The 103272-nt window shown below is 45.5% G+C and overlaps 6 protein-coding genes and 2 long non-coding RNA genes across 8 annotated transcripts; 3 read left to right on the top strand and 5 right to left on the bottom strand.

Moving 5' to 3' along the window:
• Window positions 1-29210: 29210 nt before the first annotated feature.
• LOC103636453 (transcription factor DIVARICATA) lies at window positions 29211-30699 on the top strand. The gene is made up of 2 exons (XM_008658804.4): window positions 29211-29863; window positions 29959-30699. The coding sequence occupies exons 1-2, from the start codon at window positions 29430-29432 to the stop codon at window positions 30140-30142; spliced, it is 618 nt and encodes a 205-aa protein (XP_008657026.1). The 5' UTR covers window positions 29211-29429; the 3' UTR covers window positions 30143-30699.
• Window positions 30700-34837: 4138 nt separating this feature from the next.
• On the bottom strand, window positions 34838-39517 carry LOC100272299 (uncharacterized). The gene is made up of 2 exons (NM_001146785.1): window positions 39281-39517; window positions 34838-35919 (listed from the first exon to the last, which is right to left on the bottom strand). The coding sequence occupies exons 1-2, from the start codon at window positions 39387-39389 to the stop codon at window positions 35030-35032; spliced, it is 999 nt and encodes a 332-aa protein (NP_001140257.1). The 5' UTR covers window positions 39390-39517; the 3' UTR covers window positions 34838-35029.
• Window positions 39518-52776: 13259 nt separating this feature from the next.
• LOC103636452 (uncharacterized) lies at window positions 52777-53576 on the top strand. Its single transcript, XR_002264227.3, has 4 exons — window positions 52777-52846; window positions 52944-53054; window positions 53151-53247; window positions 53552-53576. It is a non-coding gene; the product is annotated as an uncharacterized lncRNA (long non-coding RNA).
• Window positions 53577-57015: 3439 nt separating this feature from the next.
• Window positions 57016-58574, bottom strand: LOC103636451 (Transcription repressor OFP6). Its single transcript, XM_008658803.3, has one exon. The coding sequence runs from the start codon at window positions 58248-58250 to the stop codon at window positions 57507-57509; it is 744 nt and encodes a 247-aa protein (XP_008657025.1). The 5' UTR covers window positions 58251-58574; the 3' UTR covers window positions 57016-57506.
• Window positions 58575-64431: 5857 nt separating this feature from the next.
• On the bottom strand, window positions 64432-65539 carry LOC103636450 (NDR1/HIN1-like protein 10). Its single transcript, XM_008658802.3, has one exon. The coding sequence runs from the start codon at window positions 65379-65381 to the stop codon at window positions 64629-64631; it is 753 nt and encodes a 250-aa protein (XP_008657024.1). The 5' UTR covers window positions 65382-65539; the 3' UTR covers window positions 64432-64628.
• An 11023-nt stretch (window positions 65540-76562) lies between these two features.
• Window positions 76563-77755, bottom strand: LOC100273698 (Dof zinc finger protein DOF1.2). Its single transcript, NM_001148110.1, is given in 1 exon segment — window positions 76563-77755. A coding segment is annotated over 1 exon segment (1017 nt). The 5' UTR covers window positions 77623-77755; the 3' UTR covers window positions 76563-76605.
• Window positions 77756-95872: 18117 nt separating this feature from the next.
• On the top strand, window positions 95873-96870 carry LOC100281214 (RING-H2 finger protein ATL3C). The gene is given in 1 exon segment (NM_001154133.1): window positions 95873-96870. A coding segment is annotated over 1 exon segment (660 nt). The 5' UTR covers window positions 95873-95943; the 3' UTR covers window positions 96604-96870.
• Window positions 96871-99554: 2684 nt separating this feature from the next.
• On the bottom strand, window positions 99555-100236 carry LOC103636449 (uncharacterized). The gene is made up of 3 exons (XR_558015.4): window positions 100034-100236; window positions 99824-99940; window positions 99555-99748 (listed from the first exon to the last, which is right to left on the bottom strand). It is a non-coding gene; the product is annotated as an uncharacterized lncRNA (long non-coding RNA).
• Between the last annotated feature and the right edge of the window lie 3036 nt (window positions 100237-103272).

Here is a 103272-nt window from a genome sequence, read left to right as displayed (position 1 = left end):
AACTCCGTCCCATTGTCGCTTCTTATTTTCTTGATCCTTAAGCCGAACTCATTTTGAGCCCGTCTTAAGAATCCTTTTAAAGTCTCTTGGGTTTGAGATTTTTCCTGTAAAAAGAATACCCAAGTGAAGCGAGAATAATCATCCACAATAACTAGACAGTACTTACTCCCGCCGATGCTTATGTAAGCGATCGGGCCAAATAGATCCATGTGTAGGAGCTCCAGTGGCCTATCAGTCGTTATTATGTTCTTGTGTGGATGATGAGTGCCAACTTGCTTCCCTGCTTGGCATGCGCTACAAATCCTGTCTTTCTCAAAATGAACATTGGTTAGTCCTAAAATGTGCTCTCCCTTTAGAAGCTTATGAAGATTCTTCATCCCAACATGGGCTAGTCGGCGGTGCCAGAGCCAACCCATGTTAGTCTTAGCAATTAAACATGTGTCGAGCTCAGCTCTATCAAAATCTACTAAGTATAGCTGACCCTCTAACACACCCTTAAATGCTATTGAATCATCACTTCTTCTAAAGACAGTGACACCTATATCAGTAAAAAGACAGTTGTAGCCCATTTGACATAATTGGGACACGGAAAGCAAATTGTAATCTAAAGAATCTACAAGAAAAACATTGGAAATAGTATGGTCAGGTGATATAGCAATTTTACCCAAACCTTTGACCATACCTTGATTTCCATCCCCGAATGTGATAGCTCGTTGGGGATCTTGGTTTTTCTCATATGAGGAGAACATCCTTTTCTCCCCGGTCATGTGGTTTGTGCACCCGCTGTCGAGTATCCAACTTGAGCCCCCGGATGCATAAACCTACAAAACAAGTTTAGTTCTTTGTTTTAGGTACCCAAACGGTTTTGGGTCCTTTAGCATTAGATACAAGAACTTTGGGTACCCAAACACAAGTCTTGGAGCCCTTGTGTTTGCCCCCAACAAATTTGGCAACTACTTTGCCGGATTTGCTAGTAAGCACATAAGATGCATCAAAAGTTTTAAATGAAATGGCATGATCATTTGATGCATTAGGAGTTTTCTTTCTAGGCAATTTGGCACGGGTTGGTTGCCTAGAGCTAGATGTCTCACCCTTATACATAAAAGCATGGTTAGGGCCAGAGTGAGACTTCCTAGAGTGAATTCTCCTGATTTTGCTCTCGGGATAACCGGCAGGGTACAAAATGTAACCCTCGTTATCCTGAGGCATGGGAGCCTTGCCCTTAACAAAGTTAGACAAATTTTTAGGTGGGGCATTAAGTTTGACATTGTCTCCCCTTTGGAAACCAATGCCATCCTTGATGCCAGGGCGTCTCCCATTATAAAGCATGCTTCTAGCCAATTTAAATTTTTCATTTTCTAAGTCATGCTCTCTAATCTTAGCATTAAGTTGTGCTATGTGATCATTTTGTTTTCTAATTAAGGCTAGGTGATCATGGATAGCATCAACATTAACATCTCTACATCTAGTACAAATGGATACATGCTCAACATTAGATGTAGAAGGTTTGCAAGATTTTAATTCAATGACCTTAGCATGCAACAAATCATTTTTAGTTCTAAGGTCGGAAATAGTAGCATTGCAAACATCAAAATCCTTAGCCTTAGCAATTAATTTTTCATTCTCATTTCTAAGGCTAGCAAGAGAAATGTTTAATTTTTCAATCCTAGCAAGCAAATCATCATCATTATTTCTAGGAATTGAAACATTGCAAATATGAGAATCAACCTTAGCTAACAAATTTGCATTCTCATTCCTAAGGTTGTCTATATTCTCATGGCAAGTACTTAGCTCACTAGACAATTTTTCACATTTTTCCATTGCTAGAGCATAAGCATTTTTAACCTTAACATGCTTCTTATTTTCTTTAATAAGGAAGTCCTCTTGAGAGTCCAAGAGTTCATCCTTCTCATGTATAGCACTAACTAATTCATTCAACTTTTCTTTTTGTTGCATGTTGAGGTTTGCAAAAAGAATCCGTAAGTTATCCTCCTCATTTTTATCATCCTCATCACTAGATGTTTCATATTTAGTGGAGGACCTTGATTTTACCTTCTTTTTGCCGTCCTTGGCCATGAGACACTTGTGGCCGACGTTGGGGAAGAGAAGGCCCTTGGTGACGGCGATGTTGGCGGCGTCCTCGTCGTCGGAGGAGTCGCTTGAGCTTTCATCGGAATCCCACTCCCGACAAACATGGGCATCGCCGCCCTTCTTCTTGTAGTATTTCTTCTTTTCCTTTCTTCTTCCCTTCTTGTCGTCGCCCCTGTCACTGTCACTAGACATAGGACATTTTGCAATAAAGTGACCGGGCTTACCACACTTGTAGCAAACCTTCTTGGAACGGGGTTTGTAGTCCTTCCCCTTTCGTTGCTTGAGGATTTGCCTAAAGCTTTTGATGATTAGGGCCATTTCCTCATTGTCGAGCTTGGAGGCGTCAATTGGTTGTCTACTTGGTGTAGACTCCTCCTTCTTCTCCTCCGTTGCCTTAAAGGCCACCGGTTGCGCCTCGGATGTGGAAGGCTCGTCAAGCTCGTTGATCTTCTTGGAGCCCTTAATCATGCATTCAAAACTAACAAAATTCCCGATGACTTCCTCGGGGGTCATTAGTGGATATCTTGGATTACCACGAATTAATTGAACTTGTGTGGGGTTAAGGAAAATAAGAGCTCTTAGAATAACCTTAACCACTTCGTGGTCATCCCATTTTGTGCTCCCGAGGTTGCGCACTTGGTTCACCAAGGTCTTGAGCCGGTTGTACATGTCTTGTGGCTCCTCCCCTTGGCGAAGACGGAAGCGACCGAGCTCCCCCTCGATCGTTTCCCGCTTGGTGATCTTGGTGAGTTCATCACCCTCGTGCGCCGTCTTGAGTAGGTCCCAAATCTCCTTGGCGTTCTTCAATCCTTGTACTTTGTTGTATTCCTCCTTGCTTAGGGAGGCAAGGAGGATAGTTGCGGCTTGAGAGTTGAAGTGCTCGATTTGGGCCACTTCGTCCGTGTCATAGTCCTCATCCCCTATTGATGGTACCTGCACACCATACTCAACAACATCCCATATTCTTTTGTGGAGAGAGGTTAGATGAAATCGCATCAAATTACTCCACATAGCATAATCTTCACCATTAAAAGTTGGTGGTTTGCCTAATGGGACGGAAAGTAAAGGTGTATGTTTTGGAATACGAGGATAGCGTAGGGGAATCTTACTATACTTCTTACGCTCTTGGCGTTTAGAAGTGACGGACGCCGCGTCGGAGCCGGAGGTAGATGTCGATGAAGTGTCGGTCTCGTAGTAGACCACCTTCCTCATCCTCTTGTGCTTGTCCCCACTCCGATGCGGCTTGTGAGAAGAAGATTTTTCCTTCTTCTCCTTGTGGTGAGAAGAGGAAGATCTTTTCTCCTTCCGCTTGGAGGAGTTCTTCTTCTTCTCCCTTTTCTTTGTGCGGGACTCTTCCGATGAGGTGCTCCCTTGGCTTGTAGTGGGCTTTTCGCCGGTCTCCATCTCCTTCTTGGCGTGATCTCCCGACATCACTTCGAGCGGTTAGGCTCTAATGAAGCACCGTGCTCTGATACCAATTGATAGTCGCCTAGAGGGGGGGTGAATAGGGCGAAACTGAAATTTACAAAAATAATCACAACTACAAGCGGGGGTTAGCGTTAGTGATAATAAATGAGTCCGCAAGAGAGGGCGCAAAACAAATCGCAAGCAAATAAGGAGAGTGACACGTGGATTTGTTTTACCGAGGTTCGGTTCTTGCAAACCTACTCCCCGTTGAGGAGGCCACAAAGGCCGGGTCTCTTTCAACCCTTCCCTCTCTCAAACGGTCCCTCGGACCGAGTGAGCTTTCCTTCTTCTCAATCAACCGGGAACAAAACTTCCCCGCAAGGGCCACCACACAATCGGTGCCTCTTGCCTTGGTTACAATTGAGTGTTGATCACAAGAGCAAAAGAGAAAGAAAGAATGCGATCCAAGCGCAAGAGCTCAAAAGAACACGGCAAATCACTCTCTCTAGTCACTAGGGTTTTGTGTGGAATTGGAGAGGATTTGATCTCTTTGAATGTGTCTAGAATTGAATGCCTAGCTCTTGTAAGTGGTTGAGAAGTGGAAAACTTGGATGGCAATGAATGTGGGGTGGTTGGGGTATTTATAGCCCCAACCACCAAATGTGGCCGTTGGGGAGCCAGCCTGCTCGATGGCGCACCGGACAGTCCGGTGCACACCGGACATGTCCGGTGCCCCTGCCACGTCATCAGTGCCGTTGGAATATGACCGTTGGAGTTCTGACTTGTGGGCCACCCCTGATGTCCGGTGGCGCACCGGACAGCTCCTGTTCATTGTCCGGTGCGCCAGTATGGGCAAACCTGACGTCTGCGCGCGCTGCGGCGCATTTAATGCCTCTGCAGGTAGCCGTTGGCGCGGGATAGCCGTTGCGCTGGAGTCACACCGGACAGTCCGGTGCACACCGGACATGTCCGGTGAATTATAGCGGACGAGCCGTTGGCTTTTCCCGAAGCTGAAGAGTTCCTGAGGCCGCTTCTCCATGGCGCACCGGACACTGTCCGGTGTACACCGGACAGTCCGGTGAATTATAGCGCGAGAGCCCCTGGAAATTCCCGAAGGTGGCGAGTTCGAGCTGGAGTCCCCTGGTGCACCGGACACTGTCCGGTGGTGCACCGGACACTGTCCGGTGGCACACCGGACAGTCCGGTGCGCCCAGACCAGAGGGCCTACGGTTGGCTCTTTGCCCTTTTGTTGAACCCAACACTTGGTCATTTTATTGGCTATGTTGTGAACCTTTTACACCTGTATAACTTATACACTAGAACAAACTAGTTAGTCCAAAGATTTGTGTTGGGCAATTCAACCACCAAAATTATATAGGAACTAGGTGTAAGCCTAATTCCCTTTCAGGTGGGGATGGACCTCCTCCCGTTTTTGATGGTGACGATTTTCCTTATTGGAAAATTCGTATGGAAGCATACTTAGAGGCTATAGACATTGGTGTCTACAAAGCCGCCACACAAGGGTTCCCCGAACCTAGAGATCTCACAAATCTTGTAGGTGATGAGTTCAATTATGAGAAATGGAATGCTAAGGCCAAAAATACCCTTTTTAGAGGCCTTTGCAAAGATGTGTTCAATAGAGTAAGGAATCATAAAAATGCTCATGATTTGTGGATGGACATTTGTGCTCTACATGAAGGAACTAGAAGTGAACGTGAGGAAAGATATCACATAGCCATGCGAAAGTTAAATTCCATTGAAATGCTTACTAATGAAAATGCAAATGCTATGTACTCACGACTTAATATTCTTGTAGAGGAAGTCAATGGATTGGGGCTTACTCAAATCTCACAACCGGATGTTGTGAGGAAGATTCTCAGTGTCCTCCCAATAGACAAATATGGACACATTGTCACTGTGCTACATCAAATGGATCTTTCAGTTACCACACCTACACAAATTTTGGGAAAGATCAATGCCCATGAAATGTACATGCACATCAACGACAAAGAAGAATCATCTTCCAAAAGAAAGGATTTGGCTCTCAAAGCAAATCATGAAAGAAAAGGAAAAGCAAAAATACAAGTTGAGGAAGAATCCTCAAGTGATGATGACCTTGATGCAAACATTGCCTTGATGGTAAGGAAGACCACCAAGATGTTGAAGAAGCTAAATAGAGAAGGCATCAAATTTGATTCAAGAAAGAAGAAGTTCTTTTCCAACAAAAGAAAGCCCATTTCTGAGATGGACTGCTACAACTGTGGTGAGCTTGGTCATCTTGCTCATCAATGCAACAAGCCCAAGAAGAACAAGTTCAAGGGCAAGAAGGAAGATGACAGCGATGATGAAAAGAAGGAAAAGAAATTCTTCAAGAGGAAGGATGGGAAGCAAAATAGATTCCACAAGAAGAAGAATGGAAAGGCCTATATTGTTGGCGACTGGCTCACCGACATCGAATCATCAAGTGGGTCTTCTTCAAGTGAAGAAGAGAATGATGAAAAAGTTGCGGCCATCGCCGGGGACTTCTCTTCACCACCACCATCGCCATCATCCACTGCTCACCTATGCCTCATGGCTAGGGGTGAACGAAAGGTACAAAATGATATTAATATTGATGATGATAGTGATAGTGATAGTGATGAAGAATTTGCTTCACCTTCATATGATGAGTTAGCTGACTTACTTAAAGAATATACTCAAATCATTAGAAAGTCAAAAGCTAAATGTGATAGGTTGAAAAATGAAAATGAATCTTTAAATGCCAAGTATGACATAGTTATAAAGGCTAGTGATGAAATAAAAGAAGAAAATAAAACTATGTCATCAACTGTAAATGAGCTCACAAACTCCCTAAAAGATGCTAAGGAAAAATATGACAAATTAAATGAAGCTAATAGGGAGTTGCAAAATAGACTAGTAAAGATCAAGGAAGACTATACTCAAATTAAATTTGATCATGACAATCTTCTTGTTGAAAATGAACTTTTATCTTGCAAAACACATGAGGCTATTAACCCTGTTGTTAAGCTTGATGTAGCAACCTCATGTGATGATTTGATTCAAGAAGAGCAAACTAGTCTACATGCTGAATTGACTGAAAAAGTTGAAGTCCTGACTTTAGACAACCAAAAATTGAAGAATTACTTGACTGATGCAACTACTAGAGGAAAAGTTGCTATTGAGAACAATGATTTCAACAATGAGTTGGCAGTGGATAATCAAAGGCTTAAGAATGAGGTCAAGAAACTAAAAAGTGAAAATGAACATCTTGCAACAAGTGTGCAAAAGTTCAACAAGGGTCAATACCTCCAAAATGAGCTGCTTATGAACACTGTTATGAAAAATAACAAGAGTGGTATTGGATACAATGCTTTTGTGCAAAAGAAAGCTATCACTCAATACAAGCCAAAGCAGACTCACAAGCCTATCAAATGCTTTGAGTGTGGAAATGAAGGTCATTTTGCCCACAACTGCAAAGCTAAACCACCAACTCCCTTGCCTAAGCACTCAAGACCATTTGCTTTCAATGCTCACTATGTTCTAAGAAAGGTTGTAAATGGAAAGATTAAGGTTACATTCCTAGGTCCACCAAATAAGAGTAGACCTAGACAAATCTGGGTGGCAAAGTCCTTAATTGAGAGACTTACTGGTCCTATGCAATATAGGGCCCTCAAAACTCAAGCTTGAATTGTCTGTGAATGTAGGTGAACTACAAGACCGGTGGGAGCCATTGGGTTATTGACAGTGGATGCACACAACATATGACAGGCAACCCACGGATGTTCACCTCACTAGATGAGAATGTTGATGGTCAAGATAAAATCACATTTGGAGACAATTCAAAAGGAAAAGTGCAAGGACTTGGCAAGGTGGCAATCTCAAATGATTTATCAATATCAAATGTTCTTCTAGTTGCACCCTTGAGCTTCAATTTATTATCAGTGGGACAACTCTGTGATCTTGGACTTAAATGCTTATTCACTCCATCAGAGGTTATCGTAACAAAAATGGATGATGAATAAATGGTATTCAAGGGATTTAGATACAACAACCTCTACTTAGTGGATTTCACTTCAGAAGATGCAGACTTAAGAACTTGCCTCTTCACCAAAGCTTCTCTTGGATGGCTTTGGCATAGGAGGCTTGCACATGTTGGGATGAGCACACTCAAGAAGGTATTAAAGAAAGATATGGTTAGAGGTTTAAAGGATGTGGTGTTTGAAAAAGACAAGCCATGCAGTGCATGTCAAGCTGGAAAGCAAGTTGCTAATACACATCCTACTAAAGCTTTCATGTCAACATCAAGGCCACTGGAACTTCTTCACATGGATTTATTTGGACCTACAAATTATGTCAGTGCCGGTGGCAACCTCTACTGTCTAGTGATTGTTGATGACTTCTCAAGATACACTTGGGTGTTCTTTCTCCATGACAAATCTGAAGTTGCATCTATATTCAAGAAGTTTGCCAAGAAAGCACAAAATGAATTTGATTGCAAGATTAAGAAGATTAGAAGTGACAATGGCAAAGAATTTGACAACACCAACATTCATGAGTACTGTGATGAAATTGGGATCAAGCATGAAGTATCTGCCACATATACACCTCAACAAAATGGAGTTGTTGAAAGGAAAAATAGGACCTTGATCACCCTTGCAAGAACAATGATTGATGAGTATAACACACCGGAGAGGTTTTGGGCCGAAGCTGTCAACACTGCTTGCTATGCATCAAACAGGCTATTTCCTCACCGGCTACTTGCGAAGACTCCTTATGAACTGCTAAATGGGAAAAAGCCAGACGTCTCTTTCTTCCGGGTGTTTGGGTGCAAATGCTACATCTACAAAAAACGCCATCATCTAGGGAAGTTTCAAAGACGTTGTGATATTGGTTTTCTTTTGGGTTATTCATTAAAGTCCAAAGCATATCGAGTATTCAACCATGCCACTGGCGTGGTAGAAGAAACATATGATGTGGAATTTGATGAGACTAATGGCTCCCAAGGAGCACTTGAAAATCTTGATGATGTAGGTGATGAGCCACTTAGGGAAGCAATGAAGAACATGCCTATTGGAGCTATCAAACCAAAAGAAGATGAAGAAGAGGTGCAAATCATTGACAGGCCTTCTTCATCAAATGTACCACAAGATGATGAAAAAGATGAGAGGCATGCAAATGAAGATACATTTGTCTCTCATGAACAAGCAAGGGTACAAGCCGAAGATGTTGATGCTCCAGGATCTTCTTCCCAAGTGGTTGACAGGAGAAACTCATCACTACTTCAAGCTCATCCTCAAAACCAAATCATCGGGAGTCCTTCACAAGGGGTTATTACTCGATCACATAAACATGCTAATTTTATTGAACATCACTCTTTTGTTTCTTGTGTTGAGCCTACTTGTATAGATGACGCGCTACAGGATCCGGACTGGGTGAATGCCATGCATGAAGAACTTAACAACTTCACCCGTAACGAAGTTTGGACCCTGGAGAAGCCCCCACAAGATGCAAGAATCATTGGAACAAAGTGGGTGTTCAGAAACAAACAAGATGATCAAGGTGTGATTGTAAGAAACAAGGCAAGACTTGTCGCAAAGGGATTCTCTCAAGTTGAAGGCTTAGATTTTGGAGAGACCTTTGCACCGGTTGCTCGACTGGAAGCCATCCGTATCCTACTTGCATATGCATCATGCTATGATATAAAACTTTATCAAATGGATGTAAAAAGTGCATTTTTAAATGGCTTCATAAATGAACTTGTATATGTTGAGCAACCGCCTGGATTTGAAGACCCTAGATATCCTAACCATGCTTACAGGTTGTCCAAGGCGCTTTATGGGCTAAAGCAAGCTCCAAGGGCTTGGTATGAGCGTCTTCGCGACTTCCTCATCGAAAAGGGCTTCAAGATCGGGACCGTCGACACAACTCTCTTCACAAAGAAACATAACGGTGATATTTTCATTTGTCAAGTATATGTTGATGATATAATCTTTGGCTCGACAAATGACTATCATTGCAAGGAATTTGGTGAGTTGATGTCGAAGGAGTTTGAGATGTCAATGATTGGTGAGCTAACATACTTCCTCGGCTTTCAAGTCAAGCAAATGAAAGATGGTAACTTTCTCTCTCAAGAGAAGTATACCAAAGACTTGTTGAAAAGATTCAACATGGAGAAGTGCAAACCAATCAAGACCCCCATGCCTACAAATGGACATCTCGACTTAGATGAGGGAGGTAACCCGGTTAATCAAACTCTCTACCGTTCTATGATTGGTAGTTTATTGTACCTTACCGCATCTAGGCCCGATATTATGTTTAGTGTCTGCATGTGTGCTAGATTTCAATCTAATCCTAAGAAAGCTCACCTTCGCGCTGTTAAGAGAATTCTGAGGTATCTCAGGCACACCACAAGCGTTGGTCTGTGGTATCCCAAAGGAGCTACTTTTGATTTAATTGGCTATTCCGATTCGGATTATGCCGGTTGCAAAATTGATAGGAAAAGTACTTCTAGAGGATGCCATCTGCTTGGTACATCACTAGTTTCATGGACATCCAAAAAGCAAAATAGTGTTGCCTTGTCAACTGCCGAAGCGGAATACATTGCCGCAGGTGCTTGTTGCACACAGATTTTATATATGAAACAAACTCTTCTAGACTATGGCGTAGTTCTAGAAAAAGTACCTTTGTTGTGTGATAATGAGAGTGCTGTTAAAATTGCTAATAATCCTGTACAACACTCTCGCACCAAGCACATTGATATCCGTCATCACTTCCTTAGAGATCATGTTGCTAAAGGAGATATCATTTTAGAAGGAGTGAGGTCGGAAGATCAATTCGCGGATATTTTCACTAAGCCACTTGATAAGACCCGCTTTTGCATGTTGAGGAATGAACTAAATATTCTTGATCTCAGAAATTTTATGTGAAATGTCAAATAGTGTTGTCAAGCTTGCATTGCATATTTAAATTCCTTGTATTGCATCTAGGACTTGTCTAACCTAGTTGAGATAACCGCCAACAAAGCGAGTGAAAAAGCTTAACTCGGGTCAAACCTGACAAGTCTTAGTTTTAAGCTTTTAGCACTTAAATTCTTACTTTTCATGCAATTATTGGTTCTTGAAATATGCATAAGGTACTGCACTTAGGGGGAGTATTCAAAACTCAAATCACTCTTGAAAACCCCTAGTGCAAGCCAAAATGCAAATTTCACCATTTGCCTATTTTCTCTAAAAATTATCTAGCCTATGGCAAAATATTTTGAAAAGTATATGAGGGTGCCAATACCTGTCCCAACAAGTGTTATTTTGTGTGATTATAAGTTGGGATTTGGTTTGGTTAGGAGTTAGATAGAAAAATTCAAAATTTTCCAAACTCCCCTCTGTCTGGGCTCACCGGACAGTCCGGTGTGCACCGGACACTGCACTGTGCAATGTCCGGTGCACCGGCAGCCGCGCGCGAAAATCCAATTCTCTTGTGCGCTGTCCGGTGGTTCACCGGACAGCTACTGTGCGCTGTCCGGTGTGCACCGGACAGGCACTGTAGACTGTCCGGTGCGCCCATCTCGCGTTTTAAAAAAACGGCCTACAGCCCGACCGAGCCAGAGACCTCTGTTATATTCTCCCAGCCACCGGTGCTCTCTGTCCAGTGGCGATTTCCTCTTCCCCCGCCGGCGATCTCCAGCCACCGGCGGCCACCGTCCCCGCTGGGCTCCGGCGACCTCGCCCGTGCTCTTCCCCTCGGTGAGCAGAGCAGCTTCTCTCCTCTCCCCTTCTCTCCTGTTCTCTGACTGAAAGGCAGTGGAGCCCCTTCTCTCCCTTTGTGCAAAATTCAAATTCCTGTGAAATCTGGAGATTTCCTGTTGTGGAATGTGTTCCCTTGTATGCCTTAAACATCATTGCAGGTTCCTAGCTCCTTCGGGAGGGTTTTCATACCTCAAATGGCCATTTTCCTAAAACCCTAACTCCCCGCACACCATGTGCTCGGTGAAATGCCCAAACCAGCCAAACTTGCTCCAATTGAACCCAAATTTTTCAGACACCTTCACAACACTTCCAGCAACATCTTTGCCAAATTTCATGCCAATCCGAGATCCCAGGCTTAAATTTCACCAAATTTCCTGTTTTGAGCGATCGTTTCCGAGCCGAGTGCCCTAATTCCTTTTTCTTCGCCTAAATTCAAACCAAGCACACACTTCACTAATATTCACCTATATAAACCTATTCGTGAAGTCTCGGCTCAATCCCATATCGTTTCGTGCCTCATTTCGAAGTCCAATCATCCTATGTCACTATTTGTCTGTCAAACGTCGTTTTCACGTCGTTTGACTTCTTGATCGTCCCGTCTCGTGCCATATCTCTCTGTGTATGTATTTATTCACATTTCATATGCTTATGACTATGTGACTAATACGTGCTCACCTCTTCTATCATTTCAGTGACCTTGATTGACCGTGTGGCGTCTCCCGTCCTGCCTGGATCGTCACCCCTCGTGTGAGCTTTCCAGGTAGACATCTCATTCTTTGCTAAATCTATCGGTCACTTTTGCTCTGTGCTTAGTCACTCTCTCTAATATGCAGACATCAGATCAGGATGCCGCGCACGAAGAATGCGTCGGCGTCAGGGGGTGGCGACGATGAGGACCCTCGTCGCCCCTTCAGGCAGGTGAAGGGCAAGACTGTCTACTTGGAGCAGCAGGAAGGCCGCAAGAAGCGGCGTACGGACAGAGAGGCTCGTGCAGCGGCAGCAGCTGCAGCAGCCGCTGCGCAGGCCGCACTTGGAGATCAGCCGCATGTTCCATCCGATCAGATTGCATTCCGTGCTCGTCGTCTCACCTCCCGGTCTCGCTCCTCCTCTCACACCTCCGCTTCCACTCCGCCACCCACTCTGCCTGCTCCCGCTCCCGCTTCAGCTCCTCCTGTCCCTCCTCCTCGTTTCCGGGAGCGTGATGAGACTGAGGTCCGTCCTCTGGTTTCGGATCCTCGTCTGTTTGATCTTCAGCGTGCTACTGCAGCACGGGTACGTCGGTTCAGGTACGTACCCGTGGAGTCTTGGCTACCAGCTCAGAGGGACCCAGCAGCAGGTGTTCTTTTCAGCACACGGATTCAGGAGTCATTCTTCAGAGCTCAGATGTCTGCTCAGATAGCTCTGCGAGTGCACCGCCTTTTGGATCTCCTAGCTTTTCTGCTTGCAGCCGGTGCTGAGTCTGAGGCGCATCTCGCCTATCTGCCTGGCCTCCTGACCCTTCTGACTATCAGCGGCAGATATGTTGAGGAGTGGGTCCGCGTCTTCTACGCCTCTGTTTGGATTGACCCGGATCATCACTGGATGAGGTTCTGCTTTGAGCGCGAGGATGTCACGATCACTGCCAGTCAGATCCGACAGCTATTTGGATTCCCTGAGTCGACGACTCGCCTTCACAGCCTCTGTTACGGCTCTTCTGACCCTCCTCGTCGCCCTCATGGCGGTGTGGCTCCAGGGACAGCTCACGTCGCGGCTCTGTTCCGCCCACCTTTCACAGATGGGTCGCGACGTTCACCAGCAGACTTTACTACAGCAGCGAAGTACTTATATGAGCTCATCAGACGGACACTCCTGCCGAGGATGGGATACAGGGAGGCTACCACTCATATTCAGCTTTGGCTCCTTGGTGCCCTGGTATCCCACTCTGAGTTTGATGTTGTGGACTTCCTGATCTGTGAGATCGAGGACACCGTTCTGGATGGGATTCGTGCTCGTCGGCAGCTTCCTTATGCTCACTACTTGTGCCACATCTTTGCGCAGCTGATTCAGCCACCTCGATTTCAGAGCACTCTTGAGGCCTCACGCCTTGTATTTGGATCTTACCGTCCTGCTCTTGAGATTCCAGTGCCAGCTTCTGCTTCTGTGTTTGACTCTCAGGCCGAGGATGCAGCTCTTCGACAGTTTGACACTCAGGGTACAGCAGCTGATGATGATGATGATGATGATGATGATTTTGGGGTTCCTCCTCCGCCTCCGCCTCCTATGCCTCCTCGCTCACATGATCATGAGGCTGGGAGTTCTCGTACTGCCCCTGCTCCTCCTCCGGCTATGGACCCTGCTCTTGCGGCGATTCTGGCCAACCTGGCAGCTTAGCAGGCCCGGTTATCTGAGACGATGCTCTCGATGTTTCAGAGCATGCAGGACAGGCAGGATGCACTTCAGCAGCAGCTAATTCAGGATAGGGCAGAGAATAGGGCATTCATGGCTCTCATGCTTCAGCATTCTGGTATCTCAGCTCCTCCGGTTCAGTCTGCTCCGCCTCCTCCGCTTCACGCTCCAGTGGTGCCTTCGATTTTGTCTGGACCCCCTGTTGGTACCTCTCCGCTCCGGCCGGTCACTTTGGCGTTCTCCTCTCCGGTTCTCAGCTCTGTCTGTCCGCAGCCGCCAGTGCCACCAGCATCTGGTGTTACCACTACCGCTGTGGCAGTATCTGTGACCGCTTCTGCTCCGGTAGCTCCTACAGCGCGGCCTCAGTCCGAGTCAGTACCAGCTCCAGCTTCTACCGCAGATCCTGGATCCGAGACTGACTCTGACCCTCCGTCGGCGTTCGCTCTGCTACCTCGACCTCGACCGGATGCGCCCCCGCCGCCTCCTCCTGCTTCAGGCGTTTAGGTTCAGGTCCCTTTTGGTGTTTGACGCCAAAGGGGGAGAGATATGAGTTGTGAGAGCTAGGGGGAGTTAGAGAGTTAGTAGAGAGTCAGAGTCATTTTGATGTAATATATGTGCTTGCTACTCTGTACTAGCTTGATGTTTTTGGCTCACAAACTCGTCATATACTCTCGTCATTTACTCTCGTTGCGTTTGATTGACTGTGTGTATTATGTTTTCACCTTATATCATATCACCAGTCTTCTAGCTCTTGTTTCATTAATTTAACTTCACTTTTATATGAACAAGAATCTTATGATGTGTATGCGCTCACTCTTATTATTATGGTACACATTCTTTCTGTCAAAGATTACTGAGTATAACTAACCATTCTTTCAATTGACAGAATCTTCAAAACAAACTACTCTCACAAAACTTGTAGGGTTGTCATCAATCACCAAAAAGGGGGAGATTGAAAGCATCTAGGCCCCTGGTTGGTTTTAGTGATTAATGACAACGTAATATTATATGTGACTAACGTGTGTTTTGCAGAGACAAATGGTAAGTTAGGTCGCATGACAGGTAGAAGTACTACAACGGTGAAAACAATCCCGGAGATAAGAACTCGAAGCGATGGCTAAAACGACGGAACAAAAGGTGAAGGTCTACGGAGTCCGAGTGTCAAGGAGATGTGGACACTCGCGATTTAGTTAGGTCTTTTATTCTCTTTTAGCCGTACTATAAAGAGGGGTTGTCGATGAGTAGTTTGACCAAGAGAGTTCTAGTGTAGTGTTGGTGCACAATCACACTCATATACAGTGCTAGGTGTCACTCTAGAACTCACACACAAGTTAGAACAAAAACCGATTTGAAAATCAGCTGAAAATCAAGACTTAGTGTTTCTGGCTTAGGGGCACCGGACTGTCCGGTGTGCACCGGACTGTCCGGTGCACCCTCTGCCAGGTGGGGCCAGCCTGGTCCACGGCAGAGTCCTCCCCTTCGCAGAAACCCGAGAGCGCAGCCTTCGGAGATGAATTTTAGTGGCACACCGGACACCGCACCGGACTGTCCGGTGTGCACCGGACAGTAGACTGTTCACTGTCCGGTGCGCCATGAGTCCAACGGCTCTCTGTCAGAACTAGCCGTTGGAAGTGACCGTTGGCGCACCGGACTGTCCGGTGCGCCATCGCGCAGTGAATTGCCTGTAACGGCTAGTTGGTGGGTGAGGGCTATTTATACCCCCTCCACCCACCATATTCAAAGTCTTGCACTCCACATTTATTCCAGCACATTGCTAGAGCATTGCAAGCACCAAGAGCCTAAGTGAGGAGATTAGAGAATCATAATCCGCGCTTGTTCCTCATTAGCGCTAGTGAGAGCCACCTAGAGCACACACCACTTGCATTAGGCTTCTCTTGGTCAAGCGAAAGTCTACGGCTTGTTACTCTTGGTGATCGGCATCACCTAGACGGCTTGGTGGCGTTGGGAGCTCGGTGATCACCGTGAAGATCTTGTTGGTGACCCGACTCAAGTTTGTAAGCGGTCTCGAGGGATCCACCGCGCCGGAGTGGCAAAGGATCATCTCGTAGTGAGCACTTGGTTCTTGCGAGGACCAAGGGGGAGCGATACCCTTGCGCGGGTGCTCCAACGAGGACTAGTGGAGAGTGCCGACTCTTCGATACCTCGGGAAAAATTGGAGGAGTCTTCTAAACTTTGCTTTACATTCCGCACTTAATTCAAGCACTTTACATTGTGTATTTGTTTAGCAAGTATTTGAAGTATTATCTTAGCTTTGTTACATTTCTAGTATTATATTCTTAGTGCTAGTTGTTGGGGTGAAGTTGGGCTCTTGTTTAGCTCTTGCTTAGGTTTTAATTAGTGTTGATTTTTAGAAAAGCCCAATTCACCCCCCTCTTGGGCATCGTGATCCTTTCAGCCACAAAGATAAACAATATATAAGTTACCAACTACTTGTAAACAATATAAAATAGTTGAGAGAAAGACACCGAGATTTATCCTGTGGTATCGGTGATTTGCCGGTCACTCATAATCTACGTTGAGGTGGAATTCAAGCTCTCACTTGCTCCTCTACCAAGACACGGCTTGATCTTTGAGCCAAGTGGACAAGAATTCACTCAATATCTCGATTTCACTAGTCTCACCTTTGCTGCTCCGGCGAGGTAGGCGCAAACCTCTCACAATCAACTTCGCGGCTCCTCCACAATCTTCACGGAGAGCTCAATGGATACAACACCTGAACCGTCTAGTAGGTGTAAGACCCAAAATTAGTTGAGAAAAAAAATATATAAACAAAGAATCATAATGCTTTGGAAATTAGGAAAATAAGGAAAATGATGAGAAAAGGGATTTTTCTTTTAAAGGAAACCATTTATACATCCCATGAAATAGATAAAAAGGAGAATAAAAACTTAAACTGGTGATAATAAAATAGTATGGTTTATATTCACCCTTGGATTTCAATGGATACATTTGAAAAATCTGAAAACTAAAATAGAAGTATAAATTTGAATTTGGAATAGAAAATAGAGAAAAATAAAAGAGAAGGGAAGAACTAAGAAAAATACTACATAAAATAAAATAAAATCAGAATAAACATCCTTCACACTTATATTATTCAAACTGAGGACAAGTTATTCACAAAAGTTTGAATTTAAACTTGAACTCAAATTGGATTTTGAAAATGGAGAAAAGAAAACAGAAAATAAAAAGAAAAGGAATTCTAACCTAACTGGGCCTGCTACCTTGTATTCGGCCCACTTAAACCTCCCACGCGCGGCCCATTCCACAACCTGGCGCCGACAAACCGGGCCCGCGCGTCATCCTCTCACCCCTTGCCGCGCTCCTGTCACCGCTGACGAGTGGGGCCCCCTGCCCAGTCACTCTCACCCGCGCTCGCTCCTCTCTCCCCCTCTCTGGTCCGCGGGGTCCACATGTCGGGCTCGCCCTCAACGGCTCGCCGCAACGAACGCGCGCGGACTCCGAAGCTCGCCGGTAATCTCGGCGTCCGTGCAACGGCCGCGGGTTGCTCCTTGGGTATAAAGCCGAAGCTCCACGACCCCTTCCCTCATCCACCCGTGAGCTCAAGCAGAAGAGGGCCGACGCCGCCATTTGTGAGAGCGATCCGCCGCGGGCGAATCCGAGCGTACCGACGACCGTGCTCGGATTAAGGAACCCAGGGGCCCTTTCGGATGTGTTGAAGGTGGCCGTGGCTCCTGCGCTAAGGTTGGACCGCCGGTGTGCTGGCAATTTCTTGCCGGAGCACCGTCCCTGCCGTGGTGCCGCCGCATACCGTGGCCAGCTCGCCTTGACCATCGATTGGAGGTAAGCCGCTAACCATAGGATTCGCCTAGTTCTCCTCTTCGCGTAGGGGCGTCTGGTGTGTAGTTTGGGGGCTTGATTGGCCGTATGGCTCATCGCCGGCCATGGCGCCGCCGCCCCTGGTGACCGGTGCCGCCGTGTTCTACTGTGGATTGGGGAAGAAAACTGGAGCCGTTGGTCAACTGATGGACGGCTCGGATTTCCTTTGGGGTACCGCTTCGGGCCGATCAATCTCATTCGATGATCAGTAATCCAACGACTGGCGTGTGTTACGATCGTGACCTTGGATCTATGATCCGATGGCTGCTGTGTGACACCGGTTTGGGGAAATCGGGATCTAATCGGGGCGCTCCGTGGTCGATCTGACGACCCATATCACCGGATACCCCTTTCGCGTGGCAAATTTTATAAAGAGCCCCTCCACTTATTTGAAATAAACCCGCAGTCCAGGGTGACTGTGCTCTGTGTCGGGGGAAACTTACGCGGTGGCCCCTGAGTTTCTTTTTATTTGACGCGCAGTCCAGATAACAGAGAAATTAGATAATTGATATTAAAAATTGATTTTTAGTATAAAAATAAATCTTAAAACTTGTATAATTCATATTTAATTCATTTTAACTCCAAATTGAGTCATTCCAGTTGCAATAATTTTGTATTAATATTGTCTATCAACTAGTAACACTGTTTAACTATGAAACTTGAATTAAAATGGTTCACTTGGATTAATCTATTCTAAGCACTAAATAATTTCGGAAATTCATAACTAAATAACTATAACTCCAAATTTAGTGATTCTTGTTCCTACGACCTCGTAGCAACGCGTAGATTATTGTTACTCGGTTTGTACTTATGTTTGGTGTAATGTTAATTTTGCCTATACAATGTTTGTTTGTATTGCTACGACTAGAGTGAGATCACGTATCACCTGAAGATCATCCTGGTACCTGGATTCTCAAGGCCCAGGCAAGTTGTGCCCTTGATCACTTCTTTTTACCTACTCATGTTCTAATTAATCATAATGATCTGCATAGGTTAATTTTGATGGGACCCAATAGGTTACCCTAGTTTGTCTATCTTTATACCTTGTTTACCACTGAACTTTCTGGGTAGTACTTGCTAGTGCTATATGTGGTTTTGGGTATGAAGATTACACTATTCATGATTATACTTTTGTTATCAGTTGTTATTTATGGTTCATGTTAAGATCATTATGTTAATTGGAACATGGAGAACCACCCGGGAAAACAGTGCTACCACAAGGGTTTAATGGGACGCCCTTGGCTGATTAATTAGGAAAGCTAGTGGAAGACTACCTTACCCGAAAGGGGCAAGGGCAGTAGGGGAGAGGTCAGTGCGGGAAGTGCCCTCGGGAGGATTTTGCTGCGATGGCGGTCCTGCAAGGGATTCCTGTACTGGATCTTCCTATAAACTGTAGCGGGTTTTCGGAAGCTAGTGGAACTTTGTAAAGGCCTCGTAGTGGATCCCTAGCCATTCACCTCGGAAGTGTCTTAGGGCCTTGCAAACCCTGGCGACATGGGATACACGACTTGTGGGTAAAGATGCGCAACCTCTGCAGAGTGTAAAACTGGTATACTAGCCGTGCTCACGGTCATGAGCGGCTCGGACACTCACATGATTAATTTATGGAACTAAACTCAATTTGTCATATGCATTGCATTGCAGGTGATGTGGTTACTTTTGTTCTACTACTTAATTGGGTTTGGTATTTACTTATACTTAGTAACTGCTAATAAAATTTTGACCAACTTTAAAAGCAATGCTCAGCTCTAACCATCTTCTTTGGTAAGCCTTACACTTCACGTGAGCTCCCACCTTTGGCGAGTTCATGCACATTATTCCCCACAACTTGTTGAGCGATGAACGTATGTGAGCTCACTCTTGCTGTCTCACATACACCACAGGTCAAGACCAGGTACTGCAGGATGATGCTCATGGAGGATGCTGTGATGAGTTCGTGAGAGGTCTAGGCCGTCGTCTCCCAGTCAACTTTGGGGTTGCTGGACCGTTGTCTCTTGATAATGTAATTATTTATTTTGTATAGAGCTCCTGTTATATATAAAGTTGTGACATTCGATCCTGTGCCACTATACATCATATGTATGAGACTTGGTCCCAGCATACCTGGTGTTTATGTTAACCCCGGGTTTTGGACCCCTAAAATCCGGGTGTTACAGAAGTGGTATCAGAGGAATGTTGACTGTAGGACGAAACCTAGATAGAACTGGATAACCCTTACCTACTTACCTTTGCTACTCTGATTCTTTTCTAAACTTATCTTAATCTAATCTCATCTATTTCCGCTTTACTCTGATTATTCTTACCTTTTCTTTTCTAAAAGACAAATGTGGATTTCACACTTTGAAATCCTGTGACTGAAGTGACCTTTAGGAATAGGAGACCTAATCCTAGGAACAAAAATAAAACTATTTTATGAGTATCTATGCACTTGAATGTTTGTTCTTATGACACTTGTCTGATTTGGATCTTCGTTTGCGTGTGATGAGTTGTGGAATAATGTCCACAATTGCATCTGCATATACACATAGGTATAAAAATATATTTATAAAATAACTAGACAACCTAGATTGTCCCCATTGGAACATATCTATCTTAAGAGATTTATCTTATCCTAAAAAGTTCTCATTCTAACCAGTTCATCTTATCTTAAAAGATTCTCCCTTATCTTAATAGATCCATCTCATCTTAAAAGATACTCATCTTATCTTGAAAAGATTTTATCTCATCCTAATAAATCTAACTGACTTCAAAAGATTCTACCTTATCCTTATGGATTCACCTTGTCCTAATAAGCATATTTACCCCACCCTAGTAACAACCAAGATCTAATCCAAAGTAATTAGATATTATCTAGTCTAATCTAGTTCTATCCAACCTAATCCAGATTCTATCTAATCTAAATATGATCCAATTTAAAGTGAGTTATTAACAAGTTAGTTAAGTTGGTGATATAGGTTAGACACTGTCTCTACAAATATATCTTAACCTAAATTAATGTCTTATACCAACTCATCCTTGAACAATGGCCTACCTATATCATATAATCCTATCTTAAAAGTTTCTACCATATCCTAATAATATTTATTCTACCCTGGTAGACCTAGCTAATCTTAACTAGTTTAATCTAGTCATACCAACCTAATCTAGATTCTATCTAATCCAAGATGATCTAAGCTAGATTAAAGTTACTTAATGCTGATACAAAGGATAAGGCTATACTCCAAAACTCACTTAAGCCAAAATTGATGACCTAGATCAACTCGGCCATACCCAACAACTTGACCTAAATAACAAGTCACATAACTTACCCAATCAATAGGGACTTAATGGATTGCATAATTTATCAACCACCACCTGACATCAAATCAGATTTTGACCTACATAATAGGTTACATGACCTATCCAACCAATCTAGAGGCAAACAACCAAACCAAATTTTGACCAATCTCATTTAACTCCTAAGCCACCCACTAAACTAGCTGCTCTACCTACTTGTCACCCACAAAATCAAAGTCCCTAACTCTGGTGGCAACCCCAAGAATGAAGACACCAAGGTCTGAAAAGAACAGCTCAACCTCGACAAGGAAGAAGATGAGTCAAGATCCACAATCTTGGATGGAGTCTTTCTTTACCCCACTCTTTCTTACCCAAACCTATATATACCCTAAAGACATCTTCTATCCTACATAATAAAGTGGACATACATATAATACCCATGCTCTCCTATCACTTACTAATAATAAAAAAGAGAGACCCTTGATTTAGAAATTAAAAGCTAAATTGCAAACCAATCCTTTTGTATTCCCTTTTCTTACAAATCTCGAGGACGAGATTATTTTTAAGGGGGGTAGGATTTGTAAGACCCAAAATTAGTTGAGAAAAAAAATATATAAACAAAGAATCATAATGCTTTGGAAATTAGGAAAATAAGGAAAATGATGAGAAAAGGGATTTTTCTTTTAAAGGAAACCATTTATACATCCCATGAAATAGATAAAAAGGAGAATAAAAACTTAAACTGGTGATAATAAAATAGTATGGTTTATATTCACCCTTGGATTTCAATGGATACATTTGAAAAATCTGAAAACTAAAATAGAAGTATAAATTTGAATTTGGAATAGAAAATAGAGAAAAATAAAAGAGAAGGGAAGAACTAAGAAAAATACTACATAAAATAAAATAAAATCAGAATAAACATCCTTCACACTTATATTATTCAAACTGAGGACAAGTTATTCACAAAAGTTTGAATTTAAACTTGAACTCAAATTGGATTTTGAAAATGGAGAAAAGAAAACAGAAAATAAAAAGAAAAGGAATTCTAACCTAACTGGGCCTGCTACCTTGTATTCGGCCCACTTAAACCTCCCACGCGCGGCCCATTCCACAACCTGGCGCCGACAAACCGGGCCCGCGCGTCATCCTCTCACCCCTTGCCGCGCTCCTGTCACCGCTGACGAGTGGGGCCCCCTGCCCAGTCACTCTCACCCGCGCTCGCTCCTCTCTCCCCCTCTCTGGTCCGCGGGGTCCACATGTCGGGCTCGCCCTCAACGGCTCGCCGCAACGAACGCGCGCGGACTCCGAAGCTCGCCGGTAATCTCGGCGTCCGTGCAACGGCCGCGGGTTGCTCCTTGGGTATAAAGCCGAAGCTCCGCGACCCCTTCCCTCATCCACCCGTGAGCTCAAGCAGAAGAGGGCCGACGCCGCCATTTGTGAGAGCGATCCGCCGCGGGCGAATCCGAGCGTACCGACGACCGTGCTCGGATTAAGGAACCCAGGGGCCCTTTCGGATGTGTTGAAGGTGGCCGTGGCTCCTGCGCTAAGGTTGGACCGCCGGTGTGCTGGCAATTTCTTGCCGGAGCACCGTCCCTGCCGTGGTGCCGCCGCATACCGTGGCCAGCTCGCCTTGACCATCGATTGGAGGTAAGCCGCTAACCATAGGATTCGCCTAGTTCTCCTCTTCGCGTAGGGGCGTCTGGTGTGTAGTTTGGGGGCTTGATTGGCCGTATGGCTCATCGCCGGCCATGGCGCCGCCGCCCCTGGTGACCGGTGCCGCCGTGTTCTACTGTGGATTGGGGAAGAAAACTGGAGCCGTTGGTCAACTGATGGACGGCTCGGATTTCCTTTGGGGTACCGCTTCGGGCCGATCAATCTCATTCGATGATCAGTAATCCAACGACTGGCGTGTGTTACGATCGTGACCTTGGATCTATGATCCGATGGCTGCTGTGTGACACCGGTTTGGGGAAATCGGGATCTAATCGGGGCGCTCCGTGGTCGATCTGACGGCCCATATCACCGGATACCCCTTTCGCGTGGCAAATTTTATAAAGAGCCCCTCCACTTATTTGAAATAAACCCGCAGTCCAGGGTGACTGTGCTCTGTGTCGGGGGAAACTTACGCGGTGGCCCCTGAGTTTCTTTTTATTTGACGCGCAGTCCAGATAACAGAGAAATTAGATAATTGATATTAAAAATTGATTTTTAGTATAAAAATAAATCTTAAAACTTGTATAATTCATATTTAATTCATTTTAACTCCAAATTGAGTCATTCCAGTTGCAATAATTTTGTATTAATATTGTCTATCAACTAGTAACACTGTTTAACTATGAAACTTGAATTAAAATGGTTCACTTGGATTAATCTATTCTAAGCACTAAATAATTTCGGAAATTCATAACTAAATAACTATAACTCCAAATTTAGTGATTCTTGTTCCTACGACCTCGTAGCAACGCGTAGATTATTGTTACTCGGTTTGTACTTATGTTTGGTGTAATGTTAATTTTGCCTATACAATGTTTGTTTGTATTGCTACGACTAGAGTGAGATCACGTATCACCTGAAGATCATCCTGGTACCTGGATTCTCAAGGCCCAGGCAAGTTGTGCCCTTGATCACTTCTTTTTACCTACTCATGTTCTAATTAATCATAATGATCTGCATAGGTTAATTTTGATGGGACCCAATAGGTTACCCTAGTTTGTCTATCTTTATACCTTGTTTACCACTGAACTTTCTGGGTAGTACTTGCTAGTGCTATATGTGGTTTTGGGTATGAAGATTACACTATTCATGATTATACTTTTGTTATCAGTTGTTATTTATGGTTCATGTTAAGATCATTATGTTAATTGGAACATGGAGAACCACCCGGGAAAACAGTGCTACCACAAGGGTTTAATGGGACGCCCTTGGCTGATTAATTAGGAAAGCTAGTGGAAGACTACCTTACCCGAAAGGGGCAAGGGCAGTAGGGGAGAGGTCAGTGCGGGAAGTGCCCTCGGGAGGATTTTGCTGCGATGGCGGTCCTGCAAGGGATTCCTGTACTGGATCTTCCTATAAACTGTAGCGGGTTTTCGGAAGCTAGTGGAACTTTGTAAAGGCCTCGTAGTGGATCCCTAGCCATTCACCTCGGAAGTGTCTTAGGGCCTTGCAAACCCTGGCGACATGGGATACACGACTTGTGGGTAAAGATGCGCAACCTCTGCAGAGTGTAAAACTGGTATACTAGCCGTGCTCACGGTCATGAGCGGCTCGGACACTCACATGATTAATTTATGGAACTAAACTCAATTTGTCATATGCATTGCATTGCAGGTGATGTGGTTACTTTTGTTCTACTACTTAATTGGGTTTGGTATTTACTTATACTTAGTAACTGCTAATAAAATTTTGACCAACTTTAAAAGCAATGCTCAGCTCTAACCATCTTCTTTGGTAAGCCTTACACTTCACGTGAGCTCCCACCTTTGGCGAGTTCATGCACATTATTCCCCACAACTTGTTGAGCGATGAACGTATGTGAGCTCACTCTTGCTGTCTCACATACACCACAGGTCAAGACCAGGTACTGCAGGATGATGCTCATGGAGGATGCTGTGATGAGTTCGTGAGAGGTCTAGGCCGTCGTCTCCCAGTCAACTTTGGGGTTGCTGGACCGTTGTCTCTTGATAATGTAATTATTTATTTTGTATAGAGCTCCTGTTATATATAAAGTTGTGACATTCGATCCTGTGCCACTATACATCATATGTATGAGACTTGGTCCCAGCATACCTGGTGTTTATGTTAACCCCGGGTTTTGGACCCCTAAAATCCGGGTGTTACAGTAGGCGACAACCTCCAAGAGTAACAAGTCGATGACGCTTGCTCGGTGTACCACCTAGTGCCTCAAAAGATCACAACGAATGCAAATGCACTAGAGTGTCTCAATCACTCACTAGAATGCGATCTCAATCAACTAGTGTGAGTGCTTGAGTGGAAGGCTCTCAAATGAGTTCAATGTGTGCTAGAAATGGCCAAGAGAGCCTCCATATACGAGCTACACTTCTATTTATAGCCCCTCAACACATATGTAGTTGTTATGTGCAACTTGCACAGATTCTACGTACACGTGGACGGTCCGCGCCCTAGGGCCGGACAGTCCGTCGTACCAGTAACGGCTATATCGACCGTTTGAAACCTGTCAGAGCTGTCAGAAAAGTCAAGGTCGAACGGTCCGCCCACTGGGACCGGACGGTCCGGAACCTGACACACTTGAGTAACCGAGAGCTTGATCAGTCTCAATAATACGAGCGGACGGTCCGCCAATCATGGCCGGACGGTCCGCACATGGACAACTTACCGTCCGGCTAAAAACCCCGGACGGTTCGTAGTACAAAAACTCAAAAACACACTGTCCCTGTCCAAACTTGATTCTCCTTACGCGGACTGCCCGCCTGTCGGAGCCGAACGATCCGCCACAAAGAGGCAGAGACAGACGACTAGCTTACCTCTCTGGCAGAGTCACGGATGGTCTGGTCATCTGGCCCGACGGTCCGTCGTCCTCAGACAAAAAAGGTTTTCACGCTAATTTAAAAGAATCTTAATTTTGAAACCTGTAGCGCTGTTAGCCTCATGCACATGTTATCGTTTATGCTCTACGAGGCACTAAGTTATACACCACTCAAGTTCATTGACCCCTCTTAATAGTACGACTATCTATCCTATTAATCCAGTCAGTTTCTTCTCCAAACACCTGCTGACCGGCAAAAGCAAAAAACCTATGTTTTACCTTTGCCTTCACTTGATCCACAATCAATGGTTAATGGTTCCTTAAGAACTTTGTTGTACCTTGTGGTTCAGTCATGCAATCTTATCACTCAAAAAACTGTTAGTCCATAATCAGTTGCCATTAATTACCAAAACACCACTTAGGGGCCTTGATGATTCACAATATGTTATTATCATATCTCGTATGGTAATAGAGATATTAAGGATGTATTGATATATTGTAATTTGATCTTACCGAATTATATAGATCTCCATATAATTTCTATCATGTGGAAACACAAGGTGATAATGATGGATATTACATATGTTGCTAGGAAACATTTCATATGGGTTGTATTCTACATATATCCTCTCATACAATATGTTGCATTTGTTATAACTTTAACGTGATGATGCTTACCATGTTGAGTGAGATTGAATTGATCAATCCATCATTGGGATGAAATGAAAGTTATGGACAATTCTATTGGTCATGGTTTCCCTTGGGATGGATACTCTACGAGTATCATCAGGAATAAGATTTTAAGTCCCTCTTATCTTAAAATCTAATCTAAATTGGTTAGATCCTTTGAATTATTTTCAAAATAATGAGTGTGGTCCATTGCAGGGATTGTATGGACATTGAAAACCTTACATGGTTCTATGGTGCATCTATATGATGACCTGAAGTGTGTCCTTCGGACAACACGCGACCATTAAATAATAATGTCTTAAGCTTGAACACATTAGCCTTCACACTACTAAATTTACCGAATATGTTTACAATGACGATTGTTTGCCTTAGTATACAGAATAATATCCGTAATGGGTATGACTAATCTATGATTCAGACATTTCAGATCGTTCATGACTATTAGTAATGAATTGTCATCTCCATCTAGTTATGGTTGGAGTCAAGAAGTTTTGCATGCTTCTGACTTGTGATTAATTGTATGTAAGAGTTTCCCTATGATTTTAGTACGTGAGAATCTATAAAAGATTTCTCATTCGTACATTGGGATGTTTTCCCAATCTCACCACTGCAGCGTACATGTATGGGCACATAGAAAGTTGGGGATATATGTGAGAATTTATTCTTTGTCGATCATTAAGTATTTAGGATCTCTTTGTAAGAATCTATTTACAACTCGTATGCTAGATATATTTGAATCATAAGCATTTCCAAACATTATGGGGAGATTTCAAGTACAAAAAAACCAGGAAATTATATGGAATGCGATAAGCGTTCAAGCTTAGGATCACATAATAAAACCGAACTATTGGGGTTCAACGATTTGCAGAAAGTTGCAAATCGACTGTCGTGTGCATTTACTATTATATACCACTCAAATTAATACTACGTGGAATGTGCCAGAAAGAGTGGTTACATGAAAACCACTCAATTCCCTATTGCAACGATGTTGTAAATAAGAGAGGGAGAAGTATGGTCACTAATTATGATTAAGATGCTTGCACGCAGCTGAAGGCTAGACCTTCTGAGATAGTAAATGTAGACCAACTATTTGTTGGTAACCAACCTAGTGCTGGTAGACACTTAGGGGATATGGATTATCCTGTGAATGGATGGCATTCACAACCAAGCTCAGTGCACACTAATGAAGCTAGGGTATCGGAAACCTTTGATTCTTGTTTTAGGATTTCGCGAGGAATCATAAGGGTGCATGAGAAAATGATTTCATGTCAGCTGAAGAATTGTGTTATTTGAAAGCTACAAGTGTAGACACATACATCTCAACAAATTGTATATGTGCTCCAAGTGATCCAATAGACTATGGTCATAGCAGAGCATGCGTATGCTCAAACTGGATCTTGTTGAGTCATACAATGTTGCACAGATAGCCTTGCTCACCGAAAAGAAGTGTTGAATTATTTCCAAGTGATCTATAATACATAGTATTTAAATTTTAAATACGGTAATATTTATAAATGATATTGTTTTACATAAATGATACTGTTAAGAGGCTCGAATTATCATTACCAGACGAGGCCCGAGCAACCGCACCATTCATTATCGTTACGAGGCCCCGGTTATGTTTATAAGGTAGCTTTCGGTGACTTTGCTATAAAGTAAAAGACTCGCTAAAATCTAGGTGTTCCAATTTTAGCTTCTCTTCAATGACAGTTATTATATATTTTTTATTTGAAAATTAGTTATAGTTTTAGTTCGCTACAATTTATTATAGGTGTAGTATGCAATCGGGCCGTTGCCAAGATTGGTGGGCTACGATCTTATCCGCGATTCCGGCGGCCCACGGCTTGCACTCGCGTTCTACTGTTCCACACCGCTTTCCTGACGACAGACAGCCAGAGCATCCAATCAAAACGTGGTCGCCTCGCCCGGTTCTTCTGGGATCGGTCAAGCACTGACTGCGTACCTGCAGCCGGAACAGCACATGAAAAGGCAGGCAGTACACAGTAGTACACTCACGGTCACGGACCCACCCAAGTGCGGAAGTGCCCAAATACGGAATAATACCCGATCAAAGGGGTCATCGACTCATCATCAGTCATGAAAATTAAAACCCCTGGGACGCTCACGCTACGGCTACGGTATATAGTGAGTAGTGGCTTCAAGACGGACTGTGGGTGCTTATATATGCATCCATAGGTGATGTGTTCATGGAGTGTTTATTTACCATAATTGTATGTAGAACAACTAATTTATTAAATATTATTAATCAAAACACCACACAACAACATAGACACAAGAATACATAAGAATGTAGGGCTTGATCGCTTTAGATTAAAGTCGATTGTTTGTACTGCTGCAGTTGCAATTTATAGAGACAAACAGTGTAGAAGTAGTATAAGTATGTATTCCCTTTTCTTCCTGAATTTATAATGGTGAAAGTAACCTTCTACTATTTTCTACTATATAAAGCATCACCAGATTTCACGGTGCAATGGTTCCACGGTCCTTTTTCTTCCCGCTTTATACAAAAACAAGATAAAATTATACATAAGTAGAGATTTGAATATTAGTCATTGATTCCACATTTACACCTATCTAACTAATAAAATACATATTTTATGTTTTATTAAATCAAAGTTTACCATGTGATATAGAGAAATGCAGTAATATACGTACATCAACTTCCCCATCACTTCGTTAATTTGACCACCATACAAAATATTTTGTTGAAAACGTTTTTCTCTGATACCAGTTTTTGAAGTTCATATTTTGCCAGTTGGCTTGAACTGAATCAACAAAACTTTCTACGCAAGAACCGCGAACAGAAAGGGAAAATATGGCAGAACCACGAACTTATGGCTTGTTTGGAAACCCCTTCTCAAGTTATTTTTATTTTCTCAAGAAAAAAGGGATTTAAATTTTCTCACGGTAAATTAGTTTATTTTTATTTTAAAAAATATGAATCTTTTAAAAATAGAGTTTCTAAACTAGCCCCGAAAGCAACAAAAAAAATACCAACGCAACACAGAAGAAAATACTGGGGTTCACGCGAAACTCACGGGAGAACACCTGCGAGTGCGAAGCGCGAACCGTCCAGCTTCCAGATGTAAAGCGCCCGACGTGTGTTCACCTTGGTGCACCTCCGTGGCCCCGCCCACGCGCAGCAGCCTACACGTGTCGACCAAACCAGCGAGGGCCCAGCGTCCCCCCGCCCGCACGCTCAAAACGTGTGCGCGGCGGACCCACCGCGGCCGCGGAATTTGTGTACGGTTCCGTTCACCTCACCGGCCCACACTACCCGAATCTTTATAAATTCGCGGAGAAAACCAGCGGCACACGGCGCCGCCGACCCATCATCCGTCCACAGCCGCAACGAACGAGAGACAGCCAGCCAGCAACGCCGCGCACGCAAACGCAACGCAGCGACCGTGTCGATCGACCAGCGGAGCGGAGGTTTGTTTGAGTCGACGGGCATGGACTTCCACCACAGCAGCAGCAGCAGCGTCCACGCGCACGCGGCAGCGGCGCGGCCGTGGATCAAGGCGGAGGACTTCAACCCCAGCAGCAGCGTCCACGCGGCGGGGCCACCGGCGGTACCGGCTGCGGCGCGGCCGTGGAACAGGGCGGAGGACAAGGTGTTCGAGAGCGCGCTGGTTGCGTGGCCCGAGCACACGCCCGACCGCTGGGCGCTCGTCGCGGCGCAGCTCCCCGGGCGCACGCCGCGGGACGCCTGGGAGCACTACGAGGCGCTCGTCGCCGACGTCGACCTCATCGAGCGCGGCGCGGTCGACGCGCCCAGCTGCTGGGACGACGACGACGGCGACCACCAAGTCCGCGGCGCCGGCGCTGACCGGGCGCGCCGCGAGGCCCGGCGCCCCGGGATACCCTGGAGCGAGGAGGAGCACAGGTACGATCGAGACGATGCCGCCGTCGTGAGCACAGTTTTTTTTTTCCCTGATCGTTTTTCGCTGCTTTATTTACGTTGCTGTTGCGTATGCGCAGGCTGTTTCTTCAAGGTCTGGAGAAGTACGGGCGCGGGGACTGGCGTAACATCTCGCGCTTCTCGGTGCGGACGCGGACGCCGACGCAGGTGGCCAGCCACGCGCAGAAGTACTTCAACCGGCAGTTCAACCCCGCCAGCCGGAACTCCAAGCGCAAGAGCATCCACGACATCACCACCCCTTGACCCTGCCCGCCGACGGCGAAACAAGCAGTAGCCAGCCAAGTAGGGAGCTTTGCTGTGGACGATCTGAGAAACAGAGGCAGGGAGTTCCAGTCAGCAGCTAGCACATGGTCTAGGCTCACTCGTACTAGTCATTAAAATAGAGTTAGGATTGTTGAAACATCTAATGGAGTCTGACGTGGCACCGTCGTGTCGAGTCTAGGCGGATGCAGATCGTCAATGGAGTGAGTCACTGTTAGGATGGATGGTGCCTTTATAGTTTTGTATGTATGCCGGCGTGGCGGTGTCGAAGCTGCAGTGGATAGACTTGCACAGTTGTTGTCTCCGGGCGTTCCTTCCAAAGCAAACAGGCAGATGCATACTCCGATCCACGCAGGTGGCCAACTCCCATGTGTCACTATCGCTCGGGAGGGGCTCCAGCTCCAGGGCTTGAGCGGCACGTGGTTGGCTGTTTCAGGACACTTGTCGATGCCCAACTCCCATGCTTCTGTTTTGTCTTGAGCCCACCGCCATGCACTGAATCTAGTACATCACAAGTACCAAAAGTTTATTCGTCATAATTATGCTCAACAACTTATGTTTATGTGTTTATCAGATTGTATATATAATGGTGCAGTGGTGGACCCAGAATTTAGAGGCAGCCAAGACGACATTATACTACGATCCTTCGTACACTGCTGGCTTACTTCTACCTATCATACGTTCTTCTATCTATTAGAATTGCTAAGGCAGCCTAGGTCGTCCGCCTGAGGTGCCTGTGTTGGGGGTTCATCTGTGCAAAATATTAAGATAGTATATAGTTTATAGAGTGAAAATGTGGAATTTAAAATATAAAATAATTAGAAGTCGTCTAAAGGGATGAATACTCGAAATCTGAAAATTATAAATTTTGACATCAAATATATCGTCAGATGTCAGATAAATTAGTCACGGACGTACGATCCGACCATGCACCCTGGACGGTCCGTGAGGACGCTAAAAAAGAGTTTTACTAAACCCGAGACCTTCAGGTTTCTCTGGTTTCCAAAGGGCGGACGATCCGTGCTTAGTCTCGGACGATATTGTTCTCTCCTTTGGACAGTCCATAGTAGAAGGTCTGAGATTTGCATAGTTCCTGTTCGAGGTACACCGAGGTGTCGCGGACGGTCCATCGGAAGGGACCGGACAGTCCGCGCTTAGGTGGTTTCTTCATAAAGCTCTCACGTCCAGAATAATCGACGTTATTTCGGACAGTCGACTTAAAATTGAGATGGATAGATTTATGCACCTGTGAAACAAGCAACTAGACAAACTATTTAGTCCATTAGATTGTGATGATCATCAATCATCAAAATCAATTTAGAGAAAATGGTAAAAGGTCATTTCCCTTTCAATAATATAGGAGAGTATTTTGCACCACTGATAGTTGATAGTTTATAGAGTGAAATTTTAAAGAGAAAATGAGATAAAGAGAGCCGATAGAGATAGTCTTATTGTCGGAATTTGGCCCACTTGAGGAAGGTCCAATTCAAATAAGTAAGCTAATGTGATGTGAGTGGTGACATAAGGGCTTTAGTCTTATATTGGTTATCTAGGTAGGAGATAACCAATTTATAAGTGAGAGTGTTCACTACTCCACATGCGCACGCTCGCTCACGTTTTACGTTTTTTCGCGTTATTTATCGCATCAATTGTGACGATGCACGATCGCGTCGTGACGTGTTCTAAACGGTGGTTTATTTTTTACCTTTTGTGTATTTGGTTATCAAGTACCATACCTAGACTGTCTTGTCAACCAGAAGTAATAGGCGCGCACTACGTGAACTCCATGCGGTTGCACCTAGAGAGATTTCAGGGCGTAGTTTTGGAATTTAGCAGATCGAACCCGTCAAGTTGCTGTCACCCTCTATAAATGTGAAGTTTTTCAGCCGGAGGGTGCACGAAAAAGCAACCGACTCGTCTTCTCATTCTCATATCTCTCTTTATGCCGCTGCTTCTCTGCCCCATCGTCTCTTTCGTCCGTCGTGCAACAAATCAAGAGAGAGCAGTGTCTCCAAACCAATGCCTGTTGTTTGACGATCTGCACTGTTGTCGACGAATTAGGTTTCTGTGAAGTGCTTCGCGCACGTCTGCTCGGGTTCCTCACCATCACTCGTGGAAATCACTGTAAGTAAATCTGCATTTTCAGTTTTTTGCGATGATGGTTTTATGCACTAGTAGAAAATAGCTCAAAGACTGTGGTGGAGTTTAATTTTTACAGGCGGTTTTAGTTATCAAATGCTAATGTTATTTTTAGTAGTGGTTCCTTAAGAAAACCGTTGGCCGTTTTCTTAACAAATCGACACTAAAATACGATTTCTATTGGCGATTTTATTAGGAAATCGGCACTACAAATCATTTCTTCCCGATTTTTTTAGTTTTTCGAATGATCTCGTATGAAAAAACCATCAACATAAAAGTTGTAGATCTCTAAAAGTTATGAAACTTTGTAGTTGACAACTTTTTTACTTGAAATTTTTTTGGCTCTCAAAATTTGCATATAAATTTATGAAATTTAAAATGCAATTTTTTCAAATAAACTCGATTTTTTATTTTGTTAATCTTATTGAGTTAGTTCAGATCTATTCTGTTTTAACATCATGTAGTAGATGTGGTTTTACGTTTTACGTTGATTTATCAAATTAATCTTAGACCCTGTTAATCTTATAACTCTTATGTCACAAGCTTGTAGAATAAATTTGTGCAGGCGTGCAAATCCTTGACATTGGGATAAAGACTAGACACACAATTTGGTATTCTTTTCGTGACAAAAATTGTCATATAATTTTTTCTTACAATATCCATGTAATTAAACTATAAAAAATCATAAGAAATTCTAATATATATATATATATATATACTTCATTATTTACTCTATAAATATATCAAATTCGAAGTTTTAGTTTATTCTACATTTAAAAATAGAAAATTCTATTATTTTGATATACATTTTATTTTTTACCTTTTAATATATGATGAATTAGAACCTAAGATTTAATTTAATATATTTGTGAAATAAATAATAAAGTACTTCTCTAAATATTTTTTAAAAAAATATTTTTTTACGTGACGATTGTATGGAAAACTTGCGCAACGTTTATTTTTCTTCTCTTCATTTTTTGGTAAAAACTATATAAGTAATTGTTGGTCTACTCTATACTCTTATATAAGCCACAGTTGAAAACAACACTAAATGCACAATACAAATTGCACCTAATTAAATCCTACCATTAAAACCAACGCTCCAGATCGTTTAGTTTACCTCCTCTCTCTTAATCAATTGCATCAGGCGCTCAGTGTTTTTTTGGATGATTCTCACCCACCTCTAGCCTCTCCAGCCCCGCCAACGCCCCAAGCCCTTGAGATTGCCCTCACACATCTCGTCTAGACCATCAACATTATCGTCGCCCCTAGCCCCGCATCCGCCTCGCCTAAACAAACACCAACGTCCCCATCCCCGCCCCAGCCACCCCTCCCCAGCAATCTCCCTCAATGACGGCGACACAAGTGGCTACACGGGAGCTTCGCAACTCGAGACGAGCCTACACCAGATCGCAACGTGTATCGAGGGTGGCGACGCACGAGAGCTCCACAACCACATGGAGCTGGCGTGAGCACCACGGTCACAACGGCGACGCTGGGTGGCTAAGCGGGAGCAGACGAGTTTGGTGGCCTACTAGGCTACCTGTGGCGCAACAGCTGGCGTGGGCCACCTACTGCGCTTGCCTAATCGTCCGACTTCGAGCGTGATGGATAGACAGAGGTTGTGGATCTATGGTGGAGCAAACCAGCATTAGTGTGAGAACGAGGCCGGACGAGAAGATGATGGAGAGGGCGCTACCATCATGAAGCGATCGCTGATCGTGAAGACGAAGGAGATACGACTTCATAGGATGGTGTAAGACTCGGCAAAAACAACGATGAATTCCTCAACACAAGAAATTGTTCCTTCAACATCAAGGATGGTATGAGGACGACAGCACTGCGAGCGCATTCCCAATGGGGACCAATAGGGGCGCACTGTCTCCATCGGGATGCTCGAGGACGGCGGCTTGGCGAGCACCTCCTGAGAGCATCTCCAACAAGAGCCCTAAATGAGGTCCTATTTTTATAGGCCTTTAACACCATAAACATGTTTCAATAGGGGTCCCATTTTACCAAAAAAAATCATTAAACGATTATAGAGTTCGGTCTCTCGAATCCTAAATATAGTACCCCATATACCGAAACCTTATCCTCATTCTGTATACTATTTCTAACCCTTTATTTCCTAAATAACATGATTTATTTCCTGATAATATGATATAGGGCTCAATTGTTGGAGCTGCAAATATTTTTATGGCATTAAACACTTTAAATCAGGTCTATTTTAATTCTAATGACTCAAATATAAGACTTCTCGTTGAAGGTGTTCTCAACGGGGGCATTTTACTAGTCATGATAAATAAAGATAAGAGGTCACAAAAAAAAATACTCGCTCTTTTTGCCGGTAAAACTGTATAAGTGATTGTTTAGTCATGATAAAGGTTAGTTTGGTAACACTATTTTCTAAAGGGTTTTTATTTTTTTCAAAAAAATAGTTTACTTTATCTTAGAAAAATGAGAATCCCTTGTAAAAATGAGATTGCCAAACTAGCGCTAAATAATCAAGATATAAGATCACCAAGAATATTCGCTCTTCGCTCTGTAGTCTGTATCCATTGACCTGGTTCAAGTAATCTCTAATTAACTACAGACGCTCAGAAAAACAGAAAACATGGGTGCATAAATTAGAACTCAGCCAAAATGAGATGTTACAAAATGGAATAACAGTCCAGAGCATGAGACAAAAAAAATTACAAAGGTTTCTGTGAGACTTCTACCCAGGCTCCCTCAGAATCCAAGAAAACATATCATAATAACAGCGCAAACGCTGCAGTCAATCAGCAGAGCACCTAGTGCTTTCTGTAGCAGCAACCCGATCTCTAGCATCTGCCCTAAGCTATCAGCTGAACCCAGATTGACGCCAACGGGTCTGCTTCTCACATTGGGGTCTTTGTTCTCCATCAACAATGTGAAGACAATGGTGATGTTGGTTACAATGAGAAATAGAAGAGGCCTTGTACCAACTAATACTCTGGTGATGGCACCACCAATGTCAAGGCCCCAGTTTGACAGAACCACCAGGAAAGCAATGACGACAGATGCTACGAAACGGTTACTCTCGGTCGCCGAAATGGCCTTGGTTATTTCCTGTGGAGTGAAATCTAAGAGTTCCATCAGAGTTTCCACAGACCAACCTGAATTGTCCGCTTGGGTTGATTGGCTTGGAGGTGCAGATCTGGGTCTCATTTCCGCTTCTCTGCTAGGTTGGACACTTGCCACTTCATCATGACTTGTATTCTTACTAACTCCATCATGACTAGTATTCTTACTAACTCCAGCATGAATTATATTGTTACTCACAGTTTCCTGATCATGGGTATGCAATGGTGTTTGATTTACTGGCTGAATTTCAGGGACTGCACTGCCCATCTTAAATTTGCGGAAAAGTTCGTCTTCATAGCTCAAGGTACTTGCGTTATTTTCTTGGCGGCCACCAGCTCGTTCAAATTCAGGTACCAGGGCATCATAGCTTAAGGTTCTAGCCTTGACTCCTTGGCGAGTACCAGGATCTTGAAATCCAGGTACCAGGTCGCTAGGTTCTGACTTCTGCAACTGATTTCTCTCGCTGAACCCATCATCACGAGTGCCACCTTCAAACTGTGAACGAAGTGGTGAATCTGCATAACGGCATACAATTAAAATCGACCATCAACATATAGTTAGCACTCAAGTAATGTGATTAAAGTTCATCATTCAAGAACATGATAAGGAAATTTTAAGGCAGTTGAAATGTGCATACATACAGATCACAAGTTATGTCATGATAGGGATGCAACGAGAATGGACAGGGTAAATCAAGAGAAAATTATCTAATCAGTAAAGGACATCCCATGTTTGGAACTGATACATAGAATGGCTGATCAAAATGGAAGCTATCAAGTGCCAACACTCCCAAAAGAACTGCCTAAATACTTGTAAATCTGGTTTGACCCTGGGGCAATACAGGCAACAATGAGGAATACCACCTTGTCTTACTTCTTTGTGGCAATTTCCCAACAAGCATATGTCTGACTTCATTGTCACTCAAATGTGCTGACACAAATAGACATAGAATTTCAAGCAATGCATTATCCACAACAAAATATACATAAAGTTTGCTCAATTTCATGTGTTCCCCACAGAGATTTTTATAAAAGACATTATGATGTTCTACCAGCTAAAGTATATTGCAGACAGAAGTTTCTGAAAAGAGAAGATTAGCCAAAACATATCACCCATAAGAACTTTTCACTGAAAAAGAAAAGAACAGCAAGCTGTGAGTCCACAGAGTAGCTCGAAATGCAGCGTCTGGAATGATATGAACATAATCTTTCTGCGCAAGTTCATCTTGATATGAGCTGACATCTCACCGTGTAATAAGCAGTCTGACGGACTGGCAAACGGTTCACAGCAAACAAACAAAAAACCGGCACCAGAGTGCCGATTCATTGAATAGAGAAGTAAACGGTTCACAGCAATGCAATGACAAATTGCTTCACAGTAAGGCGGCACGAGATAACCAAACCTTTGCCCTGCTGGGAGACTTCAAAGTGTCTCTGTTGTTGCCTGTTTTCATTCAGCCATTATCCTTGTGAGTTAGACCATTTGGATTAGCAGGAACAGATCTATTTTCGACCTAATCCAACCAACACATTGCAAGTTGCAGAAATTGTTTATCGGCAGAGCAAAGCAAAAGTATTTCCTTCCTTAAGCCCCTGTTTTTATTCCTTTTACCCTTGGTTTTTTTTGTTGTTTGTACAAAATACTTCTATATATTAAATATAATCTGCAGGGACAGGATAGACGTGGATGTCCTTGTCTTCTTGAATCATGTTGGATTTTTTGTCCATAGTCCAATCCAATTGGACTTTTTGTTCTTGCCTTCTTGAATCATGTTGGATTGGATTTGCTTTAGATGTGGATGTCCTTGTACATGGGATCCAAATTAAGTTTGGATATTGGATACCAGAGCAGCAATGTTTTGGATATCTATTAGCTTACAGCGATCCATGGAGGTGTTGTATTATCATTTAGGGCCTGTTTGGCAACGGTGTTTTTCAAAATCATAGTTTTTACAATGCTATACTTTGCAATTGCCGAGGCAATACTACGGTTTTCTTCAGCTCCAAAAATACCATGGTTTTGAGAACCATTGTTTGGATACAACAATGTAAACCATGGTACTTAGGCAAAAGCTAGCCATGCCATAAAAACTTTGGGTTGGAGTGGAGTTTCCAATACTCCCAAAATACCATGGTATCTAGAATACCTTGGTTTTTAAAAAACAGTTTCTAGGAAAACAACCAAACACCTCATAGTATAAAATACTACAGTATTCCTTTAAACTATGGTATTGCCTATAAACTACAAAAGTACTTCACTCCCAAACATGCCCTTACTAGTTAGTTGCTCGTGCATCACTATGGTTTCTATATATCATATATGGTTTCGTTGCATAACACAAACCGACATGAACTGTAGTGGTTAGAGACGAGTGCTTTGTTCCTAGAGACCACGGTTTGAATCCCAGTGAACACGCTATTTTTTTATATATATTTCATGGTATTTCGCTTAGCGCGTGGGAAACTCTGACACTGCGCGCGTGAAGGAGGGGAGCAGACGTAACGTACGCAGGAAGAAACTCTCGCTTTGATATTAGTAGAGATCTCTGGCAAGGCATGATTCCCTCGCTGATACGTCGCTGGTGGGTAGTGATGGATTTCTGCAGCAACGTTTGACGATGGTGATGCTAGGCTACAAAGAGTTCTACTCCCACTGCAAAAACAACAGCTGCAGCTACGTGCTATGCAAAAACAACAGTTGCAGCAATGGTGTCGGCAAGGTCGAGCTTGCAGATTCGCCGCTCGGACCACCGCGAGGGGAAACCTGACGTGTGGCTGCTGACGAGGTCAAGGCATCGAGCTCGCTGCTTCGTAGTAGGTGGTGCCTCTTCGCATCAAAGACATATCACATTTGCACTCAGTGCTCTTCGAAGCCATTGTTAGGTGAAAACTGATGTGTGGCAGTGAGTAGGTCCAGCTCAACATGGCTACCAGCGAGATTGGTCTTGTGGCTTTAGTGCTTCACCAAAGCCACAGATGCCTTCGTTGTTCAACATCATCCTGGGCAGAGCCAGGAAAGAATAGATGTTTGGATGGATTTTGGTTTTTTTTGTTAGTGCTGGATTGAAAATGGATTGTATTTTTTGCTGTCTTTGATTGGATTTAGTGAACATGGTCACATGGACTTGATCTATACTGGACTGTTTTATTTTGGATGTGGATTTCCATCCACTTCCAACTCTAGGGCGGCAACCGACCAGTTTCATTCCAAAAACAAAGAAAGAAAAAGCGGCACGCTATATCGACAAACTCACCTGAACATAAACAGGAGTACGGCTACAAAATGCCAGTAAATTTAGTTCAGAGTGTATCAAACGGCCAACAAACCAAACTGAATATCAGGGGATTCAGTGGCAGTAACTGATATTTAGGCCTTGTTCGTTTCTATCGGATTGGTGGGTCAGAACGATTCCTAACCGGATTGCTTCTCTAATTTATATAAACTTTGATTAGGTGGAACGATTCCGGGTGCAATCCGACCCAAACTAACAAGGCCTTAGTGGGGTTTTGGAATTTTCCCGGATTTCTGTTGTCGGCATCCTAAGCCACAGTTTATCTTTTCACCTTCTTCCTCCAGACCCGTCATCCAGTAATCCCAGAAAGCAAAAAAAATATAACAAAAGCAGCTAACATGTCTCGTCCGGAAATTCAAAACGAATCGAAGATCTCTAAAGAGCAGGCGTGTACTGCAAGCCAGGCCACACGCGTTTGCTAATCAACATACCGACGAGTTCGGAGTTCCAGAAGACATATTCAAATGCCCTAAACTACTACGTATAGTCTAATTAAAAATGGACTTAAAAACGAGAGTAGTTACAATTACAGGAAACGAGGGAAAGGCGATTTGGGGATTGCTGGATTCTTTCGCTAGGGTTACCTGGAATCGGGTCGCAGGAGAGGCTGCGCGTCTGGCCGGTGATGAAGGCAAGGCGATCCGATCCCCTTTCCACCAGCCGCCGCCGCCGCGTGCCCGCGCCCTTCTCCATCGCCACCCCCTCCTCCGCGACGGCACGCACAGGCCACTACTTCCTCGTCCGGTCGTCCCCCACCACCACCTGGCCACCTCTCCTTTTCCTCTTCGACTCCTTAGCTTTCTTTTTTCTCTCTGTCTTTGTTTCTAGAGTTTTTTTTAGCAAAAAAGATCAGGTGAGACGAGATTGCCAGATCCTTGTCGCATTTTTTAAGGGCGTTTTTTTAAGGCCTGCTCAGGTAAGATTAGTCTCTATATTATAACGGGCTAGGCTTCTAAAGCCCATGAATATGTTATAGCAATATAACAGGCTAGGCTTCTAAAGCCCAAAATATGTTGGCCCCCACAAAAGCCCGTGAAACAAGGATGCGGACGGGCGAAAGGCCGCTTAGATTTTTCACGATAAAACTTGGGCGCGAGTGCGCGACGTTGCTCACTCGCTGAAATTCTAGAGTATGTTTATTTGAGGAATGAAATCATTTCAGAAGATGTGATATATTATAAAAATATTTTTATTTTTTTGATAAAATGAATTTATTCTTTATAATAATATTAGCTTAATACTTATGAGTCTGTCAATCCATTTTATTTCAAATAAAAAGTAAAATATGGGAAGTGATATAAACTAGCTTATTTTTGAAACCAAACAACATATGAAATAGTTGGTCACCTCAATATAATCTAATTCACCCGAAAAACTCGGTTCGACCTGCCAATACATTGTGTTGGATTTGGACCATGATTTTCCATGTGGCAATAACCTTATCTTAATTTTTTTTACCCAAAGTGCAAAAAGATTAAAAAAAACTAGCCTGATATGATCCAACCCGCTAATGCCTTGGGTTGAGCTTGAGACAGATTTTAACACTATTATTTTTTCCTAACTTGACCCGAACTAGTCTTAATCTAACATTGGATCAGGTCTAGTGTATTAGACAATTTAAGTTTGTTGAATGGTTGTCAGTTTGCACATCTGCGACCCCACTATTCAAAAAGATATGGTAAAAGAACTTATTGATGAAATAAATATTCAATGCATATTTGTGAATAGTAAACAATTGAAATAACGATGGCAATTTTGCAACGCAAAGCCTAAAAGCCTTGCAAGTTCTAAATGAAAGTTTTGATATATAACATTAACAACCTTGTAAGGAGTTGTTTGGAGCTGTGAAAGTCGCTAGAGCGGATTGAGTAGGCGAGAACCTGAAATTTATCAACTAAAAACAAAACTCGATTCTAACTAGAGGTTAGAACACGATACAGTTTTACCGGAGTAAAGGGATAGGTTATACTTGTGTATGTTGTTATCTTGAATCTGAGGAATTAAAACATAGAACAACATGAGAATGTATATTGAGGATCAAACGCAATAGAACTTAGGGAAGAAAGGAGGAAAACAAATTGCAATCACAAGAACACAAAGAACACGTCATTTTGTTTACTCGAGTTCTGTTCCACGGAAACCTACGTCTCCGTTGAGGAGTCCACTAAGGACCGAGTTTCTTTCAGCCAAACTGCTCTAGGTCTGAAAACTTACTCTTTACGTAATCAATCTGGTGCGCACCTCTAGTCCGGCACGCCATCTGCCAGAGTCCTAAAAACCAACCTATCTAGGAACTCGGTCCGGTGCACCACAGAGCTGGTTTGGTGTATAGGTGTACATTTGGGCCAGGCCTGATGGGCCGGCCCGAAGCACGGAAAAAAAGCACGGCCCTGGCACGGCACGACATGAAATATTTTAGTGCCGGACCGGCACGACCCGATATATCTGTGGCAGCCCTCCCAAGTTATCAGACCTACATGCACCAATCCTTGCCTTGATGGCCTCAGATGGCTGTGCACGTGTACCAGGTAACTTAACAAGGCTGTCACGAGTTCAACCACTTGAACTCATCATCCCAAGGATCTCCCACCATACATGCATATTACAGTAATCATATTCGATACACACACTTCGGAGATAAAGAGCGGAAGACTTTACAAACATTCTTTACCTTTTCAAAACTCAAGTTTTACATGTTTCTAAAGAGTAATATTTATTACAAGTCCTGATATACTCAAAGTGCATAACTTATTACAAAAGCAGGAAGGTAGAAACCCTCCAAAGCTTATATATAAACCTAGCTAGTCCTCCTCTAGAACTGGAAACGCTCTCCAGCCTCACGAACACATAGAGTACTCCTCATCACCTACAACAACATGGGTTCGAAAACCCTGAGTACGGAGTGTACTTTCGCAAGTCTTACCCAACTAAGGAAAAATGACTCTCAAGGATGTGCTGGTTAAGTAGGAATCAAGGAAAAGGCTTTAGCAAGAATCAACTTAGATACTTTTGCAGAAATAGTTTACTAAAGTGAGTCCTTACTTTCAATATTTTAACGCCAGATTAAATATTAATAGACTCTGGTAGCATCTAGTCTAATTTCACCATCTCATCAATACAACATCATTTTTATTCATAATGTTTACATCCTGACTTAGGTTGTAGGTCGGAGATCAAGTCTCCACTCTCCGGGGATATAACGGCGATCCGAATCGATTTACTCAGCTGAGGATCTCTAACCACACGACATATGTAGCACTTAACCCTTGCATATGTCAACCGTTCCCACAGATCCTCCACTACATGAACAGGTCCGCGCCACCCGAGAGCACACCACCCTTTTTAGGCGGTCCTTTGCCAGGAGGGTACGTGCCACTCTCGCCATCTCTCCACTCCCAGTGTGCGATTGTCTTTTCATGTATGGAATAGCCGGGTTTAAGCTTACCCTGTCCCATATCCAGGGCATGTGGCCAGTTAAGATAGTCCTTGATCATACATGCCTACATACGCATTCAATCCTTAATTAACCTGGGTAGAACATCACCTGTTCATAGCCCAAGTTCCGATTTAAGTACTTCCATCCTTAGGATTGTTTGTGTTCCTTAGGATGAAAAGAGCATTATAGGGAACTTTGCAGTAAGATCCCACCACGCTCCCAATAAAAATATTCTTGCAGGTAGAAGCCATCCTTCCTCGGGATAACCCCTGAGCTAGGCATTATTGCAAAAGACAGCCTCTATCCACAAGATCTAAGCAGGGCTAAGCATTTTTGTAAATCATATTTTGATACTTCATCAGAAGTATTTATGAAGGTATGGATATCAAGGTAGGCAATGCATCCAATAGTTACCAAGCAATTCCTATAAACTTAATGCACATTTCACTAGACTTAAGTGTATATACAAGAAAGGGGTAAATGCACCGGGGCTTGCCTTTGTTGCAGTGAAGAGGCTCAAGACCTTTCTACCCAATAACCAGTTAGATAGCTCCATCCACTTGCTGAATAGGCACTAGAGCAAACTCCTCTTTCACAACCACTTCATCTTGAATTTACACTCCTTCTGCTGGGAGCTCTACATGAAATGATATGAACATGAATGCATATACTTATGCAACTACAAAAAAAATACTTTAAAGCAGTACAAACTACACCTTACTAAAGGTGCACACAAAACTAACCAAACAATAGGGGAGCTAAACATTCTAATATCATCACTAAGCTCTCAGACTACACCAGGGAACTCTGCCTCCATAACCAAGAACTCTATGCTTGCCTTAAGTAAGGACTTGCTTCTCTGATTTGAATCCTACAACTTGAACTTCTAGAGGATTAGAACAATCTTCAAACTACGCCAAAAATCCAGATCCCACTATGCACTCTTACTTCTTTATCCAAAGATCAGGTTTCACTTGTTAAACTTGTTCCTTCTTCCAAAGTTCTAATCCACATGTGATTATGTTCTTCTTATTATTCCAATTAGGGACTCTACAAGGATTTCTGAGCAAATGGCTTACAAACAGCCACAAACTTTTACCAAGAGTTTATTTTCTGATAACAAGACTCTCAAAAGTTCTCACAATTTTTGGTGCTCACATTTGCTTCCTAAATATTCAATTAATCCTTTCTAGAGCACACTTAAACTACTTACCAAGAGTTTATCTTCTGATAACAAGACTCTCGAAAGTTCTCACAATTTTTGGTGCTCACATTTGCTTCCTAAATATTCAATTAATCCTTTCTAGAGCACACTTAAACTACTTAAAATTTGTAAACTACACTAAAGATCCCAAAAACACATTTACCAGAGAGCTTCAGTGATCTCACAAACCAATAGTGCGGGCGTGAACTCGACCGAAAATGGCGCGAGTTAACGGGTCGGCGTAGAGGTAATTCACTGCGCCAAACCACGGCGGCGGAGTTCTGTTCTGGTCAGCACAAAATAGTAGAGTTAAAACTTCCAAGTTGATGAGCTTCAGTGACCTTAAGTGAGCACAAAACGAGCCCCACACGGTCGAGGAAACCTTCGAAGATCCCTGGCCACCGTGAGATGAGATGAAACTCGATGGCACTTTGGAGATGCGCGTTTGGTGCAATGGCCTGAAACCGAGTACGGGGGCGCCTGGGCGATGTTGAACTCGCGGTAGCGCTGCGGACGCGACGAGGGAGAACGTCAGCGAGGAGGCAGGCGACGGCTGGGGAATTTCTAGGGAGCCGACGAGCTGTTGCAGAGAGAGCAGCAGGTCCAGTAGGCAACAGCGAAGTTGGGGAGCCGAGCGCCGGCACGGCGATACAGGAGCTAGAGACAGTGGCGTTCAGCAGCTCCACACAATGATGTGCCAGAGCAAGGAGACGAGAACGCGTGCAGTTTCAGCCATGATCCACGGACTCCCAACACGCAAACTCCACGAAGGAAGAGATCGTGACTGACAAGTGGTAACAACAGAACGGCGTGTCCAGGCGAGGCGAGTACTGGGGAGACCGAGCAGAGAGGAGAGCGGGCTGAGAACAGAATGCGAGGGGCACTACGAGAAGGGAGCTCGGCTGCTGCTGCCTAAGCGATGGGGTGAGGGGATATATGACGTGGAGAAGCTAGTGCTCACTGCTGAGGGCTGCACGTGGATTTCTGGAGATGAGACAACCCACGGAGAGACTTCCAGGGAGTACGTGTACTAGATATTGGATAAGAACGAGTGGAACAAAGGAGAAAAATTTAGAGAACTGAGCACGTGTACAGGATAAACATCAGTGGCATGGAGATCTTTTTCTCACCAAAATTGAACCGGTTTCAGTCAGCTGAACAATATTCAGTCCATCACCAGCCCAACAGCTCGACTTGGAGCAAAGTTTTCTTCTAATCTAAAATAAGAACAGGGAGATCCTTCATCATAAGAAGTATTCCTCCATAATAGATCTCCAAGTTTGATGTAATGGTCATTCACCAAGAATTAAGAGTTAGAAGGGTCCAACACTGAAAGGAATACATGGTTTCTAAAAATTCAGCAAAACTGAATACGTTTCAGAATCTGAACTGAATTTGGCACCAAACTGAACCCTCATTTGTAACCCCTTCGGTCCTCATGATTCCAAGCAATACATGCCAACCTTGGTTAATAAAGTTTGTTCACAAAATGTAACTTTACAAGTTTACTGCAGGAACCTTAGGTCAAAGATTCATAGATCAAAAGTTATAACGCTCCAGAGTGAGGTGAATACACTAGGAACCAGCTGCGGCTAACTGAATAAGAGACTGAACACACATGTCTGACAGAGAGAATTTCGGCACGTTTTACTCCAACTTTTGTGCAGCACCACGTCACACTGGCTTAAAGAAACTTGTTCACTATTAGATGATATTTAACTTTGATATAGAAAATACAGTCTAAAACCACATAGATTAATCACAACAGAGCTCTAAACTGAGCACTATTCACTAAAATTCAGATTTTAGTTCTGAACAAAAACTCAGTCCAAGTAACCTGACAGTCCATATTTAGGCAACCTTTTCTCCTAGTTCCAAGTAGCTTTAGGGGTATGATTCTTAACCAAACGTATACACCAACACATGATCGTCCACCTTTGTATAGCTTTCTTAGCCTATAACTGCATGAATCAGCTGCAAATGGGCTCCAAACTCAGCAACTTTCACTGAAATTCAGTTTTCAATAACTGAATATAATTCAGTTTCAACCACAACACAGTCCCAATTTAAGCAGTTCTTACTCCAATTCTTGTATGGGATCATGTCCATCACCCTTTAAGGAAGTTGTTCACCAATATATGGTATTTAATTCCTCTACAAGCACCATAGTATAAAACCTTACAAAACAGCCACAAAAGGGCTCCAAACGTGGCACCATACAACAAATTTCAGATTTCAGAACTGAACCAAATGCAGTTAAAGCACTATCTGTCAGTCCAACTTTGAGCAAGCTTTCTCTCCAACTTTTGTGTAGGATCAAACCAAAGTCACTTAAGGAGACTTATTCACCATCATATGGTATTTAATTCCTCTATATATTCTACAGCCCAAAACCTCATGGATTAGGCACAATTGAGCTCCAAAAACAGCTCAAAATACTGAAACTTAGGTTCAGACTACTGTTTTAAGTCTGAAAACTGGAAAAATCTGTCAATCAACCTTTGGACTATCTTTTCTACCAGTAAAATATAGTTTTGGGACTATATCACTTAATAAGAATTGTTATACTATCATGGATTTACAAGTTTTGTATAGTGGTCATTAACCAAAACCTCCTGGATTCCAAACCACACTAGCCCAAAGTTTGCATCAAACACAAAAATTCAGAATCTGAATTTACTCCAAGTCTGAATTTGACAATCTGTGACAGCTCTATTTTGGACCAGTTTTACTCCAAGTTCCAAATAGTTTTAGAGCTATTTTACTTAACCAAACTTATACTCCTCATGTAGCTCTATAACTTTGTTATAATGACCATCTTCAAAATGTTTATAGATCAGAAGTTATAAAGGACCAAAATTGCCTAGTTGCTACTATTTTCAGCAATTCCAATTTGAGCTCAAAACTGAACTTTTGTGATTTACTCCAATTTTCTTCACACAACATGGGAATCTCCAAATAAGAAAGTTGTTTTATTTCCCATGTACTACAACTTTAATATATGGACTTTTAGCCAATCGTCACTAGATTTTGAATTCCACTCTTGGGCTAGTTTTAGGGCTTCAAATGTGACTCCTCATCTAGGGATTTACCAACTCAATCCATAGTCCTAAAAGACGAGTGACTCCTTAATCTCAAATCCAACTCTAGTATATGAAGCTCATGTCCAAAGTGTCCTTGGTTTGAGAGTTGCATAGTTTATCCACAAATCACAAGGAAGATTTTCAAATCTCACTTAGGGTTTTGAGGTCAATCCTTCGGCCCAAGTATTTCTTCCACTTGATCTACCTCCAAAATCATAGTTGCTCAAGGTTCTAAGTCTTGCCTTTAGCACTCTAGGACTTCAAACCAACTTGTCACTTTCTTGAGAGATGGTCTACTTCTGTTTAACTTGAGCCAAGTCCTTAAACTAGGTCCTCTACTCTGCACACAGCATCACCTTATTGTAAAATTTTTGATCTAGTGAATGCATTCTAGGTGTAACAAGCAGTTAATGCAAGTGCAGATGATGACATGCAAAAATTTTAGTTATCGTAACACCAGGGGTGTTACAATATCGAGCCGGGTTTGGATCGAGGTCGCGGCCCATGGGCGGGCACGAGCACGACCCGTTTAAGGTGGGCACGAAATGGCCCATATAGAGGCACGAAAAGGCCCATATATTTATTAAAATCACACTTCATTTCACACTTTCATGTACTTGATAAAGAACACAAAGCTAGAGATAATGTTAGTTAGATGTTTTTTGTAGTTTGAATTAGAGTATGTGATGTAATTTTATTTTTGTTATGAACATTAGATAATGAATTGAACTTACGAACTTTATATAGATCTGATTATACTCTTTTTCTTTCTAGCAAAATGATTTGTAAACGAGGTAGTTATTGCATAGCTCTAGCAACTTAATACAAATATTAAGTTTGCTTTTGGTCAAATTTATTTGTCTTATCTTTTATTTGTTTTATTAAATTTGTTTTGAATTTCGCGCTCTGATGTGAATTCCGGGCCCTGATTTGAATTTCGGACAAAAAACTGAATTTCGGGCCAAAAAATGAATTTCAGGTTTTTATAATTTCGGGCCAGCCGAAATGAGCCCGACACGTTTAAGCAATTACGAACCGAGCCCTTTTAAAACTTATCCAAACACTCGAACCACTCGAGGTTCCTCTTTCCCAAATTATGCCCTTTATAATTGAGTTTTGTGCCATTGTTCATTATTAATTTTCTATTCTTATGAACCTTAAATCATCCACTTAGCACACTAGTTAGTTAATAATGTTATGATGCTCATCGAACACCAAAGCTAATGTAGAAATGTCTTAAAGCCTAGTTCCCTTCCAAGTAGGTTCGCCAACTCTATCATGGAGCAGTTATGTAAGTGTATATAACATTTTAGTAGGGTTTGGGTGTGTTGAAGAGAAAACTCCAGCCGGGTGGCGGAATGCACTAGCTTAATCTTGTGAACTGGGGGGGAAGCCTAGGGATTTGCCTGACCAGTTGGATGAACTCGAGAGCACAAGGGTTAGTGTGGTTTGGGCCGCTGGAGCGTAATACTCTACATCCATTGTGAGTTGTATTGCATGAGGAATGGGAGTCTACGTGTGTCCGATGGTCTCCGAGGTAGTCTATCGCTTGCAACGTTATGTGCCCTCCCTTTTATAACCAAGGGGACACATACAAGAAACCTGAGCCCCGACAGGCAGGCCCAGGAATATAGTGATAAAAACACACTACATGGAGCATTTATTGTCGTCGACAGACATAGATCATCGCTTGGTCGCCGTGCAGATTTCTTGACAAGCCTCTTCTTCGCCATGTCTTGTCAGCGTATGGGCGAAGGCTCTGGTACAGGTTGCAGCGTACACCGGCACGCTGACGTGCGTAGGATCATGCGCAGTTGCTCGTGCTGTCACGTGTGGATGGTCACTGTAACAAACACAATACTCGACCGAACGACGCTACATGATGGCGTCTTCCACGTGCGTGGCACAACGGCCTCGGTAACGTGCGGAGCTCTGCACGATCATTTAATGTGTGCGGCGCTGCCATGCTACATTGCGCCTCGGTAACGCGCCGGGCGGTTACAGAGACCTGTCACAAGCTAGCCTATACCTCACGTTTGGTCAGAGCATGCCTTGCATTTAATGCGGTCTGAAGCCTTGCTATCATAGGAAAGTTTGCACTATGCGTCCAGCAGCCATGTGTCGTCATCGGACCCCTGTCTGGGTCCAGACTCCAGAGTAGGGCTTAGGGGCATGTTATGCCCTGGAGCACTAGGAGCCCTCGTTGGCGGTCTGGATCCAAAAGGAGACCCATGATGGAGCACTAGGAGCCCTCGTTGGTGGCCCCGACCCCAAAGGAGACCGATGAAATGTCTTATATATTGGTAGGTGTGAAATGAAAGCAAGTATATTTGGGTTGGTTATATATATGAGACATGGGGTCTTGCATATGGAATACAGAACTTGCTTAGGGAAATCAATATCGGTAAAGATACTTTTCACTGAATCTTATAGCCGCTGGTAGTCTGGGAGTATCGTGCGTAGCAGTACCGATCGAGGGAACAGTAAAAAGAAAAGTTTCAGGGCTGCTGTCATAAATAGCAGAACCAATGTGGAGTGTACTACTCGTTGTAACTGTGCATTGACTTTGTCAGGGATAAAATAGGCCGCTCTAGTACGCAGGAATGGCACGGCCCAGTCCAGTACTACCTCCTGGGAAACGAATAGAGAGGCGACGAACAGGACACGGCAGCGGAGGCATTCCGGCCGGACGCGTGTGGCGTGGCGAGCTCGGCGTCACGCGCAGCTTCAACGGCTCGCGGGTCACATGATACATGATAGCGCGGATCGGGATTAGTGAGAGCCAATACGTAATAAATGTAAGTGGATCCAAAGCACCCGCTTGGGCGCTTCCGTCGCTACGGGTAGCCGCCACCGGCAACCCCATAATGACCCGGCATGCACGCGTGGGCAGAGCGGCGCGACGGCGGCGCCGCCCGCCGCTCGAGCTCGCATTGGCCCCCTTTTGGAGGTTGGCGTGGAGTTGGCGCACGCGATCTGTAGCCGAAGGCCAAAGGCTAGAGGCGGCGCCGTCCCGTGAGCCCTGCCGAGACCGTGTCAGCATTAATGGACGCGCGGCCTCTCGCCTCGGCTTGCCTCGCCGCGCGGGCTCTCGGAGTCGCTCACGGCTCATCAGTCAGGGCATGTACAAGTACAATGCTTAGGGTATGTACAATGGGTATCTTAAGTTGTGTCTTAGAGTGTGTTTAGAGGGGTGAATGTAAAAAAACTCAAAACACGTATTTTGACGAAGACACAGTGTCTTAGCTCTATGTTCGAGACAGGAGACTAGCTGATTGGTCACTTTAATTTATTTAATGCTCTGATTGGTACAATGAATATCGTAAGACACATGTTTTAGACATGACCACTGTATTATGTTGTGTTTTAGTTGTATCTTGTACTTGGAGTACCGTGCAGCAGTGTCTAGGTTGTACATGCCCTTAGACACCAAAACGGTTCTCCAAGTATAATAGACAGCTAAGGGACTCTTTCATATAATGAAGTGTCTATAAATACAGTCTGTTAATAAATGCATATCTAAAGTAGACTTAAAAACACTCTTAATCAAATGTACACACACATTTTGTATCAGCTACTACTGGAACTGCAATAGTCTGCCACCTAATCTCCTTGCCACCACACGAGATCAGCAAGAGACGGCCAGAACTCGTAACCTCGTCGGTTCTTGCTAGGGACGGGAGCCAGAGACGTCTCCCCACCAAGCAACGGCTGCAGAGATTTTTTTCAAAAAACCCCCTGGAGACGATGTGGAGACGCCTGAGTAAATGGCGTTGTACACGCCCTCATCATCCTTCATCCATGCGCTGCGTGCCATGCCACCGGACTCGGGCTACGGGCGCATATGCAGCCAGCAGCCCTGCCGCGGCCTGCGGGCGGTGCAGTGGCCGCCGGCCGAACACATACTAGTAGCGAGGTTTCGCAGCTAGTAGTACTAGCTATTAGCGCCGGAAACACGCTGAGTCACTGACCGTGTCAGGGTCACGAACTCCACAAGAGCGAGCCACCACCTGCACTGCACAAAGGCAAAAGCTGGACGCGCTTAGCTGCGCTAGTGCGGACAAGTTGGCATTCATTCGCGGCAGCCCGCACAGGATACGGGCCGCGCGCGCCCAGGCCCAGCCCCGCTGGTTGTAAACCGCTGCCCGCCGGCGCCGCCTGCTCGTCTCTAGGGAAGGAGTAGCAGGAGCTTTTGGCAAAACGGACGCCGGTCCCCAGTTTTTTTTCACTATACGTTCGTACTACCACCCTCGTTTTATTACCGTGTCCATCGGGCCGACCGGAAATCCACAGGGGACGGGAGGCGCACGACGCTGCCGCGGCCTGCTCTGCTGCCCTTGCTCCCTCGGTCCCGTCCCAAGTCCAGAACGAGGAGACGCGCGCGGTGCTGGAGGAATTCTCGGCCTTGGTTTCGTTTCGTCCCGGCGGATTTGGCTTGGATTCATTATACTAGTCTCTACAACTATTAAGACCCGTCTGTAGACTGCCCCCGCTCTCAATTCCTCTCGCGCGCACACGCCAGCATCCCGCCGCCGCAAACAACCGCCGCCGAGTTTCCCGTCACCCGCCCGCCCGCCCTACGCGCGCGAGTCACGCGCACGTCGCGCACATCGCGCACGCCAGCATCCCGCCGCCGCTAACAACCGCCGTCGATTTTCCCTCCACCGACCCGCGCGCATCCCGCAGGCGCCGCCCCTGCAGGCCTGCCTTCACGCCATCGCAGTCTCCCTTCCGAACCACGGTCCACGGGGGGCAGGACGCGCTCGGTGTCCGCTACCCGCGGCTGGAAGCCCTCACCGAGGCCCGGGAGGGATGTGGCCGTGGCGGCAGGGGCAACGGGGGAGAAGAAACCCGCAGCCGTGCTCACATTGCAGCCCTCGCTCAGAGCGCCCGCGGGGATGCGTCGGCAGGAGCTGCTGCTGCTGTGCTCGGGGCTGTCTCTTGACGCGTCCTGCTCCTCCGACGCGTCCACGGGCTCGTTCTGCAGCCGGGCATCCACGGGTCGGATTGGGTGGCCGGAGTTTGGGGCTAGAAAGAAGAAGGCCCTCTCTTAGACTGATTACAAGGCCCTTTCCATGCTGGAAAGAGATGGTGGATTGGTTTCCCAGACTGATGTTGCTGGTGTGAAGAGGAGGTGTGCGTGGGTGACAGCAAATCTCTCTGCTATTTTACACTAAACCGGTCCATTTCAGCACCAAGGTTAGAATGGTCTGGAGGTATGGATTTGGGTTACAGAATTTTTTCTATTGGATTCATGTTCTACAGTTTTTATTTATTCAAGAATCAGAAAGTTTACCTAAAATCATCCAAAATGGGAGGTGATAATGTTATGCACCAAGGTTCCTTGCTAACCTCAAGTTTGATCATGAAACCCACTGGATTTGGGTCTGCTAATGTGGGTTACTAATTTGGTCAAGTTGGACAATTTTTCTCACCTGTTTGCCTAATAATAGACATGTTGAAGTGAAGTGGATGATTTATTTATTTGTAGGTTGTGTTAGCTCAAGCTGCCCCTCATTTATCACCCAAAAGTGATAGTTCAATCTGAAATCAAGTTTATCTCTACTCCCGCGCTATCCGCATACTGCGCCCGTCGCGCCCGTGTGTCACCACCACCACCTCAGTGTGCGCGCCCGCCCGCCACCACCCGTCCTGCCGACTGACACCAGCCGCATGGGAGGCAAAGCATGCTATACTGATAGATCAAGGAGTTGGAGGCGGCCGAGAGAAGGAGAGGCCGGTGGCCGGGCTACGGGGACGATTTCGGTGTGGATTTGTTCCTGCCGCAGTCGGAGGAATGCATGTCTGGTCTGGTGGAGAGGGAACGGGAGCACATGCCGAGGGCGTGCTACGGCGAGAGGCTGCGCGGCGGTGGTCTCTGTATCCACCGGGGGGCCATCGACTGGATTTGGAAGGTTGGTTCTTGATTGATCTGAGTGCCACAGGTTCAGGTGTGGCTGCACATTTTAGCTCATTGCTTAGGAGACCTGTAGGAGCACATTCTGTTCCATTTTCATGATTGCTTGAGTTTTATTCATCGTTTTTATTGTTTCTGCATCTATGGGTGAAACGCGGGACCATCTCGGCCAAAGTTGGTCTTTCGTTCGCTTCCTGAATCACGAGATACGGAGTACTAAAGATGCACTGTCTGATTCAACCTTGTTCTTTTTATATTTTTGAGAAAAACATGTACACATTTTTAGGCCAGACTCAAATTATATTTTTTTGACAAATATATTTCACGTGAATCATTACCATACAATAGCTTCACTTTTTTTGCATGATTACGGAGTACTAAAGATCACGTGAAGTAACTCGTGATCCTTCTGCAGGCTTACACACACTACAGCTTCCATCCTCTCACTGCCTACTTGGCAGTGAACTATCTCAATCGTTTCCTCTCACTGTCTGAGTGTCTGAGCTACCGGTAAGAATCACAAGATCATTCTTAGTTACCTTGCCAATGCTGTGACTTTCAGTAACTTTTTTAGTTCAGTGATGTGTATCACCGGTGTCATTTCCAGGAACAAGGACTGGATGACGCAACTCCTCTCGGTGGCGTGTGTTTTGCACTTTCGCTTTCGCTGGCTGCCAAGATGGAGGAAATCGCCGTCCTGCAATCTCTGGACCTTTAGGTGGGTAAACTGTGTGTTCGGCATTGCAGCGAAGATGAACATTGTTTTCTTCTTCTTATTCATCTTGTTCTAAGCGAGTTTGGCGTGTGCAATCAGGTGGGAGATTTAAGGATGCAAATAGCTTCATGAACAAGTGGCAGAAGCTCTAAGGATGCAAATAGAGGTTCAGAAACAGCTTCATGAACAATTAGAGGTGGGTCCGTAATAGGTGCTATGTTATCACATCTCACAAGTACTACCGTTGGCTCATATGCTTGAGACATATAGTAGGAATTAGTCTGGCGTTTGGTTTCAGTTCTATATGGCCAATTGTTTTCTGTTCATCAGCCATCGTTATCCTTGAACTGGCCAACTTATATACATCGATGAGTACCTAAAAGAATTAATCGTATACTATGAATATCTACACCCATTGTCATGTGAGTAAGAAAACATGTAGTAACAGGCACTCATTCATCAGATGTTTTCAGCACTGATGATTTCAATTCCACCACCAGGTGCAAAGGCAGTTGCAGCTACGGATAGAGGAACATGCAAGATACTTGCAGAAAATACTAGAAGAGCAGCAGAAGGCCGGCAATGTGCCACTAAAAGCTCCAACCAAAGCACAAGCAACAAAGTCGTCACCTGAATTGACGTCAGACAAGAGAACTGAATCCGAGGTAGACACCATTTCTCCGCGGTCACCCAAGAACAGGAACCCGGGTGTAGACGCAGAATGCAAGTCGCCGGGAAGGATCAAGCGAACGAAGGTTCAGGCTGATCTTGAAAATGAGGGCCTGTGTTCATACCGAGGGCTCATGTTCGTAGTTGTGCGGGCTCGCCAATGATTTTCTGAACATTTGCACTTCCCATTTTAGTTCAGGAGCTATTTGTTACTGTTTGTAACTTGAACAGCCGTAGTATCTCCAGCGATCTGTTGATATCTTGGCGGGAATTGGACTTGACATCTTAGCCATTGTATTATATATAGTAACTAGATATGTGCCCGTGCGTTGCAACGGAACATAAATTGAAGAGCCTCCAATGGCTCAGGGCCCTAGCGACGAGCGCTCATGCCCTCACGGGGAACAGTGCCTTATTGCAGAGGAGCGCGAACCCCAACGCGCCACCACTCGACGCCACAAAAAAAACTGGGTAACACGGTAATTGAAGTAGGGACCGAACCCGTGGATGACGCTCCCATCTTGCAAAACGTGATGGACAGTGCCATAGTGCTCAAATTTATATGGACAAAAACATGCAAGACACATTTGCAGTTTACCTCCAGTATAATGTGTCATAATAATGGTAACAACAGAAAAATAAAAATTGCATGAAAAATAGACTCTTATGCTGTCTTCAGCAGTTCACTCATATGGTCACCCAAAACACTGTTTTTGCACTGTAGACTGTACTGTTCGCAGAATTGAGTTTGAATATGGGGATGGGTAAGCTGCTAGAGATAGCCTTAACATGATATACAGGGCACAACCAACATCACACAAATCTAGAAAGCCACAAAATTTCTTCACCCGAAGGTAACAACCCCACTACAAGTAAAACAATACAGCCACAAGAATCAACATGAAAATAACCAAATTTTCATTCATGTTATGAGCCAAAAAGTTAAGTTACAACATCTGTCATATGGTGTGCAATGCAGCATTGACACTAAGAAATCAGAAGTTTCACAAGATTTAAGCTTTCGACTACAGACAATGTTGGGAATATGGCAAAATCATCTCTATTGCTAACACAAATTCACTATATTGTCACAAAATATAAGTAATCCAAGAAAGATTTTTTTTGCCTCATATGGTCAGATATAAGATTTTCAAAAATGCATGTAGAAACTAAGGTACTGATTTCTTAGTGTCAATGCTGCATTGCACACCATATGACAGATGTTGTAACTTAACTTTTTGGCTCATAACATGAATGAAAATTTGGTTATTTTCATGTTGATTCTTGTGGTTGTATTGTTTTACTTGTAGTGGGGTTGTTACCTTCGGGTGAAGAAATTTTGTGGCTTTCTAGATTTGTGTGATGTTGGTTGTGCCCTGTATATCATGTTAAGGCTATCTCTAGCAGCTTACCCATCCCCATATTCAAACTCCATTCTGCGAACAGTACAGTCTACAGTGCAAAAACAGTGTTTTGGGTGACCATATGAGTGAACTGCTGAAGACAACATAAGAGTCTATTTTCCATGCCATTTTTATTTTTCTGTTGTTACCATTATTATGACACATTATACTGGAGGTAAACTGCAAATGTGTCTTGCATGTTTTTGTCCATATAAATTTGAGCACTATGGCACTGTCCATCACGTTTTGCAAGATGGGAGCGTCATCCACGAGTTCGGTCCCTACTTCAATTACCGTGTTACCCAGTTTTTTTTGTGGCGTCGAGTGGTGGCGCGTTGGGGTTCGCGCTCCTCTGCAATAAGGCACTGTTCCCCGTGAGGGCGTGAGCGCCCGTCGCTAGGGCCCTGAGCCATTGGAGGCTCTTCAATTTGTGTTCCGTTGCAACGCACGGGCACATATCTAGTATATTCAGAACTGTAGTACGTGCTGCGGACAAGTTAATGGAGAGCCGGCCGGAGGGGGGAGCAACGACGCTGGCACTAGCCACTAGCAAGCAGTACGTGAATAATTCTGCGAAGCTTTCCAGGCTTCATTAATTCACTGTTTCACCAATCGATCTGATCGGTTGTTGCCCTGCTTTGGGCCTGTTTGTTTGGGCTTCTGGTAGCTTCTGGCCACCAAAAGCTGTTGCGGACTGCCAAACGCTCAGCTTTTCAGCTAGCTTCTATAAAATTCGTTGAGGCAAAAAGCATCCAAAATCAATATAAACACATAATCGGTTGAGTCGTTGTAATAGTATGAATCCGTCACTTTTTATATCCTGAACCCTATTAACAACTTTATCTTCCTCCACACGTAATCGTAATAATACTCAGATTCTCCCTACAGCCAGATTTTCAGAAAAGCTGGTAAGAAAAAAGCCGAACCAAACATGCCCAATATTTGCTTCGATTCGAAGCGTTCGATTGGCCGCATGATCCGTGACCGTGAGCGCAAGGGCATGGCCATGAATACGTGCAAATGCGTGCCCGGGGGGGCATGCCCTGTCAGTGCAGCTGCTTTTGAAGTTTTACTGGCCCAGAAACACACTGAATCACACGGAGACCCGCCGGCCGGCCGGCCGGCCCAAGCAAGTTTTTACTGTAATCTGGCTCCGCACCGAGCCATCGATATGGCTTCGCTCTGCGGCCATGCAATGCACGCACAGTACTGGAGTCCCGTCTAACTGACTGCTCCCCGTCGCCACCGTGCGACCGCACACGCATACTACTTTGAAGACCAGGAGGACCAGTAATTTTTTTTGTATGGATACTGCTCTATAATCAATACTCCTACTTGGTTCCGGTGACCTTTGGGGTGGGCCAAACGCTAAGACAATTTAAGCCCACACAGTAGCCGGCACTGTGCCCAGATCCAGGCGGCCGTTGAACGGCCGGCGTGAAGCAAACGTCGAGTCTCGCAGGCGCCAGCGCTAGATTGCGCTGAATCCGTCGCGACGTCCTCCGGAACACTGCTACTAGCAGGGAGCAGCCCAGCGTTTTGCAGCGAGCTAGCAGCGCTGCATCAGATCAACATGAAGCCAACGCATCACGCCACACACACACTCACAGCACAGTGAATTCAAAACAGCTTTTACACGCCAGTCCACACGGCCGCAGCGCTGCAGCAGCAGCAGCACGTCACGCACGCTAGCGCTAACGCACAGCTTTGTCGTTGTCGCGCACACGGAACGAAACGGAGAGCTAGCTGGGGGCGCGGCGGCGTAATGCGCGCGCCGTGCAGAGCGACGGCAGCTCGTACGTGCGTGCGTGCGCCAAACGCAGGGGAGGGGACAGGATCACAGGACGGTTGCGGCAGCGTTGAGCACTCGAATCGCAACAAAAGCAGCAGCGTTTGGAACTGCTAAAAACCTCCAGAGTGAAGTGTCAGTACACACGTACAGTAGGATCACACTCGAGCGACACCAGCGTATCATTGCGTTGCGCTCCCGGGGGTTGGCGCCACACACGCACGCATCATTAACACGTACAGTAGGTGGTGGACTACGGCATGGCGCTCTTACAGCAGGTTAATTAAGGCGACGAGCATCAGCAGCTCAACAATGCATGATGCAGGTGCAGTGCAGCTAGCTCGATCGCTGGCCGGGACCTCGGTTAATAGCGTCTCGGCCTCGCGTGAGCTGTGCGTGCTTTCGTTAATGGTAGAAATAACAGTAGCCAGTAGGACAAGACAGACTGACAGAGACTAACTAGCTAGCTAGGAGCCTAGGAGTAGTACGTGGTTAATACAGCATGCAAGCGTACGTGCATGGCGGTGGCGCCGGCCGTATCGGACTCGCGCCGGCCGTGTTGGACTCGGACCGGCCGGCGAGCAGCCTGCCTAGCTAGAACTGGCAGGGAGACGGCGGGCAGAAGAGGCCGTTGCGGGTCCAGAGGTCGGCGAAGGCGTGGAGGATGAGCGGGTGGTGGCGCGGCGAGTTGAGGGAGAGGAACTGGTGGAGGAGGTCGTTCAGGTCGTCCCACGCGTAGATCTCCTTCTCCACCACCATCTGCACCATGGACTCGCGGAAGTCCTCGTACGGCTCCGCCGAGTCCACCGCCACCGCCACGCTCTCCCGGGCCACCCGCCGCCCGTGCTCCTCCTCCTCTTCCTCCTCCTCCTCCACCACGACTCCGTGGCGCGCGGGCGGGGCCGCCCGCCTGCTGCTGCGGCGCCGGCGCTGCTGCCTCCGCCGCCGCCTCGCCTGATCCTGGTGCTCGCGCTCCTGCAGCGGCGCCACCGCCGGTACCGGTTCCTCGTACAGCGAGTTGGTGGCGACGAACGACGCGGGGGCGCCCCACGAGGAGGAGTCGGTGGTGGAGTTGGCCGTCGTGCCGCTGCGCGTCCCGGCGTTGGTGGTGGCCGTGAACGCCGTGGTGGTGGTGGAGGCGGAGGAGGCGTTGGGGGACTTGGGCTTGCCCCGGCCGCCGCGGAACAGGGACGAGGAGGAAGAGGAGAAGACGGAGAACAGCTTGGGGCGGCGGCAGTTGCAGCCGATGTCCACCACCGGCGGCTGCCTCAGCGTGAAGCTGCTGCTGCCCCTCCCCTTCCTGGAGGAGGAGGAGGACCATCTGCCCGTGCCCGACATGGTGTGGCTGGCCGGATGCAGCCTGCGCGCGTGGAGTACGTGCTTGCGCGCACACGAACGTACAAGCGCTAGCTAGCCGAGGCTACGAGCTCGTGGTAGACGGCGGGGTACAGTGGGTTGTTGCGTTCTCGGAGCTTGGAGCGGGAGGATGAGCTTGGTGGCGCGGGGCTATATATTAATGGATCGCCATGTGATAGCGCAGGGAAACGATTGGATGGCAGAGCACAGGCGGGCTGAGTGAGATGAGATCGAGGGGCCGAGAGCTGAGACGAAGAGGTGAGAGCGGGAGCTTGTGAAGAAGGATAATTAGAGCGGCGAGGCGAGTGTGCACGCAGCGTAAAAGGAGTAAAGGAGACAGGGAGCAGTGCTGACAGATAATAGTATCTCTACGGCATGTGTACTACATTCGTCCTAAAATAATTGATCTTACAAGATTCAAATTTTATTCTAAACCAGTTATTAATCTCACTTTTTAACATATATTTCTCTTTCCTTGATATACTTTTTTCCCAATGTATTTCGATCTTTATTTCTTCCAGTCTCTCTTTATATTTTTCTGTGTGCTGCAACTTTTTCTCTTCTTCTCAGTTTTTACATCTTTTTTTTTTTGAATGGAGAAGGAGTACGTGATGATGTATGCAACACGTCCAAAATGTATCCTGGAGGATCGTGTCAGATGGGGCGACAGATGTAAGCATATGCATATATGGCTGGTGTGACTGGACGTGGTTGAATATAATCTTTCGGAGTAAATTCTGGGCATGGCAGGAGAGTATGACGGTATGAGAAAGAGCATATATGGGGACTTGGGAGTACTACGGACTTTGGGGGTGCCACCCAGTTTCACGAGTAAAAAACAGATTTTGTCGGCTTTAATTCTAAAAAAACTAGTTTTAGCTGTAGAGTTAATTATGTTTACATAAACGTCAGTTTAAATACTTTTTAGTAAAGATGGTGGAGAGAAATAAAGCTAGGAAAACTAGTATTTTTCAGCTTATTAGCCACGACTTTTAGAGAGAAACTAAAAACGGCTTTTAGAGAGAAATTGTTTTAAAATAACCTGTTTGATTGGAGAAGCCGAGAACAACTTTGTAAAGCAGGGATGATGAAATGTCGGTAAAAGAAGCCTTGGTTTGGTGGTGCAAACCGTCATTTTTTCCCTCTCTCTCTCTCTCTCTCGAGGGAACTCTGCTGTTGGAGTTGACTAACTGTTCATGTGAGGAACAAGCTGATCCAGCTCCCGTCTTTTCTGTCGCTAGGTGCAGTGTTATATATAGGCAGTAAATTTCTTAATTCTTGTACGTATTTATTTAGATATAGTTGAAAAATGGCTTTGAAAAGTGGTCCACATGAGGATATATATATACGTTATTGCTAATACGTACTATGTTGTAGACTAATTTAAGCAAGCTGGGAGTAACTCCACATTCTACTACTGTTAGATAGATCTTCATAGATATGCGGTGGTACGATCAGTAAATACTCCGGTGCAAAGACCCAGATATCGTGCAGGAACATAGACGAATGAAACGGGGGAGCAAACTGCGCTCAGGATCCTCCCAGCCGGCCGATACCGCACTAATTAATGCAGTATAGTAAGCACACATTTCCGGCCACGCGTTTGATCCGCAGGCAACGCCATCACGGGACGATAGCGTTACTGTGTTAGTACACCTGCACTCACTGCCACGGCCCTTCACCGTGCGTACGTGTAGCCATTGCGCTAGCTTACTGCATCAGCTCAGCTCAGTACCTTGCCCTGTCTGTGGTTGCTTGCTTCTGTAGCTTTCTGCGTCTCTTGCCCGCTCTCGCTCTCACTTTCCCTATCCTGTTGGCGAGCGTATGTATCTTCAGAGAAAGCTGGAACAGTGCTCGAACGCCATTGCCGTGATGCCGTCCATCGAGCATTCCGGCAGGGGGGGAAGCGAACCTGTAGTACATGTTCCATGCATGCGTGTATCGATCGACGTCGGCGTCGGCGGGCTGGCACCGCATGCATGCATGCATGTAAATGAGAGAAAGGAGGAAAACGAGATCTGCGACACGATCTACGACATTGATGAAGTTGCACATCTCACGCGTGTGCACTTCGAGGAGGGGAATTATGTGCCTTCGAACCGCACGCTGTAGCCAGCACAGCACGCCTTGCCTGCCTCTGGCCACCTACGGCTAGGCTTGCAATTGCAACGCAGCTGCGCCTGGTGGAGTGCTGCTCACATTGAGGTCGCCTGCCTTTTTTTGCTTCTTTCCATGGCGGCTCGCTCTTGGCATGAAGGCTGCTGAAGAGGCCATGAAAGCCATTTTGGATACGGCTCGTAAAGTCTCACCGGCGCAGCGCAGATCGTCTTGGGCTGTCCGCTGTCCAGGCTCGTGCGATCTCTCGCTGTGCGGTTCGGGCAGAGAGGCTAGTTTGGTCACAGCAAAAAAATGTGGTACACACACACGCGCGTACCAATAAGCTAGTAGTACTAATAATCGTGGTCACATGCGCTGAGATTCGGTCGCGGCCGCGGCTTCTGTTGAAGAATCGCTAATCATTCCCAGATCCAGAAGAATTTGTCAGTTAATAAATATATACAAGGCCCCCGGTTATTTTAAAGAAACCCAAAGCAACGCTGCTGGTACTGGTACTAGGCACAGGCAGTATAATAACCAAAGCCGTGACAACAGCTACTACAGAGCTACCTACCTAGCGTGGATTATATTAGCATCAGCCATGAACATAACCCAGCTGGCCAGCAGTTGCGCCAATTCAGAGAAGTCAAAGAGGATCTTCCCAAGGCTCTAGCTCTAGTCAGACCGTCAGAGAGGGCAATGCCCATGCTTGGGAAGGGATCGGAGGGAACATACATAGAATAGAAGCCTCCATTTGCCAGTAGTGAGTGCATCGTACGGCGACAAACACCGATGGACCGATCTCGAGCAAGTGGTCGTTTTAAGGCGGTGTCGGTTGCGGAGCTCGATGCACTGCGTCGTCGTCGTTGGCTCGTTGCTCTTCTTCATCGAGTCCGGGGGAGCATGCCGGGTTCCGCCCATGCGTGCATCCATGCGAATCCGTCCTCAAGTCCTCAGGTTTTAATACCGGTCTAATAATTAATCCGATCCCAATGCGCTGTCCGCAGGCCAGCGCAGAGAGTTGAATTACTCCCTGCTGCCGGCCACGGTTTTAAAAACCAATCCTAGCTGTGGTTGATTTGATTATTCATGCATTAGTTAATCCTAGCAGCATGGGTGTAGTGTAGCGCTCCGAGTGATTAATATTTTTCAGGCTGAAATACTGAAATGCAGCTATGAGTCTCAGTAGTTTTGAAGTGACAGCCGGTCTGTATTATGAGCTACCATCGCCTCTCAGTCCAAATCTCGGCCACGCGCTAGAATGTGATTGCATTCAAGCTACCATGCATTACCAATGCTTTTGTGTGAGCTCCTATGTTCAAGTGCTTTTGGAATAGGAATATGCAGGCCCAATCCAAGGGCGAGTCAATTCAACGGTAGATCACAAATAAGGATTCACTGAACGGTTGTTTCCGGCTCATTGGATGAGTTTAGAAATAATTGGCAAGGATTTTAACTTGCTTGAGATTTAATTCAACCTGTTCGTTTCGCATGGAATGAATGAGTGGAATAAATCTGGCTTGGATTTCTTTAATAATTACTATAAATTTTAGAGATTTGAAAGTAATCTTGTTCTGTTCCAGCAGAAACGAACGGACCCTTAGGGCCCGTTCGTATGGACCGGATTGGCCTGTTTCCAGGTTCCTTCCAGGTGGAATAAATGGATCCGGTTTGGAATTTGGTTGGGGTCATTTCAACAGTTCGTTTAGCTTTGACCTGGAAACAAAACAGGCCCGGTTTAAACTTTCTCCTCTTTCCATGGCCCGGAACAAAGCCTTGTGTTGTATCCTCTGGATAGAATCGTGACCATGGTAACGCAAATTCACCAGGTTTGAGTGAACTAGCTGGATCCACTCTATTTGGGCCAGGAATAAAAACATACCTGTTTTCAAACCGTAACAAACGAACGGGCCTAGGGCCCGTTCGGTTGCCTGGGAAGTCATCCAGGCCAGAAACAGTTCCAGGCCAAGAAACAGTGGATCACTCAAACCAGCCCAGGATTTGATTCAGATGGTAAGAGGCCTGGATTCCTACCGAGCCATAGAGGAAGTGGAAACTTTGAACCGGGCCGTTTTTGTTTTTATTTCAGATTGAAACGAACAGCTGACTGCCGGATTCGAAACTGGATAATTTTTCCGGCTGGAAAGAGGCCTGGAACGGCTGGATCAGCCAGAAACGAACGAGACCTTAGGCCTCGTTCGTTTGTGTCGGATTGGTGGGTCGGAACGATTCCGAGTCGGATTGCTTCTTTAATTTATATAAACTTTGATTAGCCGGAATAATTCCGGGTGCAATCCGATGTAAACGAACAATCGTTTCTATCGGATTAGTGGGTCGGAACGATTCCTAACCGGATTGTTTCTCTAATTTATATAAACTTTGATTAGCTGGAACGATTCCGGGTGCAATCCGACGGAAACGAACAAGGCCTTATACTCCAAACCACATGGATTGGTTGCAAAACAAACGGGCCCTAATTCTATCCTCCTCTCTTACCGCGCTAGGCTTCAAATTGCTGGCCTGTCACGTACGGACGACATCACACAAGGGTGGAACTAGTAATTCCTGTTGAACATACAGTATAACTCTTACTTCTTCCTGAGGAAAGATAGCCTAACGAATGAATTAATCTAGTCGGGAGCGAAGAAAACATATAATTGTTTTAAGTTTTTTTTAATCTGAAGTCAATTACTGTCTCAAATATTTGTTTTAATTTTTCAGATTTTGTTATTTCTTTATTAAAAAAAATCTCAGATGAAGATAAGACCTATAGCAGAGTAATTGTACTCGAACAAATTTAAACTATATGGTTGAAACTTTTTAGTTTAGAATTATTATGTCACAGAAACATTACATACCATTACTGAATACTACTCTCTCCGGTTTCCTATTAGTTGTCGTTTTAGATAAGGTTCGAGTCAAACATATAAAATTTTGACTAAAAATAACTATTTTGTTATTTAGTTTTGTAACCTAATATTTATATGCACCAATTTATCATAAAAAGTACTTTTATAAAAGTATAAATATATTAAGAGTTCATTTGTATTTTAACAAAAAACATTGGTCAAAGTTATATTTTGGAGACCGTGTCGTTGTCCTAAACGACAACTAATAGGAAACCGGAGGGAGTAGTACTCTAGTAGACTTTTCTACTAATCAAACCATCCTTTCTTCTACTTATTACTGCTTGGAGATAGATTCTCATTTGAAGAAGTAACTCTCTGGAGATAGATTCTCATTTGAAGAAGTAACTCTCTGCAAGGAAAAAAAACTTGTTTTTGTTCCTATTCTTATTTTTAAGCCTCATTGCTCTATTCGCTATAGATATCGCTTTGTATTGTTTCGAGCCGTATTCTTTAGAAGCAACACTCTTGCGAGAAATATGACTAAGTGGGTATTTGTTTAGGATTATAATCTAACTAAATTATATAATCCAACAACTTTTAAACTAACACTTAGTACAAAAGTTGTTAGATTATATAATCTGGACAGATTATAATCCCAAACAAACACCCCATAAGTTCTATACTCCGATTAATGTCCATCTTGTTCTATCCACTAACTAGGGTATCAAGTTTTATTTTAAAGTTGTAAATTTTAGGTTTCGTAAATTCATCCTCTCTATACGACTATCAGCCTATCAGGCGACCATAAAATATATCAGGTGGGGGAATCTCCCCCTCGAAAATTCAAAAAAGACTTGAAATGTGGTCGAATAAAACTACGCATTGACAACAAGGCGTGCTCCATCAATTCAAGAATTTTCCTCACTGCTACCAAGAAAGGCGTCATTTTCATCACATAATTTGTTATCAAGATGCACTCCATGAGAGATGAGCTAGCATCTGCCGACAAGCCGATCGACGACGATGGACCGAATTCTTTTATCTTCACCGTCCTCGACTACGAGTACAACCTAGTCATCATCATCCTCGTCGCAAAGGATGAGCTCACCGATTAACTGCTGAACTTTGAGCAACACATGAAACTGATATCTCCCACTAACGTATTACCGTGCAACAACCAACACGTACAGCTAGTCGCGGGTGAGAATGCACACGCGTCAGAGCAAATTTCAGGTTTGTTCATTTATCTGCATGCATAGAAAAGAACTAAGTAATGGACGTGCTAATCAAACGACAATTGGCAGAATACCCTTCAAAGAAGGGATCCCTTCAAAGAAACGCTATATATATACTGTCGGCGCTTATCCCATGCCGGTCAAAGGATGCATGGCCACCCTTGTACAATCGGCAAGGATCAGAAGTCTACGTCGCACCTCGTCCCTAGCGTTGTCATCGCCGTGGAGTTGACGCCGCCACCGGCAGCGGGCACAGGCAAGCGCAGCACGCAGGTGATCTTGCTCTTGAAAACACGCCGGCGGACGATCGTCCTAACCCTGAACCTGAGGTCCGCGTACACCTTCACTTTGACGTAGTAGAACCCCTCCCCGCTCTCCCTCTGGTACGTGCGCCGCGCGCCGTCGCCGTCTACCACCGCCGAGCCGCCGAACGTGGCCGTGACCCTGGCGTCGCTCCTGCCGTCCAGGTAGAACGGCCGCAGCGGGTCGAACCCGAAGCGGTCGCCGCCGTAGAACGCCTGCGCCTCGGCGTAGTCGCAGCGGACCCCGAAGCGGCTGGGGTTCCGCAGGCGGATGTCCACGGTGAGGTTGTACTGGAGGAGGTCGTCCCCTCCGCCGCTGCTGCCGCTGCCGAGATCGAAACGGGAGAGCGCCGCGGAGTCGGCGTACGCCTTGAGGCTGTACGGGCGCGAGATGAGCCGTAGGACCAGGGTAGCCACGCCGATCGCGACGATAAGGGTCACGAGAAAGCCGAGCAGGCAGCGCGGGCCGCCGCCAAGGCGTGGGACGGGTCGTGGCGGTGGTGGACCTTGTGGTGGTGGCGGTGGCGGCGGCGGCGGTGGATAGTACGGCGGCTGCAGCGGACGGATCGGCTGGCCGTAGTACGCGGCGTTCATCGGAGCCTCCGGCCGCTGCTTCTCGTACGCCGCCATTTCGCTCGCTGTTGCAGAAATGCAGACAAGTTCGTGACAGATACGGGGTCTATGCAGTAGTATTTATATATATATACTTACGCAGCGCGAGCGAGACGAGGAACGCGGAGAAACGAGAGACTTGGAATGGAACCGCGTATGCGTCTCGTTCTTCAGAGTTCCGAGACGCGTCCGGTTTTTCTGTTGGCAGGACAGGGTCATTGCCTCACCTGTGTGCGGCAAACTTCGCGGAAAAGGACATCAAAGTTCTTGTGAATTTTCTACTCAAGTACACGGTATATATACGCCGTACGCCGTACTTGTGGTAGATTTGAGATTTTTTTTTAAAGGAAAAAACCTGCCCCGCATGCCCGCAACATAACCAAGATGAACAGGGTGACAGGGTGTGAAACCATAGTTCCAGCAGGTGTAGCAGGGTTTAGGTAAGGTTTGGTTCAGGTCTTCTGGAGCTTTAGTTGAATGCAGTGACTTCATTTTAGTTTACAAGGTTACTGATTGTCTGTTCCATGTTTGAAAGATAAGATAGTCTTATTTTATTAAACGAGTAAAAAAATTTGGATAGTTTTTTTTGGAGAGCGGTGAAATTTAGTATAATAAGTGCTAGTTTGGAAATCCTAGTTTACTAAGAGATTTTTTTTAAAGAAATTAGTTTATTTTTTCTTCGAAAAATAGGAATCCATTGAAAAACTCAGTTCCCAAATGTACCTCTAAGAGACTCTACATTTCCATATAATAAATGTGTACCCCTTGATTAATGTTACCAGAGAGGACTGATTTGGTGGACAGAGAAATAAAAAATTAATGAGCAGAAATTCTCTCGATTTTGAATATCGAGGCTTGGTCACTGTGTCTTGTCTTTCTGTTTTTACGCCACGTACGAACGAAACGGGAATAACTCTTCTACGTCTTCCTCATGGCTCAATTGTTGAATGTTGATGAAAAATGTTTTAAGATCTATATCTCAAAGTCAAAGCTCGGGAATGTGGATTTGAGATCTACTGCTCGACAAAACACACACACACACATAATTTCATTCTGTTCTGTCCCGCTTGCCTCTTTGACCACTAGCAGGCTGACGGTCTTTATAATTTACCGCGCAGAAGCAGGTTCGCAGGCTTGCGCCCGTAAGTGGAGGACTAAAGCCTGCTTCATCCGCAAAGCGGGCTTGAACTTGGTTTTCCTGCTGGTGCTGGCCCATGAGCGCCGTTTTTTTTTCATATACAGGGAAATCAAATCGGCCTCCAGCTTGTCGGCAATGAACAGTGAGTTGAAGCGATCGAATTCTTGCAGTCAAAGCCATGCTTACAGACTACGATAGGCCGAGCAAGAAACGGGTCGAAGGGTTCGGGATCTTGCACCACCGTACCATAGCATCAGCCATAATCATTTCCATCGCAAACAAGTTGATTCCTTCGGGTTTTTATGGCGCGCGTTGCTAGAAAAGACGAGCGAATCGTGGTGGAGCACGAGTTTAGTCAACACATAAGCTAGTTTATGTATGCCAGTCTCGTTAGCGCGGGAAAGTAACATAATGCATGCAAGTGGGTGACGTCGTCGTTCGATAGGCTGGACTGCGTGCGGCGAAGATAAGGCACCCCCCACGTACGTTTACGTGTGGGAATAAACGACGACGCGCGAATGGCAAGAGAACAAACACACGCACACGGGGCCTCCGTGGCTCCTGCGGTCCTGGCGAGGCACCATGGACGACGACCGACGACGTGCTCTCGGTGCTCCCATAGAGTTGACGAGTTGAATGAGCTAGCGGTGATGAAATTGACTGTACGTGCAACATGCAATGCAAGTGCCATGCATGTCCCTCCTCCAGTACGAGGGCTCAGCTCAGTACGTCTAGAGCTGAAGGCCCTGCCATGCCGCCATCATTCAACGGGCTAATTTTTTTTCGACCATAACGACACGAAATAATTTTGGATTTGACCGTGCTATGTTTAGATACTAAAAACTAGGTTCAGTCTAAAGCACGGCGGGCCGATGGTGCCGTGTCGGTTCACGGGCAAAAAAAAACTTATATATCTAAAAAAATACATCCTCAAAGTATTGAAGCATAAAATAACCATTTAAACCTAGTTTTCTAATTCGTGTCGTGTCGTCGTGTCGAGCCGTACTTTGGACTTTTATTTTCGTGTCATGCTAGTCCAAATGGCTCTGCGTGCAAATTTTCACTACTTATTAAGTCAGTAATGGGTAGACTGTCATTCTCATTCCCCCTTCTCGCACAGTCTATTCTCATCTTCTGCCACCATTCACTGTTCATCCTTTCTCGTTTCCCCCTCCCGCAAAGTCCATTCTCATTCCCACGTACATCCCACACCTAGCTAAAATTAAATTAAATGTGCTCATAGTTACCATTACACCACATGCGTGTTTATGTCTACATCTATTACAGTAAAAAGATATACGACATCTCTCACGAAATCCACCTGGTACCCTTGTACAATGTGCAGTAGTAGATAAGTATCACCGAGATTCTTGAATTATATTTTTAGATGGAGGGAGTACTTGCATGCAAATTAGTTTGTTTGAATAATGTTTTCAACTTAGATTCTTTTTTGCATGTGTGATATTTATTCTCAGTAATATTTTTTCCATGGATCTGACTTGTGAGTCATTTTCGTAAACCAACGCTAAAGATGAATTCATGTTTCTTACTTGGAAACCCCCGAACAAACACCACTAGCAGGAGGCGCTCGCGTTGGCGTCGCTCATCGACGACGAGAAGAAGCTTGGCGACTGCCAGTTCGACCTCTGGAGCAGTCCTACGTGGCCGCATGCGTCGCTTTGTACGGCAAGCTCCGGCACAGCCGTCGCTTGGACGTGATACAGAGCGGCTGCACCACGCTGTCCATCGTCAAACGGGAGGACCTCATGTCATCGCCAACGCCAACGACTCTCGGGTTGTTCTGAGCACCGCATCTGACGACGATGCTATCACGCCGTCCAGCTCATCATCCACCTGAAGCCCAACCTGCCACGTAAGTCGCTACTGACCGACCATGAATTCTTGTGCGCTGGAATGACGACTGTTGCTGACGTTGTGTGAGTGTCCTCGATCAAGATGTATGTAGAGGAGTAGCACATCCGGTGGTGCAACGACCAGGTGTACTACCTCGCTGATGAGCCCAGGGTGTACTTCGTTTGGCACCCCAGCCAAGAGTCATCGATACTCGCCATGTCGCGCGCGTTCGACCATTACTATATCATGGAATGTGGCGTCATCTCGGCGACGGAGGTGATGCAAAGGAGGACCGACAGCAATGACCACTCGCCTTCGTCGGGTAGCTTTTGTGTCGGTTTGCCTTTAATTCTCTTCGCAAACACACACTTGTCTTTTTGTTTAAGCAAACATGTATGGTGGTGTGTGCCTGATGACTAACGATGTACGATGGAACTTCTATCGACATGTATGACACATGCTCTCTAATGATGAGACCATGCAAATCGTGTTATATTTCAAAGTCTGCATGATACTGATGGTTGCAATGTAGTAGTGGTCGGAAGAGCTAAATTAAAATAACAAAATTTATGTATGACCAAGATCACAAATAAATTATAAGACACATTTTGTATATAAGTTATCATAATATTATTTGTTACCGTCTCAACGTACAGACACTCAGCTAGTGAAGGTATATACATGATTTTACGGCGATGTGAAGGTATATACATGATTTTACGGCGATCGGGTGCAATTTGGTCCAGGTGACGGTAGGCACCAAGGGGTGAGGACTCGATCGATGGCGGCGACATATCTTGCGCTGTTAATCGCCAATGAGTACTATTGCATATTTGCATATATATCGCTTCTTGGATCTTGGGCCAGGCTTGTTCGTCGTCCCTGATCTCTCTCTCTCGGATCCAAACCCATGTGCGTGCGGCCCTAGCTAGCTCCTCCTGCATGTGTTTCTGTAGTTCAGAGGGGAGCTCCCAAGGTTGATCGATCATTACTGTCTCGGCTCGGACGAGCAGTGGATGTCAAGCATGAGACGATGCAAAGGGCCGGGAGGGCGGCATATGCCAATGCCATGCATGCAGAGCTCTAGCCTCTAGCTCCTACGCTATCCGTCGTGAACCGAACATGAGGAGGCGCGTTGACCTTGTAAAATATGTATGCCGCGCACGGGTAGTATGCATGCATGCATGCATGCATTGCAGTGTGATCAGCCAGCGCTGATCCCGATCTGCCTTGGTCAAACGAATTCCCCATAACGTTTTATTTCCCCGAGGACTTCTCTATCGATAACTACAAAAAAAAGGTACACTCTCCTATTAGAATCATGCGTTCTTCTTCTTCTTGAAGCTATTTCGAGGCACACGTGTTCTTCTTGAGGAGGTAATTTAGGTGCGTAGCTAATACTGTGAAACTGTGACCGATCATGGAGTCCAGTGCAACAGAAGATGTTTGACTGTTGGTACGTTTTCCGGTTACTATGCACATAGGAGCCTAGGATATATAAGCACCTAAGGTCTGCCGATCAATGCAAGATTGTCGTTATTACTCTTATCTTTTGGTAATACTAAGCGCTAACAACTCTCTAAGGAATGACTAAACGTTTACGGAAAAAAAATTGTTGCAGCCCGGCTGCAAACCAGGCTGTTTGCAGCCCCTCACAAAAATGAGGATAGGCCCCACCTGCAGTTCCACCAGATAACGTTTTAGTTGTGTTATTGATCTGCAGGTGAGGTCTATCCTCATTTTTGTGAGGGGCTGCAAATAGACTGGTTTTGTGATATCCTGGCCCCTGGGATGGGATGTCCTGGCCCAAGGCTTAATAGAATTAATAGTGTAATCATACCAACAAGATGCATCTTCTTTTTCGGAAGCCTATCTCGAAAGAACCTCCAAGTTAAGCGTGCTTGGCTTGGAGCAATTTAGGATGGGTGACCGATCGGAAAGTTTTCTCGGGTGCGCACGAGTGAGGACAAAGTGCGCACAAAAGACTCGTGTTGGTCTGTGGGGACAATATATGATCCTAGAGAGCTGCCAGGAGTATGTACCGCCGGTCCAGGGATTGAACGGGGTGTTACAAGTGGTATCTGTCGGCGTTTCGAGACCGGGGGGTCCCTAAGCCGACGAATGAGTGTGCTGCGTGCCCCAGCCCAGATAGGTCGAGCGCGTGGGCGAGCGCGAAGGGGGGAGAGGCGAGGTGGCCGGAGACGGGCGTGAGAGAGGTGGAAATCCCGCGGCCTTCGTGTTCGTCCCGCGCCCAGGTCGGGTGCGCTTGCAGTAGGGGGGTTACAAGCGTCCACGCGGGTGAGGGAAGCGAGCGGCCCCAAGAGAGTGCCTGTCCCGTCCTCGGTCCCGCGCGGCCAACCTTCTCTGAGAAGGCCCTGGTCCTTCCTTTTATAGGCGTAAGGAGAGGATCCAGGTGTACAATGGGGGTGTAGCAGAGTGCTACGTGTCTAGCGGAGAGAGAGCTAGCGCCCTAGGTACATGCCAATGTGGCAGTCGGAGAGATCTTGGCACTCTGCTGGCGTGATGTCGTGGCTGTCGGAGGAGCAACGGAGCCTAGCGGAGAGACAGCTGTCGGGGCGGTCGAGTCCTTGCTGACGTCCCCCCGCTTCCGTAAGAGAGCTGAGAGCCGCCGTCGTCACAGAGCTTGTGGGGCACCATCATTGCCTATCTGGCGGAGCTAGCCAGATGGGACACCGGTCTTGTTCTCTGTGACCCGAGTCGGCTTGGGGTAGGACGATGATGGCGCTCCCTGTTGACGTGGCGGGCCCGCGTCCGAGGCCGGGCGACGTGGGCGTTCCTCCGAAGCTGGGGTCGAATCTGTCTTCCGTTGCCGAGGCCGAGCCCGAGCCCCTGGGTCGGGCGAGGCGGAAGTCGTTCGGCAGAAGCCAGGGCGGAGTCCGAGCCCTGGGGTTGGGCGAGGCGGAGTTCGTCGTCTTCCGGGGCCGAGCCGGAGTCCGAGCCCTGGGGTCGGGCGGAGCGGAGTTCGCCGTCTTCCGGGTCTTAGCCCGAGACCGAGCCCTGGGGCCGGGCGGAGCGGAGTTCGCCGTCTTCCGGGTCTTAGCCCGAGTCCGAGCCCTGGGGTCGGGCGGAGCGGAGTTTCCTATGGCGCCTCTGGCGAGGTCTGACTACCTGTCAGACTCACTCTGTTGAGCGGTACTGCAGTCGGAGTGGCGCAGGCGGCGCTGTCCTTCCGTCAGACCGGTCAGTGGAGCGGCTGAGTGACGGCGGTCACTTCGGCTCTGCCGGGGGGCGCGTCAGGATAAAGGTGTCAGGCCACCTTTACGTTAAATGCTCCTGCAACTTGGTCAGTCGGTGCGGCGATTTTAGTCAGGGTTGCTTCTTGGCGAAGCCAAGGCCTCGGGCGAGCCGGAGACGTGTTCGCCGTTAAAAGGGGGGCCTCGGGCGGGACGGAAGTCCCTCGAGGTCGGCTGCCCGAGTCCGAGGCTAGGCTCGGGTGAAGCGTGATCGAGTCACTCGTATGGACTGATCCCTGACTTAATCGCACCCATCAGGCCTCTGCAGCTTTATGCTGATGGGGGTTACCAGCTGAGAATTAGGCGTCTTGAGGGTACCCCTAATTATGGTCCCCGACAGTATCAGAGCCGACCCTCGTGGTTTCACGGGCGTGTGTGGGCTAGGGGGTTCGGGTATATGGCGCATGGCGCATGTGGGCCCGGAGTGGTCACATGGCATGGCATATGACGACACTAGACATACAGACGTGGCCAAGAGGGAAGGTTCCTGGATTGGGGTTGACCGACGAGGACGTCGGTCTTCTAAGGGGGGTGGATTGTGATATCCTGACCCCTGGGATGGGATGTCCTGCCCAAGGCTTAATAGAATTAATAGTGTAATCATACCAACAAGGTGCATCTTTTTTCGGAAGCCTATCTCGAAAGAACCTCCAAGTTAAGCGTGCTTGGCTTGGAGCAATTTAGGATGGGTGACTGATCGGGAAGTTTTCTCGGGTGCGCACGAGTGAGGATAAAATGCGCACAAAAGACTCGTGTTGGTCTGTGGAAACAATATATGATCCTAGAGAGCTGCTAGGAGTAAGTACCGCCGGTCCAGGGATTGGACAGGGTGTTACAGGTTTGTATCCGAGCTGCAGCAAAAAAATTTCCACGTTTACTGGCTCACGCACTAGTACAGAGAAGATCTATACTGGCGGTCGTAAACCTATTTTTAGTGGAGTTTATCGTAACCGCCAGTGCTAGGGGCCAGTAAAAATCATCATTTTTACAGGCGGGTAACTGAAGACCGCCAGTGAAAATCGATTTTCACTGGCGGTCGACGTAATAAAACCGCCAGTGAAAATCGTTTCCAGGAAACATAAAACAGATTTTAAAAATAGTAAAAAAATTATTTTTCTTAGGCCCACCCCACCCGCGCAAGTCGCAAGTCACGACATTTTTTGCGGTTGTTAGTAATCGAACCGTCGACCTCACCATCGCGCGTACCCTCCACTACCACTCCGTCTATGACATGCTTTGTGTCTAGTTTGTAGTTGTTTTCTCCACATATTACAACCATTTGAGTCTAAATTGCTTATTTGAGACCCTAAACGAATTCAAAAAAAAGTTGTCAACTACAAAGATAAATAACTTTTGAAGTTCTACAACTTTTATTTTGACACTTTTTTCATCCGAGGTAGTTTGCAAAATTTGAATTTCAAATTTGACATACTTAGATTCAATTTTTGAGAACCGAAATGAGTTCAAATAAAAACGTTGTCAACTACAAAGTTTCATAACTTTTAGAGATTTACAACTTTTATTTTGATGGTTTTGTCATACGAGGTCATTTGAAAAACTCGAAAAGTTAAGGATAAAAATGATTTCTAGTGGCGGTTCCTTAAAAAAACCGCCACTAGAAATCGTATTTCTACTGGCGGTTCCTTAAGAAAACCGCGAGTAGAAATCCATGATTTGTAGTGGCGGTTTTCTTAAGGAACCGCCACTAGAAATAGCACAGTCGGTGGATAACCGGATCCGTCTGTAAAAATATATCGTCCCGTAGGTGTTGAGCATTTTTCTACTAGTGACACTTGTGCTATATTTCAGGTGTCTAAATTTTAAAATGGCTTCAGACAACACTGAAATACAACCATGCAACTAGTACAAGTAATCTGTTACTTTTGTGATTTGTTGTTGTCTTTGTACCATAATATATTAAAATTTCATCCTTGAGTACGTGAGTATTGAAACAATTACAAGTTGTCAACTATCTTTGTGCTAACACAGATAAGATTTTTTTTATTTGTGGAATAAAAAATCACATATTATAACTACATAAATTCCAATGGACTAAGGTTATAGCTCAAGCATAAAATATATATGCGACAACTGTAGTCTGAAAATAAAATAAAATTTAGACATCTGAATTTTAGCCAGTCTCCCTTACTATTTAGGACGGGCAAAATTGGAAAAAGTGTACCTTAATTAACCACTCTTTGGTATGCTAAACATTGTCCTGAACATTGTGATTGGCGAATTATTGTACTACAACAGTGCTGCCCGTTATTCATATGAAGTAGGCCAGTCAGCCAAATGCTACTAAATTGTAAATCGTGAACGACTGTACGTGCTATTGGTGGTTGGTCTAGCGGCTACAATGGTTTTTTTTATTACTTTGTTTACAAAATATGAAATGCAGCTAGTGTGTGCCGTATTGATGATCTTTTTTTCCCGATCTACCAAGATGATTTTGCTTACTAGCATTTGAATGAACAGTTTGTTTGAGTAAAAGGCCATGCATGTTTGGTGGAGCTCCTGCACTCTATGTAGCGAGACAATTGTATATTTGGGTCTCCAAATATGGTGCTTCGCAATATTGTCATCACAAAGAGTTAAATCGCAAAAACGGGACTATAAGCATGGTCTAGTTGATTAAGCTGCCATTTACCGTATTCTCTTCATTTTTATAATTCCTTGTATTTCCTCCTCGTAATATAGATTTATCTCTGTACCTGAGATCTCCATTTACGCAAAGCACCGCCGGACGAGAGGAGATTAGGAACAGACAAAGTAGGACGTGACACAACAGGACGTATGCGCTCGTCAGGAATAGCACAGCAGCAGCATGAATGAGAACAACATTAGCACGAACACAAAACGGCTGTATGAACAGCAATACGCGAACAACGCGGCCGTGGCCAGGCAGTCGTGGCCAGGCTGTTCGGCCGAATGGCCGGCCGTGGGCAGGGCTGAGACCAGCTCGTTCGAGGCCAACGTGGCCGTGGGCAACCCGCTGTTCGGCGTCGGCGTCTCCAGCTCGTGCGCTTCCATCGTCATGGCAGACAGGGGAGCGGAGTCAGCGGGCATGGCGACAGGGGAAGATCGAGACGGTGCCTAGAGAGTTCGTGCTCGGCGCGGTGGCGGGCCTGCACTTCCATCACGGAGGACAGGTGAGGAGAGTCCGCGGCCATGGCGTCAGGGGAGAACCGCGCAGAGTTTGGGCCGTGCTCGGCGCAGGGGCGGCGGGGACCGACGCGGGGGCAGCCGTGGCAGACGCGGTGCCCTTCGTAGCCAGTCCGGCAGCGAGTCCAGCAGCGCGTACATGGAGATCTCGAACGAGCACCATTGCGCGGGGAGATCTCGAACGAGCACCATTGCGCGAACAGTAAGAGATCTCTCGAACGAGCAGAGCGATATCATGTAGAGAAAAGGGTAAATCTGTCTCATTAAAAAAATACACGTAAATAGATTATAAAAAGGAAGTGAATATACGATTATGGCAGCCTAATCAACTAGACCATGTTTATAGTCCCTTTTTTGCGACTTAATTGTTTGTGATGGCAATATCGCGAAGCACCATGTTTGGAGACCCAAATATGCAATTGTCTCCTATGTAGCTAGGAGCTTTATGTTTCTTCAGAATAAATTAGGAGGACCTGGAACCGTTTGGAGTCATACCAAACTAGTCCTAAGAATAATGTCACTACAAACCGTTATGCACACGAAACGCAGTAAGGCAGCTAAGATGCTGTAGTCAAGTACTGTGTATATATCTTTGGTTTGATCAAGCGGCTATAATAGTTTACTGATCTTTTCCAATCTGCCCGAACAGGAATATTCTTACTAGCTGCTGATTGAACAGCTGGAGTACTAACTACTACCACTACAGTAAACTAACAAACATCCGACGGTCTCCTTATCTCCGACGGCTCTGTACGAGGCCGTCAGAGATAAGGTTATGTCCGACGGCCACAACCGGCGCTCGGAAATAGTGGTTATCTCCGACGGCCTCGTACAGAGCCGTCGGAGATAAGGTTATAAATTTCCCAAGAACTTCAATGCGTCGCCGACATATCTTGCCTTCTTGATCATCATTCGCCCGCTTACAAATTTCCCAAGAACTTCTTCGGGCGACATCTTGGTGTACCTAGGATTTTCACGGATATACGTACTGCCGTCGAATTAAGTTGACCGTGGAGCATATAAAGCATAGAGATTACTGATGTTAATTGGATGCTTCTGCAGGAGCATGCAGTCTCTCTAACAATCTAGGCAAACAGCAGCTACTCCTCCCCTCTCAGTTTATCACCCTGCTTCCGTTTGACTAAACCATTTGGAACGAGCAGACGGGAGACAAGGGACACATGCTCTGTTCAATGCTTGGGATGCAAGGTACTATTTGCTTCAGAAGTTAAGCCTACTATCCTAATTAATTAACCAGTAGAGCCAAGTCCATTCACACAGTGTGATGATGTTGACGAAAACTCCAAGCGAATCAGCAGTTCAGCATTGCCAACCAGCATATGCTTTGCAATGCCAGTTCTCGTCAGTAAAAAAAGTACTATCAAATTTCCTGCATATTCTCTAATATTCCTTCCTTGGTATTGCCGGATTCGTCAATGACCACGATCATATAAAAAAACTGAAGATTATTGTAAATAAACTCTGCACTGGCGCAGTAGAAAGATTTTGATGCTAGTAACACCGTGTCATGTCATGTCATGTCTCATGCATGAGATACTTATAGCGACTAGTATTCCCAAGCTTTCATTATTGTATTGCCTCGATCTATCTCACAGGTATACCGAATTCCTTAATTTAATTACATGAGCGACTTGTCCCTCACGTACGTACCTCTCTTCGAAAACATACGTATCTCTATATATATTTCTTCCAAACCGAATTGAATGAAAGAAAAGAAAAAGAGAAATAAATGTAGGAAACCAACCATCACAAGAACACCACCGGATTAGCAAGAAGAAGAAGAAGAAGATTTTTTTTATCACGTGTGTAGTTATGGCATGTAGAGAGCCTCCAATCCTTGGCAATCCACCACGCTCCAGCAGTCATGATCAGTCCCGCTAACCATGCCCTCGTGAAGGCTGAGGGCGTCGTCAGGGAACGACGAGTCCAGCAGGTCATACTCGGTGTCCTCCAGCGTCGACAAGCCCGGCACGATCGAACGCCACGACGACGAAGAGAGGTCGCCGACGTCGTCCGTGGGCAGCCCTAGCGAGTCGAATAATAGGCAGCTCTGGTCCTTGGCGAAGTTGAACTCCTCGCCGAACGCAGCGTGCACGCTCACGTCGGCGCACGGCGGGATGCATGTGGTTGCGGTGGCAGTACTGGCCGTACTCGAGGGCCCGGCGCTGCTCACTGGCCCGCCCGATGACCAGTCGTCGAACCCGTCGTCGTGGCCGCACGGCGGATCGAACTGCACCGGCGGCGCCGCCAGAACGCCAGCTGGTGGGCTCAGGTCGCTGAACGTGTCGAATAATGCCTCGTCGAGCCGCTCTGGCCCAGCCAGTGCCACCGCCAGCTCCGGCGTCACGGCACTACCGAGGCCTTCCTCCGGCGCCGGAGGGTGGTGATCGAGAAACTTGGCGTACAGCATCGCGAGATCAATGGTGGAGCCGTCGGCAGCGGCGGGCATCTCATGGGCTGGGTTCGAGTTCGACACCATGCCTTCCAGGACCAGGTCGGGCCGGACGACGGGGCCCTGGACGAACCGGTGGCCGCCGCCGAACGCCGACCGCACGGACGACTTGGCCCGGCGATTCCTCCGGCACCCGCCGCCGACGGGCACGTTGCGGAGGGAGCCGCCCCTGGTCCAGTACCGGCGGCAGCCCTTGCAGAAGTAGCGCGGCTGGGTGAGGCTGTAGTTGTTGTAGTAGCAGAACTTGGTGTTGGGCGAGTCGCAGCGCGGGCAGCTGGGCGCCGCCTCTCCGGCTTGTTGCTGCCTGTACCGACGGTCCACCAGCAGCGACGGCGGCGCATACGGCAGCATGGCCTCGTGGTGTGAAGACAGCATGGTAGCGATCGAGACCACCACGCGCGCCGGGGGGGGGGGGGGGGGGGGGGGGGGTGAGCTTGGATGGAGCGAGCTGGGACGGAGGATTCGCCGAGAATGTTGTGATGTGAGAGGGTTCGATGGGGTGAAGGAGTGGTGTGGTGTGGTGTGGTGTGGGGGGCCGGGAGAGGAGGGGGGAGTGTTATACGGTGGTAGCTCACGAGCTCTGGCGGGGGGCTTTTCCTGGTCCACCGTGCATGTGCATGTGACTGTGCAAGTTTACGCCCAAGTGTTGAGGCGAGGCGGCTGCGTACGCGCACAGTGCAGAGCAAGCGAGCGCGACGTGGCAACTCCCTGCTGCTCCGGTCCGTTGCGATTGGTTCCTGGTTATGGTTTGGTCGAATGGTTGGTGCCCCCAACCGACAAGGCAAACCGGCGCGCGTCCCGTCCCGTCCCGGTTCCTGCCTGAGTCCTCGCGCCCGGCGTGGCGTGGCCCGTGCACGCCCGCGCACACGGCTATGACAGGTGAATGTGCAGCCGTGGCCACCACCACTGCACCATGCGTACGGCCGGGTCACGGTATGTATGCCACTTTTCTGCAGCGCTGCCCTGGCCCGGCCCGTAGCCTCTGCTTGTTGCACTGCAGCAGGTCATTGGTCATCCCTGCTTTCGATGGGGATAGCCGGCACAGTACATTTTGGATGGACAGTCCCGGTCATCGCCGACTGTGCGCATGGAAAAACCGAGGCCAGTCCCCGTGCATGCATGTGGCTCCCTGAGGTACACTAACCGCTACGCGATCCATTCATCCATCTCCCGGCCCGGCCCGCAGCAGGTCCTAGCCATATGCGCCGTTAAGGGCGTAAACCGAACCTATCAACTGCAAATTTGACTTGCTTGTGCCGTTGTGCGTGCGAGCAAGTCGACGAGGCCAAGGGCGCCGGCCGGGGCCGGGGGTTGGTTCACAGCCCAACGCCCCAACCCAACCAGAGAAGCTCTAGCTGTGTGTTTCGTCCTGCATGCTCTGTGCTGTCTAGCCGTAACCCGCAAGCACGCGAATTAATACTGGCGGATCCGCCGACCCGTCGGCGTCGGCCTCGCGCGACGAGAATGGATTGCTTGCACGGCCTCCGCCGGGCGTACGTGCCATGATTGGTGGGGGGGCCGCGCACACTGTTACGGCTCGTGTGTACCGCGTGTCCCCTGTGATGGACATATGAACGTGACGACCCAGCGACGTACTACTCTGTCTCGCACGGTGGACCGGGATCCAATCCAACTGGACGGATGCTTCCAAACCTCATGTACACTGTACGCTGACTGTCATTGCCGCACTTGACGATATCCTGTTGATACAGAATAATGCGAGAAGTTCTTTTCCATTGGCGTGTAGCTAGTGGAACTGTAGTATGTCGTCGTGTGTGTGCATCGTCGAGTGCTGGGGTTGTTTAAGGACTACTACTACTACTACGGCAGAGGTCGCAGTAATGCGTTCCCCAGAAGAATAATGGAGCTAAGCTGCTTTCTTTCTGTCTTTTGAAAGAAAGAAAGGAAGGAAGGAACTGTGTACTGGTTTGCAGGACACGGCAATAGACAAGCTGTGATGCATGTAACGCACCGATTGAATCGATCCTAATTCCTAGGCCAGATCAGCTCGAAAGGGAAGCGTTCGTACGTGCAGTGTCTTCTATCTAGAGATCGAAAAGCTGGGTGTTCTGTTAATAAGGGGGGAGAAGAGTACCCCAAGGACGGCAATACTGTAAACACCTAGAAGATTTCAGTCCGGCCATGCATACAGCTACACTAAACCACTTTCGAACGGCCGACACAGTACAAGCAATGTCGTCACGCACACAGGACATAGGTTTCAGTTTTCCTTAGGGCATGTACAACCCAGATACTGCTGCACGGTACTCCAAGTACAAGATACAACTAAAACACAACATAATACAGTGGTCATGTCTAAAACATGTGTCTTACGATATTCATTGTACCAATCAGAGTATTCAATAAATTAAAGTGACCAATCAGATAGTCTCCTGTCTCGAACATAGAGCTAAGACACTGTGTCTTCGTCAAGATACGTGTCTTGAGTTTTTTTACATTCACCCCCCTAGACATACTGTAAGACACAACTTAAAACACCCACTGTACATGCCCTTAGAAACACACCGGATGTTAAGTCGCAAAAAAGTACTACAGGAGTGCCAATTGACGCCGAGGATCATGGTATAATGATTGTAAATTAATATGATTCTACCTGTATTAAAAAAAAACTAGGAAAACTAGGGAAGACTGCACAGGATGGATACGGCGACGGCCGACGAATCTAGCTATACAGGAGCAATATAACTTCGTTGATTGTCTGACAGGCAGCAGAGATTATAACTTGACCGCTGCACTTCGTTCTTCGATACGGCCACTTGACCAATGATTCGTGAATTATTATTGGTGGGACAGGGACAGGGACAGGGACACTAACGTTGTCGGCATACGTACTATATATAGCAGAGATAGTTCGTGGACCAAGTCTGACAGACGGCGGTATATGTTTTCTTCTTAGGTACCCTTTGGTTAAAGGGACTAATCTTTAGTCGCTGTTTTCTAATCCCGTTTAGTCTCTATTTTGTCAAACGGAAGGACTAAAGTAGAAATTAATTGGCTTTAGTCTATAATCTCTCACATGGGTGCTAAAAGGGAATAAAGGACAATATTTACTCCGATTGCACTTGCCTATAAAATTGACCTGAAACAAAAAGTGGTATTTTGGTCTTTATGTGTTACGTAATCTCTACTACTATTAAGGCTGCAAGAGTAGTCGGTCATTCCCGTGTTCTGCCACCATTCCTGTTCTGTCATTCTCGTTCTGCCACCGTTCCCATTCCTATGTCTGTCATTCTCATTCCCCTCCTCCCGCAAAGCTCATTTCATTCCCGTTCTGTTATGTGTACGACAAGCTCCCGCGAAGCCACCACTTGGACGCGGTCCAGAGCAGCTGCACCGCGTTGTCCATCGTTAAGCAGGGAGGCCTCATGGTTGTCGCCAACATCGACGACTCTCGGGTTGTTCTGGACACCGCATCCGACGACGATGCCATCACGTCGTCTAGCTCATCGTCCACCTGAAGCCCAACCTACCACGTAAGTCGCTACTGACCTGACATGAATTCTTGTGCGCTGGGACGATGGACGTTGCTGACGTTGTGTGAGTGTCCTCGAACATGATGTATGTAGTGGAGTAGCGCATCTGGTGGTGCAACGGCCAGGGGTACTACCTCGCTGATGAGCCCGGGGTACACTTCGTTTGGCAGCCCAACCAAGAGTCGTCGGTACTCGTCATGTCGCGCGTGTTCGGCGACTACTATATCAAGGATTGTTGCATCATCTTAGCGTCGGAGGTGACACAGAGGAGGATCGACAACAGTGACCAGTTCGTCATCCTCGCCACCGTCAGGGTAGCTTTTGTGCCGACCTGCCTTTAATTCTCTTCGCAAACACACACATTTACTTTTTTTGTTTAAGCCAGAGCGTATGATTGTAAATTAATAGGATTCTACCTGTATTAAAAAAAGAACTAGAGAACACTGCACAGGATGGATACGGCGACGGCCGACGAACGAATCTAGCTACACAGGAGCTAGCAATATAACTTCGTTGATTGTCTGACAGGCAGCAGAGATTATAACTTGACCGCTGCACTTCGTTCTTCGATACGGCCACTTGACCAATGATTCGTGAATTATTATTGGTGGGACAGGAACAGGGACACTAACGTTGTCGGCATACGTACTATATAGCAGAGATAGTTCATGGACCAAGTGTGACAGACGGCGGTATATGTCTTCTTCTTAGTACTACGACAGTGGAGTCTACTTGTGGTGGAGGGCTAAGAGATGTTTTAAAACAACATGACTACTTCTAGATTTTAAGGATCTATCCATGCATCAGTAGATCTACGAATGAATGGAGGCAAGGCATGGAGCTATATATATAGCTCAGTTGTCCACAGTCTCAGTGGTGGACTGGTGGTTGGCTTGCTTGCTTCCATGATGATTTCGTTCTGCTCTAGCTAGCTGCGAGAGCCTACTGCATCACTTGCTTCAGCTATACTCCTCCCCAGCTGCGAGCAATAACCTTCCCCAACTGTTTTTTTTTGGACGCAGATGTAGAGCTAGCCTGCCTGAACGAACAACCAACCACGACTGATCATGATGGGCCTATTGTGCATTCCAATTGGTTGCTCGATTCGTGGGGGACAGGAAATGGATCGCCAGAGCAACGTACGGTTGAACGTCGTCGACGTCTCGACGACCACACTACGTACGCATTGATTGGGCCGTTGTTCAAGGACGTACGTACGTACGTGCGTGGACGATGTCAGCATGGATCGGTTGGAGAGCGGACAGGAAATGGGCGATGCTGCGCTGGCATTCGTGCATGCATGGACGACGCCGACGGAGCCCATACCGACTGATCTGTTACAAAATATGTTACCATGATGTGATCAACCCTTGTCAGTTCTTTCCCAAGGGACACACCCCTTGGGAGACACTGTTTTGTACTTATATATAAACAGTGTACTCTCTGCAATAAACACAACAGTGACTTCATTCTGTCATTCTCTCTGGTTCTGTCATTTGTATTCTCTCTGTCTCTCCACTGAGTATACTTCAACACGTTATCAGCACTTTGCTCTCGCTGAACGATTTTGAATGATTCTGGCCACCGATGAAAGAAGAACCGGCCGGGCCGGCGGCCATTGTCACGAGCGCGGCAATTCTTTTCTCAGGAAAAGACGGATGTTGCACTGGAGTGGAGCGTACGATCTTCTACTTCAAACTGGAGTGGGAACGATGGCGCCGTCCGTCCCCAAAGCAACGTCGGAACCAACTGAAAAAGAGAGAGGATCAAGAGCATCAAAATTGTAAGTATTCGACGATGCTTTTACCTAGGTGCGATCTCCATCGCTCCACTCATTCGGCCATGACGAGTCGAGGCCCGCACGGCCAAACGCCGCCTCGACGTGGGTGCTGCGAGCCCCGACGCGAGCAGGTGAGACCAGACCGCACACGGGTAGGTGCGCTACAGCGCCCGTGACCATGGCGCTGGCGCTCGGCGCATGAGCGGCGCGGGCGCGGCCGGTGCTCGGCGTAGGCGCGGCCGACCCCGGCGTACAGCGCTCGGCCACGGCGGCCATGAGCGCGGTCATCCCCGGCGAGGACAACAAAGGGTGGCCGGATCTCCGCGCAGGCGCGCTCGGACGCGACTGGTTCCCGGCGCGAGCCCTGCTCGGGCCTAGCGCGGGTGCTCCAGTGTGGGCACCCCTATGCACGGGCGACGGCCGCTGCCGGCCTCGGCTCCGGCGCGGGTAACCGCAGCCATGAGGGCATTGCTCGGCCTCCAGACGCGGGCTCGAGCGCTGCTGGCCAGCCGGCGCAGGGGCGGGCGCGGCCGGCCTCAGCCTCGACCCAGGCAGGGGCGGGCGAGCCCCTCGGCGCTGAAGGCAGGCCTCCCAGGGGCGGTCGACCTCGCGCACGTGGCCCAAAGCGACGGCAAGCACTACTGGCCTTGGCTCCGGCAGGGCCGGCCGGGCCCCCATCGGCGCGCACGATTGTGCGCCGCCGGCCTTGGCCTCGGCTCGCTACAGCAGGGGCGGGCGGACCCCGGCTCGTGGGCACGGCTGACCCCGGCGCGGGCGCGGCTGGCCACCGGTGCGGCGGGCACGGCGAGCCCCGGCGTGGGCGCGGCTAGATCGTGCCCCCTGGCGGCACGGCGAGTCGGCGGCGGCTGGATCGCGACCCCTGGCGGTGGCGGCTAGGGTTAGGAAAACCCTAACCGCCCCATTCATATTGGATGTGGGCCGCCTGGGCCGGCCAGCTTGGCTGGGCCTGCGTGCTGGCCACCAGGCCGCTGCCTGGCTCGCCTGGCAGGCCGCCTGGGCCGTCCAAAAAGACCAGACTTACCTATTTTATCATTTTAATTCTGGAATTTAAGTATAAAACTGTTTTATATGTACATTTAGTTCTAACTTGAGTTAGGGCGTCTAAATTTGCATATTTAGACTGATGATAATATATGTAATTGCATATACTTGTCTGTTTTTATTATAAAAAATACAGATTTATTCGTGAATTATATTTAATTTCTATTTATAATTCACATATTTTCGACTTGTTTTTGTTTTTGCATTCTTTTATGTTTGCATGGAAAACATAGCACATATAATAAGTCGAAACTGAATGGTCTACATGCAAAATGAGGTTGCAGTTTTTGGGTAAAAGCATAGGGTGATGGAGTCCTAAGCACTGGCTGCACTAAATTCTTTATAGAATTTAGTAGCCCAGAGACCGTGCTTTAGGCCGCATTTGAAATGCCTATCACTATGAGGTCTACATCTTTCGAGATGATTACCTATACGTGCTACCCAAAAAGATCACGGACCAAGCAGGCGTCGCGGGCTATGGAGCCAGGCTGGACGCTGCAGTCATGCTGACTGCTAAAAGAATTCTTTTAATTAAGTTCTACTTAATTAAACGATGAATTCTTGCAAAATATGACACATATCTTGAACTTGGGATATTTCAACACATGATGGAGATCTAGGCTTTGGCTGCAATAAATTCTTGGAATTTATTTGCCCTGAGACCAAGCTTTTAGACAGCAAAAGGTTATTTGCCCATCAGTAAGAGGTCTACATCATATGTCGATGATGATTACCTATGTGTTCTCTCAAGTAGAAATGTTGGAGATGTGATGTTGGTTATTCACTTTTATGGTGATTTCTATTTTATTTTTGAAATATTGGTCAAGCACAGGGTAGTGGAGTCCTAAGCATTGGCTGCGGTATGTTCTTTGAATATATCAGCCCAGAGACCATGCTTTCAGGCAGCAAAAGTTTTGCCCACTACTGAGAGATCTACTCCATTGTTTCATTACATGGAGATTATCTACGTTGTGTACACCAATTTTCAAAAATCTTTTGGTACACTTTATGTGATACCTAGAGTTCTCCAGCATATAAAGATATGATATATTTTGCGGTATATTACAACATCAGAAAATGGTTAAGCCATTTGAAGGATAATTATTTAATAGAGTTTGATGAACTCGCCTAATGGGCTTAATTATCCTCAATGTTCATTGGATATGTTCATTGGATATAAAGATCATTTTGCATAATATGGGGATTCACTTCTTCACTTTGGAGGAAGTGTGATGCTCTCATTCTCTTATGGTTCTTATGAAAAGAACTAATGTGCTTTTGTGGCTTGATGTGCAAGCGCAAAATGAATAGCAAAGAAAATCATAAGACTTGTGGACTTATGAGTATGTGTCTGCATTATGTTGTAGACTAACACTTTGTATTCATATATTTTGCTTGAAAGCAAATATATAAGCACATTAAAAAGGGAAGGGCAATGAGTATGACAAACTCTTTTATCATTACACTATACGTGGTATAGTGTTGTATGCCTAAGCATCTAATCTTGTATATGAAAACCCAATAGATGCATACTACTCATGAAAGCTAAGATATGAAGTGTACTTCAATCTTCCATCTGACATGATAACAGTGGTTAGTTGTGTAATTCATGATTTGGACTAATCATGTAACAACACTTCTTTTTCTAAGAGAAGACCATTTTGTTAGATGATTTGCTTTTGAGTAATATTTAAATGATGCATGAGATTTGGTATAATCTCATAATTGATGTTGTGATAGGTTCAACTCATGCGGTGTGAGTTGAACACACTCATGTGTTTTGAGTGTAAAAAACTCATATGAATTTGAGTTAAACAAACTCATCGATTGGAGTTGATCACTCATGTGATTTGAGTTGAACAAACTCATCGATTAGAGTTGAACCAACTCATCAAGGGAGTTGAAGACTCATTGATTTGAGTTGTGCAAACTTGTACAGGGATTCTTCCAATTGAGGAAGAAACATGCAATGTGGAGAATTGAGCCACAAACTCTATAAATGGGGAAACAAAATATTCTCATATTTCTTTGGAAAGGGTAAAGAATATTTTAACAATCGCTTCGCGCGATATCATGATATGTTATTATCATATCCCCTTTGGTATTGGAAGTATCAAGGATGTGTTGATACATCCTAATTGTTATCTTACCATATTATAGAGATATCCATATAATTTCTATCATGTGGAAACACAAGGTGATAGTGATGGATATTGCATGTGTTTCTCGGAAACATTTCTTATGGATTGTATTCTACATACATCCTCTCGTACAATGTGTTGCATTTGTTAAACTTTTCATGTGATGTTACTTACCATGCGGGTAAGATTGAATTGGTCATCCCATTGTTGGGATGAAATGAAAAGTTATGAACAATTCTATTGTCATTTTTTCCCATAAGATGAATACTTGATGAGTATCATCGGAAATGAGATTTTAAGTCCCTCTTATCTTAAAATCTGATCTGAATTGGTTAAGTTCTTTGAATTGCTTCAAAAGAACGAGTGTGGTCCATTACAAAGATGGTATGGACATTGAAGGCTTTATATGGTTCTTTGGTGCATCTATATGATGACCTCAAGTGTGTCCTTCGGACAACACATGACCATTAAGTAATAATGTCTCAAGCTTGAGCACATTAGCCTCCACAATATTGAATTTACCAAATGTGCTTACAATGATGATTGTTTGTCTTGGTATTCAGAATGATATCCATAAAGGATATGATGAATCTGTGATAGATTCGAAAATTTCAGATCATTAATGACCATCAGTAATGAATTGTCATTTCCAACTGGTTATGGTTGGAGTCAGGAAGTTTTGCACGCTCCTGACTTGTGATTAACTGCATGTACAAGTTCCCCTATGGTTTTAGTACGTGGGAATCCATGAAAGATTTCCCATGCGTACATTGGGTATGTTCCCAATCTCACCACCGCAGCGTACATGTATGGGCACACAGAAAGCTGGGGATCTATGTGAGAATTCATTCTCCGTCGATCATTAAGTTTTAGAATCTCTTCATGAGAATCTATTTATGGCCCGTACGCTTGCTTGAATCATGAGCTTTTCCAGGCATTAGGGGGAGATTTCAAGTACCAAAAATGAATGCCAGGAAATTATAATGAATGCAATAAGCATTCAGGCTCAGGATCACGTACTAAAACTGAACCTTTGGGTTCGAATGATTTGCAAGAAGTTGCAAATTAACTGCCATGTGCATTTACTATGAGGTGTCACTCAAATTAATCTTATGTGGAAGTGCCAGAAAGAGTGGTTAAATGGAACACCACTCAACTCCCTATTACAATGATGTTGTAAATAAGAGGGGGAGAAGTATGGTCACAAATTGGGATTAAAATGCTTGCAAGCAGCTGAAGGCTAGACCTTCTGAGATAGTAAATGCAAACCAACTATTCGTTGGTAACCAACTTAGCGTTGGAGGACACCTAAAGGATATTGATTATCCTGTGAATGGAATATATTCACAACCTAGCTCAGTGCGCACTGATGAGGCTAGGTTATCGGAAGCCCTTGATTCTCGTTTTGGGATTTCACGAGGAATCATAAGGGTACATAAAAATGACTTTATGTCAACTGGAGAATTGTGTTATTTAAAAGCTACAAGTGTCGACACATACATCTCAACAATTGTATATGCACTCCAAGTGATCCAAAAGACTATGGCCATAGCAGAGCACGAGTATGCTCAAATTGGATCTTGTTGAGTGATACAATGTTGCAGAGATAGCCTTGCTCACTGAAAAGAAGTGTTAAGTTATTTTCACTTCAAGGTATCTTACTGTGGATACATGTTTGTTTTCATGGACTTGGAAACAATGAGGTGGTGAGAAAGCATGGCTAGTAGCAACTGGGTTTATACGCAAACCCAAGCATTATTTTAATGTTATAAATTCTCCTCTACTGTGAGTAGTTAAATTCCGATACAATAATATGGGCAGTAAATCATCTATCTGTGCAGTTGATAGATGTAGTGACAACATGTGAATATGTGGTCACTGGATTATGGTATTTATGGAGTTTTGAAGGATTCCAAATACATAATCACCAATCACAAATTTGCAATGCTTGGAAAGTCTTTGTGACTTAGAGCATCCTGGTCAAATATGGTACATTTGACCTAGTGAATCCTTCCTTCTGAAAGGATACACAAAGTATGGTATGTTCAGTGTAAATATGTGCAACATATTTTAAACATACATTACTTATCGACGGAGTTCGAGATAGAGGATATGAATTGAAAGAGATTTTCAATTCAAACTAAACTATCTTGAGTATCTTGGATACAAAATTGTCTATATCCAACATATATTGAAGAAATTCAATATGAGAGAATCATTGTTATTTGATTCTTCCGGATCATGAGATGTGCTATTGTATCTTGCAAGAGCATCCGGCCGGATATTGCTTTGCAATGATTTGCTAGCTAACAACACATGAGATCGAGTTATGATCTCCAGATGTACTCATGCTCTCCTTATGTTTGGATATACTGATCTTGGATATCTATAGAAGATCCCCAGGTACAAGATCAATGACATACTTCTGGTAAGTTGGACCTACTGTTTGATAAATATTGATCAACAGAGATTAATGGTCACTTACACACAAAATGATATACTACATACTGAGGATATGTGGTGGTCATGATTTTATATCACTGACCTTATTATCTATAAAGATAATATTACTTTGTGTTATTTAGATGAAAAACAAGTTACGAACTAAGTCTCTACCTTACTCCACATTTTAAGTGTGTTTGAGAGTAGGTATGGGATGACTTAGTAATTTGCAAAGATCAGGGGGAGTTTCCTCTTGATCGAAAGAACTTGTTTATACATCATGTTGTACTCTTTTCTTCGCATGAGTTTTTCCCTGCTTGGGTTTCTCATTCGAAGTTTTTAACGAGACAACATCAACACAAGGTCCATGTCGTATCATCTATTTTTCCCGTAGAGGTTTTCAAGGATGATACATTATGACATAGTTATTGTTGTATTTGAACTAGGATATGAGTTTATATCCCTAGACTTCAAATGGATCAACAATAGAGTATGACTACTCTCCTTATTTTTCCCACTGGGTTTTTAAGGAGACTCAGCTGATATATTGATTTCTCAGATTTTCTGACTAGATTATCTTGGAGAAATATTAGCCTGAGTTATATGTCTCATCATTTATTTTCCCCACGGGGGTTTTTGAGATGATGACTATAGACATATTATTGTTCTTTGGGCTAGAGGTCCATTGGAGAACAATGTCGTATTGTGGTTCAATTGAACCACTGACCATTATCCATAAGGATAATTGAGCTTGTGTTGTTCAGATGGAAACAGGAAAATGGAAATGTCAACATCTTGCAAACAAAGTCTTGTGATAATCTTGTTGATCTATTCACAAAATCTCCACCATACTCAACGTTTTCAGAAATGTGTTGAGGTGATTGGTATGAGAAGACTTAATGCTTGCAAGGATCATGGGGAGTAATTCTCCATGATATTTGACCTGTTTTGTACCATCATATTACACTCTTTTCTTTGCATGAGTTTTGCCTTGTTAAGGTTTTCTCATTCAAAGTTTTTAACGAGGTAATATCAACTAAGCTATATGCTTCATCATTAATTTTCCCCACAGGGGTTTTTATGCATGATGATTACAAGCATATTTTTCTTTTGGAGGTCAGTGTGAGTTCTACTCATGATCCAAAAGACATTGTGTACTCCTTATTTTTTCCACAGGGTTTTTGAGGAGATGATATATTGAAAGACAAATTGCAGATGATCAAATGGACTTGGATTGATCAAGGGGGGGTGTTACAAAATATGTTACCATGATGTGATCAACCCTTATCAGTTCTTTCCCAAGGGACACACCCCTTGGGAGACACTGTTTTGTACTTATATATAAACAGTGTACTCTCTGCAATAAAGACAACAGTGACTTCATTCTGTCATTCTCTCTGGTTCTGTCATTTGTATTCTCTCTGTCTCTCTCCACTGAGTATACTTCAACATGATCGACGACTCACGCACGGAGACGTGTCGCGTGGCTGACCTGGCCCCTAGGGCTTGTTTGGGAGAATTATGCTTGGGGCTTGCTGGCAATCTGCTCATGAGGCCTAGCTATATATTAGCTGGGTGATACTAGCGAACTTATCCTTCCCATGGGAGAATTTTTGTCGATACATCAGCATTTTTGTGATGTGATGTGATCTTGCACTGAGACTGACAGTGACGTACGTCGTCTTTCTAGCTATGAGACACACACACACTAGATCCCCATTGCTTAGCAGGCAGAGTACGTCAATGTAGTACTCAGCACCTCTCCTTGCAGTCTCTTGCACGTTGCTAGTGATGGAACAAATTAATCTGCGCATGGTAGTAGTAGCGCAATCTTAGGGGGTGTTTGGTTTATAGGGACTAAACTTTAGTCCCTCCAGTTTATTCCATTTTAGTTCCTAAATTATTAAATAGGGAAACTAAAATAAAACTTTAACTTCTATATTTAGTAATTTAGGGACTAAAATAGAATGAAATGGAGGGACTAAAAATTAGTTCATATAAACCAAACACCCCCTTAATTACACAAGCTCTAAAATCCACGCAGCACGTGTTTTCCATGTAGGTGGGAATTGAACTTCGGGATCTAGTAGACTCTTGACAAATTCGTAGTAGACAGCTGCGCTTAGAGTTCGCATCTGTTTGACTGTTTATATACTAATCCACCAACACGTGCTTTTTTTTTACACGTACAATCTGAGAGATGTGGGCATTAAAACTTGGAGGATACATATAACATCCTATGTGATCATACGACCGTAGCATTCTCCTTCTATTCAGCTCCTGGTATTTCTCCTTCCACTTATTAGGGCTTGTTCGGTTATTCCCAATACACATGGATTGGATGAGATTGGAAAAAATTGTGAAGAAGTTTGACTTGTTTGGGATTCAAACCCATCCAATCCCGCTCAATCCACATGGATTGAGAGATAACCGAACAAGCCCTTATTTGGCTGCATGCATCTCCTCGTCACTTGTTTAAATCTGCATGGATGCATCTTGGCTCTTGTTCGGTAAATCAGATTCTCGGTATCCGCCGTGAAGCAAACAAAAAAAAAACCGCTGCCGGTATGTCAGTGTGTAGGACGTCGCAACGTCTTTCGGGGCAACGACGGTACCAAATTTCCCCGGGACCATTAGCCGTACACAGCACTGCCTGCGGTGACGTTGACGGTCTGCGCTTTTCTTAGAAGAACCCAATCAACAGACCGGCGCTTTGCAGCAGCATCAGCATCCATCACGAGCGCGTTGACAAACTTCGCGGGCACACATGGACATGCATGCCACGTCTCTGACCTCGAGTCAGGAGCCCAGCCGTGGCGCATGACGCGATCATCTGGACCACTGGACGGACCACGTTGCGTGCGATGGGTGACGATGGAATTGGCTTGGCTGTTTGGCGACGTGGGATGGGAGGCTCTCCGAGACGCCGACACGAGCCGCCGGCCGTGGGGCGAGCGCGCGCGAATCAGAGAGCTGGTGCTGGTGGGTGGTGGTGCAGCAGACGCGCCCCGCGGACCACGCTAGCTAGGGTCACCGGAGCTCACATGGCTTGGGCCAGTGCAGACGTGCAGTCGCGCCTCCGGCCCTGCCACCTTCAATGCGCGATGCCGACGTTCGTTTTTTTTTTTTTTTGCTTGTTTGGTTTGGATCTGAGTCTAACGAACCGTGGCACCGCTCTAATTAATCACGGTCGCTCTCGCCGTCCCACTGTACAAGGTTCCCGTGCCTGTAGCCGAGGTAGCAGACAATGGCTCTGAATCTCAGATGGGTTTTGTTTGGGACTTGGGAGCTCGCCACCAGATGATGGGAAGAAACAAAATCAAACTTAAGAGTTCTTCGAATAATTCTTTCTCGAGCAAAACAGTAATTAACTTCTATATACTTCCATCTTGCTCAACCTCTGCTCGTGGCCTCCTCTTGTTCACAGCAGCTCTTTACGAAAAGGTCCTCGAATCTTTGGTACAGCTGTTTATTATCTTCGTACTTGGCACCTAAATTTAAATCAAGAGAGTAGAGTCACTAAGAAATTTAATTCGGGAGAAAATACTGATTACTAATACACGCTCACGACGAAGCCACGGAGTCGATTACGCGACTTTGCGTGCGGGAGCAACATGACATGGAGGAGGTGGGAGTGGGACCATGTCACTGTGCTCCAGTAGAGAAAAATAGGCCTGGGCCTCGTTGGGCCTTCCATGGTAGGGAAGAAAACAAGTTCATATTATGCTGATCGGCCTATATAGGTGTCTGTATAGATGTGCATAGGGCTGGAAAATTAGCTCGAGGCTCGCGAGCCGGCTCGAGCTCGGAGCGGCTCGGCTCGGCTCGGAGTGGCTCGCGAGCCTCGAACGAGCCGAGCCGAGCCTCTTCTTCGGGCTCGTTTTTGCAGCGAGCCGAGCCGAGCTGGCTCGTTCCAGCTCGCGAGCGGCTCGCGAGCCTTGCAAAAATGGTCAATTTATAGAATAATAATGAATATTAGATAATTTTATGGGTAATAGCTCATTGTTTAGTCTTTGATGATGAATATATTACAAGTTATAATTTAATTTACTCATAATGTAGAATGATGATTCTATATTTCAAATTTATATAATGTTAATTCACCAAATAATGCAACGAAAAGTACTAAAATATGGCTCGCGAGCCGAGCCGAGCCGGCTCGCGAGCCAAGGTCGAGCCGAGCCGAGCCTCTTTCACCAGCTGGTGGAATGGGCGAGCCGAGCCGAGCCGAGCTCGTTCAGGCACCGAGCCGAGCCGAGCCGAGCTCGGTTCGGCTCGTTTCCAGCCCTAGATGTGCAGTTTACTGTATTTTTTTAACATAATAACATGCATACATAAACTGTTTTACTGTAGGTTAGTTATTTGCTTTTTTTTATGCAGATGGCAATTTGTACGTGGCACCATGCCACCAGTCATGCATGTGTGCAAATGTTTTTGAATGTATAGATTACTACGTCGTGCGTCTTTGTATTTAAGAACGTGTATTCTGTGCATTAAAAATTTATGTACTTTAGTGTGTGGCCATATTTTGTATGCAAACGTGTGCACAACAACAGACATAGATATACACATGTTCTGTAACGAAACATGAATGGTGGTTTCATTTGTTTTTTGTTTTTTTAGCATGGAACTTATTATTCAAAAGAGCATATTAAATTCCAGTGCACTTTGTAAATCTGGGTAGCCGTACCTGGTATGGTAGAAGGTGCAGCTCGTCAGAAGGGATTTGTGATGATTCGAAGCATCGAAGAAATCTGCAACATGCGGAATTTAAAAAATGAAGCCAACCGTGTACATGTCTTGGAATGGTGGAAAATGGAAAAGTAAAGTTGTGTATGCAATTTACTAAGTGACATGGGACATATAAAATATTTCGTTGTTTAAAGGCGCATACAATCTGAAAGTAGTCGCCGCGGGGGAACTTGGTCACACGAATCCAGGTCCCAGGCCTCCAGCCTCAGACCTGATAATAGTCGAATAAGTCCACAACAAAATCTATCAATGCAGTGGTGCAATAGAAGAGAATGCAACAGTGGCACCGCAACCCGAAACCTTGGAGACACGATCTGAACATTCCTGTTACGATGACTGAAATCAAAGTGAGCTAAACAGCGGGAAGGCCGAGCCGATGATGCAATGCCCAAATTCTCAGAAGCGGGAAGACTGGAGAAGAGCCGTGGACATGCTGGGACTGGAATGGCCTAGCCCAAACAACAGACAAATATAGAAATCCACTAAAGCCCAAGTGACCCTCATTCAGTCCCTTCATCCAGGCAATTGGAGAAAACTCCTTCCATGCCTCTAAAAAATCTGACTTGCCCTTGGAGCTTTAAACTTACCTGTTTAGCCTAAAATTTACCTTTAGTTCTTTATACGCTCCTTGCGTTAGTTCTAGTATCTAACCGTGTGTCAAAAACGAAATGGCGACACAGGACTGTCAGTCAACATGGACAAAACGGCAGTGGTGAGGCTAGATTATTTCTAGGAGGACGCAAGTACACCCAAAAATTAAATACAAAATTCTATAGATTTAGTTAAAATTTCACAAATAGCTAGCCAACCGTTAGCTAATTTGCTAAAAATAGTTAATAGTTGAACTATTAGTTAGACTGTTTTAATGTATTTTGCTAGTTATTAAGTCTACTATATTCAAATAGGGCCTAAATACAATTTCCTCAATTTTATTTTTAACTTTGCCACTGCAAAACTAAGATCTACCCAATAAGGCATTGTTTGGTTAATCCCGTTACCCATGGATTGGATGAGATTGAAAAAAATTAATAAGAAGTTTGACTTGCTTGAGATTTAAACCCACCTAATTCTACTCAATCCATATGGATTGAGAGCTAACCAAACAAGCCCTAAGAGTAGACACAAGAAGTGGTTACTCAAATACTTCAGAACTTTCCATGCAAGGTCAGCATCTTCCCATGAAAATATTTAGGACTCCCATTGCATATCAGCAAACTAGGGTCATGTTTGAATGCACTAGAACTAGTAATTAGCTGCTAAAATTAGCTAGAGACATCTAAACAACACAAACTAGTAGTTTAGTTATAAGTTACTTTTAGCTGGAGACATCCAAACACCGTAGCTAATAGTCCAACTAACTATTAGCTACACCCTCAACTAGATGCTAGTTATTAGCTGGTTCAACCCAGCTAAAATTAGCTTGCAGTTAGCTGGTTAATTTTACTAGTAACTTTTTAGCCAAATAACTATTAATTTTAATGCTTTCAAATGGACCGAAGAATGGAAATACAACCACTAATAACAAAAAAGGAGCAAGGCTTCTGGAACGGCAAGGGAAATTTCTGTCGACAAAAGAGAGAGAGAGCAAGTGTCAAGACGGCCCTCTCTTCCCAACCAACCTACCACCTCACAGCTTTTATAGCACAAAAATGGTTGATAACACCCGACAAAATTAGAAGCTTCATGGTGGGAAGAGACACCAGAGAATGTGATGGGAGGCCATTCACCAATCAATTAGCCGACTACATACTTGTCTAATCAATTAACAAATGTTTGCAAGAGCTCTCAGTCTCAGTCTCAGGCTGCGATGGCTGTGGTTCCAAATGGAAAAGAAAAAGGTAGATAGATCTAATCTCGTTTCAAATGGCTGTGGTTTAATATATAGCCCAGCCCACAACTCCGCATCCGCAGTCTAAACAGACATATGCTAAGGCCCACAGAGGCCAACGAGCACGAACGTCAGACACACAGACACGTCGGACGGAGAACAATCCTAGGCGGCAGGGACGAACCAGCCCCGCATTGACAAGCCATCGCCGCCGTGGCACCTCCGCGGCCAGGTGTCCCACTCCCGCGCGCCGGCGGGTCGCAGTCAGTGGACGCTCCACTGCGCTGGATCATGTGGACCATGTTTTTTGAACTTATATTGTTTATCTATTATTAGTCGCTAATGATGAGCGTGAGTGCGGGTTGACGCCCGGTCGGCCTTCGTTTCAGCCAGCGAGCCTCTCCCGGCGCAATTTGGCGGCCTTACAAAAGTCTGCTCAAGCACGCAGTCTGTGGATTATGGGTGTTTGTTGAGCTCGATCGTCTCTTCATTTTCCGCGTGATTGGTTACCCGTATCGTTCTTTCCTAGGCTATTATATATATTAACTTTAATTAAGCATCTGTTTGGTTGTCTCTACGTGAGAAACGCTGGAATAAACCATTTTAAAATCATTTACTTGCATTGCATCTATGGATTATGGATACACAACAAATAATAACCGATCAGGCTCGTGGCTGAGCGAGCACACATAGGAAATCAGCCGCTTTGTGTACTTGATAACTTTGCGCCCCTCGCTTCGATCACTTGCAACAGTGCTCATTGTAAGCTTGATCTGACAACAGAACCCCTCCTCAGACCAATCAGTATTGTATTCTTTATTCTTATTAACTATAGTCAGCGAAAAAAGCTTTGTCAATCAATGAATTGTGCCGCCCAAATGCATGTATGGCTTTGTCGAGTGAGGTGTATCTTATCTCCATGAATCGATGTCACCTCCATTAATTAACCCACGTTCCGTTCGTTTAGTTTAGAGTCGGTCGACGAGTCCATCAGGTTATGCTAATTAAACCTCCTTTTGAATTTGCCGCTAAACAAAACAATGCACTGACGGTGACCCAAAATATCTTTTACTGTGTCTCCTCCCGTTCCTATATAAACCCCTCCCCGCGCCGTGCAGCGAGACAACGCTCGTCCTTCCCAATAATACACCACCAGTACGTACGTACGTCCACCACCGCGTTATACAGCTCGACAAGATGAGCGTCATCGAACAGTTGCACGCAAGGAGGCTCCTATCGCACGCCGCCGCTGCTGCGACTGCTCCGTCGTCGGCTGCGGAGCCGGAGCCGGCGGCCGTGGCCATGCCGCAGGCGCAGGCGGTGTCTGCAGCGCACTCGCACGCAGCCGCAGCGCCCTTCAGCTCGCTGAACGCGACGGTGATCACGGCGCTCTCGCTGCTCCTGTGCGGCCTGGTGGCCGTGCTCGCGGTCCACGCCATCGTACGCTGCGCATTCCGCGTCACGCACCGCGTGTGCTACGGCCAGGACGAGGACGAGGACGAACCCGCCGCCGATGCGTCGGCGGCCTCCTGCCAGGCCGGTCCCGCCAGGAGGAAGCGCGGGCCGCGGGCCGGGCTGCCCCCGTGGATACTCTACTCCCGCGAGGTCGAGCTCGCCGGGTGCGGCGCCGGCGCGGCGGAATGCGCCATCTGCCTCGCGGAGTTCGTGCAGGGTGACCGCGTGCGCGCGCTGCCGCGCTGCAACCACGGCTTCCACGTGCGGTGCATCGACCGCTGGCTCGCCGCGCGGCAGACGTGCCCCACGTGCAGGCGGGCGCCGTTCGCCGCTAAACCCTCGCTGACGGAGCCGGACAGCGCGGGGGCGCCGGAGGCAGTGCAGCTTCAGGTGCACGCCTGAAGCCGGGGCCGGGCAGCACGAGACCCTCACCAAGTAGCGTGAAGCCAGATTTCCCAACTGTGTAGTCATAGTCATAGTGCATGTGAGCAGTGGCCAGTGAGTGCTTTTTTCTTCTTCTCGACGTTCTCTCTTCTGTGATACTGGCGATACTACGGCCTTGATCGGTTTTTTTTTTACAAGGCTGTACAAGTGGCCTGTTGCGATGGTATGAGATAGAGTATAATTAACTTCGATTGCAAATATATATATGATGGAATCCTGGAATAAGTAGCGTCTATATGTGTCTACACTGTATAGTTCAAAAAAAGTAGTACTAGCATAAGTATTACACATAAATACTACTAGGTACGTGCCCGTGCGTTGCCACGATAGTAAAAAAAATTATTATAAAACATACATATGAAACGACAAACATCACTATGATATGCAAAATCCGTATGACAAAATATTTTTTGTCGGTCTTAGGAGGGAGATGATCCCCAACCTAAAAAATTCCATCAAGCACCGCCATTGCGGAAATGAATCACAACTTGTTATAGGGGTCGTTTTACCAGCAAGCAAAAAGAGGGACATAGGAATACATAGTGTGAATTACATGAAGATTATAGTGCAGTTAACGGTACATGCTTCTACATGATTTGTCATCAAAACCCTCAACGAGAAGGCCGTCCAGAAGCCGATCGTACTCTATTTATGGTGATAGAGATAGAACGTCGGACATATCGTCTTGTATATCTGAAGAATACAGAGAGTTTTGGGTCAGTCAACTGCACCTTGTAGTTCACTATCATGGAAGGACGTAGTGTTGGCACATGGGTGCTGGTAATGGCGCCAGATAAGTGGAACACTACAGCTACAAGTAGTCAACACATGATATAGAAAAACATGATGCCATGAAGGGACTAAGAAGGCGTTTGTTTTGAAAAATCAATCCATTCTAGATGAGGTGATACATCATAAGTTAATTCCACAAGTTTGGTAGAATAAACTTATTTCTCATATTATTACTAACTATTAGCTTATGAGGAATGAAATGCTGATGAATCAATTCATTCTATTCCATAAATCAAACAAGAAAGTGAAGAGTGAGAAGATTCCTTAAACCAAACACATTGCAATAGAAAGTGTGTGTTCAATGAATAACACCGAAGCATGCAACAATGGCCAGTGCAGAACGAATTCCTTCCTATCTCGTTCAAAACAGTACAACAGTACGCCTAAAACTGCACTGTTTTTTTAAAAGGTATTTTCGCTACTCAGGTCAGTTGTATATAAACTAAAAGGAAAAATCGTTTAAACATGTTGTGTAATTTATACAGAATAACACGACAGTAGCACTACTCATGAAGGACTATATTAGATTCACCATATCTGCAAATCCTTCTACTCCATCGCTATCCTCTTCCTTCTTGGCGACATCAAGGGAGAAAGACTGAGTTAGTCAAACGAAACGTCGAGTCATCGCCATCCTTCCTCTGACCTCTCCTCTCCACCCTATCAATAATAACAGAGCAGGTTATAATTATCCTTAATCTTTCTCTCCTTTTACCCTGTCAATTTGGCTAACACAAGTCCCAGAAGAAAGAAAGTTGTATATATAACATAAAGCTAAGTACAACAGAAATAATTTCCTCTGTCAATTTTCCTAGCCCAAGTCCCAAAAGTGGTGTGTATATATAACATAATAATGAGATATTTCTGGTGAAGGCTACCGACGACAAAAATGCATGAATAGAGAGTTTTATAAGACAAAGTAAAAGCTGAAATTTTAACCTTTCATCACTTGAGTTGCCTGAGGTGGAAAGCCATTCAAGATCCAAAAAGTTTGAATCACCAGAGGCAATATTCAACTTCAGCTCTTGGGACACGAAGCACGTCAGAGGCTGTGGGAGTATACCTAAAACGAATTTTGGAGGAAAATATGGGGGAAGTTCTCACCTGATAGTTAGGCATGGAAGGTGTCAGGACATGCAAAGATGCTGCAAATTGCACCAACCACACTTTACCTTTCCATCAGCAGCTAGTTCATCTCTGATGAAACTTGGGGTCATGCTTGGAATCCCCAGCCTGCAATAAGATTGGGACACGCTTATAGTGGACAACTTATTCTTGATTATTCCACAAATATTTCTAAAAGATGCTTAAGCACTAATGTATGTATAATCACAATATAAGTATCCATATAAGTAGTTTAAATGAGATACTCTTTTCGGGCTTGAGCCTTGTTGTTACTGGGCCAAGCAACCTTAAGTACAACTATACATATAGATTATAGGGCACACCTGAATCAAGAAAGGCATCATATAAGATAATAACTAATCTGCTACAACAAATGCATCATGTTCACTCATCTTTTCCTCACACGAGTGTTAAGAGCACTCATATTTTAATACTTGGTGTCATTATGATTTGAATTGTTATTCTCACAGCCTAGAATACTTATGGCCATGGCACGAGATGGCCTGTTGCCATCCTTCTTCTCTGATGTTAACAAGCAAACTCAAGTACCTGTTAAGAGCACAATTGTGATAGGCATCTGTGCAGCTGCTCTGGCTTTTACAATGGATGTCTCACAGTTAGCAGGAATGGTAAGGAACCAGCTATCTGTTCCTGTTTGTGTTGGTGGAGAAGACACAGGTCTGTTGCAACTGAAAGTAGAGATAAGATTACAACTACTAAAGTAGAGGTAAGGTAGAAGATAAGATGCAACTTTGTAAGGTATATGCTATTCACGAGCCTGTATCTTTCCACCTTTGACAAGGCCATCAATCAATATGCAGTATGGCATCTAGACACAGTACAAAGGATTATGGAATCATGATAGCATGTAATGTCGGTTAATTTCAAGGGACCATGCAAGTATGCACATTAAGTACTTCTATGTGTGAGACCACATGTTTTGCAAAACATAATAGGAAAACAAATTAAACTGCTACTTAAAAAAGCAAATAATTGCTAGCACAGCTTTAAAAATTCTTCAAAATGAAAGTAAAAACAGAGCAAAGTTGAAATGAGAGCAAACAAGCACCATAGAGGGAAAGTGAACTATTTGAAGCAACTCTAGCAAGCACAGTAACATACATACCTCATCATGCACTATTTTAAATGCTTGTTTAACAGGAAGCTGAGTGTCCAAAACTGTTAACTGAAATGTTCATATGAAATCCGATTATACACATAGTCTAAAGAGAAGTGCTGGCTTGCAAGAAATAAACCTAACCTTGCTAGAAAGGGGAACAACGTCATATATGGTATTGTGTAATAATATTCCAGAGACCACATGGCGGATAACTGCTATTTGCATGCTTGGGTTCTGAGATGACGGCTCCGGGGGCATCTTTGTTTATTTAAGGCCACAGTAAATAACAGACCATTAGTTATCAGGAATATGGAGAGCAAGAAAATATAATGTTAAACTTCTGAGACATACTGTTTTCAAAATGGTACCCTTATCCATATTAGTTCCTATGATAGAAGGCTCTGGCTGCACAACGGGTTGTACATTGTTTTCCACAAGCACTTCATTGCTGATCAGTCCATATTCATCACGTACAAAGGGTTTTGTCTCATCACACCTCCAGACACCATCAACCAAAAACCGGTACTGAATTGCATAAAAATGCCATATAAATGTATGTGGCACAGAAAATGTGACCATGTGACCATGCCATACAGATAACAATTCAAGCACTTGAAGAAATGGAGTCTCCTACTACTGAATATGATATATTGTAGCTAAAAATATGTTGCAGCAAGGTGAAAATCTATTGTCAAATATGTGTTGTGTAGCTGCAGCAATTGAAGTAAAAGCAAATATAAAATAATACTCGATTTCTCAAATCCCAAACATCGATGCAAAAATGAGAAGTTTGTTCCCATAGAAGGCCGCAACGAACCTTGAGCTCCTAGTCCTAACTACCTGCTAAGTTAGTCTATATATGTTACATACAGTTAATGCCAAGATAATCTGTAAATGATTCATGTGATCTCTTGGTTATGTGATCATGCAATCAGGAACCCATAACTTGTAACATAATATAAGCTACAGTCTACAAATCATTCAATAAAGTGTAGCTTATTTTGCGAGTCATATGCATCATCACTAATTCACAGGTGCCTTGCACAAACTCTGACAGCAACAAACAGTCCCTGCTTTTTGCTTGTTTTATTGCAGTTAGAGAATAAGTTAGTGTCCTAATTCTACAGAGGAAGCTGGAGCAAAGCAACATGTTACATAAGAATTTAGGTGTTTGTTAATGCAGGTCAATGAACTTCGTGAATTAAAACAAACATGTGTGTTAGACCATTGTCTGCAACGTTTTAAGCTTAGTACACACCATCGACACTATCGTAAGTGGAAATAAAACATTCTTGGTAAACTATCATCTCACTTTTGCAACCATTTCAGCAAATGTGCATATACAGCAAGAACATTTCTCACATGCCCACACCAAATCCTACACCAGCATAGTGTCACAAATCTAGGCATGGTGAATAGAAAAGGGAGGAAGCAGATGAACCTTTCGCGAAAGCGAGGCCTCTTCTGAGCTGTGACCGCGCTCTCCTGCGCCACGGGGTCGGTGCTCCGAAGCAGCGGCACGAGCGACGGGATGGCGCCCGACACGCCGATCAGCTCGTGGATGTCGAAGCGGTGCTTCGCCAGCAGGCGTATCCTACCCACGGCCGCGCGTCCGGCCCGGCGTCGGGCCCCAGCGCCTGCACGAACGCCAGCACGAACGACTCCACGTGCTCCAGCGGAGCCGCGTCCGCCGACAGATCCATGGACTCGAGGTCGTTCAGATCCACGGCGGCCGCGTCCGGTGAACCCCAAACCCATCAGAGACAAACAAAACATCGAAGAGGGCGCACCAAGAGCACAAAAAAGCAGAGGGAAAATCCGGAGAGGGGTGGTCGAGTGCGGGGATCTGCGGGACAATCCAGCGAACTCACCTCTCGATCGATTCGCGTCGGATCGGCGTGGATTTAGGATTCACGAAGCACTGCGAGAAGCCGCGAAGGGGAGGAGGACTGGAGCACATACCATCGTGAGGCACCCAAAGAGGAGAGGTTGAGAGCACCTAGAGGGGGGGGGGGTGAATAGGTGATCCTGTAAAACTTCAAAACTTAAGCCACAAAAACTTGTTAAGGGTTAGCACAAGTATGGCCAAGTGGCTAGAGAGGAGTCAAAACACAATAACCACAAGAAATCAATCACAGAGATGACACGGTGGTTATCCCGTGGTTCGACCAAGTACAAAAACTTGCCTACTCCACGTTGTGGCGTCCCAACGGACGAGAGTTGCACTCAACTCCTCTCAAGTGATCCAATGATCAACTTGAATACCACGGTGTTCTTGCTTTTCTTTTCTCAATCCCGTTTGCGAGGAATCTCCACAACTTGGAGCCTCTCGCCCTTACAAAAGATGTTCACAGAGAATCACAGAGCAAGGGAGGGATTAGCAACTCACACACGACACAAAGATCACAGCGAATACGCACACACAAGACCCAGACTTGAGCTCAAAAGACTAGCACACTAGAACGGAGCTCAAATCACTAGAATGTCGAACAAGTGCGCGAGATTGATGTGTGAGTGATCAAGAGTGCTCAAGGAATGCTTGGTTATCTCCTCCATGCGCCTAGGGGTCCCTTTTATAGCCCCAAGGCAGCTAGGAGCCGTTGAGAGCACATCTGGAAGGCTATCCTTGCCTTCTGTCGTCGGGCGCACCGGACAGTCCGGTGCACACCGGACACTGTCCGGTGCCCGATTTATTTCCATAAACAGCGAAGCCGACCGTTGCCGACCGTTGCAGATCTGGCGCACCGGACAGTCCGGTGCACACCGGACAGTCCGGTGCTTCCTTCCGACCGTTGGCTTGGCCACGTGTCGCGCGCCGATCACGCGGCCGACCGTTGGCCCGGCCGACCGTTGGCTCACCGGACAGTCCGGTGCACACCGGACAGTCCGGTGCACACCGGACAGTCCGGTGAATTTTAGCCGAAGTCGCCGGAGAAAAACCCAAGAGCGGCCTGTTCGGCTGGGGCAGCCTGGCGCACCGGACACTGTCCGGTGCACCACCGGACAGTCCGGTGCCCCAGACCGAAACAGCCTCTTGGCTGTACACAGCCAAGTCTTCTCTTCTCTTCTTCTTTCTGTTTCTAACACTTAGACAAGTATATTAGTACACAAAACCACTGTACTAGGACTTAGAAACATACCTTTGCTTGTGATTTGCACTTTGTTCATCCATGGGCATATTTTCACATTTAAGCACTTGTGTTTGCACTCAATCACCAAAATACTTAGAAATGGCCCAAGGGCACATTTCCCTTTCAATCTCCCCCTTTTTGGTGATTTATGCCAACACAACATAAAGCAACTAGAACAAGTGCAAAATCACTTCAAATAAAAACTGACTTTGAGTTTTATTCAATTTTGGCATATATGGATCATCTTTTGCCACCACTTGGTTTGTTTTTGCAAATCAAACTCAAATCTCTATCTCTAAGTCAAACACACATGTTGAAGCATAAAGAGAGTCATTCCAAAGAATTTGACCACGGATTTCAAAAACTCCCCCTTTTTCCCATAATCAACATTTCTCCCCACAAGAAGCCAACTTTTGACAAAAGCGACAACACAAGAGTTTTGACAAACCAAAAGCTCTA

Source organism: Zea mays, chromosome 8 (assembly GCF_902167145.1).
Source record: "Zea mays cultivar B73 chromosome 8, Zm-B73-REFERENCE-NAM-5.0, whole genome shotgun sequence".
NCBI classification, from domain to species: Eukaryota; Viridiplantae; Streptophyta; class Magnoliopsida; order Poales; family Poaceae; genus Zea; species Zea mays.
The sequence above is the reverse complement of the archived record's forward strand: the minus strand, read 5'-3'. Positions and strand labels throughout refer to the sequence as shown.

Coding starts and splice junctions, on each gene's coding strand:
- LOC103636453 (XM_008658804.4), top strand. CDS start 29,430: ATGGACTTCCACCACAGCAGCAGCAGCAGCGTCCACGCGCACGCGGCA. Junction 29,864..29,958: donor TGGAGCGAGGAGGAGCACAG/GTACGATCGAGA, acceptor GCGTATGCGCAG/GCTGTTTCTTCAAGGTCTGG.
- LOC100272299 (NM_001146785.1), bottom strand. CDS start 39,389: ATGGAGAAGGGCGCGGGCACGCGGCGGCGGCGGCTGGTGGAAAGGGGA. Junction 35,920..39,280: donor CTCCTGCGACCCGATTCCAG/GTAACCCTAGCG, acceptor GCCGTTATGCAG/ATTCACCACTTCGTTCACAG.
- LOC103636450 (XM_008658802.3), bottom strand. CDS start 65,381: ATGGCGGCGTACGAGAAGCAGCGGCCGGAGGCTCCGATGAACGCCGCG.
- LOC103636451 (XM_008658803.3), bottom strand. CDS start 58,250: ATGTCGGGCACGGGCAGATGGTCCTCCTCCTCCTCCAGGAAGGGGAGG.